Source organism: Natator depressus, chromosome 1, assembly GCF_965152275.1.
Source record: "Natator depressus isolate rNatDep1 chromosome 1, rNatDep2.hap1, whole genome shotgun sequence".
Taxonomy (NCBI): Eukaryota; Metazoa; Chordata; order Testudines; family Cheloniidae; genus Natator; species Natator depressus.
In genome coordinates, this window is record NC_134234.1 from 260,854,533 (window position 1) to 260,977,813 (window position 123,281).

At 45.3% G+C, this 123,281-nt stretch overlaps 6 protein-coding genes across 6 annotated transcripts in view; 2 read left to right on the forward strand and 4 right to left on the reverse strand.

Moving 5' to 3' along the window:
- The window catches only part of DDX47 (DEAD-box helicase 47), a 10,534-nt gene extending 9,964 nt beyond the window's left edge, over window positions 1-570 (reverse strand). The window contains exon 1 of the mRNA XM_074950452.1: window positions 448-570. Coding sequence (XP_074806553.1) covers window positions 448-516 — 69 coding nt within the window. The 5' untranslated portion in view covers window positions 517-570. The remainder of the gene's footprint in view (window positions 1-447) is intronic.
- A 13,772-nt stretch (window positions 571-14,342) lies between these two features.
- On the reverse strand, window positions 14,343-19,708 carry APOLD1 (apolipoprotein L domain containing 1). The gene is made up of 2 exons (XM_074950463.1): window positions 19,461-19,708; window positions 14,343-16,684 (listed from the first exon to the last, which is right to left on the reverse strand). The coding sequence occupies exon 2, from the start codon at window positions 16,678-16,680 to the stop codon at window positions 15,940-15,942; it is 741 nt and encodes a 246-aa protein (XP_074806564.1). The 5' UTR covers window positions 16,681-16,684; window positions 19,461-19,708; the 3' UTR covers window positions 14,343-15,939.
- A 3,661-nt stretch (window positions 19,709-23,369) lies between these two features.
- Window positions 23,370-89,898, reverse strand: LOC141988904 (uncharacterized). The gene is made up of 13 exons (XM_074955054.1): window positions 89,873-89,898; window positions 82,835-82,989; window positions 66,960-67,079; window positions 44,041-44,326; window positions 42,771-42,925; window positions 39,935-39,979; window positions 37,173-37,458; window positions 35,214-35,377; window positions 35,030-35,034; window positions 33,748-33,787; window positions 30,778-31,063; window positions 29,913-30,067; window positions 23,370-23,977 (listed from the first exon to the last, which is right to left on the reverse strand). Exons 1-13 carry the CDS (start codon window positions 89,896-89,898, stop codon window positions 23,370-23,372), a joined length of 2,331 nt encoding a protein of 776 aa, XP_074811155.1.
- An 11,588-nt stretch (window positions 89,899-101,486) lies between these two features.
- On the forward strand, window positions 101,487-103,598 carry LOC141980501 (histone H1.03-like). Its single transcript, XM_074941776.1, has one exon. The coding sequence runs from the start codon at window positions 101,515-101,517 to the stop codon at window positions 102,181-102,183; it is 669 nt and encodes a 222-aa protein (XP_074797877.1). The 5' UTR covers window positions 101,487-101,514; the 3' UTR covers window positions 102,184-103,598.
- A 169-nt stretch (window positions 103,599-103,767) lies between these two features.
- Window positions 103,768-104,349, forward strand: LOC141980508 (histone H2B 8). The gene has a single exon (XM_074941784.1). The coding sequence runs from the start codon at window positions 103,903-103,905 to the stop codon at window positions 104,281-104,283; it is 381 nt and encodes a 126-aa protein (XP_074797885.1). The 5' UTR covers window positions 103,768-103,902; the 3' UTR covers window positions 104,284-104,349.
- Window positions 104,350-106,570: 2,221 nt separating this feature from the next.
- Window positions 106,571-120,771, reverse strand: LOC141980506 (histone H3). The gene is made up of 2 exons (XM_074941781.1): window positions 120,716-120,771; window positions 106,571-107,070 (listed from the first exon to the last, which is right to left on the reverse strand). The coding sequence occupies exon 2, from the start codon at window positions 107,041-107,043 to the stop codon at window positions 106,633-106,635; it is 411 nt and encodes a 136-aa protein (XP_074797882.1). The 5' UTR covers window positions 107,044-107,070; window positions 120,716-120,771; the 3' UTR covers window positions 106,571-106,632.
- Between the last annotated feature and the right edge of the window lie 2,510 nt (window positions 120,772-123,281).

Genomic DNA, 123,281 nt, shown 5'->3' on the forward strand with positions numbered 1-123,281 from the left:
ACGCAGAGAGGCAAATAGTGCCAGCACAACAGGAGGGCTGTGTGTTCAGGTCCCACAGCAAGTGCTGGCACCAGGTCTCCTTTAAACGCTCCAAGATTAAGCAATAAGCAGCAAGACTCAGCAGGCGGGGAAGGGCACAGGGTGGCACCAGGCAGGCGGAACAGGAGGGCTCGCTTTGGTGCTTGGCCCCGAGGCCGCCCTCCCACCTGAGCACCGCAGAGTCTTCAGCGTGCGTCTCCTCCCCGCGCGCGGCGAGCCGGGGCCGGGCTGCGCGGTCCTTCCCGCCCCACAGATGGGGAAGGGAGACAGAGGGACGCGCCCCAGGGAGCCGAGCAGGGAACTGAACCAGGTTCCTAAGTCCCAGGGTCCAGAGCAGGGCGGACCCGGGCAGGAGACGCCGAGCCCAGGGGAGAAGGGTGCGGGGAGCTCGGTCTCTGGTTCTCTCACCAGGTCCTTGAAGCTCCGCAGCTCTTCCACCGCCTCCTCCGGCGCCCCGTGCTCCGCATCCGCCGCCATCTTGGGCTTCACCTTTGACCCCCCCCCACCGCGGGGAGCGCCGGGACATGTCGTTTCCCGAGGGGCGGCGCTTTCCAATGACGTCACATACGGTCTCCTGGGCGGTGGGAGAAAATCCGTCTCGAGGCACGGCCAATCGGACGCGGAGCATTGTGCGACTAGTTGTCCCCGCGCAGCGGGCCTCCAGCCAATCAGAGAGCGCAATGGGGCGGGGCGCGCTGCGCATGGGGCACGTGAGCCGCGTTCCTGCCTGGCTCTCGAGCGGTGCGTGTGATGATAATATGACGGCGGGGGGGGCGCTCTAGGAGCCAGTGTGGCCGCGCCGCCCTGCGCGTGTGCTGGGTGTGTGCGCGTGCGCGGGGGGAGGGCGTTACGTGTGGGGGTGAGTGTGTGTAGGGCGCAGTCATTGGGGAGCGGGGGGGTTACGTGGGGATCCCGCGGAGGGTCAAGCCCCGCTGGGGCGGGCGCTGATTTTGTGAGGGGCAACTCTGTCCCCCCAGGCGGAGCTGACCTTAGGCGTCTGCATCGGGGTGTGACCTCGCCGGCCTGGTCCGCCCTGCACCCGCCGCGCTAGCTCCTGCTGGTGGCTTTTTGCCACAGCCGGGGGCAGTAGCTCCGGGGAGGGTGTTACTGCCCGGGCGGGGCAGCGGGGTGTGAGCGCAAGGGTCGCCCGAGCATCACTATCCAGTTGCCCATAAAGTAGGTGAGAAAGGAAGCGGAGAGCTCAGCGGCGTCTCATTTTGGTGCTATCAGTGAATTGTGCTTGGCAGATTCCACCGTCCCCACCGATCCGTGGTGTTGTCAGAAGGCCAGAGGGGAAGAGCAAATCAGGACTCCTCGCCCTTCCCTCCAGAGCAGCAGGAGCTTGCTGTGCTCTGGTGATGGGTTGGGGTGAAAGGAGGAGAGATAACAGGGAGAAGACAGAAATACCAGGGAGGTGCTGAGGAAGACTCTTAATAGAGGCTCAAATTACATGTATATCCCAAATAATAATAAAAAAAGGGACCAAAAAGTGCCACGATGGCTAAACAACAGAGTAATAGAGGCAGTTTGTTGCAAAAAGGCATCCTTTAATAATTGGAAGTCAAATCTTTAGGAGCATAAAATTGGGTACGTCAAGTATCAAAGTGTAAGGCATGCCAATTCAGAATGTGAAGAGCAGCTATCTCAGGACAGGTTTCAGAGTAACAGCCATGTTAGTCTGTATTCGCAAAAAGAAAAGGAGTACTTGTGGCACCTTAGAGACTAACCAATTTATTTGAGCATGCTCAAATAAATTGGTTAGTCTCTAAGGTGCCACAAGTACTCCTTTTCTTTTTATCTCAGGACACAAACACTAAGAGCAACATTTTTGTAAGTACAGCAGAAACGGGAAGCCTGCCAAAAATCAGTTTAAAATAATTATTCTCAAATGAAATAGACTATAAGCAACAAAGGAAAATAAATATGTTATAGAATTCTATAACAGATTTGAAAGTAGCTATACTTGAACAAAAATAGGTCAGAAACGGACTTCAAAGAGAAACAGTAAAAATAAAATTCATTTGCAAATTTAACACCATTAATTTGGGCTTGAATAGGGACTGGGAGTGGCTGGCTTATTACAAAAGCAGCTTTGCCTTTCCTGGAATTGACACCTCCTCATCTATTATTGGGAGTGGACTACATCCACCCTGATCGAATTGGCCCTGTCAACACTGGTTCTCCACTTGTGAGGTAACTCCCTTCTCTTCATGTGCCAGTATATTTATGTCTGTATCTGTAATTTTCACTCCATGCATCTGAAGAAGTGGGGTTTTTACCCATGAAAGTTTATGCTCAAATAAATCTGTTAGTCTTTAAGGTGCCAAAGGAAAATAAAACATTCATAACTCATTTATTGGCATGAAGGGAAAAATAAAATCTTTGTTCATGGCATCTCTATTGAATATATTAAAATCCATGACAATATTCCATACAAATATAGGTGGGGAAAAAAGCCCCCAATTAATGTTTAGGGTTTATATTAATGAAAATTATCCTGATCATTGAAGATAAAGTAAGATAATCATAATAAAAACAAAACAACCCCCAGAGGCTCATCATAGTCCAGAAAGATCTACTTCTTGTAGTTGTAAATTACATGGAGTTTAGCAGGGTAAAATATAGCTATGGTATCTCTAGTGTAAATGTACTTAAATCTTCTTTCAGAGATTGAAACCTCATGCTTCTCACTTGTTTCAACGGAAACATCAGGGAAATAAAAAGTCTATGACCTTGATAAACAGTCTTCTTTCCGGAGAAGAATAGAAAACAATATCATTTTACATATTATTTCCTTTGCAGTAGCTTCATGTCATATGATAATGCAAGAGGGAGATAAGCAAAATGGCTTTTGTCTAGTTAATGCAGGCTCAATGCTTTCTCCAGTTAGTTCTTCAAATAACATTGGTAAAACTGCTAGAGATTCTCTCTGTCCCCTCTTAGGGTATGTCTACACTACGAAATTAGGTCGAATTTATAGAAGTCGGTTTTTTAGAAATCGTTTTTGTATATTCGAGTGTGTGTGTCCCCAAAGAAAATGCTCTAAGTGCATTAAGTGCATTAACTCGGCGGAGTGCTTCCACAGTACCGAGGCTAGAGTCGACTTCCGGAGCGTTGCACTGTGGGTAGCTATCCCACAGTTCCCGCAGTCTCCGCTGCCCATTGGAATTCTGGGTTGAGATCCCAATGCCTGATGGGGCTAAAACATTGTCGCGGGGGGTTCTGGGTACATATCATCAGGCCCCCATTCCCTCCCTCCCTCCGTGAAAGCAGCAGCAGACAATTGTTTCTTGCCTTTTTTCTTGAGTTACCTGTGCAGACGCCATACCACGGCAAGCATGGAGCCTGCTCAGGTAACCGTCACCGTATGTCTCCTGGGTGCTGGCAGATGTGGAACTGCATTGCTACAGAGCAGCAGCAACCCATTGCCTTGTGGCAGCAGATGGCGCAATAGGACTGGTAGCCGTCATCGTCATGTCCGAGGTGCTCCTGGCCATGTCGGCCAGGAGCACCTGGGCAGACATGGGCGCAGGGACTACATTACAAGTGACTTGACCAGGTCATTCTCTTTAGTCATGCAGTCAGTCCTATTGAACCATCTTATAGTGAGCAGGCAGGCGATACAGATTGCTAGCAGTCCTACTGTGCCGTCTTCTGCCGGGCAGGCAAGAGATGAGGATGGCTAACAGTCCTATTGTACCATCTTCTGCCAGGCAGGTAAGAGATGAGGATGGCTTGCAGTCCTTCTGCACTGTCTGCTGCCAGCCAAAGATGTAAAAGATAGATGGAGTAGATCAAAACAGGAAATAGACCAGATTTGTTTTGTACTCATTTGCCTCCCCAGCCCCCCCGTCTAGGGGACTCATTCCTCTAGGTCACACTGCAGTCACTCACAGAGAAGGTGCAGCGAGGCAAATCTAGCCATGTATCAATCAGAGGCCAGACCAACCTGCTTGTTCCAGTAAGAACAATTACTTAGGTGCACCATTTCTTATTGGAACCCTCCGTGAAGTCCTGCTTGAAATACTCCTTGATGTAAAGCCACCCCCTTTGTTGATTTTAATTCCCTGTAAGCCAACCCTGTAAGCCATGTCGTCAGTCGCCCCTCCCTCCATCAGAGCAACGGTAGACAATCGTTCCGCGCCTTTTTTCTGTGCGGACGCAAGCATGGAGGCCGCTCAGCTCACTTTGGCAATTAGGAGCACATTAAACACCACACGCATTATCCAGCAGTATATGCAGCACCAGAACCTGGCAGAGCGATACCGGGCGATGAGGTGACGTCCGCGCGGTCACGTGAGTGATCAGGACATGGACACAGATTTCTCTGAAAGCATGGGCCCTGCCAATGCATGCATCATGGTGCTAATGGGTCAGGTTCATGCGGTGGAACGCCGATTCTGGGCTCGGGAAACAGGCACAGATTGGTGGAACCGCATAGTGTTGCAGGTCTGGGACGATTCCCAGTGGCTGCAAAACTTTCACATGCGTAAGGGCACTTTCATGGAACTTTGTGACTTGCTTTCCCCTGCCCTGAAGCGCATGAATACCAAGATGAGAGCAGCCCTCACAGTTGAGAAGCGAGTGGCGATAGCCCTGTGGAAGCTTGCAATGCCAGACAGCTGCCGGTCAGTTGGGAATCAATTTGGAGTGGGCAAATCTACTGTGGGGGCTGCTGTGATGCAAGTAGCCAGTGCAATCACTGAGCTGCTGCTATCAAGGGCAGTGACCCTGGGAAATGTACAGGTCATAGTGGATGGCTTTGCTGCAATGGGATTCCCTAACTGTGGTGGGGCCATAGACGGAACCCATATCCCTATCTTGGCAGCGGAGCACCAAGCCGGCAAGTACATAAACCGCAAGGGGTACTTTTCAATAGTGCTGCAAGCTCTGGTGGATCACAAGGGACGTTTCACCAACATCAATGTGGGATGGCCAGGAAAGGTACATGACGCTCGCATCTTCAGGAACTCTGGTCTGTTTCAAAAGCTGCAGGAAGGGTCTTTATTCTCAGACCAGAAAATAACTGTTGGGGATGTTGAAATGTCTATAGTTATCCTTGGGGACCCAGCCTACCCCTTAATGCCCTGGCTCATGAAGCCGTACACAGGTAGCCTGGACAGTAGTCAGGAGCTGTTCAACTACAGGCTGAGCAAGTGCAGAATGGTGGTAGAATGTGCATTTGGACGTTTAAAGGCGCGCTGGCGCAGTTTACTGACTCACTTAGACCTCAGCAAAACCAATATTCCCACTGTTATTACTGCTTGCTGTGCGCTCCACAATATCTGTGAGAGTAAGGGGGAGACGTTTATGGCGGGGTGGGAGGTTGAGGCAAATCGCCTGGCTGCTGGTTATGCGCAGCCAAACACCAGGGTGGTTAGAAGAGCACAGGAGGGCACGGTACGCATCAGAGAAGCTTTGAAAACCAGTTTCATGACTGGCCAGGCTACGGTGTGAAAGTTCTGTTTGTTTCTCCTTGATGAAACCCACCGCCCCTTGGTTCACTCTTCTTCCCTGTAAGCTAACCACCCTCCCCTCCTCCCTTCGATCACCGCTTGCAGAGGCAATAAAGTCATTGTTGCTTCACATTCATGCATTCTTTATTCATTCATCACACAAATAGGGGGATGACTACCAAGGTAGCCCAGGAGGGGTGGTGGAGGAGGGAAGGAAAATGCCACACAGCACTTTAAAAGTTTACAACTTTAAAATTTATTGAATGCCAGCCTTCTGTTTTTTGGGCAATCCTCCGTGGTGGAGTGGCTGGTTGGCTGGAGGCCCCCCCACCGCATTCTTGGGCGTCTGGGTGAGGAGGCTATGGAACTTGGGGAGGAGGGCGGTTGGTTACACAGGGGCTGTAGTGGCAGTCTGTGCTCCAGCTGCCTTTGCTGGAGCTCAACCATACACTGGAGCATATTGGTTTGATTCTCCAGCAGCCTCAGCATTGAATCCTGCCTCCTCTCATCACACTGCCGCCACATTTGAGCTTCAGCCCTGTCTTCAGCCCGCCACTTACTCTCTTCAGCCCGCCACCTCTCCTCCTGGTCATTTTGTGCTTTCCTGCAGTCTGACATTATTTGCCTCCACGCATTCGTCTGTGCTCTGTCAGTGTGGGAGGACAGCATGAGCTCAGAGAACATTTCATCACGAGTGCGGTTTTTTTTCTTTCTAATCTTCACTAGCCTCTGGGAAGGAGAAGATCCTGTGATCATTGAAACACATGCAGCTGGTGGAGAAAAAAAAAAGGGACAGGGTATTTAAAAAGACACATTTTATAAAACAATGGCTACACTCTTTCAGGGTAAACCTTGCTGTTAACATTACATACATAGCACATGTGCTTTCGTTACAAGGTCGCATTTTGCCTCCCCCCACCGCGAGGCTACTCCCTCAACCCTCCCCCCTCCCCGTGGCTAACAGCGGGGAACATTTCTGTTCAGCCGCAGGCAAACAGCCCAGCAGCAATGGACACCTCTGAGTGTCCCCTGAAGAAAAGCAGCCTATTTCAACCAGGTGACCATGACTGATATCTCACTCTCCTGAGGATAACACAGAGAGTTAAAGAACGGATGTTGTTTGAACACCAGCAAACATACACTGCGATGCTTTGTTATACAGTGATTTCCGAGTACATGCTACTGGCCTGGAGTGGTAAAGTGTCCTACCATGGAGGACGCATTAAGGCTGCCCTCCCCAGAAACCTTTTGCAAAGGCTATGGGAGTACATCCAGGAGAGCTGCGAATGCCAGGGCAAATTAATCCTTTCACATGCTTGCTTTTAAACCATGTATAGTATTTTAAAAGGTACACTTACCGGAGGTCCCTTCTCCGCCTGCCGGGTCCAGGAGACAGCCTTGGGTGGGTTCAGGGGGTACTGGCTCCAGGTCCAGGGTGAGAAACAGTTCCTGGCTGTCGGAAAAACCGGTTTCTCCTCTTGCTTGCTGTGAGCTATCTACAACCTCCTCCTCATCATCATCTTCTTCGTCCCCAAACCCTGCTTCCGTGTTGTCTCCATCTCCATTGAAGGAGTCAAACAACATGGCTGGGGTAGTGGTGGCTGAACCCCCTAAAATGGCATGCAGCTCATCATAGTAGCAGCATGTTTGGGGCTCTGACCCGGAGCGGCCGTTTGCCTCTCTGGTTTTCTGGTAGGCTTGCCTCAGCTCCTTAAGTTTCACGCGGCACTGCTTCGGGTCCCTGTTATGGCCTCTGTCCTTTATGCCCTGGGAGATTTTGACAAAGGATTTGGCATTTCGAAAACTGGAACGGAGTTCTGATAGCACGGATTCCTCTCCCCATACAGCGATCAGATCCCATACCTCCCGTTTGGTCCAGGCTGGAGCTCTCTTGCGATTTTGGGACTCCATCATGGTCACCTCTGCTGCTGAGCTCTGCATGGTCACCTGCAGCTTGCCACGCTGGCCAAACAGGAAATGAGATGCAAAAGTTTGCGGTTCTTTTCCTGTCTACCTGGCCAGTGCATCTGAGTTGAGAGTGCTGTCCAGAGTGGTCACAATGGAGCACTCTGGGATAGCTCCCGGAAGCCAATACCGTTGAATTGTGTCCACAGTACCCCAAATTCGACCCGGCAAGGCCGATTTCAGCGCTAATCCACTAGTCGGGTGGAGTAAGGTAATCGATTTTAAGAGCCCTTTAAGTCGAAATAAAGGGCTTCATCGTGTGGGCGGGTGCAGGTTTACATCGATTTAATGCTGCTAAATTCGACCTAAAGTCCTAGTGTAGACCAGGGCTTAAAGATCCAAGACATGCAGGTTGGAGGCCTGGGATCAATTTTCTAGGATGTCAAGCTTGTGATGTAAAACCAAATTTCTAAATCAGAGTACCCAATAAAACCTTGAGCTCTTACTGTCAAATTTAATTAGAACTTTATTTAAGAATATCAGATTGCATATTTTCTGTATTTTCAAAGTTTTGAATCTTATGAAGTATGGTCTAATTTTTAATGAATTGGTGAGGAGTATTTTTTCCTCTCCAGGTGTAGTGGAACCCAAATCTACAGAAAGGCTAGACAGGATGGGGCCTTACAGTATTTGCATGTGCATTTTGAGCCCTTTGAATTGGGTTTTCATAGAAACTGTTACTCAGCATTAAGTATGGTGTGGCTGTGACATAGCATTGTAATACATTATTCAGGTTTAGAATTCTGTTGCCTTAGCTTCTTGGTTGACTTGTGATTTTTGGACCTGTAATGTGAAAAGAAGCAAAAGAACCTGAAAAAGAAAATCAGATAAGACAGTCACTATCTATCTATAGCTCTATAAATGATGAAATAATCACAAAAGAGAAAAACTTTTCCCCAAAAGCTAATGCTTTGGAAGCTTGATCTCTATATGTGGGAATGAAGAGGCTGCATTCATAGCAAACTACATTATTTAATTACTATGATGGTTCTCAGGATACCCAGGACTGTGAGTCACCTTGTTACCCTTCTGCCTCCAGCAAGTAGGAGAAGTGCTGGTGCTTAACTAGGTGTCAGCTGCTTCCTGACACCACCAGCCTGTTAGCAACCCAAACCCCTTATTTTACCTTGCAATTTAACAATAGATGCCCCCAGTCCTGAGCCCCTTTGAAGCCTTTCCCCTGTTGTATCCACCCCTTTATCCACTGATCACACACAGAAATACCATGTCTTCTGCCCCCCAAAGGGGACCATGCACACACCAGCTTGTATGTTTCAACTCAGGGTCAGCTCCTTGCTTAATATCACAGCACTAAGATATATTTATATAATCGTAACTGGAAGGGACCTTGATAGGTCATCTATTCCAGTCCCCTGCACTGAGGCAGGACTAAGTATTATCTAGATCATCCCTGATAGCTGTAGGTTTAACCTGTTCTTAAAAACCTCCAATGATGGAGATTCTACAACCTTCCTAGATAATTTGTTCCAGGGCTTAACTACCCTGACAGGAAGTTTTTCCTAATGTCTAACCTAAATCTCCCTTGTTGCAATATAAGCCCATTATTTCTTGTCCTGCCCTCAGTGGTTAAGGAGAACAATTTGTCCCCTCCTCTTATAACAACGTTTTATGTACTTGAAGACTATTGTTATGTCTCCCCTCAATCTTCTCTTCTCCAAACTAAACAAACCCAGTTTTTTCAATCTTTTCTTCTAGGTCATGTTTTCTAGACTTTTAATTATTTTAGTTACCCTCCTCTGGACTTTCTCCAATTTGTCCACATCTTTCCCAAAGTATTATGCCCAGAACTGGACACAATACTGTTGAGGCCTTATTAGCATTGAGTGGAGTGGGAGAATTACTTCTCCTGTCTTGCTTACAACACTCCTGCTAGTACATCCCAGAATGTTTGATTCCTTTGCAACAGTGTTACACTGTTGACTCATTTATTTTGTGATCCACTAAAACCCTCAGATCCTTTTCTGAAGTACTCCTTCCTAGGCAGTCATTTCCCATTTTGTATTTGTGCAATTGATTATTCCTTTCTGAGTTATAATGAAAACAATAATAAGTTGATTATCAAAGATTCAAGAGATAATGAATAAGGATCATGGAAACAAAAGGCTACACATAAAACCATAACATGCTTTTTGATACTAAACTTAACAGGCTAACCTTCTAGCTAAAGACGTCTTTTCTCTCCCAAAGTCTTTCTACAGCATTTCTAACTCAGGCTGGTTGAGTTTGCACCATGCCCGTTTATTTCCTAAGTGCAGGATAAGAGGACGTCTTCTTTGCCTTCTACTTCTATCTCCAAAAGTCATTGTCTGTACTCAGAGACAGTATAACTCCCTGGGGTTTGTTTTTCCTGAGTGCTGCTGCCCTGTTGATTTCACATCTCTCTGTTGACTTTGTATGTAAATGATGCCCACTGTCTTACCTTACAAAGCTTAATTTACACCTCAACAAACACAGGTGAATAAACATCATTTGTTTGACAGAAAACCTGTTTGTCAAGTCTGCCTTAATACAGACTTTAAAACATGTTTTCATTATATAAACATAACTCCTTATACAGTGTATGTACATACATTTCACAATGCTGTTAATAACCGATGTGGCTCCAGCTTTCATTTAAGACCTCCGATGACATTCTTTGGTGAACCAGAATATAAATACCATAATCAGGACAGTCCAGTTAGCATTAAGAGTTTCTTGGGTCACAATTGCATAAAAAAATTCAAATTTCTCAAAGAGAACAAAAATGTCTATAACAGCAGATCTCCCAGGCCAAGCTGTGGAGCACTGGTGTTCAGCTGAGTGGTATCTCGTGGTCTGCAGAAAACTGGCTGCCTTTGTGGAGATGCCTCTTTTCCTTGTTTCCAGGTGTTAAATCACACAAAGAGAGCTAAACTTTAGAGTTGGTTGAAATCTTTTGTTTCTGTGGAAAATTTTAAAAATAAATTTAAAAAAACCCCCAAATTTTCCATTCAAAGTTTTTATTTCACCCCAGAAATTTGAAAACCAAAATATTCAAGTTGGAAATCTTGCTGCCTCATGGGAGATGTAGTTCAGGTGTCTCAAGCTCCCATTCTCTTCTGTTTGCTGGACTTCCTGATCAGGTGACATCTCCCATGATGCACCCTGGTCTCCACTCTCTGAGAGGTGTGGTGGGTTTCCATGGGAATCCCTGGCCATGATCCATGATGAGACGTGTTCCAGCTGGAGAGCCCGCCTCAGAGGAGAATGGGTATATGAGGGAACTGAACTACAACTGCCATAAAGCACCGTGGCAGCATTTCTCAATCAAAATATTTCAGGTTTGGGGTGAAATATTTTTATTTCGGAGTGTTGAATTTTTCAATGAAAAATCAACTTTTTTCAGCAGAAAATGGACACTTTTTGAAATAATTTTTGTTTAATCAGACTCTCATTTTTCTGTCAAAAACCAGATGATTGTTTTCAGCCAACCCTGCTAAGATTACCTTATAGTCTTTCCAATATTATTTTTCAAAATAAACCATTTTTGATGTGCCAGAGAGATGATAACAGCTGGGAGATGGGTCCATGCAATTATAATGAGAAGGGAGCTGCTCGATACAACAACCTTTCTATTAAGTTGTGCTCCATACTATGCAAAAGATTGAGAATCCACTGATTTTTACTATTGATTTCAGTCTGCAGTGTTCTTATAAACACCTCCTGGTGACATAAGAAGGATTGAAGCTAATGTGGCTGTCTGTTAGATTGAAGTTATTTTTAAAGGTTCAGCCATATGACCTCTGGTTATGTGAGGTCACATGGGGTAGTGGAAGAGGAGATGGATTTGTGGTAGCAGGAGCCTGGACAGATATCAGTTGTGTCTACTCCCACAGCCCCATGTGTGTAATGCACATGCACACATGCAAAAGTGCACAGCCAACTTAGGCGTGCTGAATATCATTCACCTGACTTAGAAGAAAGGATGCTAAACTATCACAGAATTTGTGTTAGAGTAGCACAGTGATTCTGATTTCAGTGGGACTCGTGAGCGTGTTTCTGATGAGCATTCTCTCAATCTGTTTGGAAAACCTGGGTGGGGGGCACTGAGGAAATGGTGACATAACTGAACATCTGTCAATGGATTCCAAATGTGCTGTTTCCTGTACTCCTAGAACAATGAGGAAAGCGAGGGGAAATCCAAATAAACTTTGTGTGACAGGGAAAGGAGAGGAAGCCTGAAACAATACCCAGGACACCATCGAGAATGGAACTACCACTTCCTACAGTGTTCAGGGGCAAAAAATACTGGAGGGGGCTCTAGACTAGACTCTTCAAAAGTTGGCCAGCAGCCACATCACCTTAGGTTGTGATCTTATATGTTAGAACTAAGTCATGTTAGGCCTGTCAGTACTTAGATGGGATGACCTCGAAGGAAAAGCTACGGTGGTGCAGGAAACGGAGTTGGTGATATAATAGGAAGTCACTTTTCCCTCTGATTGAGTGAACTCACTGCCCTTATGGGGCCTTCTGCTGCTGCAGGTGTTATCTTTTGGAAGAGATGTGAAACCAAGGACCTAATCACTAGTGACTATTAAGGGTGTCCCTGGAGTAGGAATGTTAGGTCTGCTGTCTTGGCCAAATTCCAGGTTATGTAATTCAAGTTTGCCTGAAAATGAGGGGACAGATCACTTGATGATTACCTGTTTTGTTCATTCCCTCTGGGGCACCTGGCATTGGCCACTGTCGGAAGACAAGATACTGGGCTAGATGGACCTTTGATCTGACCCAGTATGGCTATTCTTACACTCTAAGATTTCTTTTGATAAAAGTCTTACTTCCTGTCCTAACATGTTGGATAGAGTTGATGTGTAGTTAAACATCTGCCACTTTCCATGTTTATGGGTACTGTAAGTAAAACTTTTTGTAAAGCACTTTGGGATTACTGAGGGTGAAAGGGGCTAAACTAAATGTAAAAATATTAGTATTTAGTATTAGATATTGGGTATGAGTTTGAGACCTTCTGAGGAGACCACAGTCCTATGAGTCTGAATGTGCACACCGTGACTGGAAGAAACCAAATCCGAAAGTCAATGGGCATTTTGCCTGAGTAAAGATTGAATTAAGACAGAAGTTTCTGCGTGCCTGGCTGAACATGGAAGTGAACCCTTTGACTGGATCTCAGCTTCTAGGCAGCTGATTGAAACTATGTTCCTGGGAAGTTGGGAAAGGGGAGGGGAGGGCAGGAAAAAAAGCAATTTATCTGTATTATTATTGCCACCCAAATAATGAAATGAGTTGGAAAACAGAGTCAGCCTTTCAATGATTTATTTACCATGAAACAAACACCACCCATGATTAAGGGTGTGTTTTAGTCATGGGTATTTTTAGGAAAAGTCATGGACAGGTCATGGGCAGTAAACAAAAATTCACGGCCGTGACCTGTCCATGCGACTAAATCTTGGGAGTGCCGCGGGTGCTCATGTGGGTGTGTGGGTGCTTGGGGGGAGCGAACCAGGGGCGCTGTGGGTGCCTGGGGGCCCTGCAGGTGTTGGGGGGGCAGTCCGGGGGGCTCAACAAGTGCTGGGGGAGTGGTCCGGGGGGCATCATGGGTGCTGGGGTGGGGTGGGGGAGGAGTTGGCAGGGCTGGCAGGCTCCCTACCCACATGTCCCTCCCTAAGCTCGTCGCTCCGTGCGCTGCCAGCTCCGCAGCTCCCATTGGCTGGGAACCAATGGGAGCTGTGGGGGTAGTGCCTGCGGGAGGAGGCAGTGCTTGGAGCTAGGAGCTGAGGGAGGAACATGTGGACAAGGTAAGCGCCGCCCAGAGCCTTCACCTCTTCCCACGCCCCAACCCACAGCCCTGAACCCTCTCCCATACCCAAACTCCTCCTTTTGCTGTTTGGGTGGCGGGGGACAGTGGCCTAAGACTGCCCCGGCAGTGGCAGGTGTGACTGGGTCCAGGGGTTGCCTGAGGTGCTTGGGCAGCCCTGGAGCCAGCAAACTGGCTGCTGCAGAAGTCACGGAGGTCATGGAAAGTCACGGAATCCATAACTTCCACGACCTCTGTGACAAACTTGCAGCCTTACTCATGATGAATATTGAAAAGAAAGGGAGAAGCTGTGACCAGTCTGGCTGGTCTCTTCTAGCTGATCTTCCTGTGCTCTCTGGTCTGAATTGTAGGTTGCTGTGTGTCCAGGGCTGGCCTTAGCTGTCCAGGAGTTAGTTGTGGGGTATTGCTTTGCTTGAGCAATGTTAGAGATCACACAATACATCTGCACTCACACCAAGATAAAACACTTTCGCTCACATGCAATCCACAGGGCCATTTTCATGTGGTCAGAGACATGCGCAAACAGCACTCATGTAGGTAGATGGGTACTCACACAAGTGGAGATGTGCACACACTTGTACACCCATTACTTACATGGTATGGATATGCTGGACTGATGGTTGAGATCACATACACATACAATACACCCATCCTTCACACCTCCCACCCCAAATATACACAACACTTCTAGTCCTGGGTCTTTATTTAGTGTCTGGTAGCCAAAAAGGCAGCAGGCACCCAGCACTGGGGTATGGATGTGGTAGAATATCAGAGATCACACACATACATAAATACATATACACTGACACAAAATAGCTTCATATTCATTTCATTGAATCAGCGTCGCATCGGAGTCATTACTCGTGTGTGGTGATCATTCTCGGATGTGAGATGCTCTCAGTGACAGCTGCTTTTGTTTTCTTAAAGTACATAAAATCACATGTTCCAAGAACATGGGAGGGGCAGAAAACAAGGACAAAAATTCAAACTTTGCTACTCTGGCTTGTCTCTCTCTCCCCCCCCCTCGCCCCCCCCCAAGAGTTTCCTCAGTGCTTCATACATTTAAATCCTCCTCTTTAGGTCATTTTTTCATCCCTGCACGGTGATTTTGAAGTTCCTCCTGTTTAGCTAGTTCTGCATGTGGGACTGAAAATGTACCTAGACCTAAGCCTTTTTCCTACTAATCTAAAGCTAGCTTCCAAGTCCTCTCTCCTACACCTATCTTAGGTACTTATATGGCCCCCACCACCTCAATGTGTAAGCAGTTCACAATATGTAAAGTATTGAGTGCACCATACCCCGGGGGGGGGGGGGGGTAAGGAAGTGCTATTATTCCCATTTTACAGATGGGGAATGGAAGCACAGAGGGGCCAAGTGACTTGCCCAGAGTCACACAAGAACTCTGGGGCAGAGCAGGGTCTCTTCTAAGTGCTAGGCTAGTGCCCTAATCCTTGGACTACCCATCTCTTCTACATCACTCTCTGTCATGAATACCGATATACATCCCAACCGCAGACTCCTCCACAGCACTCGCTAACAGTGTATTGCTGTCTCATGAGACCTGCCACCTTCACACTGATATCCCAAGACGCCTAACTATTGACATCTCTACCTATCGAATCCCGTTCCACATCTCACAACTGGAACCTCCTTTTTGCCTGAGGAACTGTCACTGTCCTCTACATATTTCAAGAGGCGAGTCCTCCTCTTAGGGAATTTGCCCCCCCCCCCTTCCACTTTTCCCCCCTCCCATTCCGAGAGCTGTACTTGGTTTCCTGCAATCTACATGTTTTGTACCTATTTGAATTCAGACAATTATCTCCCTTTTTGATAGGGCGCTGCACTGGCTGGTGAGTGAATAGGAGACTTTCCATCAGATACTAGCACTGACTTGCTTTGCCCTGTGGAATGCTTCCCTCTGGGTTGGAAGCCATTATTTTTAACATCTTCTTAAACATTTTTTCTTTTTTTAAATACAATTCTAAAAGCTTAAAATAACTCTATACAAATAAATAGGAAAAAATGTATCACAATTTCCACTTTGTCCCCAGCACGTGGCAAGGAAAATCTCTCTCTACACGGGATAGAATACTTTTTGGTGCATAGCTCCTACTGAGATATTGTGTGTGCTGTACTGCCATCTAGTGGATATAGTTTGTCACATCTCTGGCAATTTAAGTAGGAAATTTGTGGGTGCTAGATATTACAATAGATCTCACTCCCTCTACCTCTATGAGAAGAAGAATTCACAGATTATTTACAACCAGGGAGCAAGACCAGGCAAGGAGTCTTTTGATCTAACTCCAGACCCATTCCTCTCTGACATCATGGAGCGGCATCAGATGGGAGCCAAGGAAATTTGGGCAGATTAACCTTTAATCCAGCATTTACCCAGCTGGTCTTCCACTAAATGTAGGCTCTGGAGTCGTTCCTGTCATTTACCCTACAGGCTAGATCTCCATCATGACCTCAGATTTTAGTTCAGTGCTGCAGGGAGGTAAAAGCATAAACTCCCTTTTAGGGACATGCTTGCTGTCATATTTAAATCAGAACCTTGTAACTTGTTCCCAGCTGTGGGGATGGGTGCCACAAATGCTTGTAAAAATAACAACAGTAATAAAAATAGTGAATAATGCAGCATCTCTAATGACACTCTTAGTTTTGGCTGTTTCAGCTGGATGTTCCCTGAGGTTTGACAGTGATCCTGGCACTTGAGCTGGGATTTCTTGTGTTGGAGGAAAGTTCTGCTCTGGATTCTAAGAGTTCACAAACTTCGTCCATTGCTCTGATGCAGGACTCAAGGTTTTCAGCCAGTTTCTGGATTTTTGCCTTTAGCACAGCTTGGCTCACCTTTGTGACCTCCCTTGTGTACTCTGGCACAAGAAAGTTGCGCGAACCGTAGAATACCATGAAGCAGAGGGAATTGTACAGCGAGATGGAAGCGTTTTTCTCTGACTGGAGCAACAGGGGGTCCATTGGGCCCTGTCCACGATGGAGAAATTCTAGGCAGCTCAGGATTTCCCTCATCTGGTTCTGACAGTTCACTGCGATCTCCTGCACCCTTCTCAGTTCCCTGGAGTTAGAGAGCACTAAGGAGAGATCGGAAGTGACATTGACAGCCCCTCCGGCAGAGGCTACTCCCAGCCCCACAGCAGAAGCCAGGAGAGATGCTCCTAAAGTGGCAGGGCTCAAGGAGAGCCCCACGATGGCTGTGATTGCTCCTACTGCACTCAGGGAACTCCCGGTGATGTTTGCAATCAGGGATCGCCTGCGCAGCTTGTTGATGTTACGTGCAATCTCGCGAAGCTTCCTGATCTGGCCATGCAGACTGCTTCTCTGATTCAGCAGCAGCATTTGGAAGTGGCGTGTAGGGTCCAGTGCTGTAGGAAAGGTTATAGCACTTCTCTCCATGGCCCTGTCAGGAAATACAAACAGATGGGCTTTACTCAGCCGGTCAGTCTTAGGAGTGTGTGTTTGAGGATTGGTTCAAGGCCCTGTCTGCTATATCAAGGTAGTGCAGATACCAGGGAGGTGAATCCCAGGCACCTCTTCCTTGATGGAGATCCTATGGGATTTATCCTGGGTCCTTTCTATTTAAAGGTGGCAAATACAGAGACTGATGAGGTGAAGCCTAGAGGGGTAATCCCTAGGACATGGATTCTCAGTGGAGGTCAGGTTTCCCATGGGGAGTTGCAAACATGTTTCAGGAGGGTCCTGCATCCATCATCTTTTTCTTTAAGGTTAGTTGGGAGTCAGATCCTGAAACATTTCTCTATTGTCACTGTATGGAAAATGTTGAGAACCATGTTTCCAGGGTGAATTTGAATGGAAAGATAGTAGAATAAATGATTAAACAATCAATTTGTAAGCACTTAGAGGATAATAAGGTGATAAGTAATAGCCAACATGGATTTGTCAAGAACAAATCAGGCAAAACCAATTTAATTTCCTACTTTGACAGGATTACTGGCCTAGTGGATGGGGGGAAGCTGTAGACAGGATATATCTTGATTTTAGTAAAGCTTTTGATACAGTCCCACATGACATTCTTCAACTACGTTAAGGAGTGTAATAAAGAGGATGGTAATTGATTATTTTCCAGGTTGCCTGGAGGTAGGACAAGACCTAATGGACTTATTCTGCCGCAAGGGTGATTGAGGGTAGATATTAGGAAAATCTTTCTAATTATAAGGATAGTTAAGTCCTGTAACAGGCTTCCAAGGGAGGTTGTGGAATCCCTATCATTGGAGGTTTTTAAGAACAGGCTGGACAAATACCTTTCGGGGATGGTCTAGGTTTACTTAGTCCTGACTCAGTGTGGGGGGGCTGGACTTGGTGACCTCTTTTCAGGCTGTGAGCCTTGTGTGATCATTACTTCACTACCGGTGCCCTGTACTTAGCTTAAGGGAAAAGTGCAACAATCTAATGGTAATGCCTAGCTCTTTATAAAGCACTTTTCATAGTTGCTCTCAAATCGCTTTCAAAAGTGTCGTTATCCCCATTTTACAGATAGGTAAACTGAGGCACAGAATGACATGACTTGCCCAAGGTCGCACAGCAGCAGAGCTGGGAAGAGAAGCAGATCTCCTGAGTCCCAGTGCAGTGGCCACACTGCCTCCCTAGCTAAAGCAGCTTTGCAAAGGAGCTACAAATATGTGTACACTGCAGCCAGCGGTGTGGTTGCAGCATGTGTAGCTATCCCTGAGCTAGCTTTAATCTAGCAGTGGTGAGTACCAATAGCGGTGAAGTTGTGGCAGGATGTACTTCAGCACGAGCTGTACAAATCTGCCCAAGATCTGGGGTATTACTTGGGCAGCTAGTCCGTGCTGAAATCCATGCTGCCGCGCCTTCAGTGCTATTGGTACTTGCACTAGCTAGATTAAAGCTTGCTCGGGTATATCTATACGACCTGCAATCACATCTCACATCTACAGTGCAAGGGGTTCTCAGGACAAATTATTTAGTGGCCTCAGAGTGCGGCCCCCGACTCTTGCTGGTGGCCGCTCTCACACTTTCCCCTAAAATACTTAATTAGCGTTAGGAAAAACAAATAAATATGCACATATACACGTCCAAATCATTGTAATTTATTTATTGCTAGCTAGCAAGTCTGCTGTGAAAAGTGGTATTAACAAACATACAAGTATCACTTGTCACAGCAGACTTACTCAGCCCCAAGAAGTCTGGGGACAAACTAAGCCCTGGATGGGGGATCGGGAGAGGCAACAGGGCCCAGGGGCAATGGCGGGGGGGAGTGTTGGCCAGGGGAGGAGGCGGGGGGGAGGGGGGCTGGAGCCCAAAGCCTTGTGGCAGGAGCCTGCCTTCCCTGCCACCCCCGGGCTGAAGCCCAAATCCTGAGCCACACCACCCCTGGGAAAGTGGGGAACTCACCGGCTGCCCAACTCTTGCTAGAAGCCCCAGCAACCAAGGCTGTCCATCGAGGACACCAGGGATGGGGAGGGGGCACTGGTTTCCCCCTCCCCAATCACAGCCCAGGCGGCTGTAGCCACAAGAAGAGCCCCTGGTGGCCACATGGTGGCCACATTTGATAAACACTGGACATAGACCCTTAGAGGTTGTTTCCTGTCTGATACAATTTCATGTGGAAAGACAGGCAGCCACTAGAGTGCCAGAGGATGAAAGATTTCTATGGCAGGGATCCTAACCCACCCCAACTCTAGAAGACACAGGTAACCAAATCAACGCATTAACACTATTCTCAACCACCGTTCCTGTCCCCTAAACTGGTACAGATGATAAGCACTGAGCCAAACATTTGCACAGAACATAATCTGATATGATGATAATATATAAGAAATCAATTCTGGTAGCCCCTTAATCATTTGTGCAACTGATTTTCTTGCTGAGAAAATGAACATTTTTCTAAAAAGAAAACTGCAGTCGCACAGACACTATTAGTAAAATAATAATTTTAAATATAGCCCCCTCCATTCCAGGCTTCCCTGGGGTCTCTCCCAATTTACAGGGAGAACAGAATCTCCAGCCGTTCTCTCCCTCCCCCAGTTTTCAGAAAAAAGTTCCCTATGTAATTAATTATTTAAATAATAATAATGATTAATATAATTAATAATAGAGATGTGTCTGAAACAGACAAAAACGTTTCTGGGCAGAATACTGTTTCCTAATCAAGGGTGCTGAAGGGGTCCCGAGGAATAATATTTCCAACTTACCTTTTGTTTCCAGCCAGTCTCACCAAGGACAAATTTTATGCTGTTTCTGGATGAACCCAATTTATAGTTCCCACGAACCAATTGCTGCAGTGGGAATGCTTTGCCTCATAGTGGGAGTTTGCCATTTCCTGCCCCCCTCGTCCAGAAGGATGTGACACACTGGAAAGTGACCTGGAGACAGTGCAGCACACATCATGTTCAGGAAATGATCCCGTCAAATGAACATTGTGTGTTCGCTTTTCCTGAAGTGCAGAAAAAAAAAATCCAACTATTCCTGGCTCTGAATGAGAGCAGTCATCCTCTTAGGGGAATCACTGCCCTTCCTCCCCTTTAAATAGCTAGTGACTTTATCTAGTACTACACCGAATGAGATGAGTGCTAGCCAGTCAGCTTGCTGGATGAGTGAACCCTCATGTGCTTGTAACAAATAAGGAATAAATAAAATACACTTTCAACCAATCAGTTTATTCGCTAAGCCTAGTGTACTTTTAAAAACTGAACTCTGATGGAGATCCTAGTTCCTGACTGGCTGGAGCACACACACGACATGAAAGACTCACTGGCCTACACCAGGGAAGCTGTCATTGGTGGCGAGCAATCGGTGTAGCTGCACCAGTGCTGACTCTTGAGTGTAGACAGGATCATGCAGAGGTTTGTAGTGACTGAGCTAATAGAGTTTTATCCCTTATCCTGACTTTGTTCTGTTTACAGTCCTTACCTGTTGTGTCATATTGAATTGAGGCTGTACATTCCTCAGGGTAGGGACTGTATTTATATTCCCTTTTGTTAGGTGTCTAGCATGGTATTGGACGTTCAAATAATTTGTGACCAGAAAGAAGGGGTGCATTTGCTGGATAAATTAGTCATAATGAATTAGTCACCCAGCTCTAGTTCTAACACACCCTCTGGCCTGCCTTTAGACAAGCAACGTTGGCAAAGTCCTGGGTGTGCCATATTTTTCCCGGGAAAGTGCATATTCCAAGAGAGGGCCGCCTCAGTGGCATTCTTTGTATTATTGACCATGTCAGTTACCAAAACTCCAGTGTAAGCTGAAAATCCTCTTGTAGTAGCCAGCTATCTACCTATGCACACAGGATGGCCTTTTAGTTAGTTGGCAGGTGGTCTCTCACCAGAAGTGTTATAAATAATCAGAGCTGAGGATATGTTTGTTGGTGTGAAGGTTTGCATGGCACTGAGGATGGGAGGATGGATGTGGCTGAGGAGATGGTGGAGAAGACAGAACAAACATTGAACAGCTACAGGCGACCCCTGCCGATAGTGGTGGCGGGGCGGAGTGAGGGCAGCGGCTTCAGCAGTGTTACTGAGCATGCTCAGTCCGTGTAAGCATGCTCAGTACAAGCCAAGCAGCAAACCTGCCCCCCCCGCCCCCGCGTCTCCTCTGGACTATCACCATTCATACAACAAAGTGCTGTTAAGGACAAGTATACTGGAAGTACTGACCTAGATATCTGTGATTAAATGAACCACACCATGTTTCATTTGTAGAGCTGATTGGATTCCAGCCCCCACCAATGAAAAATTTGACTTTTCAAAAATCTCAAAACTGAAAAAAAAAAATGACCAGCCCTATGCATTTGGTTTGCAACCTCTCTTGCAGAGCCTAAAACTTGATGAGGACTGGTGCACTGCTCTGAGCACAGGGCTAGGAACCAGGAATGTCTGAGTGTTAATTCTGACTCTGTTGCCGGGACAAGTCAAGTATCCTCTTGGACTCATGTGCCTCCTCTGTAAAATGGTAAGAATATTTATCAACATCACCCAGGTGATGTGAAGATTCATTAATTTGTATTTGTCCCATGCTTTGAAGATGAAAAGTGCCAGGTAAGTGACAAAAATGTTTTGTTGGGGAAGAGAATGTACACAAATGCAGTTGTGAATGGAATGTTGTATTGGGGCTTCAAATACGTCAACAACTTCTGGGGCTTTGACAGGCCAAAAGGGTGTGTTTTTCAATTGTATTTGCTCAAGTGAATTAGCGTAACACAACTAAAAACCCTCTAAAATTCTTGTACGGCTACATTAGGAAAATGGTTGAGTTGTTTAAAACATGCTAGCTAATACCTTTTCAAAGCCGAGATCTAGTCTACACTACAGAAGTTTGCTGGTATAACTATACAGATATAATCCGCCTAGCATAGGTGTAGTTTATACTGTACCTGCAAAAGAGGGCTTTTGCCAATATGACTTTTTCCAGTTTGTCGAACAAAATATGCTATGCTGGTTAAAGGACTTTTTTGCAGGTATAACTGCATTTGCGCAAGGGCTTTTGCTGGTATATAAATGTCATAAAAATCCACACCTCTAACTGGCATTATTACACTGGCAAAAGTTTTACGTGTATAGCCAGGGCAAGTTGTAGTTTTTAACATGTTAACACTGCCAGCTAACACAGCTTGAGATGTGTTAACCTGCCTTTTAATAAGTGTTATCAGGGTTTTCAGCTGTGAGGAGCTGACACGATTGAACAAGCATGACTGGCAACACATTATCTTTGCCTGTGAAGACAGGGCCTTGTAGCCTAGAGGAGACTGACAGCTCTAGTATCACCACCATCCCAATGGACAGTGAAGCAATTTCAGCTGCTTTGTGGTTGATCTTGTCAGCAGCATTCCTCCCCGTGGGACTGTGACCATGGAAATAATGGCTGCTTCCACAGCTCCTTGTGGCCTTGTCTAGGAAAAAAGTGCTTTTTCAAGCATTTGAGCCACAGGTTTTAACTGTGTCTATGTTGGTGCAAAGTGGGGTTGTCAGTTGAGCTAACTGGATTGAACCCCCCCGCCAACCTCTCTTTCCCCAGCGTAGACAAAGCCATAGAGGCCCAGCGGTAAAACATAGGGCAAGTAGCAGGGGAGGTTGATTGGCCAGTACCTTACATGGCCAGCTACCTCCCACCCCAAACTATAAAACAGAGAGGAGGACAGATTATTGTCTTTTGCATGAGCCTGACTGTAACACTTCCACTCTCCCTCACTCCTTTTGGTGGCCAGGTGGGAACCAGAGGCAGCAATCTGACAGAGATAAGCACAGCACCCTTAGGAGTAACTGACTGCTTGCCAGAGCCAGGAAGGATATTTTTGCTACGGTGTTCCCCACCACAATTTAATCTAGCGTGGAGGGCTCCCCCACCCCCAACAAGGATGCATGTTTTATGCCTTCCTTGGAGGACTGATCAGTTCAGTTATTCAAGGGATTTCACAGGAGATTTCCAACACTTTTTATTCTCTGTCAAGCAGCCCTTGGAGGAGCTCCAGATTACTCAGTTAAGCTAGGGTCTGGCGACTTGAAGGCTAGTTGTTTGGTATTTTTCTCTTGCAGCAAGCAGTGGGGCAGAAGGTCATGTACGGAAAAGTGACATGGGACCAATCAGCACCCCTCTGGTGCAGGGAGCCCCACTGAGCAGGATTTCCCACATCTGGATTACCTGGTTGTGTGTCAGTGCCAGGGATCATAGATTCATGAGGTTGTTAGCCTCGCTGTAGTGATGGGCTGCCCTGAATAGGAGGTCACATGATAGGCACTGGGAACTCAGCTAATGGAGCTGGTCACTGGGATATGATTGACAGGCCAGCTATTCCCACCCCCATGACCTTTTGCACATCCATCCAGTTGGCTAGGGCTAAACTGTTACCAATAAAGGTCATTGCAAATCTTTGCACCACAAATCTGCATAGTGTACTTTAGATACAAGATTGGCATTAACATGTGTGGGCATGGGACTAGGCTGTCTATAAGGGCTTTGCTATTTCTAATTTCTATCTTGTAAAAAAAAAACCCCACAAATTTCTAGAGTTTTCCACTCTATTCCTTGTTCTGTTTTATTTCTTGTGCACACATAGGAGAAATGAAACATTAGAATGTCAGAAGCCCCTTCATTCACATTACACTCAGTTACAGTTTGGATGGCACGATCACATTTCCCGTACACTCATATGATAATGATTTCCAATCAAAAATATTTCCCTTGGGAAATGAGTGGTCCAGGTAAACATTCTGGATAATGGAGGGTGATAAGACATGGTCCCACATATAAAGGTCACTTATTTCTCCCACAAAGCTTTGGGCCTTCTCAAAGCTGCCCCAGAATGTGTCTGGATCTTGCCCCAGCATGACAATGCCCTTTGGTTGGATCCTATGCCCCGGTCTCAGCACCTTTCTTACGCTCCTTTTACCATTTACCCAAAAGGCTGTGAGACCAGATTTGGATTCCCAGGTCACACACATGTGACTCCCAAAAGTATTGAGTTTGGGGAGGGTGAAGTGCACTCCAGGACCACTCAGGTACAAACTAAAGGTGCCATTAAACTCTTGCCACACATTGAGTTCATCATAGTACTTGGTGCGGTAGGAGAAAAGAATGATTTCTCGATTGGGCGGTAACTCTGAGGCCGCCTTCATGCAAAGTGTGAATGCTTCAAGACTCAAGGGCTGTGCTGGAGACAGAACAACATAGCTATTGTCTGTTTCTTCCGGGAAAATAAAGGCTTTTTCAAGGAGACCTAGGACAGAAATCATAGCTAGTTATAATCACACCTATCCCACAGCAACTGCAATTCTTCCATCACCTGACCTTCTTTGAGGCATAAATGGGTTTGATCAGAATAAGACCAGGAGAGAAGACAGAATGTGAGTAAGGCAACATGTCCAGAAGTAATGAAGAACCTTCCACAAACGTGTCCACCTTTCAAACCAAGTGTGTGATACCAGCTGAAGAGAAAAGGATGTACTTTTCAATATGTGATTTCATTCATTCTCCTTCACAGCCTTTGTGCTGCATGATAGGGTGGTTTGAATAAGTATTGCCAAATGGTGTGTCACGTGTGTGATCATGCTCAGTCGTAATAAGTGATGGGTGAACCTTGACATGTTCTGAGGTGGCTGGGCTTTGATGAGATCACCCATTCAAAAAGGCATATACTCAAGTATATTAGGGGGAAGGATGCTCCAGTGGCTGTCTCTTGTCTTATACTTAGATTGTAAACTCTTTGGGGGCAGAGACCATCTTTTTGTTCTGTGTTTGTACAGCGCCTAGCACAATGGGGTCCTGATCTGTCACTAAAGCTACAAGGCTCTATGGTAGTACAAGATAATAATAATAACCCCTGCCATTGAGAAACAGAGGAAGGGATAACAGTACTTATGTGAGCTTTTTCTCCCCTTTGAGGGCAAAGGGGAGTCTGTGATGGAAGCTTTAAAAAAAGAACAGAAGCTGTTAAAGAGGAAGAAAATCTGAGGTTTTTGCTTCAGCTAGTGCAGGATGCAAATTATCACTGATATATCTTAAACTTGACATAATTTAAAGGGACACTGTCACAGAGTTTGGGCCCAAAACTAGACCTTTAAAATTATTATAGTGTAACCCACACTCTCTCATGGCTCTCCTTAGAGCCCCGCGCAGATACAAAATTTGCATCCGCATCTGATCCATGATCCGCAAACATGGTCTCTGGATATCAAATGGATATCTGCGATTTGCAGGGCTTTAGCTCTCTGTACTTCTTGAGGAGATAGTCAATAGAAGCTCATGCTTTTAGGTGTAGAGATCTTGGGTTCGCTGCTGACCGCCCATCCAGGGGCAGCATGTTACAATAGGAAGTAAATAATAATATGAGTATATCACTGCAGTTGCAAACAACATAATTAAGACTGAGAAGAGAAAGTTGGTGGGTACGTTAAGGGGCTGGGATCAGGAGCCCTAGGTTTTATTTTCAGTCTTACACTGACTCACCCTTTGAACATGGATACATTACTTATCCTTTTTTCCTCATTTAACCTCATTTCCCCCCACCTGTAAAAGGAGGATAAAACTACTTGCATACCTCAAGGGGGCACGGGAGGTAGCAATGCCTAATGCTTTTAAACTGCTCTGAGACCCTCAGATAAAAGTACTATATAAAGTGTGAAGTGTCATTACTATTTGAAGGTTTCACCTACAGCCTCAACTGAAACCTCTCCAGCGCATCATCAAGGATCTACAACCTACCCTGAAGGACAATCCCTCACTCTCACAGACCTTGGGAGACAGGCCAGTCCTCGCTTACAGACAGCCCCCCAACCTAAAGCAAATACTCACCAGCAACTACACACCACACAACAAAAACACCAACCCAGGAACCAAACCCTGTAACAAACCCCGGTGCCAACTCTGTCCATATATCTATTCAAGGTACACCATCATAGGACCTAACCACATCAGCCACACCATCGGGGCTCGTTCACCTGCACATCTACCAATGTGATGTATGCCATCATGTGCCAGCAATGCCCCTCTAGCATGTACATTGGCCAAACTGGACAGTCTCTAAGCAAAAGAATAAATGGACACAAATCTGACATCAGGAATTATAACATTCAAAAACCAGTAGGAGAGCACTTCAGTCTCCCTGGTCACTCAAAAACAGACCTAAAAGTGGCAATTCTTCAACAAAAAAACTTCAAAAACAGACTCCAACATGAAACTGCAGAACTGGAATTAATTTGCAGACTGGACACCATCACATTAAGCCTGAATAAAGACTGAGAGTGGTTGGGTCATTACAAAACCTAAACCTAATTTCCCCCATACTAATTTCTCCCTATTGTTACTCACACCTTCTTGTCAACTGTTTGAAATGGGCCACTCTCAATTACCACTACAAAAGTTATTTTCCCTCCCTCGGTATCCTACTGTTAATTGAATTGTCTCGTTAGACTGACCTCGCACTTGGTAAGGCAACTCCCGTGTTTTCATGTATTTATACTCCTCCTGTATTTTCCACTCCATGCATCTGATGAAGTGGAGTCTAGCCCACGAAAGCTTATGACCAAATAAATTTGTTAGTCTCTAAGGTGCCACAAGGACTCCTTGTTGTTTTTACTATTTGAAGGAGGCTCTGCTCCATACAGGCATGGGGTGGGAATAGGAGCAAGGTGGCTTTATTCCATGTATGTGGCTCCCCACAATCTGGTGCTTTTGTGGGGGTCTACCTGGCTCCTGGCATAAATTAAAATAGCCTCAGAGAGGCCCTAATAATTTATGTGTTGCTGTCCACCACAGTCCTTAGGGGCCACTGCTATACCTGAGACTAGCCACAGTGCATCTGTGCTTCGGCCACGTCCCCTTCCCACAGGATGCCTTCTACACTGGGGGCTGTGAGAGGTGGTGGCACAGAGAGCTTGTGGGGGATAGGGAGGATGCTTGGGGGAAGGGTAAGTAGCTAGAACCATCCAGGGAAGCCCCTGTGCTAAAGGTATTCCCAGGAGGGCAGAGCCATTGATTTTACATTACTTTCGGCCACTACTGAAAGCAGCATAAATCAAAAAACATCAGCAATATTTCAAACACCTTCTTTGTTTAATAAAAACACAGATTTCTGTCTTTTGTTGTCTTTTTTCCTTTCCATCTTCCAGTTTTTCTTCTCTCTCCTTTTAAAATCTCTATCTGCTTCTCTCCCTCCTTTCTCTTTTCTCCAGAGTTCTACCATTTTTCATTGTTCTCTTCTGTGTGTTCATTCTCATTATTCTCTTTCCTGTGTAAAAGTGACCATGATCCCATGGAGTGTAGAACAACGCTCCCTCTCCATGTGCTTTAGCACTGTGTATGTGAGGAATAAGCATAAGCTTTATAGGAGGAATGGTATTAAAGCGAACCTGGGGGATCTGCAGTGATCTTGTCTGCCACATGAACTCGGGGTAATAATGAACAAGAGGTTCTCACTGAAGGTGACCTGAAGCCAGCCAGCCTAATCCTTGAAGCCAAATGTGACTGAAATCAGAATTTGGCCCCAGATATCTGCTATTACTACAGAGAATTTGGAACGTTAGCCCTGTAGTGTGGAATCTTGGGTAACATCATGGAATCATCCTGCCTAACTTTCAGTTGAATCTTGTTCATTACCCATTAGACAGAGAAGATGCTGTGTTTCCCTGGGGATGGGTGAAGAACACATGTGGGGAAATAATTTGGCCTCCCTTGTAAACCTGTAGGAAAGGGGAAATGGAGATGCAGATCTGCGCAACTCCTTCCTGAGAAAGCTTGGGAAAGGAAGAGTGATCAATAGGGTGGCTCCAGGCATCTGTGTAAACAGTGGACGAAGAGGACTTTGGGTGATGTGGGAGACTGATAATCTATTCATACTGCAGAGGGAGAGAGAGAGTGTGTGTGTATATCACATATATGCTCCTGTAGTAAGTGTTTACATACTGTATTTTCTACTCCTGATTTTGATCTGCTATTTTTTCCTTAGTGCATAATTTAAAACACTAGAAATAAGAACAAACCTCTAAATCTCCATAGTTTTATAACTATTACTTTATAGATTATAAAGAATCAGAACTGTGGAGAACAATGATCAATCTGTGATAACTTGCTGTCACTGGATTATAACTAATGTTGAGGAGAGAGAATTCTATGCCCCAAGTAGTAATACAGATGAAGTAATACAGATGGTTTGGTGGCAGCATAAGCACATGAAAATTACCCACTAAGGTTATGTTTTTCATTTATCCAGGAATACAGTTCTGCTTTATACTCCACTCCAGGCAAGAGCCAGTGGAATCATCCCCTGGTGTAAAGCCATTTCCTGGGGAGATATTCTAAAATCTTTGGCCTCACCAGCCTCTCAAAGGTCCCAGTTTCCAGGAACAACCAGTTCAGATGACTGCTATTAATTAAACTGGGAAGAACATCTTCAGTCTAAGAAAACATCCACCAGCTAAGTAAAGAGACTTAAATTTGCAAAGTATATTTCAGTAATAAAAAAGGGATTTATTTCACATTGTTGCCAGTTTGTTCTGCACAATGAGGTATTTAACTAGCATTTCTAGAGATAATTTTTTTTGTCTCATCCTGAGCATACAGTAAACACCATCCACATCTATTACTTGCCTTTTCCTACATATACAGAACTGCAGCATCTCCTATTAGTCTTCATTAAATGAGGAATTGATCTTCATGTAGCCTAAGTTTTGAGTGTGTGCGTTTAATTAACCAGACCTACTGTTCTGTTTTACTGGATTCTGTTCAGGGCTAGTTTTGGGAAGTGGCATCAGCCAGTCAGCCTCAATGCTCAGGTAGCCTGGGAAATATGAGAGGTTCAGTATTGTTATTACCTTCTATTATTTGGAGGTACACAAATTACCTTCAACTATTTAGCATAGCGGGTCCCTTCCTACTTGTATGTGGGCCAGCTCCAGTCTATTGAGATTAGACATCACTTTCTCTTTTGTAACTCCTGTGGTCCAAAAGGTGTTTTCATCCCTTTGTAACCTGCAAATGTAATTACTCTCTAGTCATTTCAGACCCTAAGAACCATTTCTCCCCAATGGAGGTTAAGCGTCTCCATCCTGCAAAAGTCCATTTTTGAAGCAACTACCAGTTTACCTTTTCACCTCTAGCTTCAGAAGCAGGTTTTCAATCCCATAAAAAATTATAATCTTCACCACCCGCAAAATCATTCTTTCACAGGGGCTTTAATTAAAGCTCTGACCCAGCAAAGCATTTAAGCACATGCAAAACATCAAGCATGTGAGCAGTTCTATCAATTTTGATAGGGAGTAATCAAGTACTTAAATTTATATACATGCCAAAGTGCTTTGCTGGAACAAGGTCTGCAGAAGGTTGGCTATCAACCAAAAGGGCACGGTCTTAAAAATGTAATTTCAAGTTACCACTGGGTTAAAAAGAGACAAATCCTGTCTGAACAGAGTTAAATAAGCAGTTCTGATTACGATGATTGATTATTATTTATATTAAGATAGTGCCGTGAGGCTAAGTTTGTCTCTAAAGGAAATTGCATTGTATCCTTCCTCCTGGCACAGAAATAAGTAGGATAACACAGGTTTGATTATTTGCTTCTCCATCCCTGTATTCTGCACTTTTTCAGTTTAATCATCCTTGGGACTTTGTCAGAAATCATTGCATCAGCGTGTGTGTGAATGGACATGAAAAGAATCCAGAAGACTGGATTTTGGTAATTAAACACTGAGTCCTCATTAAGATTTAAGTTACACAGTAGAAAATAAGGCTAATCATTCAAGAAGTTCACCTCTCAGCAGTGGGAGAATTACATTGGCTGCAGGCCTTGCCTACAAACAATGAGAATCTTCCTCAACTCCAGCCACTGGTGGGTGGACAACAGTGTAACTGCACCCGTCCAAATGCCAATTATAGGCAAGGCAAACTGCTTTCAAGCAGACATAAATGGCACTCATGCAAATTGCGGTTGAGCTTGGCTACACTAGGGGTGTGCACTGGTACTGCTACCTGGTTGGTGGCTAGTGATGGCTGGCATGGAGGCAAATCTCCAGTGTAGGGAAGACATTAGCCTGAGGGAAGCTTTACATCTGATCGATAAATCTTTACATCTGATCGACTTTACATCTGATTGATAAATCTTATGGTTTTTTGCATCTCTATCCTTGCATTGACATTATGATTTTCAGCAATGTACTCACTTAAAGGACTCACAGGCAGACCAAAGACCTGCACTTCACACAGACTGAGGTATTCAGCTCGCCCAGGAATGGTCACTGTCACATACCGCCCTTGCATTTCTTCACAGTCAAATGAGAGGGTTTCCTCATAATCCATGTGGAAAACTGTCCCACATCTGGAAAGAATAGCACTCTGATTAAAAGATAATGAGCTGTTGCACTATACGTGGATAACTAAATCCATGACCAATTTGAATTTTTAAAAGATGTTACATTTTGAGTTAGGGTTGCACAAAACACAGACACATGCTCCTTTTGTCATTCTCATCACTAAAAAAAATGGCTAGTTCTATTTGCTTCAGACTTTTTCCTTTGGGCTGGGACTGAGCAGAAAACAATCTGAAACTACACTTTTCCTGTAAGTTAGAGTGGGCAGGAAAGCAGGCCAAAGAATGGAGAACATCTTGCAACCTTCACTCTGGAGTTGTGAATGAGTCCAGAATGAGTTAGTGAGCTCAATCCAGTTCCTAGTGGATGGGTATCCTCATCAGAAGAACCACCACCACAACTGGCACTAATTGGTACAGTGGTTGAGAGTCCTAGAAAAGACCTAGAACTGAACTAGGCATGGAGACAAAAACCCCTTCTTACTTCTTTAATGGTCTCTCCACATTAAGGTGGTAGCAAATGGTATAGGTAACATACGTATGGCCACTGCATGCATTCTATGGATAAAAGGTCATTCTCCAGAGCTGTCGCTCTAGCCATAACTAGTATTTAGTAAGGGAAAAAGAAACAGCTTCTAATTCATTCCAATTTCTTTGGCCCATAGTGAGTTTGATTTTGGTATGTTCATGCAATGACAGCTCAAGATTAGGAGGGATACCTGGGATTCTTTATTCCACCTCGTTCATTAGAGTTCCCAATCCGGATCTCAGCACCGTTTATCCGATCCTTGCAACAGTCTCCTCGGTTTGTTAATGCAACAGAGAAGATTTTATGCTCTGATTTCAAATCCAGCCTCCACCAGGGTGACCATTCTTTACGTGTGTGGGTACACTGTCCCATCAAAGCGTTGGCAGATAAAGAGCCATCGATAGCATTCTGAGCATTATAGGAGTCCCTATATCTGCTGGACTGGGAGGCAATACCATTCGGTGCTACATTTGGGACTGGAAGGAAAGACAGTTGGTTGTGAAATTACTACAAGTGTAGTACCAGGGAGACTAGTAGCTTCATCAAGGTAATCAGCCCAAGAACCCGTAAGAGTTAGTGCCAAGAGATACAAAATGCAACTCTTTAATGGCAAAATAAGGAAACAGCCAAAGATCTACACATTTTATTGAAAGAAATACCCCCATGCCCACAGCTGCAAAATAAAGTAGATTAAATCAGTCAAGATCTAGCCTATCAAAATCATAAGGCAGAGGCCTGCTTCAGCTATCTGCTGATCCTTATTTATCTGGTCTCTAATATTGAGAGACAGCTGGCAAATGCCATTCCACATGGTTACTGTCAAGCCAAGCTAAGCCACTTCTCAGCACAGACTGGACATGCTTGGCCTCTGGGATGTCAGATACCTCCACCGACGCTCTACATAGCGTGGGTTAATCTCGCTCAATTTAGACACATCTTTTACTGAAAACTGGCTGGTTGGCTGCCCTACTAATAGAATCAGGTGTCTGCAGAGCACTGTGGAGGACTGGCAGCTCTTTTCCTCGCCTCTTCTCAAGCAGTGACATCCTGCCCCGTTGAAGTCAATGGGAGTTTTGCCATTGACTTCAGTGGGACCAGGATTGCACCCAGCTCACTTTATAGTTGCTCACTATAGGGGATATTGATTTGCTTGCTATGGCCCCAGTTCAGGAAAGCATCCCTTTTCCAGGATAGGACTTAACTTTAAGTGCTCTCCTGAATAGGGATGGCCTTAAGCATGTGCTTCAGCACTTTCCTGAATCAGGGCCTGTCACAATATGCTATTGGCATGCTTGCTGTAGGCAGCACTATACACTGGTGCACTCCCCCTGTGACATGTGATATTAGGGTGTACTGTGGACAGATATTATTTGTGCGTGCTATAGGTTTGTAGTGATGAAAAGATAACTCAAAACCTCTATGAAGTGTTAGTAAAGAGAAAGCTGGAGACTAAGATGTGCTGCATTCCAATCTGCAAGCACCAGCTATATTGTATTTGATATGGCTGAGCTTAAATGAGGTCTGGAAAACCTTATCAAGCACTGCTAATTGTTCCAGACTATTCTGGCTCCTGTCACAGACTTTTGAGGTGACCCATGCCTGCCGATAGTGGGGGTGGGGGATGGGGGGGTGGAGTGAGGGCAGCCAGCTTCAGCGGTATTACTGAGCATGCTCAGTCTGTGTGAGCATGCTCAGTACAAGCCAAGCAGCAAATCTGGGTGGGGGTGGCCAACCCTGCCCGCTTCCCCACCGCAGCGTGCCAGGCTCACCATGTAAATGCTCTCTGATGGGCTGGGCAGCATAATCCGAGGCTATCTGCCATGCCTGGTTGGTTTACTAATGAGTAAGACTGCGAGTTTGTCACGGAGGTCATGGCTCCGTGACTTTCCGGGACCTTGTGACTTCTGCAGTGGCCGGGTAGTGTGACTGGCCCCGGGGGCCACCTGGGCCAGCCGCACCAACCGTTGCTGGGGCAGTCTTGGGCCACCTCCTCCCCAGCAGCAGCAGGCGTTTCAGTGTGGGAGGGGGGTGACTTTTACTAAGAATACCTGTGACTAAAACGTAGCCTTACTAATGAGTCTTGGCAGTCTCCCTGTGGCCATACAAGCTAGAAAACAAACAGTTCAGCCTGGCCAGGAACGCAAGGTGATATTCTGCCCCTATTGAAATGAATGGGAATTTTGACATTGACTTCAATAGGGCTAGGATTTCACCCAGGGTGAAGAGGAAGCACTGCTCCCACGTAGCCGCCTATAGCTACCTGTGCAGTCCTGGTGGCCTGTATACACTCCAACACCTTGTGAACTGATGATGAGACTTCTCCTGTTGTGTATTCTGAGAAGATTTATTTGCTCAGTTCCCAAAAGGCTTCTGCACGCTTTCACAGGCACCATTTATCAGTGCTCACTATAGGTGTGTATTAGCAATGCAGTGGAGATTTGCAGTTTCAGCATGCTCTGCATATAGGCAGGAGCTGAACAAGTAGGCAGAAACTGTCTAGTGGTTACGGTGATTAAGAGTCAGGAAACTTGGAGGCTCTGCCACTGACTTGCTCTTATAGCCTGGTCAAGTTGTTTAATTTCTGTGATCCTCAGGTTTCCTTTCCATACATATAATACCCACCTCTGCAAAATACTTTGAAATCCTTGGATGAAATGCACTGTATGAATGCAAAATATTATTGCTACCTGCTGTAGGTTAGTAGCATTATTTATAGGCCACCGGGCTAGGCATTTTTCCATATATGTGAAGAATAACACATGATAGACTTGTGCTCTCTCTATTACAGCTTGGGACTATAAAGTGTGCGTTCTAGGACAGTGGTTTTCAAACTTTTTTTCTGGCGACCCAGTGGAAGAAAATTGTTGATGCCCACGACCCAACGGAGCTGGGGATGAGGGGTTTGGCGTGTGGGAGGGGTTAAGGGCTGGGACAGAGGTTTGGGGTGCTAGGGGCAAGGCAGGGTGCGGAGCCCCGTGGCCCCCACGCCTAAGAGCCGGACCTGCTGCTGGCCACTTGTGGGGCACAGTGCGGTGTCATAACAGGTAGGGACTAGCCTGCCTTAGCCGGGCAGCACCGCCGACGGGACTTTTAACGGCCCGGCTGGCAGTGCTGACCAGAGCTGCTGCGACCCAGTGCCTGACACTCTGTGACCCAGTACTGGATCGCGACCCATGGTTTAAAAACCACTGTTCTAGGTTCTGTAAGGCACGTGCTGAATAGTCGCTCTGCAAGCCTGTGCCAAGTGAACATAGACTCCAGTCTGTCTAGCTGTATTCCATCACCCATATCAAATTGGCAGCATTTACCTCCTGTTGTTGTCTTTGGTGCTCGGAGTGTTTCACCTGAAACATAGTCAAAAAAACCAAATCATTACCAGAGCTGGTCACGTAGCAGAAGGGAAGCGTGAATGTGTTTGTTCTTATGTACTGGGCCACTTTTCAAAAGAAAAAAGATGCCCGATCCAAAATTTTGCCCCTGGACATGTAATTACTGTTGGGTTTCTCAGAATTACTCCATTACCCAAGCTTTCCTTTGGCTCAGCGCTGCATTACATACAAGTCTCTCCCGTGAGGGTTCTGGGGCACTGGACCCAGACGATGATTTCGTGATTGATATCTAACACAAAACTGAGGGGATCTGCCTATAGACTTCATTGCTTGTACAGCATTTTGAAGATGTATAGTGTTATGTGGGTGATCATCCCCCCCCCAGGATAAATGTTTCCTATTGGGTATTGAACGTTGTGCCCTTGGCACGGGGCTTTGTTGTGCCACATCATGCCTTAACATTGCTGGTATACTTTTCATTACGCTGCACCCAACACCTTGCCTCTGAAGTATATGGTGCTTGTCTACCTTTTGCCTAGAACTAAATCATTCTGCAGCAATATATCATCGCTCATTTAGCCCCTTATGTGAAAGTCAAATGACCCAGAGCCTTTTCTGTCTGGTCAGTCTGGCGCTGCATTTCATCCCACTATTACCTTCCCCTCCTTCATCTCAGTCTGGTGTTTTCCATCTGGCTGAAATTATTTGTCCCTGGCTGGCACTGTTGGGCGTAAGGACTTCATTAAAGTGGCTGCCAGTGATGCTTGATGAATAGGCTGGACAGGAAGGCTGAAGGCCAAGGTGGACAATAACAGTACCAAAAGACCTAATGAAACATATCAAAGATATGCTGGAGAGCAGACCCCCTAAGGTCAATCGGTTCCAGTATCCACAGGAGATCTCCCAATGTACCTCTTCTGGATTTAGATATCCCCTTTCAGTGCTTTGACCTTGACCCTACCTTCCTACGAAAAGACAATGGTCCTGATTCTCCACTGCCTGGCACCCTGTGTAGTCATTCATATCTGTACAAAGGGAGCATATAAAGGGAGTAGATCAAAGTGCACTATGGAAGTTTTAGTGCATGATAGCTAGTGTGCTGTAGATTTACACCCCATCTTACCATGCATGAATTCTCTGTATAGAAAAGCCTTAAATCAGATTTTTTTTACTCACTTACCCCATTGATAGTGTTTTATGCTCATTCTGCACTCCCTCTCCACAGGGCTCCAGTAGAATTTTGGGGGGAACTTTCCCCAAACACAGCCAGAAATCTATTGTGTGTGAATTCAGTAACTGTACTCACCAGGGAAAATCAATGGCAGACCAAACACCTGCACTTCACACAGAGTCAGGTACTCAGCTCGCCTTGGGATGGTCACAGTCACATAACGCCCTTGCATTCCATGACAGTCAAATGAGAGTGTTTGCCCAAGCTCCATGGACTCAACTGCAGCACATCTGGAAATGAACAGGATCTTATTCACAGAGAGTGGTAAGAGCTGTTATGCATTGTGAACCTGAGCGAGCACTAGCACCATGAAGTCTGTATCTGTGGAAGGAAAGCTCCCATCTCTTGTATGCTCACGCACTGAAATAAGCACATGTTGGCCGGGATTTTCAAAAGGGCCTAAGGGACCTGGGTTCCTCATATCCTTAGGCCTTTTCAAACGTCTCAGCCATGAGGTTCAGTTGATCACTTAAAAGTGTTTCTATTAATGATTTTCTTAAATGACGTAGCTATTAAAATGAAGTCAGTGAAACACGAACACCATTCATGCAGTAGTATGGTTAAGAATGTAAAAGTCAAGGTAAGCATGGTTACCACAAAAACAGGGACCTCATGTGCTTTGAAGCCACTCAGAAAACTAAAGAATTGATTTTTCAGTCACAATGCTGCATAATTCTCTGCATTGCATCATTTTTTAAAAGGAACTACAACAACAAAAAGCTACTGTATTTTCTTGCCATTCTCCAGCTCTTCATCTTGTCCAGCTGCTGTTTTAGGAGCTCTGCAGGACAGAGTGTCTGGCTGGGAACATAAGGGCATGAGGAGCAGAAGAGGCTGAAGCCCTGCCTTCTCTGAACTGCACTGCATTCTGCAGCATTATTCAGCAATCCTTCTTATTCATAGCGTTTAAGGCTAGAAGGGACCATCAGGTCATCTAGTTTGAACTCCTGTATATCACAGACCATTACATTGCACCCAGTTACCCCTGTATTGAGCCCGCTAATTTTTGTTTGGCTAAAGCTAACTTCCAGAAAGGCAGCCAGTCCTAATCTGAAGACCTCAAGAGATGGAGAATCCACACTTGCCTTGGCAGTTTGTTCTATCACTATTAAAACATGTACCTTAGCTACCTATTAAAAAATTGTTTGATAATCTGTGTGGCCCCTAACCTGAGAGATCAAAAAGAAAGCAGTGGCAGGAAGGGTTGGAGCATCGTCTAGGGACTTGTCTACACTGAGAAATTACATTGTGTCAGAACATGACTTTGAGGAGTTGTGGTAACTAGCAAGATGGGGACTGATTCTCGTGTATACTGAGGCCCCTTTATGCTGTTGACAGTGTAAAATCCCTTAAAGTGAGGGTAAATTACTGTCAGAGCAATATAAAGGGGCCTTAGTATAGACAAGAATCAGGCTTTCGCTATATGCAAGGACTGTCACACTCATCATCGTGTCAGCTGGGTTATTCATGACCCACTGACACAAAGTTAAACACAACAGTCCTGTGGCCAGTGAGTGCAGTTTTGCTTAACATGTAATTATTTACCATGACTTCTCAGGGCTGTGTTCTTACACAACATAATTTTCCAGTGTAAGGTGCAGCTCACCTGGAGTAAGGGCACCAAATCTGCCCTTGTTTGTAAGTGCGACAGCATTATTAGTACAATACTAAATGCTGTGAGAATTTTATATATTTCTTGACTTTGGTGGGTTTTGATTAGCAACCAGTTAAAAGGTTTTTGCATTGATTGATGCACAAGACTTGGATTGGTTTCAGAGTAGCAGCTGTGTTAGTCTGTATTCACAAAAAGAAAAGGAGTACTTGTGGCACCTTAGAGACTAACAAATCCTCACATATGGAAAATGACCATCTGAGAAGACTGACTTTTCACCACTCTGCAGGAGCATGGAAAAGACTGCACATAAAACCTGGGCTCAAGTCCTGTACAGGAAAGGTACACAGTCACTTTCATTCAGTTTTCTTCTACATGCTCAAATACTTCCGCAAACTACAACAGACCAGTACCTGGGATTCAGTGTCCCACCAAGCTCTGATGAGTTCCCAATCCGAATCTCTGCACCATTGATCCTCTCTTTGCAACAGTCACCTTGATTTGTGATCACCACTGAGGACACAATAAATGTTTTGCTCAAATCCACTGTCCACCATGGCTGGAAGTCTCTGTGTGTTTGTGAGCACTGTTGGCTCGGGGAATGGTTCAATAAAGATCCATCAGTGGCCCTCATAGGATTGTCCTCAATCTCTCTGGTGCTAGACTGGGAGGCTGTTTTCCCCAGGGCTACATTAGGAGCTGTAAAACAACAAACACAGTTCTTATGCATCACCTGCTTTGGAGAGAAGTGCTAGAGTAAGAACAGCTTGATTATCACAGAAAGGAAATGTGGCAGTTTATAAGATGCACTGAGTTAATGAGCCAGAGTTCCAGTCTATTTCCTCAAGGACAGGAGTTCAATTCTCAGCTCTGGTCACCATTTGCAGTTTCAGCAGAGAGAAGCCAAGGACTGAATGGGCCTGGAAACTGAACTTTCCTATCACCCTATGAAGCCTGCCCCTCCCAACCCATCAGGTTAAAACGCCTTGGAGAGAGAGCGAGGAACTACCTGGGGGAAACTTGGACTGCTCTCAGGGATCAAAAGAGTACTTCCGTCTTTGGGGGCTGCCAATGCAGCACTTAAAGGACAACATTGATTTTGAATTGGATTTTACATTACAAATATCACCTTTATGGTTCAGATATAGAGTGCATTTCTGTAGCTCCTGTTGCCCAATTCCTCCAATCTAAGGATTCTTCTATAGGGCTCAAAATTACCTGAAGGTCAGACAGCCCTGATCAAAACTGTGCAAATGGAAAGTGAAGTATTCCAGTGGGGACGTATGATTTTTCCCACAGAGAGAAATTTTTACTTTCCCAGTAAGGCTGTAGCAGAGGATGTACCCGACACCACAATGATGATTTGCTCAGGAACCCAGTATCATGTTTAAAAAAACCCTCCAATATTTACCTGCTCTAGAGTTATTCAGAGTGATCCATATGTCAGTTTCAAAATGATCTGAAAAATTAAGCAGAGCAGGAGTCACAAGATGCCTTTGAGGACAAGGATCATTTATCCTATTGCATGTTCCTTGTTCCCAGTACTAGAGCACAGCCCATGTCTTCTCTCTGCTGCTTTCCCCCAGCAGGCGTAACAGAGAAACCTCACTTCCTGGTAGTTTACCCAGGCAAGGTCAATGTTTCAGTGCACATGGGAGAAAATGGGCAGCAGCAATCTGCATATTCCAGGATCTGGAAATCTGGGGAGACCACCTCTTCACCATTTGACTCAGATCTATTCTAGGATCTTCTCACAGGTATGTCAGCTTTATAAAAAATCAAATTTTTCTGTTAAAATTGTTTAGCTACTAACACTTATGTTTACTTGAACTGAAAGAGACTACAGGGAAAATATTCTTCTCTGTTCTCCATTTTTCTCTTTATTTTGTGCATTTTACACACTTTGTATACTGTTATGATGGAGGTTGGGTGGAACCTGGCTGAAGCTGGTGGCTATGATAGCTGCCCTTCGTTTAGGACAAAGGTAAGCAGTTAAGCTTCTTTTTGGAGAAAGGTAACTGAAACAAGAAGGACCACAAACAAAACACAGACCATACTCAAGGCTGGTCAGAAGCTAAGCTATGTGATTGGAGGGGTTTCACTGGCAACTGAATACCAATACAGTTGGCTGGATATTGTTTGGTGGAGGTGTGTGCATCTGTGAGCAGAAGCAGAAGGAGGCAGATAAGGCAGCAGGAAAGCCAAGGAGACAGCAAAAGGAGCTCTTTCAACAAGACAAAGCCAAGAGGGGGAGCTTTTGGGGCACAGTGCTGGCTGGACAGTGGTTTGGAACTGTGAGCAAGGAAACTGCCTTCTGCTATTTAATTCCTACTGTGTTCTGGGAAACAGGACTCTGTGCACATGCCTCGTAAATAACCAGGATTGCTCCAAAGAAATACCTGACTCCATAATCAGTTTCTTCTCCTAATGTCAACAACACACAAGACTCCAAATATTGGCTAACACGTTCAGGTAAAAGGGGTAACAATACCATGAATTTCATGGTCTCCCCCATACAATTAGTCTATATTCTCTGTTTGGATGCATTGTTCACACAGCAACAAGGAAGAGAAAAACATTTTAAAAACAAGAAAATTAGATAGTAAAAATCTATTTACTTTTAACTCATGTTTTGAAATTGACTGGCTCTCAAGTTGGCATCCCTTTAATATCTAATAAGTTCTATAATGTGTGGCTATGTTTATTAATAATAATTAATACACATATAATTAATCTACATACAGAACTTTGAAGATGTAAGACACTAGATGAATGCTAATGATTATATTATGCTTTGGCAGGAAGATAGGCTATCATCTAACAGGTCTTTTCCTTCTGTAACTGCTAAGATCCAAAAGGAGTTGCAAAACTTAAAGAGTGTGAAGAAGTGAAGGCAAAGTTGGATGAAGTTTGTATCAAAAGTGAAATCAAGCCAGTGGCATACATGGGCAAAGTTCTGAAGGTGATAAGAGGCTGATCTACAGACAAGGAAGATGTGAGAAAAGGAGAAAGAAAAATCAGGACAAAGGGAGAAGACAGAGTTGGGTTTGATGATTCTCTTACCCAACAGAATCAGTTCTGGTTCTGGAGACATCTAAGAAATAGAAGTGAAGCAAGCAAAGTAGACCAGGCCTGTTGCATCTCATTTCATCTTTCTTATAAGATTCTAACTTACCTCCATTGGGGATCCTTGGGCCCAGAGTTTCATTGAGCATGAGGTCTACAAAAGAACGAAATGAAAGCAAAAGCAAACAAAAAATACTCAGTTTCCATCCTGAGTGACACAAACTAGTGCTGTCCAGAGGACAACAATTCCATTTTGCACAACTTTTGATATTTCTAAATTTGTTTTCGTTCCACATTGGAATGAAAAAAAAACCAAACCCACAACCTTTTGAATGTTTTCACTAAACAGAATTGTGTGACATCCATTTTCAGATTGACAACCAGAACTTTTCAATTTGAGGGGTAGCCTTGTTAGTCTGGATCTGTAAAAGTGGCAGAGTCCTGTCCGATGTATTCACCCATGAAAGCTTATGCTCCAATACGTCTGTGAGTCTATAAGGTGCCACATGATTCTTTGCCGCTTTTTCAGTTTGAGTCAGTCTCTTTCTGGTCAAAAGTGACCAAAGATCCCTGGACCAAAACAAAAAACAACTGCCCCCACCTCAATACCCTTCCCAGTGAAATATTTGTCAAAACCGATCTGTTTTGGCTTTGACAAAATCACATACTGTACTTCAACAAAATTTCATGTAGTCAAAAATGTTCCAACCATCTCTAAAACTAACTCCCCAGTCTGCCTGCCTGATAGCAGTGCACAAAAATGGCCAGTGAAACAAACTAAGACTTATATGCATTTCTTCTGGATCTCTAATATAAAGTGAAGGTGAGTCTGGGAAGGAATCACCTACTTCTGGGATGCCCTCTGTCATACACACCTACATTTAGAATATCCATTAAGGGAGCTGAAACAGTCATTCCATTGCTTTACTTCTACCCTACACTTCTCTCAGATGTGTGACTGGCTCAAGAGGGTCAGCCAGCCAACTTGCCTGTGGAGAGCAGAGAGCTTGCACCAGCTCCAGAATAGAGACCAATTACACCCAGCCTTAGGTGGCAGCATCCTGCTTTTGTGCCAAGGACTGTGCACCATCCAGTCTGGTCTAGTGGCTCACCCTGATTTTAAGCAGGAACATAAAAAGGACTCACCTGATGGCATGGAGCAGCGGAGTCCCTGAGAGAGAAAAGGAGCTCGTCTTGGAGGCTGGTGCAGCAGCAGCGATAAAGAAGGAATTTAGGGTATGTCTCCACTGGGGCTGGAAGGTGTCATTTCCAGCTTTACGAGACATATCCATGCTAGCTCTGAGAAGCTATCTGATTCTATCTAAGACCAGAGGTTCGTGCTCAGGGCAGCTAGCCCCTCCCACGCTTGTGCCGCTATGGCTACACTCCTATTTTTAGTGCACTTGCTCTATCAGAGCTAGTGTGGGTATGTTTCCTCAAGCTGGAATTTACACCTTCTGGCTCCAGTATAGCCAGACCCTTAGTCCAAGGTTAGCTCAGAGCCAGCTTGGCTCCACATGGTGCGTCCACCTATTGACTGTCTACCGCTCTCACGGGTGACAAGAGGACCTGCAAGCCCAGCAAGCTTCTTAGGCCCACTAACTATCTTCATTCAGCAACAATGCCAGGCAATTCAAAATGATAGTAACGTTCTTTAGTCTGGAATTTTCAAAGAAGCCCAAGGCAGTGAGTCATCCAAAGCCCACTAGAATTCACTGGGATTTGGGCCCCTGACTCCTCTGAAAATACCTTAGGAGACAAAAACAGTTTCAGGATTGTTAGCACCATTTTAGGGTTTATGTTTCCCAACAGTATTTTGCCAGGTATTTTATGCTGGGAAAAATTGTAAGCCACAAGCCTAGTTTCTTAGTTAAATGGACATTGTCAACTAGAAAAAAAAAATCACATATTTGTCTGCAATTTTGTTTGTTACTTTGGTAATGGGTAACATCTAATGAGATTATCTCCCCCCCATTTGTTTACAGTGGCCTTAGTTTTACACTGTCGAAGTCCAGGAGGGTTTTGACTCCAATGAGAGTAAGTGCAGGCCCTTTGTGTATTTGACAGCATTTTGTGCATAGTCAGTTTCAGGGTTCCTCTATATGTTACACATCTATAGACATCTGTAAACATCAACAACTGGGAAGCAGGAAAAAAAATCAAGTCATAAATGGCTGTCTTTCAGGAACTGGAGTTTTTTTAAAATGAGTTCATGAGAGCAGAGAAGGAAAATTAAACAAACAAACAAAAATTCCCAGAAGCAGACACTAAAGCCAGAACCCAAGCATAAGGCACAGAAAACAAGGGAAGCCAAGGAAAAAGACGGAAGGAAACAGAGGCTACGTCTACATTAGAGGCCTTACAGTGCCACAGCTGTAACGATGGAGTTGTGCCACTGTAAAGTCTCCCATTTAGCCGCTCTGTGCCGAGGGAGAGAGCTCTCCCATTGCAATAATTAAACCACCCCTATGAGTGGCGGTAGCTATGTCAATGGGAGAGCTTCTGGTGGTGTAGCATATGCCCATCTGGGGGTGTTTTTTTCACAGCCCTGAGTGACATAAGTTTTACTGACAAAAGTGCTAGTGTAGGCACAGCCAGAGAAAGAGAGACGGACACAAACTGTTCTTTAAAAATGTAGGACAACATTCATACCGATCCTTGACACAGTTCCAAGCGTCTCACACTTTGTTTACCATCTCTGTGCTCACCGTCAAATTGGAGACTTCACTGAGTCACAAACCTCATCAAAACTCTCTTTGCAGCAGAAGAGGCTTTCCCACATTTTTGGTGTGTCCTTTTCAGCACACCACACACCTGAGTATGTTTAATTCCACTGATCAGAAAGCATGTACACACATCCATGTAGATCTGATTCTCTCCAGCCAAGGGGAGCCATGCATCTGAACACATACCAATACATTCCATCAGAGCAATGCTCTACTTACCAGAAGAATTTACTGGTAGACCAAACACTTGGACTTCACACAGTGTGAGGTATTTTTCTGTGCCTGGGATGGTCACAGTCACATACTGCCCTTGCATTCCTTCACAGTCAAATGAGCGTGTTTCCCCAGGGCCCATGGAGTCGATCTGGGCACATCTGGAGTTGAACCAGATTAATAGCCATTATTATTATTATACTTTGACAACAACAATAGCTCAGATCACGGGGGGAGGTGGGGGAAGGATGAAAAATACAAAGTGGCCCCATAATTCAGCAAATAAATGTCATCATCATCTTATTTTTCCTCAGTTATTTGTTAAACAATGAATCACTATTAAGGCAGAACAACACACACAGACTATTTACTCTAGTGTCGTCTATAGCAGTGCTATAGATAAGGTTGATTCTACAAGTTTGGCATGAGGATCTTTAGGGCCAAATTCTGCCACCTTTACTCACATTGTGTAGTACCTCACTCCTCAAGGAGTTTCCAGGTAATACTCATAAGAGTGGAAGAATCTGATGCTGAATCATTTTAAACAACAGCTTTCTTTAAATCGATACTGTAGATTCATTAAATCAGTGGTCTCCAAAGAAGAAGAAGAGCTGCCGCCAAAGACGGAGCAGGGAGAGCCGAGCTGCCGCCAGCATGCCGCTGAAGAATTAAAGGTCCGGGAGCGCTGCTCCTTCGGCAGCGCTCCTCCTGCTGCGCACCCCCAGGGATGGTCTTGCGCACCCCCTGGGGTGCGCGCACCTCACTTTGGAGGACACTGCATTAAATCAATGTCCCATGGGAAAGCGGTTCTGAGAAAGAAACTGTGAAAGTCTAATTAAAGGACCAATCTTGGTTCAGGAGCCACTAGCTTGGCCCTCTGCACTCACACACAATAGTACCATGAGGGACTCGGCATGAATGCTGGGGTTTGTGCTTCTCACTTCCAGTGCAGCATCAAGAGTCTTAAGAGAGCAAAAAGCTGATCATGCAATTACTAGCAGGAGAGATGAGGAAATTACTTTTAGCCTCTAAAACCCCAACTACACATCATGCTTGATAGAAACCATTTTAAAGCATGTTAAAAGCACACACACAAACACATGCACAAACACAAGCGGTATGAACAGAGGCAGTTGTGCTGGCCAGTGGGAACTGAGCATAGCTTAATTAAAACCATTATGAGCAACAAAACCATCTGAGATCTGTTCTAATCACTTCCACTACATTTCCTTCTATGTGCTCAAGCACTTTCATTTAGACCATCAGAGCATATTACCTGGGATTTGTTGTGCCGCTTCTCTCCGGCGAGCTCCCAATTCGGATTTCAGCCCCGTTTATCCGCTCTTCACAACAGTCTCCTCGATTGGTGATCTTTACTCTGAACACTTGAACCCTCGCTTGCAAATCCAGTGTCCACCATGGATTAATTTCTAAATCCGTGTGACTACATTTGCCTCTCAGGTAATCACTGGATGGGGACCCATCAATGGCATTGCCAGGGTTTCCATATTTGTCATAGATGCTGGACTGGGATGCTACACCTTCAAGTGCCACTTCAGGAACTGCAGGAAATAATCAGGAATACCCTGTTTTACTGCAGGTGAGCTTAAAGTTTTGAATGACAAACCCTGTTTGCACTTGCAGAGAAATTCTTATGGGAACGCTTTCCCAGATACAATCTGAAGGAATAGCTGGCAATATTGTAAAACTCTTTTCAGGGAAACATTTTAGCTAGAAGGTCTTGGGGTAGGGGAGTGCATTCCATTGTCTGCATTTGGGAGCTAAGAGCGTCTTTCAGAATCATGATCAAGTCTGTCAATGATCAACAGAGAAAACAGATGGCATGTAAGAGGGTACCACACCACTGGTTCTGTAGCTGCATCTGGCAGTGATGGACTTGGCCTGCTTATAGGAATCCTTCCCACTAAAATAATTAGATAACAGAGAGGGGGGAAATAAAAGAAAAGAATAATCTCTAAATAGCATTTACCTTCATCAGTAGACAGTCCCTTCAAGGCTAGGATAAGCAGCAGGGAGAGGGTATGTAACATGGTTGGATAGTGACCTTTTCACTGTATTTGCAAACAAAATATTCAATTTCTGTGTCTGAAAAATGGACAGCTCCCCTATTCTGGGAGATGGAAGGATTTTGAGGGGTATTAAACTCATTTGAGCACCAATATTCTCCAATCAGAATTGTTCTAAAAAGAGGAACATTTTGTTACCATTGGCTCTTATCTGGCAGAACAAATAATTAAAGGTCCCTGTGACTGATCAAGTGGGAAGAAAGATCAATAATGAGTGGGGAACTGCACAAGGGTAGAGTCCCATGTCCATGCAGAGCCCCACTGAATTCAACACGTTTCTGCAGGGCTCTGCCCACACATAACACATTGTAGGATCAGTGGCCAAGTCTGTAAAGTTTTAGAGCAACACTGTTTCATGACCTGCCAATAAATAAATTCTTGGAGTGTATTGGGGGCAACTTCTTACTTCCAAAAGTGGAGGAAGTAACCAGGGGGACAGCCATTTTAGAGGTGATTCTAATCAGCAGGGAGGAATTGGTAGCAAATCTGAAGGTGGAAGGCAATTTGGGTGAAAGCGATCATGAAATGACACTTTTCATGATTGCAAGGAAAGGAAGGAGTGAGAGCAGCAGAATAAGAACAATGGACTTCAGAAAAGCAGACTATAAAAAACTCAAGAGAGCTGGTAGGCAAGGTCCCATGGGAAAAAACTCTAAGGGAAAAAGTAGTTCAGGAGAGCTGGCAGTTTCTTAAAGAGAGCATATCAAAGGCACAATTGCAAACTACCCTGATGCAAAGGAAAGATAGGAAGAGGCCAATATGGCTCCATAAGGAGCACTGTAATGACCTGAAAATCAAGAAGGAATCTTACAAAAAGTGGAAACATGGATGAATTATTAAGGAGGAGTACAAAAGACTAGCACATGCACAAAGGGACAAAATCAGCAAGGCTCAGCATAAAATGAGTCACTCCTAGCAATAGACATAAAAGGTAATAAAAAGAAGTTCTTTAAATACGTTAGGAGCAAGGGAAAGATGATGGAAAGTGTAGGTCCTCTACTTAGCAGGGGAAAAGATAATAACTGATGACATCAAGAAGGCTGAGGTGTTTAATGCCTGTTTTGCTTCAGTCTTCACTGAAAAGGTTAATGGTGACAGATACTTAACCCAATTAATATTAAAAACAAGGGGGAAGGAACAGGTTACAGAATATGTAGATAAATTGGATGTCTTCAAGTCAGCAGGGCCTGATAAAATTCATTCTAGGGTACATTAGGAACTACCTGAAGCAATCTCAGCACCGTTAGCAGTTATCTTCAAGAACTCATGGAGGATGGGTGAGGTGCCAGAAGATTGGAGAAGGGCAAGGATAGTACCTCTCTTTAAATAGGGGAACAAAGAGGACCCAGGGAATTATAGACCAGTCAGCCTAACTTCGATACCTGGGAAGATACTGGAACAAATTATTAAATAATCAATTTGTAAGCCCCTAGAGGATAAGTTCAGTGCCTGTCAGAGGCTTGTAGCTTGACATCAGCATCACAGTGTGAGAGGCAGCCCAGGCTGGTGGGGTTGGAGGGCTCAATAGTCCCGCACTCCAAATTGCACCACAGGGACCCCGTCACAGAGACCAAGCTGAGAGGGATTGCAAGCACTCTGGAGGACAAAATTAGAATTCAAAATGAGTTCTGCGAATTGGAGAGTAGGTCTGAATTCAACAAGATGGAATTCAGTAAAGGCAAGTGCAAAATATGATATTTAGGAAGGAAAAATCAAATGCAAAACTACAATATGGGGACTCAGTGTCTAGGTCAGGGGTGGGCAAAATATGGCCCGTGAGCTGCTTTCAGCCCACCAGCCATTTTAATTTGGCCCTCAAGCTCCCACTGGGGAGTTGGGTCTGGGGCTTGCCCCGCTCCGGTGCTCCAGCTGGGGAGCAGGGTTGGGGGCAACTCTGTGCGGCTCCCAGAAGCAGTGGCATGTCCCTCTTCTGGCTCCTATGCATAGGGGCAACCATGGGGCTCTGCTCCACACGCTGCCCCCGCCCCAAGCGCTGCCTCTGCAGCTCCCATTGGCAACTTGAGGTAAGTGCCTCCCAGAGCGTGCACCCCTGAGCCTCCCCCTCCCGCCCTCTGAACCTCTCAGTCCCAGCCCAAAGCATCCTCCTGCATCCCAAATCCCTCATCCCCAGCCCCACCCCAGAGCTTGCACTCCCAGCCAGAACCCTCCCCCCTGTGCCCCAACCCCCTGTCCCAGCCCGGAGCCCCCTCCTGCACACTGAACTCTTCATTTCTGGCCCCACCTCAGAGCCCGTGCCCCCCCCAGAGCCCTCACCCCCTCCCTCACCCCAACCCCAATTTTGTGAACATTCATGGCCCGCCATAACATTGCCATACCCAGATGTGCCCCTTGGGCCAAAAAGTTTGTCCACCTCGATCTACGTTTAATTGGTGCTGCTTCAGTGCAGAGGGCTGGACTTGATGACTTCTCGAGCTCCCTTCCAGCACAAAGTTTCTATGATTGCATGATTATAAACTGAAACTGTGAATGATCATAAAAGCGAACAATACAGAAACATTGCTGGTAACGCACTCAGATATTTTTTTCTTATTTGTTTTAAACATTTAGCAATGTCTTGTTTTGGAAAAAAAAAAGTAAATCTAGGTCTTATAAAAATGGGGGAGTGAGAGGACTGGTAACAGCCGGACATAGTGCATTTTGAGTAATGCACTATGCCAGCTTTGTCCACACACAATTTGATCTATGCTCCTAAAGGCTCAGCTTCAGGACACCTTCTATTCCAGTCTCTTGTCACCACACAGATCTATCAGTGCACCTCAATCTATGTATATTTATTTTATTTTATCTAAGCCCTTCTTCCTCCCCCAGTAAATACAGCCCCTGATTCTTGGGTCTGGCTGCTCTGAGCTGGGGGCTGACTTGGTACGGGGGAGTAATGGTGGCTGTATGCCACCTTTGTGTCTCCCCAATTCTGGAACCAGCCAGGGGCCAGGTCAACTCCTGATGTAAGTTAGAGTAGGCCAAAGGGAGCTCTCATTTATGCGTGGCTGCCCACAGCTGCAGGAGGCCATGCTGGCAGCCGGGAAAAGCTGAAGTGCAACAATAAGATTCTCCACTGAAATACACAGCAAATCTTTCATGATTAGTGTTACCCAAAATTGGGCCAGCTAGTAAGCTTAGGGAGAACTAATGACCCACCAGAGTTTGGCAGAAAGCAGCACGTTTATTATTCTGATAGCTAAGCTCAAAAGATGGGGGGGGCGGGGGAGGTGTCACACTCTCATACTCACGCTCCCAGGACAGGCACAGCACTGGAGATGTCAGGATCCTTCAAGGTAAGTGTCCCACAGCACAGCAATGGATGGTGCGATTAAGGTAAGTCTTCCCGAGGCACGATGGAATGCAACACAGTGAACCACTGGCCAGGCGGTCCGGGCAAAGGGCCTTCATGGGAGGTACAAGCTTGTGAGTGCACTCCTGAGCATGTGGCCCCTTCCCCTTTTAAGGACCTGCTCCTCATGGCCTGCGACTAGAGATGACTTGGCCATGTCTCGTTGGTCACACTCCACCTCGGGCAGGGTCCATGCAGTGTCCATGCACTGGGGGTGTGAGTGCTGCCTAATTAGAGTTCCAGACACCTTGTCTACCTGGGAGCTCTTCTGATCTTCCAGCTGTTCAACCAGCCCATTCATCCCACAAGCATTCCAGGAGGGAGCGGGAGGGGGAAAGCCACTTCATAGATATTCAAAGAGAGAGAGGAGACAAAAGTGGTGGGAAAGTGTAACAGACCTTTTGAGCATACAGGTTATACAGAGCAGAGTCATACAGAGCATACAGATCACTGCTGCTCCTACAACAATTAGGAGATACAGTACTATGAAAATGTCTTAAAATGAGTCCTGAATGAAAGAGTCTCCTCTAAGATAGCACGAGATGGTGAGTTTACTCTGAGTCCTGTGGAAGGGGAAACACGGAGCTGCATCACCCCAGGAAGTCACTGTAACTCAAAAAGCGGCAAAGAGTCCTGTGGCACCTTATAGACTAACAGACGTATTGGAGCATAAGCTTTTGTGGGTGAATACCCACTTTGTCAGATGCATGTAGTGGAAATTTCCAGAGGCAGGTATAAATATGCAAGCAAGAATCAGGCTAGGGATAATGAGGTTAGTTCAATCAGGGAGGATGAGGCCCTCTTCTAGCAGTTGAGGTGTGAACACCAAGGGAGGAGAAACTGCTTTTGTAGTTGGCTAGCCATTCACAGTCTTTGTTTTAATCTTCAAAGACAACGCTCTGAGTCTCATTTCCTCCAGACCTCCGGTTTCACACACAATTAGAGGCATAGGGAGCATAGTTGTCAGGCTATTGCCAGAGACACAACACATTTGCCAGCTCTTGTCCAGCCACTTCTCTTGGCTGGGGCATGTTGGGAATGGCGGGGGGAGTCATGGCTCTTCCAAGGCCCCCTCACCACTCACTTGTTAGTGGAGGGGAGAAAAAGAGTTTCAGACAGCCCCTGCTTCTCCTCACCTCCACCCCCTTAGCCCAGACTCAGGATTCAAGTGGGTCCTGCATGGTTGTACAGAGGAATGTGGTTGCGAGAGTGTGGAAACAGGGAGGGTTATGTCCCCATACTTTGCTGAATGTCAGTGTAGGTCACATTTACAATCTAGCCTTGAGTGAGACTTGGCAGATCTGTATGGTTTCTGTTGAATTTGTTTTCCACAGAGTTCTAGGAGAACTGCATTACATAAATTACCAGTCAATATCCATCACAAGACTCAGTAATTAGTTACAGATTAAATAGGATAAAGGAGTGCTGTTTGTCTTGGGATGGGACCATATGGACATAATCAAGTATAATACACAAACATAACTTATTGCCTTCGAGACCTTATGCCACCTACAGAATCATAGTTTTCCTCTTCCACTGGTGAAAAATCACAGAGAAATGGACATTAATTACCACTTACTGCAGGAAAATTGAGGCCTCCATCTCTACTGTAAGGGCAGAATCACAGGCCTGGTCTACACTATGGGGTTAGGTCAAATTTAGCTGCGTTAGGTTGATTTTAAAATGAACGCATCCACACAACCAACCCCATTCCATCAACTTAAAGGGCTCTTAAAATCAACTTCTGTACTACTCCCCTGTAGCGAGGGGAGTAGTGCTAAAATTGACCTTGCTGGGTCGAATTTGGGGCAGCGTGGATGCAAATTGACAGTATTGGCCTCCAGGAGCTATCCCAGAGTGCTCCATTGTGAGCGCTCTGGACAGCACTTTGAACTCTGATGCACTAGCAAGGTACACAGGAAAAGCCCTGGGAACTTCTGAATTTCATTTCCTGTTTGGTCAGCGTTGTGAACTCAGCAGCACAGGTGTCCATGCCGTCCCTCCAGAATTGCAAACGAGCTCCAGCCTGGACCAAAAGGGAGACATTGGATCTGATTGCTGTATGGGGAGAAGCATCTGTGCAGGCAGAACTCCGATCAAAAAGAAGAAATGCAAATATATTTGCCAAAATCTCACAGGGCATGTTGGAGAGAGGCTACAACAGGGACACACAGCAGTGCTGCGTGAAAGTTAAGGAGCTGAGGCAAGCCTACCGAAAGACAAAGGAGGCGAATGGTCACTCTGGGTCAGAGCCCCATACATGCCACTTCTATGATCAGCTGTATGGCATTCTAGGGGGGGAACCTACCACTAACCCACCACTGTCCATGGACACCTGCAAGGGGGGAGTCTCACGCAACAGGGAGGAAGATTTTGTGGATGAGAAGGAGGAGGAGAATGCGCAGCAGGCAAGCTGTGAATCCATTCTCCCTGGCAGCCAGGACCTTTTCATCACCCTGGAGCCAATACCCTCTAAAGGTGGGATCCCCAACCCCGAAGCTTGAGAAGGCACTTCTGGTGAGTGCACATTTGTAACTACAGAACAGGGTTTAAAAGCAATAGTGTTTAATGTTTGATTTGCCCTGAAGAATTGGGATGCATTCGCAGCCAGTACATCTACGGGAAAAGTCTGTTCACATGTCTGGGGATGGAGCGGGAATCCTCCAGGGACATCTCCATGAAGTTCTCCTGGAGGTACTCTGAAAGTATTCTGGAATCATTGCAGCACAAAGCATGGCAGTGAATGGTCCTGGGTTTTGGTCGCATTCAGGCAACACTCGGTCTATATCTTTCTGTGTTAGCCTCAGGAGAGTGATATCATTCATGGTCACCTGGTTGAAATAGGGGAATTTTTGTAAGGGAACAGTAAAAGGACTCCGTTCATGCTGGGCTGTTTGCGCTTGGCTAAAAGGGATCATCCCAGAGAATAGCCACGCGGTGGGGTGGGGGTAGGTATGTGCTTCACATCCACCTGAAAACCGCAGCCCCTCCTTTTAAATGTGAAACCCAACCCATTGCTTGCTGTGGGAAATGATGGCGCTGCAGTTTGAAACCATTCCCACATGTTATGCATAAGAAGCCAACCCCGCATACCCTTTGCCTTACCATGGCTGCATGGAAACTGAATTCTGTTGCCCCGCCGTGTGTGATGTGTCACCATACCAGCAGACGCTCAATATAAAAGGCGAAATGCGACCTTGTACCTAAAGCACATGTGCTGTCTCCTGTGAATTCCTTGATTCACTGTGCAAGAGTCTCCCTTTTGTTCTCAGAAATGTATCATCTTAAATTTTACTCTCCCTTTTTATCTCCCCCCAGGTGCAAATGTTTCTAAGCTCCCCCTATCATCTCCGACCCTGAGGTTATCACAGATTAGAAGGCGAAAAAAATGCACTCGTGATTACATGTTTTCCGAGCTCATGCAGTCCTTCTGCACTGATAGGGCACAGCTGAATGCATGGAGGCATTCGGTGTTATAGGCTAGGAAAGCATTAAGTGAGCGCGAAGAGCAGAGGCAGGAGCACGAAGAGCGGAGGGGGAGGCGATGCTAAGGCTAATGGGGGAGCAAACGGACATGATGAAGCATCTGCGGCAGCTGCAGGAAAGCCAACAAGAACACAAACCCCCACTGCATCCATTGTACAACCTCCTGACCTCCTCCCCAAGTTCCATATCCTCCTCACTCAGACGCCCAAGAACGTGGGGCGGGGGGAGAGGGAATGCTCCGGGCACCCAGCCACTCCACTCCAGAAGATGGCCCAAGCAACAGAAGGCTGTCATTCAAACAGTTTGATTTTTAGTGTGGCTACAATAAGCAATGTGGCCTTGTCCTTCCCTCCTCCCTGACCTCACCCCACCCAGGCTACTTTGTCAGTTATCTCCCTTTAAAAAAAATTAATAAAGAAAGAATGTATGGTTTCAAAACAATAGTTACTTTATTTCGAAGGGGAGAGGGTGGTTGGCTTACAGGGAATTAAAATCAACAAAGGGGGCGAGTTTGCATCAAGGACAAATACGCACAACTGTCACACCGAAGCCTCGCCAGTCATGAAACTGGTTTCCAAAGCCTTTCTGATGCGCAGCACACCTTGCTGTGCTATTCTAATCACCCTGGTGTCTGGCTGCTCAAAATCAGATGCCAGGAGATTTGCCTCAACCTCCCACCCCTCCATAAACGTCTCCCCCTTACTCTCACAGATATTATGGAGCACACAGCAAGCAGCAATAACAATGGGAATATTGGTTGTGCTGAGGTCTGACCTAGTCAGCAAACAGCGCCAGTGAGCTTTTACACGTCCAAAGGCACATTCTACCACCATTCTGCACTTGCTCAGCCTATAGTTGAACTGCTCCTTACTACTGTCCAGGCTGCCTGTGTAAGGCTTCATGAGCCATGGGAGCAAGGGGTAGGCTTCGTCCCCAAGGATAATTATTGGCATTTCAACATCCCCAATGGTAATTTTTGGTCTGGGAAGTAAGTCCCTTCTTGCAGCTGCTCGAACAGCCTGGAGTTCCTAAAGATGCGAGTGTCATGCACCTTTCCCGGCCATCCCACGTTGATGTCAGTGAAACGTCCCTTGTGATCCACCAGTGCTTGCAGCACCATTGAGAAGTACCCCTTGTGGTTTACGTACTGGTTGGCAAGGTGGTCCGGTGCCAAGATAGGGATATGCATTCCATCTATCGCCCCACCACAGTTAGGAAAACCCATTGCAGCAAAGCCATCCACTATGACCTGCACATTTCCCAGAGTCACTACCCTTGGTAACAGAATGTCAATGATTGCATTGGCTACTTGGATCACAGCAGCCCCCACAGTAGACTTGACCACTCCAAATTGATTCCCGACTGACCGATAGCAGTCAGGCGTAGCAACCTTCCACAGGGCTATTGCCACTCGCTTCTCAACTGTCAGGGCAGCTCTCATCTTGGTATTCCTGCGCTTCAGGGCAGGAAAAAGCAACTCACAGAGTTCCAGGAAAGTGGCCTTAAACATGCGAAAGTTTCACAGCCACTGTGAATCATCCCATACCTGCAACACTATGTGGTCCCACCAGTCTCTGCTTGTTTGCCGGGCCCAGAATCGGCGTTCCACTGTATCAGCCAGCCCCACTGCCACCATGATGTCCCAGTTGCCACAGCCCGTGCTTTCAGGAATGTCTGTGTCCATGTCCTCATCAAAATCGTCCTCGTGCTGGCGTCTCTTAGCCTGGTTCTGCATATACTCCAGGATAATGCGTGAGGTGTTTACAATGCTCACAACAGCAACAGTGAGCTGAGCGGGCTCCATGCATGCCGTGGTATGGCGTCTGCAGGAGAGCAGAGTTGCAGCGAAAGCGGTGGATGATGACGGATGCCACGAGAATAGATATTTATACAGAAAGACGAGAGAACCTGCGAGATGGATTCATGGCACCAGGAGAGCAGGAGAGCAGAGCTGCAGCAGCGGATGATGACAACATGGAGAAATTTGCTATTGAGACTGAGTTCATTTACAAGAGCAGGAGAGCAGAGTTGCAGCGGAAGCGGTGGATGATGACGGTTAGCAGTCGTACTGCACCGTCTGCTGACAGCAGCATCCAGGACACAACAGCAGCAGTGACAGTGAGCTGAGCAGGCTCCATGCTTGCCGTGGTATGGCGTCTGCATGGAAAAAAGGCACGAAACGATTGTCTGCCGTTGCTTTCACGGAGGGAGGGGCAACTGATGACATTTACCCAAAACCACCCGTGACAATGTTTTGCCCCATCAGGCATTGGGAGCTTAACCCAGAAATTCCAATGGAGATGGAGACTGCAGGAACTGTGGGATAGCTACGCACAGTGCACCGCTCTGTAAGTCGATGCTAGTCACGGTAGTGAGGACACACTCTGCCGAATTAATGCGCTTAATGTGGACATACGCAATCGACCGTATAAAATCAATTTCTAAAAATCGACTTCTATAAAATTGACCTAATTTCGTAGTGTAGACATACCCACACAGAATCATAGAAGATTAGGGTTGGAAAAAATACTCTGATAAGATCTACTGTGTCACTCTCAGACCTGAGACAGAGACTTTTCTTCCCAGAAGCAACTGTCTATCTTTGGATGCTCCAAAAATGGATTAGCACCAGCAGGATACCATATACATGAAAAATCAAATATTTTTGGAAAAGGGACCTGGATCGGGTGAAAAGCTCTTTGTTTTCGTTTTGCTTTATCCAACTTCGTACTCTGAATCTTTTATATAAGCAAAAATTAACACCATGTTCGCTACAGAAGACAATCCGTAAGCTTTGGTATCAGGCTGTTCAGTGCAATTATTGAATATGCCTCCCTTAGTGCTTTTGGAAGCGTTATGGCCATAGGACTTGATTTTCAGAGGCGCTGACCACCTTCAACATTATTTGAAGTCAGTGGGTGCTGTGGTGCTCAACATCTCTGAAAATCAGTCCCCTAATACCCTCTCTATCAGCACTTGGGCGCTACAGATGCGTAAACCTACCTATCCCCCAGTGCACCACTGGCCCTTAAAGCCAAAGTTTAGCTCTAAAATTGCATCATTTATTGTATCAGTACATAGCTGAGTGAATCAGCAGTCCCTGAATGAGAACATTAGCAGTCCCTTAGGTGGCAGTTATTGACTTTACTTAAAAGACAACCAAAGGAAAGAACAAAAGCAGAAGTTCAATGCACAGAACCAGGGGAGTACATTGCCTTTGCAAAACAGCCAACTGGACATAGCATTTCTCATTACCAACATAAACATTACGTCAATCGGGTTCAAAGGTAAGTAATGTCTGGCACAGACAGTTTTGTGTAAATACAGCTAATAGAAACATGATTTATGTAGTTAAGGGCCAGGTTGTGATGCCCTTGCACTGAATAGAATCTTATACAATGAATAGTTCCCTTGAAGTTATTGGGGCTACTTGCGGAGTAGAGGACTAGTGTGAAGAGGGGAATCAGTTTGGCTCTAGGTGATTAAGCAAACTGAGGCCCAGATCTAGGAAGGTACATAAGCAGGTGTGTAATCTTAACATGGGAACAGTCCCACAGCAACGTGGCTGGAAGTTATACCCACACTTTAGTATCATTCTCAATTGACACTTCAAGTAAGAAATAACCATTTCTAACAATTACTTGTGTGTTTAAAATTAGGTCTCTGTTGCTTTGCAAATGGAGAAACCTCAAACTACAGTATCTAAAATCTATATTAGGCTGGAAATGGAAAGGAGTTTGGGGATTTTCCACTGGGTTAGACACTGTCTGTACTCAGTCACACTCAATTATCATACAAGGCTGGTCTATTTTTAGGTGGAGCTAAACTACATTCCTACCCCACAGGCTCAGTTTAGGGGTGGACAAACTAGCAAATGAGCAGCGTTACACAGAATGTTAGCCATTACTAAACCTCCAATTCCCCATTGTTGCTCAGGGCATGTCTACACTGGCAGAGTTACAGCGCAGGCAGTTACCGCGCCGCTCAGGGAGCGCAGAAGGGAAACCGCTGTTGTGTGTTCACACTGACAGCTGCCTGCGCAATAGGGTGTTCACACTTGCGGCACTTGCAGCGCTATTTGGGGCGGTGCACTCTGGGCAGCTATCCCCCAGAGCACCTCTTCCTCTTCTGCCACTAAGAGTTGTGGGAAGGTGGAGGGGGTCGCAGGGCATCCTGGGTCCTGTCCCAGTGCCCCGTGATGCATTGCTTCTGATCCCAGCAATCCCTGTGCTTCTGTCCGCATTTGGCGCCATCTGTCAACGGTTTGTGTATTGTGCACCCTGCCTCTTCGGTCTGCAAGAATGGATCCCGCACTGTTGACCAGTATGCTGCTCGCTGTGAGTAACACGTCACGAGTGGCAGTGGAGTTATTCCTAAACTACAAAGGCAAAAGGAGTGTGACATTGATCTTGCTACGCGTAGTAGCTACGACACGAGATTGTTTGTGGCATTCACGGAGATGCTGACCACAGTGGAACGCCGCTTTTGGGCTCGGGAAACAAGCACTGAGTGGTGGGATCACACTGACATGCACGTCTGGGATGATGAGCAGTGGCTGCAGAACTTTCAGAGGAGGAAAGCCACATTCATGGGACTGTGTGATGAGCTCGCCCCAGCCCAGCAGCGCAAGGACACGAGAATGAGAGCTGCCCTGTCATTGGAGAAGCACATGGTGATTGCACTGTGGAAGCTGGCTACTCCAGACTGCTACCAATTGGTCACTAACCAGTTTGGAGTGGGAAAGTCGACCACTGGACTCGTGTTGACGGAAATGTGCAGGGGCATTAATCGCATCCTGCTCTGAAAGACTGTGACTATGGGCAACGTGCGTGACATTGTGGATGGCTTTGCACAAATGGGCCTCCCTGACTGTGGAGGGCGATAGATGGGACTCATATTCCAATTCTGGCACCAGATTACCTAGCCATCTATATTAGGGGTGGGGCGATGGTGGTGCAGGAACGGGAAGAGGCAGGGCAGGGGTGGGGCCAGGGGTGAGGGTGAGGTCGAGCACCCACTGGGTAGAGGTGAAGTCGGAGCCTATGGATGCATGCATCTTTTGGAATACCGGCCTGTTCAGGAAGCTGCAAGCAGGGATTTCTTACTGGACCAGAAGATTACAGTACGGGAAATCGAAATGCCCATTGTGACCCTGGGAGATGCCGCCTACCCTTTAATGCCGCGGCTTATGAAACCATACACGGGGCACTTTGACAGTAGCAAGGAGCGGTTCAACAACAGGCTGAGCACGTGCAGAATGGCTGTGGAGTGTGCTTCTGGACATTTAAAGGCCCAGTGGTACAGCCTATATAGTAGGCTGGACCTGGCCCATGACAATATTCCTATGCTTATAGCCCTGTGCTGTACGCTCCATAATATTTGTGAAGAGAAGGGTGAAAGCTTCACTCAGGGCTGGATGGCTGAGGCTCAGCACCTGGAGGCTGAATTTGAACAGTCAGAGACCAGGGCTATTAGAGGGGTGCAGCGCGGGGCCATAAGGATCAGGGACGCCCTGAGGCAGCAATTTGAAGCTGAAAGCCACTAATATTTGTTGCTATGCTCGGGAGTGCAGTGCTTGTAATGCTAGGAGGTGCTTGTGATTGGTGCAGACAATGCACCATGAAGGTTTAAGGAAATTGCCTGTTGCTTTGCAGGGCTCTGTTTGCTTTCAATTAATGGAATAAAGATCGCTTTCCAACCAACACAATTATTTTATTAAAAAAACAATAACTGGAGGAGAGAGACAAACAAAAAAACACATCGGCACTGAGGGGGATGGGGGAAGGGAGGGTCCCAGGAGGAGGAGGGGTCCCGGGATGGTTAAAGGTTTGTGTATGTCCAGGTATCATATCCAGCCTTCTTCACTGGAGTACAGTGCAGCAGCTACTGTACATCCGCAGGGCTAAACTGCAGAGGGACGGGTGTTGATGCAGTGGGTACTGGGAGTCCGCAGGGCTGGACTGTGACCGGGCAGGAGTGGAATGCCGCGGGTAGAGACTGGAGCCAGGAGGTTGATAAGAGTGTGTTGGTGGTGTCTGGGGGGTCCGTGGGAAAGAGTTTTGCAACAGCGGCTGCAGGGGAGGGCGGGCGTGCTAGTAGCGCCTGGAGTGTGTCCGCTTGGCACTCCATAATATTTAAGAGCCGCTCCATGGCCTTGTTCTGGTGTGCCATGTTCTACTTTCGGCCCCTCTTCTCGCTGTCTGGCCACTCCCTCAATTCTTGTTTTCCAGCCGCGGAGTGCATCATGACATCAGGCAGAAAGTCCTCTTTAGTTCTCTGTGGCCGCTTTCTAATTCTGCGCAGCCGTTCAGCTGGCGATAACAAAGAGGGAGGCTGGGTTCCCAAGGTCATATCTGTGAAGCCAAAATGCAACATTTTACAGAAGCAGTAATTGTTTGCAGCACACAGACCACTGATTTAAAACACAGCCACTATGCACATACCTGTCACTAACTGGCTGACCCCAGGCAAGCACACATGAGCCACAAGACCCCCAAAATGGTGAGTAACCACAGGGGCAGGGGAAATCAGTGTTCCAGGACTGTACTATACACTGGGCATGTGGTTATTGGGGAGAGCCAGCACTGTGGGGGGGGGGGCTTATAATCATTCCTGTCCCCACATTTTCCACAGGCTGTGTTCATTATGGAAGATATCTCGCTGCTGAGGGTGAGCAGGGAATCAAGGGAGGGTCTTCTCCAAGACTGTGGCTTCCGCCCTGGCCCTTATGCGGCTCGTCTGTGTGCAGCAATGGTCCCATCCCCCCGCCAGTGATGGCACAGTGGCGCATGAAAGTTACCCTTAATGGGGCAAGAAATTGCAGCAGCTCTGCCAAAGAAACTGCAGCAGCAGTTTGCCCAGTATGTCCATGAGAGTTTCGTGGAGATCTCTGAGGTAGATTCCTGTGAAATGAGGGAGTCAATCAACACCCTGTTCCGTTGCTCAGACTAGGCATGTGGTGGTACGTGCATCATACAGACACAAGCCTGCTTTCTGTAAACTTCCTCTCCTGTTTGCGCTTCCCCAAGATCTGACCGCTGTGACTGGCTAGCTTCCTCCGGGGTAGAGAAGAACTCCTGGCTGCATGCATCTCTGACCTCTGAGTTGTCCTCTGCCTCTGGGTCCCCTCCCCCTCCACATTCTCGTCCAAGATTTCCTCCTCCTGGCTCAGTCCACTCTCGACTGGCACGTGAGCCACCGAAGTATCCACAGTGGCCTTACAGTGGAGGTGGGGTCACCACTGAGTATCGTATCCAGCTCTTTGTAGAACTGGCAGCCAGGGCCATCCCTACCAATTATGGTGCCTTACACAGCCCAAGCACTTGCACCCCCCGTGCGGAGGGTCTTGGCTGAGCTCAAGGCCTGTGGGGCCACAGAGGCAGGAGCTGTGGGGGGCCGCTTTGGGGGGGCCCCACAGGCCCAGAGCAGCCCGGGGAATTAGCGGGGGGCCTGGTACCGGCAGCAGGAAATGGGACGACCTGGACCCAGCCCGCTCCGCTCCCCCGGATCCAGCCGTGTCGCTCAAGGGGGGGCTTGGGGGACGGCATCTGCCCCCCACCCCCGCACTCACCGGCAGTGGGAAGCAGAGCGACACAGCGGGGAGCCAGCGGAGTGGAGCGGGCTGGGGCTGGGTTTCTCTGCTTCCCGCCACCGCTGGTGAGTGCAGGGGTAGGCCTGACTCCTGCTGCCATCGCCAGGCCCCCCCGGGCCGCATCCGTCGCTGGGGGAGGGGGCTTGGGAGAAGGGGTGGAAAATGGGGACAGGATGGGCCTGAGGTGGAGGGAGTTGTCCCGGGCCCCGCATCCCCCTAGGAACTCACAGGAGGGCCAGCTGGGGGATGGGGCTGGCTGCTGGCGCTGCCGCATATGAAGTATGCAGCTGCGTAGGATGCCATGAAATTTGGGGCAATTTGGTGCCCCAAATTTCGTGGTGCCCTACACAGCTGCATATTCTGCGTATGCCTAAGGACGGCCCTGCTGGCAGCTCATGGGCGCAGCACCAGAGCGGCAGTTTGCCTCCCACGCCTCCGCAGCTCCTTCACTTTGACCTTGCACTGCAGTGTGTCCCAGTCATGGCCCCTTTCTGTCAAGCATCGTGAAATCTGCCATAGGTATCATAATTCTGACAGCTGGAGTGCAGCTGGGACTGGACAACCTCCTTTCCCCAGATGCCGATGAAGTCCAGCAGCTCGGCATTGCTCCAAGCAGGGAATCGCCTGGTGTGTGGAGCAGGCCTGGCCACCTGGAAAGATGCGCTGAGACCACTGCACGCATCACTGAGCAAAGAAGAAGGGGACTTTCAAAATTCCCAAGGAACGTATGGGGTGGGGCTCACGGTGGGTCACCTGAGGGCAGGGCAGTAGAGTTCAAACCGATAACCAGAGAGGTGAGAACAGGCATTGTGGGACATCTCCCGGAGGCCAATCGCAGTGCTGTAATCGCCAGGGTGTCTACACTGGCACAGCGGTGCTGTAGCCCCGGCGCAGAAAGCTGTACGCCTCTCGTTGGGGTGGGTTTTTTACAGTGCTGCAACTGTGCAGTTTCTGGGCACTAAGTGGCTTGGCAGCGTCTACGCCTCGGGAGTTACACCACAGAAAGCTGCTTTACTGCGCAGAAACTTGCCAGTGTAGACAAGGCCTCAGTTATTGAAGAGGAAAGACTTCACACTCTGGATCACACCACTATTTGTGTAACACATGCTATTAAACAGCTGTGCCTGAAACAGGATCTAGTCTGGGGTTTAACTTTTTTCTGCACACATCCCAGACTTGCTACTTAGTGCGGTGGGGCAAGGTTAAATTTACACCACATGGACTTGATTTACCTCTTCAGATTCAGAATATGTAATTTGTTTGTTCCTTTACTTGGGAGACAGCTGCACTCCATGGGAAAACAGACCACTTAATTAGGGACTTGATCCAAAACCCAATGAAGTCATTCGGCATCTTTTTATTTACTTTGGTTGGCTCTGGCAGTGGATTATATGATTCAAACAGAGGAAGATTCAGAATACAGTACATACTACTGTCATGAAATGGCTAGCCCCTCTTCTGTCTTATAGGGTTGCCAGGTGTCTGGATTTCTACCACAACATCCAGTTGAAAAGGGACCCTAGCAGCTCCAGTTAGCACAGCTGAGTGGGCCGTTAAAAGTGCTGCACCCGCCCTCTGTGCCAGCTCTGCACCTCCCATTGGCCAGGAACTGCAACCAATGGGAGTTGCTGAGGCAGCGCCTGCAGGCGGAGGCACATGCACAGTGCAGAGCTGCCTGACAACTCCTATGCCTAGGAGTCGAGGGACATGTTGCTGCTTCCTGGGAGCCCACCAAGGTAAGCACTGCCCAGAGCCCACACCCCTTCCCACACCCCAACTCCCTGCTACAGCCTGGATCCCCTTCCCACACCCAAACTCCTTCCCAGAACCCTCACCCCACACCCCCTTCTGCACCCTAACCCCTGCCCCAGCCCTGAGCCCCCTCCCACACCCAAAGTCATGCCTGATGCTTGCACCCCCTCCCACATCTCTGCCCCAGCCCGGACCCCCCTCCCACACCCAAACTCCCTCCTGGAGCCTGTACCCTCCTGCATCCCAACCCCCTGCCCCAGCCCTGAGCCCCGTCCTGCAACCTGAACCCCTCATTTCTGGCCCCACCCCAGAGCCTGCACTCCCAGCCAGAGCCCTCACCCCCTCCTACATCCCAACCCCCTGCCCCAGCCCAGTGAAAATGAGTGAGTGAACGAGGCCGGGGGAGAGCAAGCGACAGACGGATAGGGGATGGAGTGAGTGGGGGCGGGGCCCCAGAGAAGGGGCAGGGCCTCAGAGGAGGGGCAGGGCAGGGGCAAGGGTGTTCAGTTTTGTGCAATTAGAAAGTTGGCAACCCTAACTGCCTAGGGAGTAGTATCAGAGCTGCTCAGCTGTGTGCCACCAGCCCTATATTGTTGATAGCGAAGGAGATTCATTTTTAGTTCAAGTTGTAAGGTCCTGTACTTTTGGAACATGAGGATCTGAATTCTATCCTTACTGCTGCGGTGAGGGTCAGTGTGTGCAGCAAACTAACAGCCGTGCCACCTGTGAAGTTCCTCGATGGCTCTGCTAAATAATGTGAAAACTTACGGGAAAGGAACATTTTAAATTGTTGTTGTTTAAATTAGAATGACCATGTAATGGCAGCATTGCCCCACAAATGCAAAAAGACTGCCTGAGTTTATGTGATGGATCTCATATTCTGGCATTTGTGTACACGTTGCTTCAGATCAGGATAGAGGTGAAGCGGCGGCAGACCTGGAGTTAGGAGCCCCTGGGACTGCAGTAAACTTCATACATAGCATTTTTACCTCCGCAGTCTAGGATTGTGTCTCAAGCCAATTCTCTCCTCCTCTCACAAGATGGCTGCCAGTCTAGTTACTACTGGTGGTTGCGGTGTGACATTTGACCCTTGGCTGGAGTCATGGGATCCTGCCAACTGCATTCAAATGCAGTTCTGCCTGAAGTAACTGTATAAACATGACAATTACTCTGGTGATTTCCCCCTTTAGGAAGCGAGTTGTTACTTTAATGACTAAAACCAGGTTTATTTTGCAGACTTCTATTCCTTAACTGCCAAGTTCCGTTGATCTCAATGGAGTCTTCCAGGTTGTCACTGAGGCATCGCTACGGGGTTGTAACATTTTTATAAATGGACTAATTTGCTGGCTGATCCTTTATCACTGGTGTCGATGGGCAAGAAGAGCCCAGCTTGATTCTCAGATTCCAGGTTAAATTTGAAGGTTTGGAAATTTGTAGTGGGAGGGGGGTTACTGCTTTTCCTTGTTAACTGAGTACATTTGCTCTGGAAATGGCTGAGAAACAAACCTGGAAGGCCATACAATTTCACAGTAACTCATCAGAGTAGAAATACAGTTTAAGGTTGCTGTCAATAGCACTTTGTAATGAATATGTTGGAAAGGAGTGCTGAAGACGTGTGTGATGTGTGCCAATCCCCAGGGAACTACATGACCCACCTCTGGGATACAACTTTCCCCCTGACTTTAGAGAGGTGACCAAATTCAGTCCTGGGTTAACTCCATTGAAATTAAGTGCTGAGTTTGGCCTAGGGTCTCCTGAGGTTGGCTGCAAACTACAGCTACAAGAACTAGTTATGGATCATATTCTTGGCACTTAGGCAAAGTTTTAGTTCAAATTCATGAGGTAAAAATATACATACTGACATCACCTGACTTTCCCGGGGTTTTCCTCCAAGTTAGACACTTTCCACCACAAATCTGCATAGCGTCTTTGGTCTCAAGGTGTCTTGAGATAATACATTAGATACAAGTGTGGCATTAACATGCATGAGCATGGGACTAGTCTGCCTATAATGGATAATGGATAATGGATAATCCATGCCTATAATGGATAATGGAAGGTGATAAGACATGGTCCCACATATAAAGGTCGCTTATTTCTCCCACAAAGCTTTGGGCCTTTTCAAAGCTGCCCAATAAGGTGTCTGGATCTTGCCCCAACATGACAATGCCCTGTGGTTGGATCCTATGCCCTGGTCTCAACACTTTTCTTTGGCTCCTTTACCTTTTACCCAAAGGGCTGTGAGACCGGATTTGAAGTCCCAGGTCACACACACATATGGTTCCCAAAGGTGTTGAGTGTTGGGAGAGTAAAGTACACCCAAGGACCACTCAGGTACAAGCTGAAAGTGCCATTAAACTCTTGCCACACGTTAAGTTCATCATAGTCCTTGGTGCGGTAGGCAAAAAGAATGGTTTCCCGTTTGGCTGGTAACTCCGAGGCCACCTTCATATAAAGTGTAAATGCTCCAAGACTAAAGGGCAGATCTGGGGACAGGACAACATAGCTAGTCTCTGTTTCCTCTGGGAAAATAAAGGCTTTTTCAAGGAGACCTAGGACAGAAATCATAGCTAGTTATAATCACATCCATCCTAGAGCAACTGTAATTCTCTCATCACTTGACTCTCTGTGAGGAATGAATGGGTTTGAGTCAGAATAGGATCAGGAAAGAAGACAGGATGTGACTTAGGCAAAAGTAATAAAGAACCCTCCACAAACGTGTCCATCTTTCAAACCAAGTGTGTGATAACAGTTGAAGAGAATGAAATTCATTCTTCAGTGTGAGATTTCATTCACTTGCCTTCACAGTATTTGTTCTGAACGTTAGAGTGGTTTGGATAATTATTGCCAAATGGTGAGTCACACTGGGGAGGGTTGTGTGATCATGCTCAGTCGTAATAAGTGATGGGCGAACCTTGACGTGTTCTGTGGTGGCTTGACTTTGATGAGATCACCCATTCAAAAAGGTACACACAAGTATCTTAGGGAGAAGAACGAGAGAGTCCAGAGGCTCTCTCTTGTTTTGTACTGAGATCGTAAACTCCTTGGGGCAGAGAGCATCTTTTTGTTCTGTGTTTGTACAGCATCCAGCACAATGGGACACTAGTCCATGATGGGCCTTTTAGGCACTACAGTAATATGAATCAATGTTGGTGGCCTTTTAGATGAGGAAATTTGTTCCTTAAAAATGGATTGAAACAACCAAATTTTTTCATATAAGCCCCCCCAAAATCACATTTTTCTGTGAAAATTGTTTAACTACTAACACTTCAGGTTTCTTGCACTGCAAAAGACTACAGGAAAGAATATTCTTTGTTTTCTATACTTCCCTTTCTGTACTTTGTGCATTTGACACACTTTGTATATTATTAGGCTAGAGGATGGGTGGAACCTGTCTAACACTGGTGGGTCTGATAGCTGCCTTTCATCTGGGATAATGTTAGCAGTTAAGCTACTTTTTGGAGTAAGATAACTGAAACAAGAGGGACCACTGACCAAACCACAGAACACATGCAAGGCTCATTAGATGTTGAGCTATGTGGTTGGAGGGGTTTCACTGGTGACTGAATGCCAATGCAGCTGGCTGGCTGTTGTTTTGTGGAAGCGTGCTTGTCTGTGGGCAGAAGCAGCCAGAAGCAGAAGAAGGCAGAGAAAGCAGCAGAAGCAGAAAGCCAAAGAGACAGCAAGTGGAACACAGCTAACAAGGCCCTGAGAGAAAGCCTATAGGGAGAACTTTTTGGGCAGAAGTGCTGACTGGAAAGAGGTTTGGAACTGAGAGCAAGGAAACTGCCTCCTGCTTCTTAATTCCTACTGTGTTCTGGGAAACAGGACTCTGTGCACATTGCTTGTGAATAAACAGGATTGCTTCAAGGAAATACCTGACTCCATAATGAATTTCTTTTCCTAATGTCAGCAAGGGAAGGAGGTGGGTAGGGGGCGAGGGAGAGAGGAGCAAGTGGGGGGCAGGACCTTGAGGGAAGAGGCAAAGCAGAGGGCGGGGCCTTGGGGAAAAGGGCAGGGCAATGGTGGAGCCTCAAGGGAAGAGGTGGAGCAGGGGTAGGGTTTCAGGGGGAAGAGACAGGGCAGGGGGTGGGGCAGAGGGGGTCCAGCTGTCAGCATTTAGAAAGTTGGGAACCCTATGTTTTTATGATGGAAAAACTGTAGGCCACAAGTTTAGTTTGTTTGTTAAATGGATGTAGTCAATTTGAAAATTTACATATTTGTCTGAAATTGTGTTTGTTACTTTAGTAACAAGAAACACCTAAAATTATCCCCTTCTCTCCCAGTTTGTTTACACGGGGCTTGGTCTAGCACTATTTAAGTTGAGGAGAGTTTTGTCACTGACTTCAGTGAGAGTAAGCACAGGCCCCTTCTACATTTGACAGCATTTTGTGTATAGTTAGTTTCAGCGTTCCTTTATAGATTCAGTTAGTCAGTTTCTGCCTTTCTGGAAAAACATCTAAAACATCTGTAAACATCAACAGAAAAGCAGAAAAAAAATCAAGTAATAAAGGGTTGTCTTTCAGAAACTGGAATACTGTATTTTAAAAGGAGTACGTTAACAAAAGATCAAGTCGACTGTCCCTTTTAGGGGATGTAGAGAGGGGGTGAAAGAATATTAAACAAACAAAAACCCCCCAAAGCAGAAACCAAAACTATAACCCAAGAATAAGGCACAAAAAAACAAAGAAAGACAAGGAAAAAGTTGGAAGGAAACAGAGAAAGAAAAAGAGACAAACTATTCTTTAAAAATGTAAGAAAACATTCATACCAGTTGTTTACACAGTTCCAGGCATCTCACAAACTTTGTTTACCACCTCAGTGGTCACAGTCAAATTGGAGACTTCACTCACAAACCTCATCAAAACTCTCTTTGCATCAGAAAAGGCTTTCCCCCAGAAGTCCCTTCTCTTTTGAGTGACATAAATTGAACATTGCTGGTGTGTGTCCAATACACCACACACTTGAGTATATCTAATTCCAAGGATCAGAAAGCAGTGGTGCATGTACATACACCTATGTAGATCTGATTCTTTCCAGCAAACGGCAGCCATGTATCTGAACACAAGCCAGTGCATTCCACCGAGGCAATGCTCTACTCCTACACCTAATATTATCCTCTCCTACCCGCAGTTTATTTACACTGGGCTTAGTCCTTCACCATTGAAGTCAAGGAGCGTTTTGCCTTAAATTAGACTTAAATAGAGTAAGCACAGGCCCCTTGTACATTTGACAACATTTTGTGTACAGTCAGTTTCAGTGCTCCTTTATAGATTCAGTTAGTCCGTTTCTCCCTTGCTGGAAAAATATCTACAAACATCTGTAAACATCAATAGGGAAGCAGAAAAAAATCAAGTCAGAAAGGGTTGTCTCAGAAAGTAGAGTACTGAAAAGGAGTATGTTAACAAAAATCAAGTTGACTGTCCCTTACAGGGGATGTAGAGAGGCCAGAGGGGTATACGAAAGTTAAACAAACAAACAAACAAAAATCTCCCAAAGTAGAAACCAAAACTAGAACCCAAGAGTAAGGCACAAAAAAGAAAGAAAGGCAAGGAAAAATACGGAAGGAAACAGAGAAAGAAAGAGAGACAAACTGTTCTTTAAAAATGTAGGACAACATTCATACCAGTTGTTTATACAGTTCCAGGCGTCTCACAAACTTTGTTTACCATCTCGGCGGGCACAGTCAGATTGGAGACTTCACTCCCAAAAACTCTCTTTGCAGCAGATAAGGCTTTTCCCCAGAAGTCTCTTCTCTTCAGTGACAAACATTTAACATTGCTGGTGAGTATCCAATACATCACACACTTGCGTATGTCTTATTCCACAGATCAGAAAGCAGTGGTGCGTATACACACATCCATGTAGATCTGAGTCTCTCCAGCAAAAGGCAGCCATGTATCTGAACACAAGCCAGTGCATTCCACTGGGGCATTTTCCACTCAGGTAATCACTGGATGGAGACCCATCAATGGCATTGCCAGGGTTTCCATATTCGTTAAAGATGCTGGACTGGAATGCTACACCTTCAAGTGCCACATTAGAAACTGCAGAAAATAATCAGGAATACCCTGTTTTACTGCAGGCGAGCTTAAACTTTCAAATGATAAACCCCATTTGCACTGGCAGAGAGGACCTGGGAAGGGTTTCTTCTGGGAGCATTTTCCCAGATAAATTTTAGATAGGAAAAGGTCTTGCTGGTAGGGGAGGGTGCCAGCGGCACTATTTCAGATTTTGGTGTATGTTTGTGGGGGCAACTTTAACCTTGGTTCCAGGGGCTACTTAGGCATTTGAAAACTCTGTCTTTTAGGCAGATAACTTAGCAATTAGCTGACAGGACCACTGTATCTAATTCCCATATAAAAGAAAGAAAATTAAATAAATATTAGACCCATTCAACTCTAATACTAACATGTTTTGACATTTTGTGGCAAGTCACTTAAGGGATACCGGTTAGGTTTAAAATTTTAATGTATATTCTTACTTTGTTACTAACTCTACAGAGAGACACCGTCAGGACTCTTGAGTTCTATCTCAGCTCTGGGAGGGGAGTGGGGTCTACAGCAGGAAGCAGATAAATCTGGGTTCCATATACGAAGGTTAAAATGGCCATACTGGATAAGACCAATAGTCCATCTAGCCCAGTATCCTGTCTTCCCACAGTGGCCGATACCAGGTGCTTCAGAGGGAATGAACAGAACAGGGCAATCATCATATGATTCATTCCATCACCCACTCCCAGCTTCTGGCAAAGAGAGGCTTGGAACACTCAGAACATGATGTTGGATCTCTGCCCACCCTGGCTAATAGCCATTGATGGACCTGTCCTCCATGAACTTATCTAGGTCTTACTGGAACCCGGTTATAGTCTTGGCCTTCACAACATCCTCTGGCACAGAATTCCACAGGTTGACTGTGAAGAAATACTTTCTTATGTTTGTTTTAAATCTGCTGCCTATTCATTTAATTGGGTGACCCCTAGTTCTTGTGTTATGTGAAGGAATAAATAACACTTCCTTATTAAATTTTTCGACACCATTTGTGATTTTATAGATCTCTATCATATCCCCCCCTTAGTCATCTCTTTTCCAACATGAAAAGTCCCAGTTTTATTAATCTCTCTTCATATGGAAGCTGTTCCATACCTCAGTCATTTCTGTTGCCCTTCTCTGTACCTTTTCCAAATCCAGTATATCTTTTTTGAGATGGGGTGACCAAATCTGCAGCAATATTCAATATGTGAGCCTAGCATGGATTTATATAGAGGCAATATGATATTTTCTGTCTTATTAGCTATCCCTTTCCTAATGATTCCCAATATTCTGTTAGCTTTATTGATTGCTGCTGCACATTGAGCAGATGCTTTCAGAGACCTATCCACAATGACTCCAAGATCTCTTTCGTGAGTGGTAAAAGCTAATTTAGACCCCATCGTTTTGTATGTATAGTTGGGATTATATTTTGCCATGTGCATTACTTTGCATTTATCAACATTGAACTTCATCTGCCACTCTGCTGCCCAGTCACCCAGTTTTGTGAGATCCCTTTGTAACTCTTCGCAGTCAGCTTTGGATTTAACTGTTTTGAGTAATTTTGTATCATCTGCAAATTTTGCCACCTCACTGTGTACCCCTTTTTCCAGCTCATTTATGAATATGTTGAACAGCTCTGGTCCCAATAAAGACCCCTGAGGGACACCACTATTTACTTCTCTCCATTCTCACCATTTATTCCTACCCTTTGTTTCCTATCTTTTAACTGGAGTGCTTGGCAATGCTTTCAGGATCATCGAATAATCCTTAATTTAATTTAATGGCAAGCTTTTTGTTATCTTAATCACTTTTCCTCTGTTTATAAACAAACTGCCTGCCCCAAAGGCAGAAGCTGGGAGCAGCACAGAACTCATCACATATCACACTCAAGTTGTGTTGCAGATAAGAGCTCTGTCTGGGGCTGGAGGTGCACTGTGAGCAGACCTCAGGTAAGAAACTTGGGTGGGGGGGAGACCTAGAGCCCCTCCTGCCCCCCTAAATGGCGTCCCTGGAGGGTGTGTCCCATTGTCTGCATTTGGAAACTAAGAGCATCTTGTAGGATTACGATCAAATCTGTCAACGATCAACGGAGAAAACAGTTGGCATGTAAGAGTGCTCAGTGGCAGAATCACGGCTAATGTAAGTGGGTCAACGTGCTGGTTCTGTAGCTGCTTTTGGCAGTGGTGGACTTGGCCTGCTAATAGGAATCCTTCTCAATAAAACGATCAGATAACGGGGAGGGGGAAATAGAAGTAAAGAATAATCTCTAACTAGCACTTATCTTCATCTGCAGACGGTCCCTTCAGGGCTAGCATAAGAAGCAGGGAGAGGCTACGTAACATGGTTGTATAGTGGCCTTTTCACTGTATTTGCAAACAAAATGTTTGATTTCTATTTAAATACCCTGTTTGAAAATTGGACAACTCCCCAGTTCTGGGAGATGGAAAGATTCTGAGAGGATTAAACTCACTTGAGCACAATATCTTCCAATTAGAATTGTTCTAGAAAGAGGAACATTGTTTGACCAAATATTTAAAGGTCCCCGTGACTGATAAAGTGGGAAGAAAGTTCAATAATGAGAGGGGAACTGCATGAGGGTGGTATCCCGTATCCATGCAGAACCCCACTGAATTCAATAAATGCACAATTGCAAACTATCCTGATGCAAAGGAAAGATAGGAAGAGGCCAATATGGCTCCATCAGAAACACTCTAATGAGCTGAAAACAATGGTGCAAGTAGAAATAATTTCTTACCAGTACTGCACTCATAGGAGGGACACAAGGGAGGGCACGTGACCTACCCATGTGACCCTCCATGTGACTCCTCCCCAGCCTGGGGCCCCCATGTTCTCCCCATCCCCTCCAACACCCCCCTTACCTGTCTCAAATTTTACAACTGCATCTGTTGAACAGATGCAATTGTAAAAATGATGCTTTGGGCCCCTGGTGCCAACTGTACTTCTAGGTATCATTGAGGATCCAGCAGCACCCCAAATTGAAAACTTCTTAAATGAAAGAAGGATAGGAAGGACAATCACCCCATTTCCCTTAACACACTATCAGTGCCTCCCTTATGTCCAAACTAAGCTTCTGCAGCTTGCCTTTATTTAAGTATTGCTCTCCGCCAGGCACTAGGAAAGGCAAGATGCTGTGCCATCTGGGTTTGATGGAAAAGAGGCATCAAACTGTGTGTGCCATGTACATCTTGATAGAATTACAGCCCAAATGATTTTATTATTTTCCTCAGCATGACATGCAGGAGGGGCAATCAAAATCAGCCTGGCAGAACATGCATGAGAACTGTCTCTAGACAGATAAGCAACTGATCAAAATCACATTCTCTGATCTCCTGGGGTCAAATCCTGTTTCCATTGACATCAAAAGGAGTTTTGCTATTGAGTTCAATGGGAACAGGCTTTGACATTTGGAGAGGAAAGAACAAAACCACTCAAGCAAGGGCTATGTTGCTTATACTACAGGTATCAAAGCTGTTGACTCATGTGAGAAAGTCAGCAGATATCTGATCTTTGTCCATTGCAAGGGAGAAATCAGCAATCAATGAGGCTAGAACAGTCTCTGTACCATAACCAGCAAAGGATCAAGGAAATATGAAGGCTCCAGATTACCTTCAAGTCCACAGTCCCTTGGTTAGAATGCTCCCATTAGAATATGTTCACAGTCCAGAGGCTGGAGCAGGAAAGAGACCAGAGCAGGAAAGAGGCAAAATGGAGATGTTTCCAGGCCAGGGCCTTTTAGCTTCTGCCAAGTGCCAAGGAAAGGGAAATCTGTTCTCACTGTGAAAGATGGTGTTTGGAGTCACATGGGCAAGTTACATGTCCATCACCCCCACCCATATTCTAGTTAGAACATTCACAAAAAGTCCATTAAGTGTAGACAGGTGTCTTCCAGGGTCCATTGTGAGCTAAGTGTTCCTTAATGGGCCATTCAACTTGACTTGTCCCTCTATGTGCTGGCTAAATACCTTGTGGGCATTACCACAAGAGCAAGAAAACATGTAGTAAACATAGCTAATATTCATAACTTCATATACCAAGATGAATATACATGCATAGAAATAGCATAATCATAAGTACCAGCTATTTCACCTACATGACTGTTCCCAGAAAAGATTCTGAAAAATCACACCATGTACCTGAGACCCTGTGTACCAGCATCGTGCCCCACTGGAGTTTTGTTACTTGTTATGTAAGAACAGAGATGGAGCCAGTGACATGACTCTGTTTAGCCTAAAGGGGCAAGGTTAATTTTTAGCTGTTCAGGTGTGACTGCACCTTTAGTCAGTGAGGGCATACTGCCTGGCACACATTCAGGTTAATGGGCTTCACTGTTCCTTTTAAGGGTCAGAAACCTGGTATGTGCTGAGGTGGTTTAAAGCATAACACAAGTTTTCAGGTTTGCAAATCTGTGTACCTCTGCCTCTTTGAGATTCTATTATTAATTATTATTATTATTTTGCTGGTCATAATGTGGGAGGGTATTCTCTCCGCCCTCTGCTCATAAGGTTATGTATGTGTCTTGTAGCACTCTTCTGAACACTAGTTGGAAGGAATTTTTTTTTCAGTAAGCGTGGACTGATTCTTTTCTCTTAGAAGGCATGTAATTTTTTCAGGTACGGACTGATTAACACAGAAAACAATTGGGGCTGTTAAACTTCCTTCTAATTCCATAGAAAATTAAGTTCAGCTACATTTTCCAGTACAGTGATGAAATGAGTGTTTGTATATACAAACATCAACATGCTTAACTACTCACTCTCCCCCCCCCCAGATATGTAGTATTCAGTCTGTTTATATGGAATATGGGAGTTGGGTGAGGAGCCATTTCAGCATATGTCTGACTTATTAAAAGACAAATTTTCAGTAGAACTGTATGCTAAACAGTACTGGGTTTACAGTGGCTCCAGTGGTGCCGTGGCACCAGGCCCATGCTTGGAAGGGGCCCACAAAGGGTTAATCCAGCTTGGGCCACAGCCCAGAAATGTGAAGAGTCAGCAACTTCCCAGCACCAGCTGAAACACTCAGCAGCCTGGGGAGCACAGTATGCAGGTGCAACAGGGACTGGGTATTGAAGGGTATGCTGGGAGTTGTAGTTTGCATACCTCTGTGTTCCACTGGGGCCCTGGGACTGGCGAGGCCAGCTGCACTACTATTCCCGGAATGCCCTGCACCATGTTCCCAGTCTTGGCTGAAGTGGGTGGAGCAGACCAAAAAGAAATCCCAAGTAAGGAAATGGTCTGGTGCAGGGAGAGGTTTCCCAGCGCTAATCCTGCTGCAGCCTCCCTCCCCTCTCCCAGCGCTGTAAAAAACCCACCCTCACGAGAGGAGTAGCTACCAGCGCCAGGGCACTGTCTACACTGCCACTTTACAGCACTAGTGAGCTGTAGCTCACGAAAGCTCATGCTCAAATAAATTGGTAAGTCTCTAAGGTGCACAAGTACTCCTTTTCACTTTACAGCACTGAAACTTGCAGCGCTCAGGTTTTTTTTTTTCACACTCCTGAGCAAGGAAGTTGCAGCGCTGTGAAGTGGCAGTGTAGACAAGGCCTTAGCTCCATTGCTAAGATGAAGAACATATTTTCAGCGAAGTTCTTGACAGATTCCTGAGGCAGCTGCTTTAAGGCCGTCAGTGTCCCGCATTATAATCTTCACTCATAGTTCTCTCACCACAAAGCTGGAAAAGGAGGCATTTGTTTTCTTTGTTTTGCAGCTCCAGTTTGGGTTAACATTTCCTCCCGATCTCCTGTTTCACACAGGGTTAGAGGCATAGGGAGCGTACTTGTCAGGCCCTTGCCAGATGCAACATACTCGCCATTTCCTCTGCAGCCAGTTCTCCCAGCTGGGGCATGCTGGGAAAGGTGGGGGGAGTCATGGCTCTGCCTAGGCCCCCTCAGCACTCACTTGTTAGTGGAGGGGAGAAATGGAGTTTCAGACAGCCCCTGCTCCCCACACCCACCACTTTGCCCAGACTCAGGTAGGTCCTGCATGGTTATACAGAGGAGTGGGTGGGGTGGGGTCTGGAGGCAGAGAGGGTTATGTCCAGTGATGAGCTGCCAAAATCTTAACAACCGGTTCCCCATAAAAAGTTCTGATTTAAGGCATGTGCCCCAGTATGTATTTTTTGTACCAACAAGGTTACCATACGTCCGTATTTTCCTGGGACGAATTTTTAAATTTTAAAAATTCCTCCCGGATGGCGATTTAAGAACCAAAAAGCCTGACCTGTTTGGGAAAATACGGATGTACGTTAACCCTGCCTAAAGTTCTTTTTTAAAAAGATGGGCCTGAACTAGAAATGAGCTCCGTTTCACATGTGCGGGTCCCCGCCACTCCCTGGGGGTGTGCTAGGGTGACCAGATGTCCCGATTTTATAGGGACAGTCCCGATTTTGGGGTCTTTTTCTTATATAGGCTCCTATTACCCCCCACCCCCTGTCCTGATTTTTCACACTTGCTGTCTGGTCACCCTAGGGTGTGCACATGTGTGGGTCCCAGCTGCTCCCTGCCCCCCTCCTTGAAGCAGGTGTGCAGGGTTACTGCCCTGGGAACTGCAGGGCACCAGTGGACGTGGGGCCAGCTGCAGACAGGGGCGTGGGGCAGGGCTAGCCGGAGGCAGGGGGTGCGGAGCTGGCTGCGGGCAGGGCAGGGGGTGCGGAGCTGGTTGGAGACAGGAGGGTGCGGGGTTGGCTGGAGGCAAGGGGGTGTGGGGCTGGCTGGAGACAGGGGCTGGCTGCAGGCAGGGCAGAGGATGCAGCAGGGGCTGGTACGGGCAGGACAGGGGGTGTGGCAGAGGCTGGCTGAGGGCAGGGGGTGCAGGGGTGGCTGGAGGTAGGGCAGGGAGTGGCTGGAGATGGGGGCTGGCTGCGGGCAGGAGGTGCGGGGGTGGCTGGAGGCAGGGGCTGGCTGCAGGCAGGGCAGGGGGTGGCTGGAGACGGGGGCTGGTGCGGGCAGGGGGTGCTGGGGTGTGGCAGGGCTGGCTGGAGGCAGGGCAGGGGGTGGCTGGAGATGGGGGCTGGCTGTGGGCAGGGGGTGCAAGGGTGGCTGGAGGCAGGGGCTGGCTGCGGGCAGGGTGGTGGGTACTCATGGGGAGAGCAGCAGGACGCAGCCCAGGCCCAGCAGAGCAGCCGGGGACCCACCAGGCAGCATCGGGAGCCCCAGGGCCAGGGGAGCAGCAGCAGCAACAGGGCTCGTGTCCAGGGCCAGGCGGCAGCCCACATGGCTCCCACAGCACAGCACCCCCGGCAGCCGAAGGAGGAATTACATCACTTCCCAGCCAGAGCCCATCAAAGCCTTAACGCCCCCCTCAGGGGAAGCGGGTTAACAACCGGTTCTAAAACTGCTTCAAAATTTAACAACCAGTTCATGCGAATCAGTGTGAACCGGCTCCAGCTCACCACTGGTTATGTCCCCTTGCTTTGTTGAATGGCTGTGCAGTCCACATTTACAATCTAGCCTTCAGCGAGACTTGGCCAGTGTCTATGGTTTCTGTTGAATTTGTTTTTCACAGAGTTCAAGGGGAACTATATTACATAAATTACCAGTCAATATCCATCAGAAGACACAGTAATTAGTTACAGATTAAATAGGATGAAGGAGTGGTGTTTGTCTTGGGGTTCTGTGGAAATAACCAAATCCAATACACAAACATATCTTCTTGACTTTGAGACCTTACACCACCTGCTGAATCATAGTTTTCCTCTTCCACTGGGGAAAAATCACAGAGAAATGGACATTAATTACCACTTACTGCAGGAAAATTGGGGCCTCCATCTCTATTGTAAGGGCAAAATACTCCAGTAAGATCCACTGTGTCACTCTAGAACTGCAGCAAAAATAGTGACTTTTCTTCCCACCTGCAAGAAATTATCTATCTTTGGATGCTCCAAAAAGTGGATTAGCACCAGCAGGGTACCAAATGCATGAAAAATCAAATATTTTTAGAAAAGGGTCCTGGATCAGGTGAAAAGCTCTTTGTTTTCATTTTGCTTTATCCTACTCCATGCTCTTAATCCTTTAAATGGGCAAAAATTAACACCATGTTTGGTCGAGAAGACAATCCATCCCGAAGGCACAGTAGTTGGGGGTACAATAACTATTACAGAAGCGAAGGCCCCAAGGATGTTTTACAGACACAGATATTTAACACAACCCAATCTTTAAAAAAAATGCATGTGAGTAAGCAGCAGCCTAAAAGCGAGCAGAGCAAAACGTGTGCACCGGTGATGTGCAGTCATGTCACGTGACTCCCAGATTCCCAGCTGCTGTATTGCTTATGAATCAGGGCATGTTGACAGGCCAATGAAACACCTGTGGCTGGCCCATGTATGCTGACTCAGGCTCACAGGGCTCAAGCTGCAGGGCTATAGAACTGCACCGTAGACCTCTAACATCTGGGCTCAGGCTGAAGAGTGGGCTCTGGGACAACTGTGGGGGGGAGGGTCCCAGAGCCCACTCTTCAGCCTGAGCCCAGATGTTTACACTGCAGCTCGATAGCCCCTCAGCCTGAGCCCCATGAGCCTGAGTTACCTGTCACACATGACAAACAATGAACAGCTGAAATGCGTGCAGACATCTCACGGACTCAGTGTTTTCCAAATTATCTGGAGAGCAACAAATATGTTTGACAGAAATCAGGATCCGTTCACAAATCATTCCTAAACAAACAAAGCAAAAAAGGCAAAATTTACCCAGAATAAAGTGAACATCCGAAACAGAAGTCCTGGATTCCCAAAACTAATACATTGGACGTGTTGGCGTATTCAACTAGGGCTCCACGCTCTCTGAACAGTGGCTAGCTCTGGGTTAAGTGGCGGGAAGATACATGCTACGCTTTGGTATCAGGCTGTTTAGGCAGTTATTGAGTACGCCTCCCTTAGTGCTTTTGAAAGCGTTATGGGCATAGGGCTTGATTTTTCAGAAGTGCTAAGCACCCTCAACATTAATTGAAGTCAATGGGTGCTGTGGTGTTCAGTACCTCTGACCATCCATCCCCTCTATCAGCACTTGGATGCTACAGGTGCAAAAACCCACCAATCCCTCAGTGCACCACTGGTGCTTAGACCCAAAGTTTAGCTCTAATATTACATGTATTTTATTGGTAAATAGCTGAGTGAATCAAAAGTCCCTGAATGAGAACATTAGCAGTTCCTTAGGTGGCTGTTATTGACATATATACTTTACTTTACTTAAAAGATGACCAAAAGAAAGAACAAAAGCAGAAGAACATTACAATTACAACAATACAGAGAACCAGGGGAGCATATTGCATTTGCAAAACAGCCAACTGGACATTGCATTTCTCATTACCAGCCTAAACATTATGTCAATCAGATTCAAAGGTAAGTAATTTCAGGCACAGAAAGTTATGTGTAAATACAACTACTAGAAACATATAAAAACATAACAATGGCCATACTGGGTCCGAACAAAGGTCTATCTGTCCCAGTATCCTGTCTTCCGACAGTGGCCAATGCCAGATTCCCAAAGGGAATGAATAGAACAGGTGATCATCAGGTGATCCAACCCCTGCTGCCCATTTCCAGCTTCTGGCAAACAAAGGCTAGGGACACCATCCCTGCCTGTCCTGGCTAATGGCCATTGGTGGACGTACCCTCCATGAATTTTTCTAGTTCTTTTTTGAACCCTGTTATAGTCTTGGCATTCACAACATGCTCTGGCAAGGAGTTCCACAGGCTGATTGTGCGTTGTGTGAAAAAATACTTCCTTTTGTTTGTTTTAAACCTGCTACCTGTTAATTTCATTTGGTGAACCCTAGTTCTTGTGTTATGAGAAGGAGTTAATAACACCTCCTTATTTACTTTCTCCACACCAGTCGTGATTTTATAGACCTCTATCATATCCCCCCTGAGTCATTTCTTACTCTTTTCCAAGCTGAAAAGTCCCAGTCTTATTAATCTCTCTTCATATGGAAGCTGATCCATACCTCAGTCATTTTTGTTGTCCTTCTCTGTACCCTTTCCAATTCCAATATATCTTTTTTGAGATGGGGAGACAACATCTGCACACAGAATTCCAGATGTGGGCATAACATTGATTTATATAGAGGCAATATGATATTTTCTGTCTTATTAGCTATCCCTGTCCTAACGATTCCCAACATTCTGTTAGCTTTTTTGACTGCCGCTTTACATTGAGTGGATGTTTTCAGAGAACTATCCACAATGACTCCAAGATCTCTTTCTTGAGTGGTAACAGCTAATTTAGACCCCATCGTTTTATATGTATAGTTGGGGTTATGTTTTCCAATGTGCATTACTTTGCATTTATCAACATTGAATTTCGTCTACCATTTTGTGGTCCTGTCACCCAGTTTTGTGAGATCCCTTTGTAACTCTTCGCAGTCTGCTTTGGACTTAACTATCTTGAGTAGTTTTGTATCATCTGCAAATGTTGCCAACTTACTATTTATCCCTTTATCCTGATCATTTATGAATATGTTGAATAGAACTGGTCCCAGTACAGACCCCTAGGGGACACCACTATTTACCTCTCTGCATTCTGAAAACTGACAATTTATTCCTACCCTTTGTTTCCTATCTTTTAACTAGTTACAGATCCATGAGAGGACCTTCCCTCTTATCCCATGACAGCTTACTTTGCTTAAGAACCTTTGGTGAGGGACCTTTCAAAGGCTTTCTGAAAATCTAAGTACACTATATCCACTGGATCCCCCTTTGCCAAATGCTTGTTAACCCCCTCAAAGAATTCTAGTACATTGGTGAGGCATGATTTCCCTTTACAAAAACCAGGTTGACTCTTCCCCAACAAATCATGTTCATCTATGTGTTTGAGAATTCTGTTCTTTACTAGAGTTTCAACCAGTTTGCCCAGTACTGAAGTTAGGCTTACTGGCCTGCAATTGCCTGGATCGCCTCAGGAGCCTTTTAAAAAAATTGGTGTCACATTAGCTATCATCGGGTCATCTGGTACAGAAGCTCATTTAAATGATAGGTTACATACCATGATGCCAGAACCGGGGGAGGCCATAACCTTTTCACTTTTTGAAAATGGATGGACCTGGTTAGTTCACTATTCACTGGGGCTGACCCCACCTCTTTCCCCTCCTCTTCCCCCCAGGCCCCACCCCAGCGTGGAGCCTGGCCGGGGAGCCCAGGCACCTGTGGGGAGCTGCGGCAGACCTTCCACCTGCCCGGGGTGGGGGGAGGCTGAGAGCAACCCCTGGCCTGTGTCCCCGCCCCCCTTCTTCCTGCCCGGCCCAGGGCAGGTGAAGGTGGAAGATCCGTGACTCTGTACCGGTTGCCCACAGCTTCTCCCGTGGCTCTCCCTGACCTGGCTCCTGCTGGGGGAGCCCTCGGAGCTGCAGGCTGGGGGCTGGCCTCCTTGGGCCCCCCATATCATGGGGAGGTGGAGGGTCCACTGCTGCTCCCCTACGCTGATTGCCCGGCTCTTATCATGGCCAGGCTGTGGCTTCTAGGCCCCCACTCCAGCCAGAGCCAGGTTGGGGAGAGTCACATAGGCAGCTTTGGGAGCCTGGGTTCCTTCACCTGCCCTGGACAGGGGGCCTGGGACATGGGCAGGGGGCTGCTTTCGTCCCTCCCTGGGTAGGATGGCTCCCCGGCCATGCTCTGGCTTCTGGCTTGGCTGAGGGCAGGGACTTAGGGGGGTAGGGGTGGGGTCTCGGGGGTGTGTTCCCCCCCCCCTTTTGGGAAGGCTCTGGTGCCCTTGATTACATAACACAGTTAGTAGTTGTGCAATTTCACATTTGATTTACAGTTAAGGACCAGGCTGTGATGCCCTTGCACTGACTAGAATCTTACACCATGAATAGTTCCCTTGAAGTCAATGGGGCTCCTTGTGGAGTACCCAGTACAGGACTAGTGTGAGGAAGGGAATCAGTCTGGCTCGAAGTGATTAAACAAACTGAGGTCCAGATCTAGGAGTTGTACGTAAGCAGGTGTGTAATGTTAAACATGGGAGCAGTCCCATGGAGACTTGGCTTGAAGTTATAGCCACGCTTTAGTATCATTCTCAACTGACACTTCAAAGATTTCAAGTAAGAAATAACCACCTCTAACAATTACTTGTGTGTTTAAAATTAGGTCTCTGTTGCCTTGCAAATGGAGAGATCTCAAGCTAAAGTTAGCTGGAAATGTTTGGTGATTTTCCTATGGGTTAGACACTGTCTGTACTCAGTCACTCTTAATCATCATTCAAGGCTGGTCTATTTTTAGGTTGAGCAACTAGGTTCCTACCCCCACAGGCTCAGTTTAGGGGAGGATGGACTAGCAAATAAGCAGCATTATACAGAATGTTAAAAATTGCTAAACCTCCTATTCGCCTTTGTTGTTCAGTTATTGAAGAGGAAAGACTCCACACTCTGGATCACACTGTGACATTGCACCTGATATTCTTCATAGTTGTATGATTATAACATAATTATGATACATTTTGTACAAGATATGTCTTGTCAGGGTCTATGGAAAAGTTATAATGTGCTGAATATGATTATCCTATTTGTATGCATGTATCATTTTTGTATCTGAAGTTATGAATATTGACTATGTAGCTGTATTTCAAATGTAGTTACACCTGGATGACACCGATGGGGCAAGATGCTCCTAGTCTAGACAGCTGGGCCTATTCAAGGTAATGGGACATTAGGGGAAACAATAGGCTTTAGGAGAAGCTTATCACCCACCTGTTGAGCCTTCCTGAGAACGTGCCAAACAGCATATGGATAATGGATTCTATGACTCAGCAAGGCATACAAGGGCATGTGACTGGAGCACATGACACTGAACTCCCTTTTGGAGTTTATTTGTATTTTTTCACAAATTGAACTGAGAACTGATTTTGGCACAAAGGGTTCCCACCATGTGGAAAAGCTATGTAAGGCGGGGAGTGACATCATCTTTTGGCCTCACTCCCCACACAAGAGAACTGGAAACACCTAAGGAACAAAGACTGAACTGGGGGAAGCGCTGCTCCCAGGCTAAAGGAGTTTCTAGCCTGTGTATGGAAACTTGGTGGACTGCTTGTATCATCAGTCAGGGTGAGAGATTACTGATTCAAATCCTATCTAGTATTTTAGGCTTAGTTTGCCGTTTTGTTTATTTGCTAGGTAATCTGCTTTGATCTGTTTACAAAAACTTATAATCACTTAACATCTATCTGTTTGTAGTTAATAAACATGTTTTATCTTTACCAGCATGCTTTGATTGAAGTGTCTGGGGAAAATCTCAGCTTGGTTAACACAAGCTTGTCATGCATATCTTCCCCACATCGAGGGGAGAGCGAACTATATTAATGTGCTTACTTTGTACAAATCCCTGTGCAGTGTAAAATGGTACAATTCTGGGTTTATACTCCAGCAGACCTGCAAGGCGGGGGAGCTGGAAAATTGGCTGTATGTCCTTGAGTCGCTTACGTAAAGCACTCAGCTAACTCAGTTGGGTGTGTGGCACCACCTGCTGTTGTGTTGGGTGATAACAGGACCTGATGAGACTGGCTGTATATCCAATTCAGCAGTGTGAGAGAGGCCTGCCCAGCTGGGGGTTAGAGCCCACAGCGGTTCCCATGGCTCCCAGACTGCAGCGCGGGGGTGACAACCCATCACACACACCACTATCTCTTTGTGTAATACCTGCTAATAAACAGTTGTGCATGAAATGGGATCTAGTCTGGGGTTTAACTCCTTTCTGCACACAGCTCAGGCTCACTACTTAGTGCGGTGGGGCAAGGTTAAATTTACAGCTGCAGAATGTGTAATCTGTATGTCCCTTTACTTGGGAGACAGCTTCCCTCCGTGGGAAAAAAGAGCACTTAATTAGGGACTTGATCCAAAACCAACTGAAGTCAATGGGCATTTTTTTCATTTACTTTAGTTGGCTCAGGCTGTGGATTATATGATTGAAACAGAAGAAGTTTCAGAATACAGTACATACTACTGTCATGAAAAGGCTAGCCCCTCTGCTGTCTAGAGAGTAGAATCAGAGCTGCTCCGCTGTGTGCCACCAGCCCTATATTGCTGCTAGCTAACAGAGATTCATTTTTAGCTCAAGTAGTAAGGTCCTGTACTTTTGGCACATGATGATCTGAATTCTGCCTTTGCTGCTGCTGGGGGGATCAGTGTGTGCAGCAAACTAACAGCCATGATGTTTGTAGATGGCTATGGCTTTGTTGTTAAATAGGATTAAAGCTTATGGGATAAGAACATTTTAAATGGTTGTTGTTTAAATTAGAATGGCCATGTGATGGCAGCATTGCCCCAGAAATGTGAAAAGACTCCATGAGTCAATGGTGATTATGTGAGGGATCTAATATTGTCACTTGTGTACAGGTTGCTTCAGATCAGGATAGAGGTGAAGCGGTGGCAGACCTGGGGGCAGGAGCAACAGGAAGTCCAGTAAATTTCACACGGTAGCATTTTTACCTCCACAGTCTAGGATTGTATCTCAAGCCAATTCTCTTCTCTCACAAGATGGCTGCCCGTCTAGTTACTACTGTTGGTGGCAGTGTGACATTTGACCCCTAGTTGGAGCTATGGGATTCTGCCAACTGCATTCAAATGCAGTTCTGCCCTGAGAGTAAATGTATGAACATGACCCTTACTCAGGGGATTTCCCCCTTTAGGAATCAAGTTATTACTTTAATGACTAAAACCAGGTTTCTTTTACAGATTTATATTCCTTAACTGCCAGGTTCTGTTGATTGCAATGGGGTCTCCCAGGTGTCACTGAGGGATTGCTACAGGGTCGTAAAAATTTAATAAATGGGCTAATTTGCTGGCTGATCCTTTATCGCTGGTGACGATGAAGAGTCCAGTTTGATTCTCAGATTCCAGGTTAAATTTGAAGGTTTGGAAATTTGGAGTGGGAGGGGGGGTACTGCTTTTCCTTGTTAACTGAGTACATTTGCTCTGGAAATGGCTGAGAAACAAACCTGGAAGGCCATACAGTTTCACAGTAACTCATCAGAATAGAAATACAGTTTAAGGTTGCTGTCATTAGTGCTTTGTAATGAATATGTTGGAGAGGAGTGCTGAAGACGTGTGTGATGTGTGCTAATCCCCAGGGAACAACATGACTTACCTCTGGGATACAACTTTCCCCCTGGCTTTAGAGAGGTGACCAAATTCAGTCCTGGGTTAACTCCATTGAAGTTAAGTGCTGAGTTTGGCCTAGGATCTCCTAAGGTTGGCAGCAAACTACAGCTACAAGAACTAGTTATGGATCATATTCTTGGCACTTAGGCAAAGTTTTAGTTCAAATTCATGAGGTAAAAATATGCATACTGACATCACCTGACTTTCCCGGGGTTTTCCTCCAAGTTAGGCACTTTCCTATATTCCCAACAAACAGAGACCACAGATTGAGCTACTGTGTTAACCACTCCATCGCTGATCAGGCTGCAGCCTTTTGTATACCTAATAGTGTTATTTGTATCTTCTTTCTTTCTAAATCATTCCAGAGGAGAGTCTCCACAGCTTGGGATGTCATGAATGAATGGTCCCTTTCCCCCAAACTTACTCCTCAGTAGGAATCTTTTCCTCTTTAGGTTAGTAGGTAGTGAGTATAGGAATTCATAATAGGAATTCCAATGTTTAATTTTTTTGTACTCCAGGAGACATATGATGGGTGATAAATTTGTTAGTCTCTAAGGTGCCACAAGTTCTCCTTTTCTTTTTGCGAATACAGACTAACACGGCTGCTACTCTGAATCCCTGCTATGTTCATGAAAACCACATGAATGAAGATTCAGGACCTCTACTCACCAACATAAATCCACGGCTGGCCAAGCACTTGCACTTCACAGAGTGAGAGGAACTCTTCTCTCCCAGGGATTATCACAGTCACATACTGACCTTGCATCCCTTCACAGCCAAATGCGAGTGTTTGCCCGACCTCCGTAGCCTCGACTGTAGCACATCTGAAAATGAACTGGAGCAGTACCAGGGATCCTAGTTTTCTGTGATTAAAAAAAAATCCCACAACATTCTCCAGTAAAAAAACATAAGCCCCCATGTTTTTCCTCAATTAAAATGAAATGCTGAACTTTTTTTCCCCTAGCCACATTATAAATAGGTATCAGTTGAATACAATGTTTTATTGACATATTTACAGTTTTTCAGCAAGTTTGAAGCCTACCAGTGCCATCAATCATTACACAACTGAGCCATGTATTCCACCTGGTCACAACTGGTGCGGGTGGAAGTGTTGGCAAATCAACACTCTGTGCATTCAGGCATCTCAAGAACGTGCACCATGAGCTGGAGCTTTCACTAACAGTGACTTCATCAAAGTGACAAAGCAACCCACTTGCTTAAAGGTATCTCGCCAGGTATTTTCTGCCAGAGTGACTAAATGTGCATAGCAATGAATATTAACACAGTTTGACCTCAGGTTGCAAAGCACATCATTCCAAGCCTTTGCCATGTCGCTCGCACTGTCTGTTACAAATGCTTAGATTCAATCAGGTGGGATGCTGAATTCCACCATAGAAGACATCAAGGCTTGTGAGATGGTTGCATGGTTAACTTTTCCCAGGGATACTGTCTTTACAAGCTGTGGTGGGGTAATGACAGCATGCTTAGGCGGGTCTGTCTTGAGCACCTGAAATAAAATGTTGAAAACTGGTCTGTTTTGGAAGTTGGTTGTTTCATTGGTGATCACGGCAATGGAGTTTCCTTTCAGGCCATTAAGAAGGTGCTGTTTTTTCTCTGCACAAAGAGTTGTTAAGTAACGGGAATACAACTGATTTGACTTGGAAATGGCACCACCTCTCTTAAGGTGCTTGCTCAAAAAACTCTGACAACAGGTAAATCCATTTTATACAGAGGAATGTCTACTTTTACACATATTCGAACAAAATCTGAAGTGACAGTTTCACGCTGTTCTTTGGCATTTGTAAAATGCTGGAATGATCCAATCACAGTGAGTTGTTTCTTTACTGTTGTCGATGGCCCTGCTGTTTCAGTCTCTTGTTTTCATTTCTTTTAATTCACTTTATGTTTAGTGCATTCCATGTTTTCTACACTTGTCTGTCTTCAAACTTAATCTATAGCCTTACTGCTGACAGTACAGAACAGCACATTGCTATCAACGTGAAATTTGTCCTTGCCAAACTCCGTGACGCAGTGATTTTTAAAGTTTTCAGCATCTAAAGTGAAATTTGAGATACATTAAAATATGAACCCCTATACACTGTTGAAGCATGAACCTCTATACTCCGGAAGCAGTTTATTGGAGTATGTTTAGTTATGTAAATTTAAAGTGCATTTAAAAATCAACCACAAGAGGGGGAGGCTGCACACCTTGAATAAGTGACACTGGTAATTAGTACTTCATATGTTTTTATTTTTTCACAAAATGTAAATACTAAAGATTCTCTGTAAAAACACAAATTCCGTGTTTTTTGGTTGCAAATGGATTTCTAGGATCCCTAATCATTACTCACTTACATAATGATAAAGGATACTAGTGATTTAATCTTTTAGGAAGGGGCACATTTAGGGAGATAGTGAAATAGGTTTTTACTGATCAAAATTTGTTACCCTCTGGCAGTATTCCCTCTAATTTTTCCCACCCATGTGTGGAATGAATTTTGTTATGTGCACCAATATGGAGGTGATGCGTGACACATCACTTTCATATTGGTGCACATAACAAAATTCATGTGGTGGGGATGGGGTCGAGGGGTTAGGAGTGTGTGTGGGGAGGGCTCAGGCTGGGGCAGAGGGTTGGTGTGCAGGGCGGTGAGGGCTCTGGCTGGGGGTGCAGGCTCTGCGGTGGGACCAGGGATGAGGGGCTCAGGGCTGGGGCAGAGGGTTGAGGTGTGTGTGTGTGTGTGGGGGGGGAGTGAGGGCTCTGGGGTGGGGCAGGGATGAGGGGTTTGGGGTTCAGGAGGCTGCTCTAGGGCTACAGAGGGGAGAGAGGACTTCCTCCAGCTCTCTTCCCTGCTGCAGCCGCACCTGGGCTGCACGGGAGAGATGCCTCTCCCAGCCGCGGCAGCTTCATGGCTGGGGCTGTGGGATAGGCGCCCCTCCCCCAGCCACGGCAGGTCCGGGCTGGGGCTGGGCTGGGGCTGCAGGATTGGCGCCCCTTCCCCGGCTACTGTGGCAGGTCCGGTTGGAGCTGTGTTCTGGCCGCCCCTCCCTTGGCCCGGGGCAGGTCCTGGCCGGGCAGGTTCCCTGAGTGCCTGTGCAATGCTAAATAGGCTGCTGAGTGGCCGTGCGGCCTTGCAGTTTACAAGGAATTTAGCCCTCTGGCTGTTCTTCAGTGGCTTACATGAAATAAATTGGTGGTTTCAATCTATTTTTAATTAACAAGTTCCCTTATCCAAAAGGCCACCAACATTTATTTTTATTACTGTAACGCCTGAGAGCCCCCATCATGGAGCGGAAACCCATTGTGCTAGGTGCTGTACAAACACAGGACAAAAAGACTGCCCCTGCCCTCAAGAACTTACAATCCAAGTATAAGACAACAGGTGGTAGAGACAGATGGGGGAGTACAAGGAAACAATGAGACAATATTGGTCAGCATGACAGGCCATGGTCTCAGCACACCAGCAGCCTAATTCTTGTCAATTATGGTAACAATTACCAGTCTTGTTGGCAGTTCCAGGAATAACTGCAGAGAGGCCGAAGAGGGAATGGATCCAAGAGTGAATTACCCTTTGGCAGGACAGGGTGGCTCAGCCTGTCCTGCCACTGTCAGCCCTGTGGGGATAAATGGAAGACTTTGCTGTCCACCAGCGCTGAATTCACTCGGAAAGCAAGAGGGAAGAATTGAAGAACAAGCCAATGTCAGAACAAATCCAGATCTAGGTGCAATCACATAAGAGAAGGTGAGGCTGATCAAAAAGTGAGAACGACTGAGTCCTGGAAAGGGACATCAGCATGGTAGCAACAATCTGGGCACACGTGTGGAAATGTCTGTGAGCGGCCCTTGCAAACTGACAATAACCCGGAGGGTAAAGCTACGTAGCATAGTTGTACATTACTTGCCTGCTATATTCACGACAGACATCTCGCCATGTTTGCCAAAGGTTCTGAGTGCATATCCCCCTCCCCAATATATATAAGTGATGCTTTGATCTGAGAACTGCTGGGGATTTTAAAAGCCATCCTGCCCACTCAGGCACTGGCATCCTCCAGTCAGAATAGTTCTGGAGCAACAGCACACTTACTGACTGTTTGATCTTATTTGACAAGATAGAGATGTAGTGGGCCGTGGAGGTAACTGTGCAGTCAGGAACAGCGATAAGAACATGAGACTGAGTATTAGTAGAAATACCAAATGGGCAGACCTCATGTTTAATGAAACAGACATCTGATTAATCTCTCCATGATGTGAAGGGAAATAACTGGTGTATTTAAAACTCTCTGCTTGAATCGTTTATTTCCTAACATATATACTAATTCAACACCCATGGCCCTGAAGGTAAGCACACATAAACATAGCGATCATTTACCTTTACATAGTGCTCTTTATCCCAAAGTCTCCATAATGCTGTACTAACTTTATATGTATGCAGGAATCATTTCACCCACCAGGGAAATTTGGCGCCTGCCCACGTTAAGGAAATTCGCATCAGCATAGTTACATCAGTGTGGTTAGAACTGTGCCGAACCCTAACATGGATGCACTGAACCAGTAAAGGGTGGGAATTACACAGATGCAACTTAATCCTGAGTTCCAGAGCTGGTGACGGCCCTGGGACTCCCCTTTAAGGAGTGTCCCCAGTGCATAGTGGGTGCATACAAAAGGTAACTCTGCCAGAGCCGGTGTTGCCTTTCTGTGGGGAAATCTGCAGGGTCAATGGGAAGGACAAGGTGCACCCTTCCATTTCCACCCATTCTTCCTTGGCCCCCTGCCCCCGGTGCACTGGTTTTCAACCTGATCCATGCCATGACCCTGTGTAACAATAGAAAAAAAAAGTGGGAAGTGGTGGGAGACTTTACTGCAGAAGCTTCTGAATCCCCATTCCACATGTGAGGGAGAGATGCACCTGTAGAGTCCCTTCTATGCCTACATCTCTGGGCCATGTGGAAACAGCCAAATTAGGTACTAACCAGATTAAAAGGACATGTTTCAGTTCAGCCAGACTAGACAGGCAAAGAATGTTACAGCTTTGCTGGGCCACAACTGAGGGTATGTCTGCACCACCAGCCGGATCGGCGGGCAGTGATCAATCCAGCGGGGGTCAGTTTATCGCGTCTAATCTAGATGTGATAAATGGACCCCCGAGCGCTCTCCTGTCGACTCCTGTACTCCACCACCATGAGAGGCGCAGGCGGAGTCCATGGAGGGAGCGGCAGCAGTCGACTCACCGTGGTGAAGACACCACGGTAAATTGATCTAAGTACGTCGACTTCAGCTACATTATTCACGTAGCTGAAGTTGCATAACTTAGATCAATCACCCCCCTAGTGTAGACCAGGGCTAAGTTTAGGATGGATTTGCTAGTGTAGATCAGGTGCCTACGTCTGGTATTCATGAAAATGAGAGCCTGTCAGTTTTGGATGGAGTCAGATGGTAGATCAGATGGGTGCAGGGCAAATTCCTCCAGCTTTGACAATGCATCTCAGGCTTTGTCTACACTACCAAGCTTTGTCGCCCAAAACTACCTTTTGGCAACAAAACAGTGAAAGTGTACACACTGCAATGTAACTTTTGTTGGGAAAAACACCCGGTTTCGGCGACAAAAAACTTCCACCCCTACAAGAGACTTTTTTCTTCCCCCCTCCCTTTATTGTCCACAAAGAGCCAGTGTAGACACTGCTGTTTGTTTTGTCCACAGAACTGGCTTCCGGCAGTATCCCACAATGCCTGCCCTGATCGCTCTGCTCAGTGTATTGATCTCTGCTGCCCTGCAAGCATGCACCCCTCCCCTTTCTAAGATGAGGGAAGTATCTGACAGCTGAGTGTGCTGCTCCCTTTGGGGAACAAAGAGCAAATCATTGGAATGCTCCTATTCTGCCCTGCACTAGAGACACAGCAGCAGGCAGACCGGTGTCACAGGGAGTGGGGAGGAGAGACTGCTGGGCTGCGTTGACATTCCTCAGCACAGAGAGCTCCCAGAGCTACTCATGATGCCGCTCCTGGACTGAGGATGCTGTGGGAGAACTCAGAGGGAATCCTCCCAAGATGCACAGGGATCAGCTCCGTGTTCCCACAACACTGCACTGTGGGATACATACCCACAGTGCATTGCTCACACTGTTGGTGATGGTGCCCACAATGTGGATGTGATCTGTTGAAAGAGGGAGCAAGTGTGAACACCCTTTGGTGATTTTTGTTTTGTCGACTTTTGGGTGTTGACATAAGTTTTGTCCCCAAAACTTGGTAGACAAAGCCTGAGTCCTGACTGAAGCATCCCCTGCTGTTTCAGTCCTAGGCCTCTTCACATCAAAGACTGCCCATCCTACCGAACTATGTGCTGGTTTTGCAATATGGAAAGTAACCGTTTCCTTTGTTCCATGATCAAAGAATGTTGCGTAGTCTTTATTTAACATATAAGGCGGAGACTGTCTAAGAAGAACTGAATTAGATCCTCTAGTTAGCAATGTTAATCACAGGAAAAAATAATTGATTAATGAGTGAACTGCACATCAAGGCTGATAATGAGAGTGAAATTAACTGGAATGTGGGAGTGTATGAGCAGAGTACACACACACACGTTATTTTATGTATCCCTCCCTCATACTAAACCAGGTGCTTTGGTTATCAGGGCTCTGATTCTGGGACATGGTAGAGTCTTTATGCTTCTCTGGTGGTGGTAGGAGGGGACAACCCAGTTAGATCCCCCCCAAGCTGGTAATTCCCCTGATGCAATGCATTCCCCCATGGGCCTACAGAGGTATAACAGACAACTCCCGTTGCAGCCCCTGCTATAGGTGTATGTCACTAGTGGGCTTGGTGCAGCAGGGAGTGTGGCTAGAGCTGTACTCTGGCTATTCCATATGGAGCTGTTGCAGGCAGTATAAACTAGCGCAGCCCCTGGGGATACTGTAACTTCCTGGTCCCTGGAACAGCTCAACATTTGGGCAGCACAGAGTTGGCATTAAGTCGCCTTTCCCCCACTTTAACTGATTAGTCTCTTAGAGTTGATATGGCAACCCCCATCTTTTCATGTTCTCTGTATATATATAATAGATCTATCTGTATCTATATATATCTTCCTACTGTATCTTCCACTCCATGCATCTGATGAAGTGGGTTTTAGCCCAAGAAAGCTTATGCCCAAATAAATTTGTCAGTCTCTAAGGTGCCACAAGGACTCCTTGTTCTTTTTGCTGATACAGAGTAACACAGCTACCACTCTGAAACCAGCCAGCTAAAGTTCCCACTGCAGGGAGGGAGCTCGGTATTCAGACAGACTCCAGCCTTCCTCTCAGCACCAGAAAGGGTGGGGTTAAACTGTCTTAAACTTGTATTGACAGATCTTCCAGTCAATTGCAGCTTCCCTATACCTCTGCTTGACTGACAGATAGCTAAGGCAATCTCTAGTGTCTATGGAAACCTTCCCATCCTTTGCTTGTGTAGAAAGGGGCCTTCAAAGCCAGTTGTGGGTTTCTTCAATCAGGTAGCGTTTGTGTGTGTGTGTGCGCGCACACACACACACACACACACACACACACACACACACACACACACACCCATCTAAATTCCACCCTCACAAACAATTGGATAGGAATGCATTTGTCTGTCAAAGCCAGTGTGTCAATGAAAGTGTTTGTGTGACAGCCTGGGAAACCTGATCCCTGATTTCTTCATTATTCAAGCAGCCACACAGGCCACTCACTCACCTTTCCTCCTGCAGCCAAGGCTGCATCCCTCAGAGAAAGGCTTCCAGGGTCTGGGGGAGAGGAAGAAAAAAGGACAGAACGATTGGGCAGTGCTTCTGACGGGAGAAAGACCTGGATTAAGAGAGCTGGCAACAAGCTAGCCATGGTATTTGCACCTCTGTTGGCTGCAAACCTAGCTGTACAGCTCTCTGCACCTCCCTTTTCCACTTTCCTTACACCAGCCTGAACAGTGGAGTTCCCACTCCAGTGTGTAAGAGATTTCTGGAACTCACCGACCCAGTCATGTGCTCGGGGTGTTCTCTAGTCACCAACTAACGATCTTTACAAGTCTGCTTTTCTCTTACCTCCTATCTATTTGAAACCTAATGCTCCCAGGAGGTGAGTTTGTTCAAGTGGAGTTTGCCAGTCTGCAGGGCCTTTCAGCTTACTGCCACTTAATGGAGTGCCTGTTTGTAGAGTACAGGAAAGTATTGATTAAGGAACAAGGACTTTAGGCTCATTCCTAGGAACCTGACCCCTGGAGTCATGTGATTGCATCAATATCTCACTGTTTTTTTTTAGGGGGAGGGGGTAATGAAAGTTAAGTCTGTAGCTGTTATGATTGCAAAGAAAAACTCAGCAATGTGATCAGGGGTGTCTACTTGAATCAACAAAGGCATCTTGAAACAATAGCTCTGAGATGTGTGAACAGCCCCTTTCATCTCAATGGGGTGTTAACTCCCAAACCCATTGTTCTGTCAGCAACACCCATTGTTCTATGTGTGGAAGAAGAAGAGGGCAGAGGGTGTGGACCACCCACTCACCAAAACAGCTGCACTCTGGCTGCTGGGATAAGTAATGGGCCGGACCATTTTGCCACCTCTGTCTCACCAAGGATGAGAGGGAACCTCCGCTGCTACCCCTGGAAGATGAGAGTTGGGATGATGAGACCCTGCCACCCTCAGTAAGAATTGGGCCTATGATCCAGGGGCAGAGCCACAGGATCCTTGTGTCCCACTGTGTCCTGGATTACCTTCATCTGGTTTTCACTAAAACATCTATATATAGAGCACTTTCCTCTGATGCCTCATACCACACCTCCTCTCTCTGTGAGTTGTCACCATATTTTAAAGATGTTAAACTGGATTTCAAGAGAGTCTCACCAAGACAAAAGTGGTGTAATGGAGTGGCAAATCTGGCCCATAATCTGTAGTAAATGGTGTAAATTCAGTTTACTCTGTACTTTTCAGAAAAAAAATAAAGGCTTTCATAGATGACGTGGCATATGCAAAGGAATACACAGTATTAGAAGACCCCTACAAATGTTTATCTACAATTGTAGAAAAAAAGTATATTATGTTAGATTATTTTATTGTTAGTAGGGCCTGGTCTACGCTATAAGGTTTTGTCGGCATAACGATGTTGGCTGTAAGTAAAGGGTTTTTTCCCCACACCCCCTGACCGACACAGCTGTGCTGGCAAAAAAAAAAACAGTGTGGATGCAGCTATGCTGCCATAAGAGTGCTTCATAGCTAACATCATTCAGGGAGATGGTGTTATTATGCTGACAGAAAGCTCCTTTTGTCAGAATAAACTGTGATCTACAATAGGGGTCTCTGCTGGTATAGCTGTACCGACAAGGCCTAAATAACCATAGGATTAAAGACTGTATCATAACACTTACAAAAGGAGTAGAGTTAAAGTTGCGCTTGTAACCTTAACTTCAGCTTTTCTTTAGGACTGGTCTAATCTACAAAGGTAGATTGGCTTAACTACATCGCTCAGGGCTGTGAAAAATGTCATGCCCGTACTGTGTGATGTAATTAAGCTGACCTAACCCTCGGTGTAGACACCACTTGGTTGATGGAAGGATTTTCCATCAACCTAGTGATTGCCTCTCAGAGAGGTGGATTTAGTACAGTGATGGAAGAACCCCTTCCATCGCTCTAACGTCTATACTACAGCGGTACAGCTGCAGTTTCTAGTGTAGACGTACCCTTACTAAGCAATGTTTAACTATGCAACTTGAACATTCTATTAAAGTACATTTTCTATGGTATTTCCTAGGGATTTTTTAAAAGATAAAAATAAACATAAAAGAAGATCCACTCTCAAATTCTTCAGTGCTCTGTTGTCTTGTAAAAGTAAGAACTGAAAATAGTATGGGTAAATTCCATAATGGGAAATTATTTGGCTAGACACCATTAGAATGTCCCACATAGAAGTGATGGGAGAATGGTAATTTTTGTATGTGGATTGTTTAAAAAATGTGGATTCATTATGATTCAGAATGAAAAACAACAACAAAAAAGAAGTTATTTGTGAAATAGAATTACCATTTTCTGCCCAATTTTACTGGGAGCAAGGACCCCTGGAAGCCCAAAAATTTCTGGCAGAAGTTCATCAAACTGTTTCATCATTTTTTTTTTAAAATGACCAGTTCTAGCCCTGTCCTGTGCATCTAGAGAAATGAGGGGCTGGGGGAAGTCACCAGCTGCAGAGCTGCTAAGGTACATCAGAGCAGGGGTTCCTTCTGTGCATCTTTTAAAGTCATAGAATATCAGGGTTGGAAGGGACCTCAGGAGGTCATCTAGTCCAACCCCCTGCTCAAAGCAGGGCCAATCTCCAATTTTTGTCCCAGATCCCTAAATGGCCCCCTCAAGGATTGAACTCACAACCCTGGGTTTAGCAGGCCAATGCTCAAACCACTGAGCTATCCCTCCCCCCACAAGTCCATAGGAGACCTTTTTCTGCCCCTTTATGTATTACAAGGTGATCAGAAGCTCAGCCCCTGTTGTCCCTACTGATTGGCAGCAATATGTCAGTCTCTTTACTGTGCTGCTATTAGATTCTCTGTGCTTCACTGCCTGGCTTACCCATATGCCAGTGCTTCAAATTCTTCCTGTGTGCCAAAACAAACAGCCACCTTCATCTCCTTATGTTTGGTGGTGAAGAATTTTCAGACTCAGGATTGAGCCAGAATAAAACCAAGGAACAAGGAAAATGATTACTCCTCAGTGAGGACTATTTCTGTGTCAGCTTCCATCTTTCAACTTCTGGCTGTTTTGGCTGTAAGACATTTGAAAGTGTTACATATATAACGAGTAAAGGGTCCCCCCAAATTATGATTAAAAATGGATGAGCTGTTTTCCCTGCAGGCTCTACAAACCACCTTTGGGCACAGACCCAGCATGGAAAATATCACTGAAAAGATGACAATTTCAGAAGCTTATGAGTAACTGACAACAGGGTGAGAATGGAATCCATTATGCATCATTAAGGCTAAGATTTTGTCATGGGTATTTTTAGTAAAAGTCATGGACCGGACAGGACATGGGCAATAAACAATAAATCACAGAAGCCCAAGCCCTGCTGCCCGGGGCTGAAGTCATGGAGGTCATGTCAAATCACGGAATCCATGACCTTCATGACTGACTTGTAGTCTTATGAATAATTAATTATAACATAATGGTCTCTGTCACTTCACTCTAACGAATAGTGATCTTGTCTCCCAAGGTGTCCGTTACAGTGAGGTTTCAGTATGCTTGCATAGATTGCTTCCATTCTGTATAGGCGCTACGTTTGCCTTCCTCTTTGTGCTGAGCTCATGTGATCAACAGCGGGGGAATGGGTGCAAGGTCTAAAACCTGGCTATTTTATATGAGTAATATCTGATTTTCAGAAGATGGCATGAGTGATTATTTTAAAGGGAAGATGACAGTTCACCAATGGTGGCCTGAGAAAAGGTTTGATTTCCTTTTGCTGTGATGAAGTTGCGTGTGTATATACAATTTTCATGTGTTTTTCTTTCCACATGAACTTTAGGAAAAGGATCTCAGTGGATGTGAACTTTTTCTTCTCTACTGACAGACTTGCAGTCTCCAAAATGTCACTCACGGGCTCACAATAAGCAACCCAACACATGCTGCATCAGGAGTGGGATGGGACCAGTTGTAGTGATCTAAGTAAGACAAATGAATACACAGATGCAGAGTCTGTACATCTCTCTCCAGATGCAGGCATGAGATAGAGAAATGCAGTAGCAATGAAAGTCGAACCTGAAATAAGATTGCCCTGAGGCAGGCTATGACTTCAGAACAAGATGTGGATGCAACTAGGAATCTTCAACTGAAGGTTTATGGCAGAAAATGCTCCTTTCAGCAGATGAGGCAATGTTAAGGCAGAGAAGTAAAATCTACTAGGCTTTGAGGCAGTGAAAAAAAGATTGGATCATGCAGGAAATACCTCTCTTAGGCTGAGACCATTGCGGATTTATGAGGTAGCTGAAACCACAACAGACAGTGAATGACCAATGGGAGGTGATATATTGGGATCAAAATAACCAATGGCAAGAAGTATTGCTGGTCTTATGGAACCCTCATGCTGGAGCCATCACTGATGTAGGTCTAAGAAGACCTGAAACTATGTATGCTCACAATGAAAGATGGTACTGAGATATATCTCAAGACCTTTGAAAGAGTGGCCTAAGGAATGGATAAAGTTTTGCTTTCATATCTCAAAGGAAAAGCACAACAGGCTTGTAGAGGCTTGGTTGCCAGAGAAGCAGGTAACTAGAATAAGGCAATAGAAGCAATCCTTCTGTGGTACATCAGCTGCACACAAAAACATCAGTGTTTTAGGGCTTTCCTCTACCAAGACACTGAAGGACCCAAAGAGATTTACAGACAGCTTCATAAATGGTTGAAACCAGAGATCCATACCAAGAAGCAGACCATGAAACTAGTAATTTTAGAACAGTTCCTGACAATCTTGCCTGAAGACATCCAGGCCCCGGTCTGGGAACATTATGCAGAGACCTAATGGTAGCCCTGACAGAAGATTGTCAGTGAGTCTGCCACAGGTAAGAATAATAAAATTGGATAATTCAAATGAGAGGTAAAGGGGAGTCCAGGTAAAAGAACCTTTAGGTACTATGGTAAAACCAGGACATAGTACCTTGGTTTGGTCTCAGAAGGACTTTTCTATTGTCTATAACAACCCTTATACTACTTGACTGTATTGAGATGAAGAGTTTCTCCCTTAAAAGAGCACATAGCAGCATCACCTGGAAAGCTCCATTTGTGTGGGTAGGTAGGAGTGTCTGAGAAAGGGAAAGGAAGGATCTGGCCACCTTAATGATGAGAGGCTATGGGAGTAATGGATAGTGATATTCAGCAAGATGCCAGCAAAGCCTTTGCCAATGAATGCCAAAGTGTGTTTCTCCTAAGATCTGAACTGACATTGTTTGCTGGGAGAATGGGCTTGGTGTCATGGAGATGGGGCAGGAGTAAGATTAATTGGACAGTGAACTGGAAAAGGAGAGTACTTTGAAAGAACAGAGAAGGAACAGATACCAGAGTAAAGACTGTCCTGTTCTGCCAATAAACAAAACACCTTTCTTTACTGACTGGGAGAAATGACAAGGGTGGTAATGGAGGTGTTGGGCATCTCTCTGATTGATTAACTTTCTTGGTTTGAGAGACAGTAACTCTGTGAAAGGACCAGTCAGGATATACTCTTCACCTATTGGTTTTATAAAAAGGTACTGCAGTGCCAGAGAAGAAAGAAACCCCAGACTAAAGAGACAGAAGAGCATCTGCTTTCTTCAGTACCATAGAGCTCTACCCGTCTCCAGAGCAATGACATGTAACAGAATCTCAGGTTCATAGCTGCTCAGAAGATTCCAGTACTTAGAGAGTTGTAAATTCTGACTTGCTATTGCAAACCTGTGGTCACTAACTATAGGAAACTGATAAATGTTATAAATGTACATATTTTCCCTATTTTTCTTCAAAGTCTCATTTTCAAATGTGGCAGGAGGCAGAGCTGTCTCTAATGAGAGCTTGATGCATGCCCGGCAAGGCATTGACAGCTAGGCTGGGCTGGAGGAAGAAATGCCTGCTCCTGTTTTGCTTCTCTCATCTTCTAAGATGGCTACCTTGGCTTCCCTCTCCCCCAGTCAGGCATCTTCTACCCACTCCGCCATGCACGTTACCTCCCTTTTCGCTAAACAGCCACATTACTTTCTTTCACACCCAAGCAGCTAATTACAGTCTCGCACCGGCCACTCACACATTCTAACCCATCACTTCCCACTTCTCTGTCACTTTAACTCCACCGTGTAGGCCATTAGGTCCTGACTGCCTTGACTGGGCCCCAGTGCTGCTGCCACCTCTACCTCTTTCCTTGACTCATTAAACGCTCTTCTCAGAGTGTGGGTCTATGCAGCATTTTGGACCAAGCCCTCCAGCCGGATTGACAGACTTGGGGTAGTGAGTCTTACCAGCACTCTAAAAATATCTTTATAGACAGCACCTTGAAGGTTGTGCATTCTGGCCTATCCCAGAAAGAACTAGGTCCAATGGCTGCAGGGGAAGAAGGGGGAGAGGGTGAATAGTCAAACCCCTTGTGCCAGTAGAACCTGTTGGGACACTAGGACTGCTCTGCACAACCGGGACAAAAGCCAGTAAACCCAGATGCCTGATCATCCTGGAAATACAAAGCATACCAGTAAATTAAAAATTAAAGTTCATACAATGAGATTAGCTCTGCCACAACTAACCAGCATTGAATGGAGCGTGATTGTTCCAGGTGCCAGCGAAGTTTGATTAGGGGGAAGTGCATTTCTCTGAGAAGAATGCAGACTTTGGGACAAAAAGAAGAGGAACTCTCTGCTCGGTGTAAGGGAAAGTTAGGAGGCATGGTCCTCACTGGGTAAAGATTGGTTGTGCCCTTGTTTATTACAAGATACTTGGTGTCTGAAGTGCCTGGCTGGGGTTTGGGTCAAGGTTCTGTGTTGTCTAATGGATCAGAGCACTGGACTGGGACTCAGGAGACCTGAGCTCTCCACCCAGTTTATCTGCTGGGTGACCTTGCCCAGTTAATTCACCTCGTTGCCTCAGTTTCCCATCTGCAAAAAGGTGATGATGATAGTGACTTCCTTTGTAAAGTACTTTGAGATCTACTGATGAAAGCTGTATATAAGAGCTAGATATTATTATCATGATAATCATCGCATACATTTCAGGAGAGTGAGGTTCTACAATCTCGAGGTTGTTTATGAGAGAGACAGTGACCTCCACATCACCTTGTATTTGAAAAGATATTTAGAACTAATCATACACATTACCCCCAACTCAGGGGATTTCTTAGGGAGAAAATGAGGATGTAGAGTGATCTGTATACATGTCCATGTTGATGCACCCAAAGAATTATACTTCTCTAACTGTGGGGGGCTGGCTCCATCCAGAAAGGATCTAAATTCCTGGCTTCTGAAGCAGGAGATTCAAGTCTCCTGCAAATTGAGCAAGTGGTATAATGGTTAACAAAAAAGGGAGTTAGCCATCAGTAACTTGATATTAAATCTCAGGCCTGCATTAACTGTTTAATGTTGTAAAAGGGTTTCTGTTACAGCATGGGCACTTACTCTCAGAGCTCCCCCTTGTCTCAATGCTGACATTAACCTGCATAACGTCTGGCAGCTTGGTGGGGAGCAATAGGGTCTGTCCCTGCCTCAGTTTCCTCTTACAGGCTATCACTAAGCTCAGTGAGGCTTGTATACAGCAAATAGTACCACTTCAAGGATCTAGTTTTATTTAATCATTGGCCACAGAGATTTGCAAGCAGGGGTTCACCCCCACTGTCCTACCCAGGTACGTGTGTTAAGCTTAGTCTATCCAGCTCCTCTGCCCATGCTCATCACCAGTAAGGCCCTTTCAGTTGAGGACCCTCTTCTAGAAGCAAGCTCTTGCCATCAGCTGGGAAAGAGTTCCTGGAATCAGGACCCATGCAGATGTCAAACAGCTATAGTCTCCTCTGAAGCAGCATGCAGAGCCTCAACCACCTGGACTGCTTGCCACCATCTACTAAGGGCCTTTCACTGGGACTGATCTTCCTAGGCCTTTGCACTCACAGAATCTGTTGCCTCCAGGAACACCTTTCCTAAGCCCTCTTTTCTTGTAAGATCTCTAATCACCTTCCCTGAAAAGCCCCTCTCCTCACAAGCTTCCTCTCTGTATCCTAGAACCACCTAACTGAGCCCTCATACACCTGTATTAGGCCCAGGCGTTTCTTAACTAATTTACTTCCACCCCGCCACTTAGGTAATTAACTACTCACAGGTGGATCTGGGTTGTCTCATTCACCTTAGCAGAGCCTGTGCCAGGTAGGCTGGTTTGTAACTCCCTTGAATGGATCAGGCTCCAGGACAGTTTAATTAGCATCTCTTCTCCTGTTGACCCTGAACATGCTCTTTATCAACACAACAGTCCTTACACTTGTCTCATCAAGTTCAGCATTGTAGCCAACATTTTCATGGTAGCCGTGAGATGTATTCCTCTTCTAGGACTATTACTTCCCATCACCAATCTCTCATGTGAATATTCAGGTGAGATGCTAAAAGAGAAGTAATCCCCTCACAAGGGAGATCGTGGTTTTATTGCTGATGTTTTCTTAAGGTTTGTCTCTGGGTTTTCAAGCTCAATTCTTTTGATTTGTAGCAAACTCATTGCCCTTCATCAGCTAGCAATGGCAGTCAAGCTTGTCCTCCAAGGTACTGCTATCAGATGGGAAGGAGAAACCTCCTCACAGCAAAGGGGTGCTAGGGAGAAGGTCCATGGGAAGGGGCTTAAAGAGATTTGATATTAAGAAAAACATCCAGACTATTTAATACTTGCACAGACTGAACCAAACTGTTGAACCTTTTGAGATTTGCCCTTCTGACTATCTATCATTACACAGCATTACAGTACTGGGCAACATACCAGGCTGTTCAGCAAATAATATAAACTCATGCTTCATTACTGAAACAACAAACAAATCAATAATAATAATTTTAAAAGATGTGATATTTATTTACATAGCAAGAATAATTTAAAATTGATCCCACCAGGGTTATCTGTTACCTTGGAGGCACCAAATAAGTTTGGGGTATATTACCATCTCTCTTCTTTATCTAAATAAATTAGGACTTGTGAAATATTATTATTTTATTTATTGGCTGTAACCATTCCAGTAAAATCCCTCATTTCCCCCCCCCCCCCCCCCCAATTGAGAGTGGATGGTCCATGCGATTGGTAAGGGGTAACAGAACACTTTTACCTCTAGGTTGCCCTTGCCAAGCTAGCTCATGTTTGTAGTGATGGAAAGTTTCTTCCGTCTGATGGCTGTTGGCGCACTCAGGGGCTTTTGCATCAGTGATCCCCATCCATATTGCCGTGGTACCCCTGGAAATTGGCAGAGTGGAATACCACAGGGAGGTTAAGTGTTTTTGTTTTGTTTTTTTATTGTCTAGTGTGATCACTGCTGCACCATTAGGAGCCTTTTAGAATAGGGATGTGAAGTGTGTTACTATTGGGACCACGCATGCCACCTTTCTCATGTGTAGAAAAGGGCTCGGCAAGAGTGGCCTCTCTGTAAGCATCCCAGTCCACATCCTCCTAATTGGTGTTTGCATCACAGGGCAATGTGCACTGCTTTGAGTTTCCATTTCCATGCATGTCAACCACAGAATGGGCAAGCCACTATGATCTCTGGCTATTAAAGCTGGAAGTGCTTACATATCCTTATTAGGCTACCTTATAACTGAGATGCGAGCCATCATATATAGTATATATATATATATATATATTCACAGACCTGCTGAGTTTCTCCATGACACAACAAAGTAAGGCTGAGTTTGAAAAAAAGACATTGCTACCTTTTTCACATGTTGATAAAAGAAGAGGGGCCATATCCATCGGTTTTCCCTCCCCTGCCCAGGAACCGTTCACAGCCCCTGCCATTCTTTCAGAACTGGTCGTTCATTTATTCTAATAAATAACAAAAGGGGAACTTTCCAAATTAGCTGAATTTTTTAGGGATGGGAACATGTGTGCAAATGTGCGTTTGTCAGAAAAAGGGAGTGTGTTTTGGGGGAATTTGATTCACCATTGAGATTTCCCAAATTGCCCCATTCACACACATACCCTCTTCCATAGCTGGGGTGACCTAGGCTGCGGACTCCACTTATGAAGGGAGAGGAAAAAAAGAAAGAACAAGAAAATAGAGAAATGGAAGAGAAGAATGCTTCCAACTAATTGCATTGTACTGTGAGAACAGAGGAAAAGACTGAGTTTTTCCAGTTACACTAATCCAAACCTCATTATACATAACCCCTTAAAAGACACAGATTGAAGGCAACGGCTCTCCAGAGACAAGTACCTTACCTGCTGTGCTCAGGACAAGGATAAAGAAAATAGATTCTGCCTTGGTCTATAGAAATCCTTCTCAGGGCCTACTACCATCTCTGACCCCACAGGCTTAAAGGGTGTTATGCCTTTCATATGCCAACCTCTCCCTTCCAGAGATTTGTCTCCAAGGGAAAGATATTCATTGAATGAATGTGATGCTATTAAGCAGGGCTTTTGATCCTAATGGATACAACACTCCTTTATTACATGAGTCAAGCACTGGAGCCAATCATGAATGAATAAAGTGTTTCTTTAAGGAAAGAAACATGAATGGCATTGCTAGTATAATTTATTCAGATTCACTTGAGTACAATCATTCAATTTCTACAGCTGGGTCCTGTTGACACAGACTTTACATATAGGAATGTCCCTATGCACTGATTTGAGACCTAGCAAAGTGGATTGTCCAGAAACAACTACTGTTTGTCCCTAGTTTAGAAGCTAAAGGGGTGTAGGAATTGTGTTTTCAGATCATTTTAATTACAGAGATTCACACACCACACATACTTTCACATCTGCCATTCTTTCTTTTTTCAGATTAATGGATGATTTCTAATTTATTTTACAGAAAAAATAATCCCCCCCTTTTTTTAACCTAGAGTATGATTTGTTTCTTTGTAATTTAGAATTAAACAATAGCCAGTAATTATGCTTTAATATTTTTATATACCCATTGGTCATCAGGCTAAGGTATGCATCCCTTTCCTATTTTATAAGAACTAGAATCTGGGTTTTGTACCAAGAGTAGATAATTTGTGGGGGATAATACCACAAAACACATATTATTACCTTATGGGAAGTAAACGGCCCCTCACAGAACTTTAGTCTAGATGGTGTGGAAAGATCCACTAAGTTAAGTCAGTACTATTTCCTAGTATTCAAGGGTTATAGACCTTGGTAAGCAAAGCTGAAATCTAGTTTGTGGGAGTTTGTGCTACCTCTGTCTCTTTTAAATCAGTTTATAATGAGAACATTGATACAAATTACTCACTTTCTTATACGATTTGGAGAAGACCCTCTAAAGATTAGTACTGCATTCTTTTTCTGATCTTATTCCTAAAAGAACATTTTTAATTTACAAAGAAAAACAAAACTTTCTCTCTTCAGAGGTCCATCAAGCTCCAGGATGCAAGATTTATTGGGTCTTCTTTATCACAGTATTATTATTTTCAACAGAAAATACTGACAGATAAAAATGTTCTATTTCACCTTCTCATGATTGTAAAATGGGGTGATTCTGTGGCAGATATTGTGCAAAAAATACATTTTATTTTCTCCGAAGAAACACAAACTGAGCGGGGAGAAGAGCTCTGTCTGCCTTACAGCTGGGCGGGTTCTTAAACTCACCAATCAGAGACGAGCTCGTCTCTATAAATACAAGCCATCTACTGTAGTGAGGCGTGTGTAGAGCGTTTGTAAATCAACGGTGTGACTATGTCTGAAACTGCGCCCGCTGTTGCAGTGACAGCAGCTGCTGCTGCAGCTCCTCTTCCAGCTTCAAAAGCTCCAGCTAAAAAACCGAAGAAGGCAGCAGGAGGACTCAAAGCTCGCAAGGCCGCGGGTCCCAGCGTGACTGAGCTGATCACCAAGGCGGTGTCCGTTTCCAAGGAGCGCAAAGGGGTCTCGCTAGCCGCTCTTAAGAAGGTGTTGGCCGCTGGAGGGTACGATGTGGAGAAGAATAACAGCCGCATCAAGTTGGGGCTTAAGAGTCTGGTGAACAAGGGCATTTTAGTTCATACAAAGGGTGTCGGTGCCTCGGGCTCCTTTAAGCTCGGTAAAAAGTCGGGTGAGACTAAGGAGAAGGCGCCCAAGAAAAAGCCAGTGGCAAAGTCTAAGAAACCAGCTGCCAAGAAACCCGCCAGCGCCGCCAAGAAACCCAAAAAGCCTGCGGCCGTGAAAAAGAGCCCGAAAAAAGCCAAGAAACCAGCTGCAGCAGCCAAGAAAACGGTCAAGAGCCCGAAAAAGGTGAAACCTGCCGCCAAAGCTAAGAAGGCAGTCAAGACCCCGGCTAAGGCCAAAGCGGTGAAGCCCAAGGCGGCCAAGCCCAAGCCGACGAAACCCAAAACAGTGAAGGCTAAGAGGGGCGCGCCTAAGAAGAAGTGAAATGGCGTGAGATCTTTACCATAAAAAAACCCAACGGCTCTTTTAAGAGCCACCCATCCCTTCCCCAAAGGAGCTGAAACTCTAGATTCACTTATGTCATGGTGCCTTTTCAGTGAAAGACAGATATTCCCATTTCGCTTAGCCACATGAGAATCACAGTAAAGAAGAGGCAAATAAAATACGTTTGTGCATCATTAAGAAGGAACATGAAAGAGCCTCTGGAGATAGTGTGTCCTTCTACTGTGTATCTTTCTTACTGTAATTTTACCACTCCTGCTAGAAATCAACCGGGGGGCGTATTTCAAGTCTATGGGCAGGAGTTTGTTTATGGAAAGATATTTACGATCATTACTCCTGTGTCAGCTTCAGTCTCTGTCGGAGGGGGAGGGATAGAGAACAGGGTGTGACAGGAAACGGCGATTTAGAAACAAAAGTTCATTTTCTGCCCTCCTTTGAGAGTGGATTTAAACCGGTTAAAGTTTAAAAATCCCACTCTGTGCAAGGATTGGCCAGTAACAACTATTTTTTTCTTAAGGGGGATTCAGTGTCATATAGACTTTCCTTCGCCCATTCGGGGTGGGCGATCTTGAGAAAACGACAAATTATTTCCCAGGGATTTTTATTTGGTTTCCAGTCAGACTAATCGGCTGTTTATATATTGTTTCGTTCGCAACTGCAAAAATAACCTGGAAAGGAAGATGTGTGTATAATTTATCATTTTGTTAATTTAATACAACTCTCGTAAATATCCGAATTCACTTTCTAAAGGGTGCTGTTAATGATTGTTGCGAAAGAACAGAAAGGGATGGATAAGTTATTTTGCATTAGCATGTTTTCACTACACTCAGAGAAGGGACACAAGAAGCGAGACCTTTTCTTAAACCTCACTTTACTTCCTTAATTTCCCTGGCCGGACATCGTTGTGCTCTAACACACAACAACTTAATAAAAGAACAGCGAAGAAATGACACTCTCTAGCCCACGGTCCTACCACTTCTCTCTAGAGAGTTAAATGATTTATGATAGGTTGAAAAGTTATTGCCTGAACAGCCAATGGTAATGCGTATCTAACTCTGACCAATAGACAGGTAAAATGTGCCGGAGGGGACGGCTCTTGATTCTCAGATCCAATAAGAAAAGAGGAAAGGGAAACACCTAATTTGCATAAGGCTTCTATAAATAGAGGGGCGGCCGCCATTATTTCTATACTGTTTGTCTGTAGGCATACAGAGATAGCTGTTTAGTGTTCGTCGAGTTCATTAAGACAGAGTAGTTTTTGTCAAGATGCCGGAGCCAGCAAAATCTGCTCCTGCTCCCAAAAAGGGCTCTAAAAAAGCTGTGACAAAGACTCAGAAGAAGGGTGATAAGAAGCGCAGAAAGACTAGAAAGGAGAGTTATTCCATCTACGTGTACAAAAAATGTGTACAAAAAATGCGTTTTGCGCTGTCTTATATATTTTCTACTTGGAGTTTTCAATCATTGTGATAGGCTGAAAGGTACAAATTTTCTGAACATCCAATGGCGATGGAGATGTAACTCTGACCAATGAGAAGGTTAATGGGACATTAGGAACGCGGCGTTTGTCTCAGAACCAATAAAATATCAGGAAAGTGAGACTTTAATGTGCTTGCATTCTCTATAAATAAAGCTACGGTCACCTTTCACCATTGAAGATTTTTTTTGGTTTAAACAGAGTGTGTGAGAGAACACAGAACTAAAATGCCGGAGCCAGCAAAATCTGCTCCCGCTCCCAAGAAGGGCTCTAAAAAAGCTGTGACCAAGACTCAGAAGAAGGGCGATAAGAAGCGTAGAAAGACTAGAAAGGAGAGTTATTCCATCTACGTGTACAAAGTGTTGAAGCAAGTTCACCCGGACACCGGTATTTCCTCTAAGGCGATGGGGATCATGAACTCCTTTGTAAATGACATCTTCGAGCGCATTGCGGGGGAAGCGTCTCGCCTCGCTCATTACAACAAGCGTTCAACCATCACTTCTCGGGAGATCCAGACCGCTGTGCGCCTGCTTCTGCCGGGGGAACTGGCCAAACACGCCGTGTCTGAGGGCACTAAGGCCGTCACCAAGTACACCAGCTCCAAGTAAATGGTTTGTTGTGAGACCACCTATATCTTTAACCCAAAGGCTCTTTTAAGAGCCATCCACTTTCTCATCCAAAGAGCTCTGATATCACTAATTGCTGTTATTTGTGTTTTTCAAAGTCTAACAAAGCTTATTTTAAAAATATTAATGTGCTTTAGTCTCAAGTGACTTGTGAAAGTTATATTTCCATTGCATATGCTCCCTATATCGTGGGGTGACTGATTTTCGCTCTAGTAAATGTGGCATTAAGTCAATTTAAACTATATCAGGTTTTAGAATGTTACTGCAAAATGTCGCTGTCTCTCGTTCTTTTTTCTCCCGCTTCCAACCAATAGTTCGGTGAGGTGTCACCCCCAAGAAACATAAAATATGGCTAAACGGTTTGTCCGGTAAATAAAAATTGAAATTTGATCAGATTAAACTGTTCGGTTCTCTATTTAACTGAAGAATAATCCTAGAGGTTCGACTAAAAAGTTTTAGCTCCATTAATATCTGCTTATTCAAAATGTATCAATCCTATCTGCCTGAAGGATAGTTCGTTGCCTCATTGTTTCTCTAATTCTTTTAAGTTCCTGTAGCTAAAACTCAAAATGCTTCCCCTCTCCAGTTTATCTGAATAATCTTGCTATTTGGGAACGTTAATAGAAGAACATTAAGTATTTAAAAGATAACAAATGTTCAAAGGTATGGGGGTGTTACAGCTCCTTTCAGCGTGAATGTAGTGGCTTTTAAAAGAGCCTTTGGGTCGTTTGGAAGTTGCAGAAGATGGCTGAGCTGAGCAGCCTGTAAACCTCTCACCACGGATGCGCCGGCGTAACTGGATGTCCTTGGGCAGGATGGTGACTCTTGGCGTGAATAGCACACAAGTTAAAAGAAAAGGAGGACTTGTGGCACCTTAGAGACCAACAAATTTACTTGAGCATAAGCTTTCGTGAACTACAGCTCACTTCATCGGATGCATGCAGTGGAAAATACAGTTAAAGTTAATACCTTCAAAGAGCCCCACCAAGTAGGCTTCGCTGGCCTCCTATCAGGCTATAGCGGCCGAGCTCTGGAAGCACAGATCGAAAGCGGTCGCCACAAGCTGGCTGGTTCCCTGAAATTCAGGCTCCTGGAACCACCCCAGTGCCGCGTTCGTCTGCTGCCCCCGGCCCCGCCCCCGCCACTCAGTCTACAAAGCCTCCTTCCCTTTTCTGCCTCCTCGGTGCATATTTATTTCTTCTATTATATCAGAGGCTCCGTGTCTCGCTATTTTTCTTTCAAAAAGACCAGTTCATTAAACAATGTCATTCCTGCTCTCTCTTACAGCTGAACACCCATCACGCACATCAAACCCCAGAGCTAAGGGGCGGGGATAATAGTTAACCCACAGAATGGGATGAAACGTCTCTCGATCCTCGTATTTTGTGTTTTAATTTGCGGTTATTTAGAGGGTGGCACAACTACCCTTCAGTAATTCTCGCCTCTGTGACTATGGGGCACTGCACCCTCATGAGGGATCTCTCTAATTTCCTTCAGTCCTGCCTTAAACAGATGAAAGACTAGAGGAGTTTTTAAATAGTAATTACTTGCAATAAGTGAAATGACTAAATTTCTCTGTCTACAGTTTCATCCTGATACATCTTCGAGCAAAAGAATCTAGCTGGTTTAATACGCGGCGTTAAGGAGAATAGGACACGAGAATGCCGCTTTGTCTCCTACCTTTCTTCCCTCCTCTGAAAAAGATCGCATTTGTGTTTCGTTTCTAATTAGATTAGCTTGAATATTACAAAGGAATTGTTCAAACCTTGTTTATCATTCACATACCGCACCCCAAAGTAACCCATTGGTGGCTTGTTTACAGGTTACTTTTAGCCAGACTGAGAATAAAGGTTTCCACGTGATAAATCTGGTTAAAAGTAAACTAAGAAATCCTTTGACTACCCCCAGGCTCCCTACAGAAGTCTATGTAGTTGAGTATTTTCAAAGAGGAAATATCACTGTTTTTCGGATTGCAAAGGGTTTTTATATGAAATATTTCTAGAGTTTGTCAAATAATCACCCCAAAGTGGGAAAGGGACTTGAAGCTAAAGCTTTAAATAGCAACTTTGTATTTGGCACGGTTTTCTTTAGAAGTTAATAGGGAATAAGTGCATTTACTGAAAAACAAGAGAACACTACTCCTATTAAATTAAAAAGCAGTTTACCTACAGTGGTGTACCACCGCGGAACAACACTTACATTATAAAAACAAAAAGAGTACTTGTGGCATCTTAAGAGACTTAATTATAGGCGTGCTACAACTCCTTCAAGTGTAACTTTAGTGGCTCTTAAAAGAGCCTTTGGGTCATTTGGAAGATGGCCGAGTAGCCTTTAAGCTCTCTCGCCGCGGATACGCCGGGCTAACTGGATGTCCTTAGGCATGATGGTGACTCTCTTGGCGTGAATAGCACACAGGTTAGTATCTTCAAAGAGCCCCACCAAGTAGGCTTCGCTGGCCTCCTGCAAGGCCATAACGGCCGAGCTCTGGAAGCGCAAATCGGTCTTGAAGTCCTGGGCGATTTCACGCACCAGGCGCTGGAAGGGCAGCTTGCGGATGAGCAGCTCGGTAGATTTCTGGTAGCGGCGGATCTCTCGCAGGGCAACAGTGCCGGGTCGGTAACGATGGGGTTTCTTCACTCCCCCAGTTGCAGGTGCGCTCTTCCGGGCAGCTTTAGTGGCCAGCTGTTTACGGGGAGCTTTGCCACCGGTGGATTTACGGGCGGTCTGCTTGGTCCGGGCCATTGCAACAAACACAAGGCGCTATTAGCTCTGAAACAAAACGAAGGAAGAGAAGCGTTTGTTGTGGCACTAACTGTATTTATAGGCAAACTCTCCTTCTTGATTGGCTGATGGTTACGAGCCATATGTCATTGGGTAATTTGAAAATTTGAAAAGCCCGCTCTGTACTATTGAAATAGGACCCTTCCCGCCTCACCACTATCCCAAAGCTTACGGCTTTCCCAATGTGGCTGCACCACAGCTCATTTCCCTGAAATCCACGATTCCTGGACCGCCCAGCACCGAACATTTGTGCGGTTTCCTTTCTCCGAAACAGACTCCACCTTTCCTTCGCTACTACCTCAGTTTCTCGTACTTTTATATCGGAGGCTCCATGTCTCACTACTTCTCTTTCAAAATAGCCAGTTTATGAATATCATTCCCTCTCCTTGTTTCTGTTACAACGAATGGGTATCTCTGGAGACAGAGAAGGGTAATAACTAAACCCTAGTTTATTTATTGTTTTATTGAAACAATAAAATCTCCCCGTTTTCATTGTGTTTCATGTTTCAGTTTGTGGTTATTTGGAGGGTTGGATGATCCTTCAATTCTAACACCGCTTTGAGCCTGAGACCTTTAGTCCTTTCGTCCTCCCTGAAACCTTAATTAAAACACGCGAGACCGAAGGAATTTTTAAACAGTAATCACTTGCGTTGCAATACTTACCTAGTAAAAGGATTAAGTTTCTATTTTACAGCCTAATCTGTTTCTGTTCACAATAATCTACTTGGTTTAATAAATTTCAGAGTAGCAGTCGTGTTAGTCTGTATCCGCAAAAAGAAAAGGAGGACTTGTGGCACCTTAGAGACTAACAAATCAGTGGAAAAATAGGACACAAATCATTAGATACTCGCCCCCCCCCCCCAACAATTTTATACTAAAGGAGTACTCAAACTCCCACCTCCGACCCGCAGGGGTAGAGATTGTTTAAGTAGTTATGAATAGTCCCTAGGAGGACATACAGGGGAAGGTTATCACTAACTCATCTGTTAACAGAGTGGACTTTTCAAACTAATCAATGTGTCAAATCACGGGCCCACTAGCCAGATAGAAAAGGTATTTTGTTCTCTAACTCATCCCCAGTTTCTCCATTTCCCTTACTCACGGGTCCCCCCCCCCCGCCCCCCTTTGGAGGCAGAAGCTGCTGTGCAACGAATAGTTTTGACTAAGCTTTCTAGCCTGGACGGGAAACTCCTCCGGTATCCCTTCCTAGGAGATAGAGCTTGCTGTCTCTCTGCGGCTGCTGCAAGCCTGCTGCCCAAACAGTAGCTCTGAGAGCACCAAGGCCATCTCCCTGAAAAGGGTCTTTTTCTCTAGACAGTATTCAGAACCACCTACCCCTTATTAAAATCACTTTAACACTTTTATTTAAATCTATTCTCTGAATATGGTACAAATTAAAAATTAAGTACCACATACAACAGCAAAGAACTGAGTTAGACTTTTTGTGAGTTTTCTCCTGAGACCTCTTATAGGTATCAGCTAGCATTCAATTTTTTGTTTCAGATTTATATATATATATGGAACTAGAGAGCAGACAGCTGCTTTCATACAATGTTTGTCATAAATCAATGGCTGTGAACAGATTGCTGGTAAAGATTAAGAAATTGGGAATTATCACGTAATAATAAACGATTTGATGTGTAAGGTAAAAGTCTTTCCCCACACGTTTGAAGGAAGTTACTAAAAGTAACAGTTCTTATTGTGAAAGTCTAGGGAGGCTCTGAAAAGGGCCTTTGTATTGTTGTTTTGATCTGACTGGGAGAAGGAAAAACTAAAGCGTGCTCAATGAAGCTAACAGCATAACAGATCACAATCTTCAAGTTTCTTCAGCATTCTCTTCGAGATACGTTTTATACCCCTACAGCGATCCAAGCTTTGAAATACCGTGGACGTTATGGAGAAGCACTCTCCGATAGCCCTCCGCCTACCGTTTACCGAGTCCAGTTTAGACTATAGTTCGTGCAATGAAACATCACCTGAGGCTGAGATCCGTGGGGACGACCTGATTGAAAACTGTCAAGAAAAACATGGGCGGGGTCTATTCTCTGTTATCCTCCCCCACTAGCCTCTGTCTTCATGATGCTTGAGTTAGAAGAAAAGTGGCGGCTTATTAGCCCGGCCCTTGCGCTTGCCATTGTCTGAGCATTGCTCCATTTAGACTCCGCAATATATATATATATATAAATAAAATCATTTTTTCAAACTTTGGCAAATTATCAAATCCTACCTCTACTAATTATTAATTCAAAGCAATCCCTGATTTTCTGGCAATACCTGGCGTCTCTGTTAATTGTTTAAATAAGAGCAGCTGTCAAATGTCATTTTTCATTTGCCATTATCTTATTTTGCCTTCTGGAGGATCTTCTGGTAAAACTGCTTCACTTTTGTGCTTATTTTGGTTTCAAACTGCTCCTTTGGTTTTTATGGATTTGCAGTCTGCAGTAAAATCTGACCAATCAGGTTTCGGGACACATCACCTTTCTTCTGCTCCCCAGCATTCGTCGCCATTTCCCCAAGTGTGCGAAGGGAGAACTAATGTGATCAGTGCAGTTACTGTATTTCATCCAAAGATAGAGCAGGGCCCTCTTGTATTGTCGAATACCGTATTATTTTCTTTCGTTCATTACGTCCGTTCATTAGGAGGTATGTTCCTTTTCCATTATTATTATTCCCTTTGCTGTACCGTACTGTAAGTAGTCTGACTACTGATTGAATGGCTGTACAAATAATCAAGCAGAAACCCAGAGTCCTTTTCCACGACAGGAAAGGAATTCATTTATATAACTGATAAATAGAAAGAATTATTTTGTGTGGGAAAGGCTTCGAAATTGCTTAAAGAAAATAACTTTTTTGCTGTCACGTGTGTATATCAAATTGTAATACACCTTAATACTAACTCTGCTACTAAAACACAATTTAACTATGCGTCTGCTGATCTTTAGAAAGCATGGATTAAAATGATCACTAAGGGTTCTAGGACACTGAAGAAAATAAAATGCGTCATCCTTTCTCATTTATTATCCTCTACTGCCATCTAACGGACACTCCTTTTCAAGCTGCAGAATTTTAAAATGCTGTTACGTTGCTGTATTTACTGTTAACAACAAAAAACATACAATAGCAATACAATAATAAATATTCTTTGTTCATCTCTGTAACTTTTACATTAAGATTACTTGTATTTTGAATAACAGATTATCCGCCCCTCCCCCCCCCCCGCGCGGAGCAAAAAGCTAGAACTTTCTGATAGAAACTCAACTTTCCCCCTAATACAAGGTGCTGGACAGATAGCAAGTGACAAGTCCAGCTGTAAATATGTCTAAAATGTGACATGTCTCTTAACATAATAAATGAGAACAGTATGTTACACACTGCCAAAATACAGTCTTGATATAACATTTAAACTGAACAAGGAAAAAAAAAAGCCTATTGGAAATATTTTTATTTGCTACACACTCTTCGGACCTTCCTCTGAACACAATTATTCATTTCTCACAGGCTTTCATCACCATAGAATTATAATGCTCCCCAAATATTAATTAATCTTAGAGAATTCCCCTGTGAGTTGAGGTGACATGATTAATCCAATTTCTCTGATGAGGAGCCAAATAACACAGAGATTAAAGAAAAAATATCCATGGATTTTGGGTGCCTGATTCCAGATGGCTGGGGCCTGATTTTTCAGAGTGCTTAGCATAATATATACAACCAGAACTCCCATTTTGCTCAGATGCAGCTATGAGCTCTCAGCACTTCTGCAAATCAGACAAAAGGGCTCAAGTAAGGCACAGAAAAAATAAGGAACACACAATTCATGACCACCTCTAAAAAGTGTGGTTTAAGTGACTTGCCCTGCATCACATAGGAACTCTATGAGAGAGGCCAGGATAGAATCCAGTTCTCCAGGGTAGCATTCAACTGTCATAACCGTGAGGCCTTCGCTTCTCTTCCTGTAATCCCATGCCTTATTGACTACACACCTTCACGTGATGCAGTTCACTAACTACCCTGACCCCTGTTCGCCAGAGACCATGGCACATCTCTACCTAGGGTGTGTCAGGTTGCAGCCCTCTTCCGGCTCCTCCAGAACCTCTTACTGAGATTTTGGCTGCACTTTTCTCCACATCTCCCAATCCTGGCACACCTCATCCGTGGCTCTGCAAAGTCATGGGACCTCCTTACCAACCTTCTCCTGGTGCTGGCCAAGATGGCCATGCATGATACCAAGAGGAGGAAGCTGTATGGGGGAGGAAGGGGTGCTCTGCGACTAGGGAGGCCTATGTCCGTTCACTTGTCCACTCATGATGCTGGACAGAGTTTCTCTGGGCCATGTCTGTTGAGTTGAGGTTTACTGCGGGACGCTCATTAGGACCATCTCATCACAGTTGCTTCCAGCACTGGACAATACAGCTTCAACCACCTTTTGTTACACAACCTTATTTAGAACTTTTTGGTAGCTTTTCTTATACATTGGTATTAGTCTCTCATATCCATGTTAACTCTCCTCCCCTGTCAAGACAGGTTTAATGTTAGTTCAAACTGATCTTTTCTAGCTTTTTAGTTACTTTATCTTTTCTTGTTCCCACAATTTAAATATGATGACTTTGCAATTTCTTACACATGCCCAGTCCTACTTATGCTTACGTAGTTGAACATTATCAGAACAGACTCTTAAAATCCACAGCAGGCTTCTGTCAGGCCTAAATATACCTTCACTCCCAACAGTGTCTACTGACTCCCTGAACACCTTTGAGGAGCAGTGGGTGCTGTCAGGAACTTTCTGCTTGGTGTCCCCCCCCAGATTCCTGATCATTACCTTATGACCTGCGCTCCCAATCTTGTTTTTTCATTAGTTGTCCCAAGAAATCAATTGAAACCTAGTTTTAATGGCCCCTCCCTTTTCTGAGGGGGAGGGCATTTAGTTTTGGGCAGACCCAGACCCACCCACACCAGTACTTTACTTTCAAACAGTGCATGCCTTCCAACTGGAGTCATTCACTATCTCCTCTGACACCAATTCCTTCTGCGACAAAAGGGCTACACTGGCACACATTTATATAGGGGGCATCAGGTTTCAGTTCCTTTCCCAGCTCCTCCAGAATCTCTTATTGAGATTCTGGCTGCACTTTTCCCCATGCCTCCTGGTCTGTGAACACCCTGCCTATGGCCTCGCACTCATAGGTCCTCCCCATAAACCTCCTCCTGGCAATGGCCAAGATGGCCATCCATTCCTCCAGGAGGAGGAAGCTGAATGGGGGTACTCTGCAACTGCCAGGCCTGTTTCCTGTCCCTTGTCTGCTCGTGTCTCTGGGATGAATTCCTCTGGGTGGTGTCCACTGACTTTGTAGACTCCTTTGAATAGTAGTGGGGGTTGTCGGGGTTCCTCTGCTTGGTACCCCTTGCGGATCCCTGATTTTCAACCTTTGACCTTACTCAAAATCCTGTTTTCTCCTTTTTTCCCCCCATAATCATTTGCAGCCTGGGCTTAGTGGTTCCCCCTGGCCCCTTAGTTGAGGGGTAGGCACTTTATTTATGGGAAGGTCTAGATTCGCCTGTACCAATACTTCAGATAGTATACACTGTTGAGCTGCCTAGAGTAGCTCAGGCGCATGAGTGCCAACCTCAGGGCAGACTGTCAAGGAACAAGGCAAGAACCACAAACTAGTTGTATGTTCTATAATTACATTTCACCAACTAAGTAACCAGTGTGAGCTCCTAAAGCACTATAGCAAGCTTCCGAAAGCAAACCTGCCTTTGTGCCAGATGGTGTCTTACACCAAAAATCACCACAATATTCAGGTTACTCCCAGTCCCAAAGAACTTGTACTTCACACTTGGTAATGCTTCTATCCTGACCGTGCCAGTTTATAGTTTTAGAGCAAACACTTTTATAGTTACAAAGCAAACACTTAAATATTATCTTATAGCATCGGATAAAGATATTATAAGTGAGATTAAGACATGCAGCAACTTACAAGCATTTCATAAAGTCCAAATACTAAACACACCTCTATAAATCTAACACCTATTTTAACTATACTAACACACAGGTGAGCCAGCTTGCTGTCCAGCTATGCATTTGTCAGTGTTCAGAGAGACCCAGGGGCCTTGGCAGTCTTTCAACTTCTTCAAGAAATGATGAAGAGGTTCTGTGGACAACAGCCTCCTTCACCACTGATTTATTCCATGAACCACTATCCATCCTGGAGCTGAATGAGGCAGCTGTTCTGTGCAGAAAATAAGTATGTGATGGCTACTTTAAAAGCCACAGATTTTGTGGGTCCGTAAGTCTGACTACCCTTAAGCTTGCTGTTGTAGGTTAGTCTTTACGTTTGCTAATTCTTTTGCCAGTGTATCTTATGTTTTCCTGGATGACTACATCGACACTTAGGGCTTTTGCATACATAATTTTAGATTATAGGTGTGATATAGCTATTCTGGCTAAACTTTTACATATAGACCAGTCCTAATACTTGTATATTGTCAGCTACCATCAAAACCCCACATCTGCACTGGCATTCACACAGGGTCATGAACCCTCTCTGTCCTTTCTGCTGCACTATTGCTCGGAGCAGTTCCACCAGTTTGGTGGCACACTTCACCATGCACAGTGCTCAGGCAGGTCTAACCAAAGATAATGGCCCAAAAGGAATCCTTAGCAGGATAAATAGGTGTAATCATATGGCAAATATATGATATCTTGTCTGGAGTAGACAAATGGTTAAATGTAGGGGCTTTTCTTCACTGCCAGGTTAACTCACATTATAAATCAGTTATTTCTGTTAACTAATCCCTGTTACACACACACACACACATATAGAAAATGCCACTTTTGTGTGTTTTGGTTCTAGCACCTCAAATAAATGGCACCAATGGATATACAGGTTAAAGCCCTGTCAGCTGCTGACACAATCACCCTGTTGTTTCAGAGTAGCAGCCGTGTTAGTCTGTATTCGCAAAAAGAAAAGGAGGACTTGTGGCACCTTAGAGACCAACCAATTTATTTGAGCATAAGCTTTCGTGAGCTACAGCATCCGATGAAGTGAGCTGTAGCTCACGAAAGCTTATGCTCAAATAAATTGGTTAGTGTCTAAGGTGCCACAAGTACTCCTTTTCTTATCACCCTGTTGTGTGAACGTAGCCTAGTGACATTCAAGTTCTGCTAACCCTTCTTTGCTTTGCCACTGTTCCGTTCCCACGGGGCTATCTTCTCTTGTTTTCAGTCTGTTCCTTCCTTCTAGATCAGAAATCACCTACCAATTAGTATCGGCTGACTAAGCATTCAACCATCATGTTTTAACTTTGTTTCCAGTACCAGCAACTCTCAGGTCCAATATAACACGTTCTGTTTGAGAATAGTGACTAGGAAGACATCTTCTGAGCATGAAACCAGCTGGTCAGATGGTAACGCAAAAACCCACCTTGATGTCCCACCAGCTCTGGTTGCATCCACACCACACTGCTATGTTCTTTGGCCACTGTACAATTGGGGTGGAGGGGTCAGCCACTCGGTGCCTCAGTCCATGCATGGAAGTGCACATGGTCAGCAGTACCCAATGCACCCCATACTCTGCCTACACAGGAGGAGGAAAGCAGGTACACTGATGATTTACACGTCATAAAGTTTTGATGTTTCCTGTTTGTGCATACTTTACTTTTTCTAGTTTGGGCTGTTTTAGAGTTGAGTGGTTTTGCAAATGCCTGTTAATCTATGACAGTTGGACTCCCTGTGTTAGAAACCTGCAATAAATATTTTGTGTACTACAATCCTTTGGTGTTTGTCTTGTGCAAAATTATTACGGAGAAACAGCAACTTAAAAATCAGGATTTGAATGAATTCTCTGGTTAATAATACATGCAACTGATTATTTGACTAGCTGTACATGAATTGATATGGTGCACTAATGCAGTGCTCACATTAATTAATTTCTCCCTTAAATCTAAGATGAGGGGACACAAGGCATCCCTTACTGCCCTTGCTCTCCTAGGCCCAGCCTTAGTCTGCGGCATTCTCACTCAAAACAGAGGTGTACTTTCTTCTTGCTTGTACAGGGCCTGTAAAAATTCACAGTCACCAACCCATTGATGGCCAAAGAACCCTTCCTTATGCTCAGATATATTGTGCTGTGTACAGCAGTCCCCACTGAGATCAGTCACATTGTACACATATTGCAGTCCAAGTGACTGTAGATAACACCGTCTTGTCTTCTCTCAACCAAAGGCTCATTCCACCACCATCCTGTGCTTTCTCAGTGTGCTGTTAAAACTAATTTATACATATAGCAACAAAAACATGACATGCCACTGTATGTGCTTCTCCTTCTGGAGGAGAGGATGAGAGAACAAACATGTGACTGATGTGTAGTCACTTAATGTTCTACTGAAAGGTACTCTGATACGGGCGATGAAGACCGTATAAGAACCTATATAGCATACAAGAGACTAGGAAGGACTCCCTTTGTAACATTAATGGCACTTACCCCCACAGTGTAGTACAGTGTCATATATTTTACCAGATTGCTACAAATCCCCCTGGCAAGAATAGACCATTGTGATCCATATCAATAAGAAATAAGAGGTTTGTTGTGCTTTTGGGTGTAAATTCACCTCTCCCTCTTATCACAGTGTGAGTCATGGTGACCTGCTGGAAGTAATCCTTCCATCAGTCAACACAATGAAGTGCAGTTGTGGTGCATGGTGATGAATAAGGAAATACAGTTTTGTGGGACACAACATACCACGTAAAATTGCACATTCTAGCAGATCGACAGCTCTGCTGTAGTTCTGGTTAAGACCAACTTTCTGTTTAAAGTTCAACTCTTTTAGGTGCTCTAAAATCTACATGGTTACTCAGATCACTACGAAATTTAGAGTGCCTCATGTGGGTGCAGCGTTCAGTTAGTGATTCAAATTGGGAGCCCTTTGACCAAGGGGTTCCTGAAATATAGGAACAAACCATCCTGATGTGCAGAACAAACCATCCTGATGTGCAGAAAGAATACCAAATATGGCAGGTGACCAGCTTGACTTAAGAGAGAAATCTTCAGTGAGCTTAAACACAAAAAGCAAGCTTACAAGAAGTGGAAACTTGGACAGATGACAAGGGAAGAGTATAAAAATATTGCTCACGCTTGTAGGGGTGTAATCAGGAAGGCCAAAGCACAATTGGAGTTGCAGCTAGCAAGGGATGTGAAGGGTAACAAGAAGGGTTTCTACAGGTATGTTAGCAACAAAAAGAAGGTCAGGGAAAGTGTGGGGGAGGCAACCTAGTGACAGAGGATGTGGAAAAAGCTGAAGTACTCAATGCTTTTTTTTTTTTTTTTTTTTTTTTTTTTTGCCTCGGTCTTCACAGACAAGATCAGCTCCCAGACTGCTGCATTGGGCAGCTCATTATGGAGGGGAGGTGAGCAGCCCTCAGGGGTGAAAGAACAGGTTAAAGACTATTTAGAAAGCTGGACATGCACGAGTCCATGGGGCCAGATCTAATGCATCTGAGGGTGCTGAGGGAGTTGGCTGATGTAATTGCAGAGCCATTGGCCATTATCTTTGAAAATGCATGGTGATTAGGGGATGTCCCGAATGATTGGAAAAAGGCAAATATAGTGCCCATCTTTAAAAAAGGGAAGAAGGAGAATCCAGGGACCAGTCAGCCTCACCTCAGTCCCTGGAAAAATCATGGAGCAGGTCCTCAAGGAATCCATTTTGAAGCACTTGGAGGAGAGGAAGGTGATCAGGAGCAATCAACATGGATTCACCAAGGGCAAGTCATGCCTGACCAATCAGATTGCCTTCTATGATGAGATAACTGGCTCTGTGGATATGGAGAAAGTGGTGGACATGATATATCTTGACTTTAGCAAAGCTTTTGTTATGTTCTCCCACAGTATTCTTCCCAGCAAGTTAAAAAAGTATGGATTGGATGAACGGACTATAAGGTGGATAGAAAACTGGCTAGATCATTGGGCTCAACGGGTAGTGATCAACAGCAGCTCAATGTCTAGTTGGCAGCCAGTATCAAGCAGACTGCCCCAGAGGTCTGTCCTGGGGCTGGTTTTGTTCAACATCTTCATTGATGATCTGGATGATGGGATGGATTGCACCCTCAGCAAGTTCAAAGATGACACTAAGCTGTGGGGAGAGGTGGATACGCTGGAGGGTAGGGATAGGGTCCAGAATGACCTATGCAAATTGGAGGATTGGACCAAAAGAAATCTGGACAAGGACAAGTGCAGAGTCCTGCACTTAGGAAGGAAGAATACCATGCATTGCTACTGGCTAGGGACTGACTGGCTAAGTGGCAGTTCTGCAGAAAAGGACTTGGGGATTTCAGTGGATGAGAAGCTGGATTTGAGTCAACAGTGTGCCCTTGTTGCCAAGAAAGCTAACAGCATATTGGGTTGCATTAGTAGGAGCATTGCCAGCAGATCAAGGGAAGTGATTATTCACCTCTATTTGGCACTGGTGAGGCCACATCTGGAGTAGTGTGTCCAGTTTTGGGCCCCCCACTACAGAAAGGATGTGGACAAATCGGGGGGAGTCCAGCAGAGGGCAATGAAAATTATTAGAGAGCTGGGACACATGACTTATGAGGAGAGGCTGAGGGAACTGGGTTTATTAAGTCTGCAGAAGAGAAGAGTGAGGGGGGGATTTGATAGCAGCCTTCAACTACCTCAAGGGGGGTTCCAAAGAGGAAGGAGGTAGGCTGTTTTCAGTGGTGACAGATAACAGAACAAGGAGCAATGGTCTCAAGTTGAAGTGGGGGAGGTCTAGGTTGGATATTAGGAAAAACTGTTTCATTAGGAGGTGGTGAAGCACTGGAATGGGTTACCTAGGGAAGTGGTGGAATCTCTATCCTTGGAGGTTTTTAAGGCCCATCTTGACAAAGCCCTGGCTGGGATGATTTAGTTGGGGTTTGTCCTGCTTTGAACAGGGGGTTGGACTAGATGACCTCCTGAGGTCTCTTCCAACCCTAATCTTCTATGATTCTATTACTTGAACCAAGAGCATGGCCTCACATTTACAATGACCATAAAAGCAGTGAAAGACAGATATTCAGGAAAAAAAAAACTATCAATCAATTACCTTCTCCTGGGGCATAGGCAGGTCACAATGGATTTTTCCTGAAGATTTTACCCCATTACACACTAAACTATTTATACCTTTCCATATTATCTGACTATCCAATCAACATTAAGCCTTGTGTCTTACATAACCCATACAATATGCATATGCAAGCTTCATTTTAGGTAACTTTAGCTGTCCATGCTATTTTTATGTCATCATGCCTCTTTTCTAATTGGTTTTTGTACTTCAATCATACCACTCTATGTAGAATTTTTCCTGATTTTCCCTAATACAGGGACTTCTTGTCAGTAGCTTTTATGTATCTTACTGTACTGATTAACTTTCTCTTATCTGTGCCTAGGCTTGTCAGAATTCCATTTTTATTTTTTTCTGATTGTAATGCTTAATGTTGATTTTGATTTTTTAAGATGCTTTTGTTTGTATTGATTTTTATTTCTACTGTTGTTGGAAATTAAGGGGCAGTAGGGTTGGGGTGGAGTTAGGGCAGCACCGATAGCAGGTCTTCAGAGGGTTTCCTGCACATCCGAGGGGTCCAAGACACTAAGGTACAAGGGGTGGGGGAGACTGCGGTCCTGGCCCTGCAGAGCAGAGACTCCCGGCCGGAACTGCAAGGAAAATGTTGAGTCCCCAGCTGTGGGGTCCTGCTGAAGCGTACCTGCTCAGGGATGACTCTCACATGTTTGTCTGGTGTGTGAGGGAGCAGGCCCATGGTAGCGGAGTTGCAGAAGCCTCCCTGCATAGACACCGGGCCAGTGACACCTGATTCCTGCAGGCACAAGGTATAAGGAAGGCAGTGGTCCTGGAGGTGCAAAGCAGAGACTCAGCGAGGACTGCCAGGAGGAGGAGAACAAGTCCACACTACAGGGGAGGTCACCTTATTGGCGAATGGCTCCTGCCTCGAGACTGGGCAGCCTCACTCTGTGTTAACTTTTTTATTTATTTATTTATTTTTTGCTATTTAATTTGTAAGCCATTCCTCATGTCCACTTAATATAGGGTAGCCCTCTCTGAAATATACTTACAATATATCCTCAGTGGCTACTGACAACTCCAAAGGGTTAGTTAATTGTGCACCATAATTCTGTATGTCCTGGTTTTCAGAGCCTGGCAGCTCAGTGGCTTTGATGTTCTGTAAAGGCATGAGACACTGTCGGGCACTCTGAACACTGTGTGAACAAAGATTTGGACAGTGAATAACCATGTGGCAAGTTATTGTAACCTGAATGGTAAACTGCAACGATGCCTTAGCAACTGAATTCCAGTGAATGTTCATCTTTTGGGGAGTGCCCAGTAAGATTGTGTGATGTGTCTGTGTGTGGCCTTCCAGAAACTAAACTGCAAGCATAAGGGACAGAAGCTTCTTTTCCCCTAATTTCTGATACCTCTGTGTTTTTGCATATGTGAATCTTGAAATTAAAATATCTGAAAAACTAAATAACGTCATGCTGTCTCCCTTCCCCTGCCCCCCAAAAAACAACATTAAAAAGCCTTAATAAAGTGGTGTAAAAACCGTAATAATTAAAATATCAATTAAAAGTGACAAAACATGAACAAACAAACAAAACCAACCAACCGTCCCCACCCCACACCTCTTGCCTGGGAAACAAGGGGTTAGTGGACATGGATATATGCAGGTTGATGAGCTGTTCTTGTGTGTGGAGAGGAGATGGCATGAGGGTAACTGACTTTAGGGTTTCCCTGGGCACTTAGAGGTGCCCCACAAGGCTGTGCCCAAGATAAAAGTGATGCCAGTGCCTCTGCATCAAACGGTCAACATTTAACAGGATTCCCCAGCTCTAGTGCCGTGGCCCACTGGGGCGCTTTTGGCAGTAGTAGTATGGGGAGTCTTAGAGCACTGATACCTTGGTGCAAAGGCATTCTTATTTCTTATCAGTCCTCCTGCTGGAATCCTCCAAACAGCTTATTTGTTTGTCTGCCCTGACGTTTTAGAGTGTAGGCTGCAGGGGAGGGAATGTTTCTTATTCTATGCCATGGACTTGGCTACACTACACAGTTTTGTCGGCAAAAGACAACTTTTTTCAACAAAACAGCAGAGGTGTGCACGGTACAATGCTCCTCCTTCCGACAAAACTTTCCTGCTTCGCTGACAAAATAAAACCACCTCGACAAGACACGTAGAGCTTTATGTAGCAAAGTTAGATCGACAAAGCATCAGTGTCGCTGTAACTGGCCTCCAGGAGGTATCCCAGTCCACAATGCCCACTGTGACCGCTCTGCTCACTGTTTTGAACTCCACTGCCCTGCACCCAGCTACACAGGCATGCACCCCTTCCCTTTCAAAGCCTCAGGAAGTTTTGAAACTGCTCAGCATGGACAGCTTGCATAGCTATTGCCCAGCTGAGCATGCCGGCTCCTTGGCAGCAAATGCACTTCTGCCTGGACTACAGGGAGCAGGTGGGTCTCCTTGGTCTGTGGGGAGAGGAGGCTGTGGGAGAACTCGGAGGGAACCATGGAATCAAAACATTAATGCGGAATCCTGCTCTCTCCAGCACTAGGACCACAGTGGCAGGCAGGGTGGGCCGCTTACCTGCGAGGAGGGAGAGGAAGAGACTTGTGCTGTGCAGAGCCATGGAGGGAGTAGGGGGCTGATGTTGGGGTGTCCCCCTCCCCCTGCTGGTGTACTTGTCTCCGCTGAGCTGAGATGGAGGGACAGGGGGACACCAGCTGTCTGTGCACCAGCTTCTGCCTCAGGATTGTTTACTTCCAGCTGCTGTCTGAACTTAGAGATAACTTGCCCACACAGTCACTCTCCCCCAACACAAACACATACTCCCCCCTCCCCTCCACAACAGAGTCTCTCACACTCCCCCAACACACTGTGGGCTTCTTGTGTTAGTGTTCAGCAATGTCAGTTTGGTCATATTACTAAGTGCTACTTTAAAAAAATGATTTAAAATGTGTTACTTTTCAGGCACACACAGCAATCGTTATAAGGTTCGTAGCACGGTGCAGACAAACAATGCCAGGCTCAGCACATTATAGAAACACACATTATTGTGGCTCAGTGTTATCATGCTCCTTCAAGGCATCCCCAGCTGAATAGCTTCCCGTTGGGCTCCTCTTATAGCCTTGTGTTCATAATGCACCACACAATACTGAAGAGCAGTGCAGGATCCATGCTTTCTGACAGAGATGACTGGATTGCAGGTTACCAAAGCAGTTGAAAAGCAGTTGGCAATCTAGTAGGATGCCTATGGAATGATGGGATTAGAAATCTTCATCATATGACACTGTACCTGTCCCCATGAGGTATTGCAAACCCTTCCCAAAGCTACCCACACTGCAGTGCTCTCTGTGTCAATGCAAGAGCTGCTATTGTGGATGTGCTCCACTGACACAAGGAGCACAGTGTGGGCATGCAACAGCGGTTTAATTACAGTGGTGGCTGTATGTTGGCATAACTTGCACTGGCAAACTCTGTAGTGTAGACAAGGCCTTAGTTGGTACAAATCCTAGAGCAATAGGACTGTGGCACTGGTTGGGCACTTTAGGTCCTACTGGATTAAAAATAGTAACAATGTATGGTTGTTGGGGAAGAAGTGGCGCTTGAGCTGGGAAGGGCCAGGTGGGAAGAAGTGCAGCAGAGAGGAAAAACAAACAGCTCTGCTACCCCCATATCCTGCATTCTAGAAAGTTGGAATCTGGAGGAGGGTACATGGTAAATGGTGACAATGTGCAAACGGTGAAGAGGAGGCATTTGAGAGCATGGGAGTGTCTGGATTTGAGCAAAGGGATGTGACATGTGCGGGGACTACATCTGGATAGAGTTCAGGGGAGTGAGTTTAACTGAAATAGGGAGGAGTGGCTTGTGTAGGAGTCTGGTTGGGACACTGGGGTTTCCCCAAGTGCAGGATTGTTCCATGTGGGGTGTTTATGAATGGATAAATGGGTGTGTGGGTGGAGGGAAGAGTGACTGTGTGTACACCTATCATGAAGCAACATGAAATGTACAAGTATTGAATGAAGCAAAGATCATGCTTACCAGGGTTCATTAGTCAGTTTTGGAACCAGATAAAATCATTAACAAATTAAAATGCATATTTTCATAATATATTTTGTAATTTGGGGAAAATGAGCTACTTATACCCCGAGGTGAGGACAGACACTCAGAGACAATTCAAAGTATTTTTAAAACATCCTCATTTTCGGGGTGATGTTAGCATAGTTTCCTCTTAAAGAGAAAATTAAGTGAACCAGGTTTCAGAGTAGCAGCTGTGTTAGTCTGTATTCACAAAGACAAAAGGAGTACTTGTGGCACCTTAGAGACTAACCAATTTATTTGAGCATGAGCTTTCGTGAGCTACAGCTCATTTCATCGGATGCATTCGATGAAGTGAGCTGTAGCTGATAAAAACTTATGCTCAAATAAATTGGTTAGTCTCTAAGGTGCCACTAGTACTCCTTTTCTTTAAGTGAACCAGACTGACAATACCATGCCACTAGCAAACTATGCATCCATATCTTACCTCCTGTGCTTCTGTTTTATGGACAATTCTCTAAAATCATATTCCTCTGGGCCTTTCTCAGGTTGCCTTTTACGTTAAGGATGAAACATGGAGCCGTTTTTTCTCATCCCCTTTCTCTTCCAAGTTAACCCTGTACCACCCTTTTTTTAAAAAAAAACACAAATTGAGACAAATCAAAACAGCAGACAAGGAGGAGATTGCTTATCTTAATAGCTTCCATGTATTCTTCGCATTTCATCGGAGTGTGCTTTGTAGTAACCATCACATCTTTATCATGTCTCACATATTGGCATTTTTTTTAAATGACAAAGAAGTCCTTTAAAGGGTCATACTAAAAGTGCTAACTGACTTCTCTCATTTTATCTTGGGGATTCATTAGGCTATATTGACTATTGTTTCTAATAACTACATGAGGGCATGTCCACAACATAGTGTACAGGGGAAAAAAAGCAAAAACCACCATTATATTTCATAAATAACCAGTGTTGATTCTGGATAATTAACTTGAAGTGAGCTGTAGCTCACGAAAGCTTATGCTCAGATAAATTGGTTAGTCTCTAAGGTGCCACAAGTACTCCTTTTCTTATTACTGTTATTACTTATTACTACGATGTGCCTTAATTTTAT

Excerpts from the sequence above, each read along its gene's own strand:
- APOLD1 (XM_074950463.1), bottom strand. The coding sequence starts at position 16,680 with ATGGAGAGAAGTGCTATAACCTTTCCTACAGCACTGGACCCTACACGC.
- LOC141988904 (XM_074955054.1), bottom strand. The coding sequence starts at position 89,898 with ATGCAGCCTTGGCTGCAGGAGGAAAG. Across the intron at positions 42,926-44,040 it reads AGCGGCACAACAAATCCCAG|ATGTGCCCAGATCGACTCCA; the intron begins GTAATATGCTCT and ends GTTCAACTCCAG. Across the intron at positions 23,978-29,912 it reads TCTGCCTGTGAGTCCTTTAA|GTCTCCTTGAAAAAGCCTTT; the intron begins GTGAGTACATTG and ends TTTCTGTCCTAG.
- LOC141980501 (XM_074941776.1), top strand. The coding sequence starts at position 101,515 with ATGTCTGAAACTGCGCCCGCTGTTGCAGTGACAGCAGCTGCTGCTGCA.
- LOC141980508 (XM_074941784.1), top strand. The coding sequence starts at position 103,903 with ATGCCGGAGCCAGCAAAATCTGCTCCCGCTCCCAAGAAGGGCTCTAAA.
- LOC141980506 (XM_074941781.1), bottom strand. The coding sequence starts at position 107,043 with ATGGCCCGGACCAAGCAGACCGCCCGTAAATCCACCGGTGGCAAAGCT.